Consider the following 144,179-nt stretch of genomic DNA (forward strand, 5'->3'; position numbering starts at 1 on the left):
TGTGCGGCTGAGAAAGTGTTCAAAAAAATAATGGCTGAAAATGTCCCAAATTTGACAAAAGTTACAAGCCAACAGACTCAAGAAGCTGAACAAATCCCCAACAGGATCAGCCCAAGAAAGCCACACTGAGATACAGGATAAAAATTCTGCAAAGGAAAGACAAAAAATATCTTAGCAATAAGAAAAATGACATCTTACCTGTAAAGGAAAAATAATCCAAATTATGGTAGATTCCTCATAGGAAATTATAAAAGCCAGAGGAAGTGGCACAACATTTTTCAAGAGCTGAAAGAAAAGGTCTGTCAATGCACAATTTTATATTCCATGAAAATGTCCTTGAGGAATGGAGGGCAAATCAAGACCTTCTCAAATGAAGAAAAACTAAAACAGAGGCACCTGGGTGGCTCAGTTGGTTAAGGGTCCGTCTTTGGCTCAGTTCATGATCTCACAGTGAGTTCGAGCCCCGCATTGGGCACTCTGCTGTCAGCACAGAGCCTGCTTTGGATCCTCTGTCCCCATCTCTCTCTGCCCCTCCCCTACTGGTTCTTGTTCTCTCTATATATACTTAAACTACATATAAACTTTAAAAAAAAAAGTAAAACTAAAACAGTCATTGCCAGTAGAGCTATTTTGAAAGAATGGCTAAAGGAAATTCTTAACAAAGGAAATGATAAAAGAAGGAATCTTAACCCTTAACATATTATACACAAACATTAAGAAAGATAGAAGACCTAAATGTGACAGCTGAAACTATAAAACTCTTAGAAGAAAACATGGGAGCACATCTTTGTGACCTTGGATTTGGCAGTGCTTCCTTAAACAGAACACCCTAAGCACAAGAACCAAAGAAAAAATGGATAATTTGGATCTCGTAAAAATTTTAAACATTTGTACTTCAAAAAATGCCATAAAGTGAAAAGATAGCCCACATAATGGAGAAGGGTTTCTCAAATCACGTATATGATAAGGGTCTTGCATCTATAATAAAGAACTCTACCAAGTCAGTCATTTGGGGGAAAAAAAGTTAAGAATGGGCAGAGTATCTGCATAGATATTTCTCCAAAGAAGATAAAACAATGACCAATAACCAGAGCTAAAGAACGCGCGCACCATTGGTCACCAGAAAAATGCAAAGCCAAGCCACAATGAGATCTACTCCACACTCACTAGGATGGTTATTATGGAAAAGACGGACAATAACAGGTGTTGGTGAGGATGTGCGGAAATGGGAGCCCTCATAGTGCTGGTGGGAATGTAGAATGGTACTGCTGCTTTGGAAGACCTTTAGGCATGTCCTTAAAGATTTAAACCTCGAGTTACCGTGTGAGCCAGCAGTTTCACACATAGTCCTGTCCCCAAGAAAAATGAAAGCCTACTTCCCACAGAAATTTGTACGTAAATGTTGCTGGCAGCGTTGCTCGTAATAGCCGAAAAGTGGAAACAACCCAAATGTCCATTAACTGATGAATAGGTAAATCGAATATGGTATATCCACCCGATGGAATATTATTAATATTGCCTGGGAATATAAAGGAATGAAGTACTGACACGTGCTACAACAGGGATGAACCTAGAAAATATTATGCTAAGCGAAAGAAGCCAGTCAGAAAACATTATATATTTCAAGATTCCATTTATATGAAATCTCCAAAATAGGCAAATCTGCCCAGAGAGAAAGTAGTTTTGTGGTTGCCCACGACGTGGAGGGTGAGAGCTAAAGAGTATGGGGTTTCTTTTTGGGGTGATGAAAATGTTCTAAAACTGATGACTGTGATGGTGGCACACCTCTGCGAATATGTGAAAAATACTGAGTCGTACACTTGAAATGCATGAATTGGATGTAGGTGAGCCATTACCAAAACACGAAAGAATCTTAGAACCTCAGCAAGAAGGACAGAAAAGGAGTAAATATATAATAGATTTTCTTTTTTTTTTTTCCCTTGACTTTTCTAAATTATGTTTGGTTGAAACAAAAATTACTGCATTTTCTGATGTGGTCCTCATTGTGGACCAGCTAAGACAATTGTAATGTAAATGGGGAAGGGTAAAAGGCAGGAAAGAGAAATAAGGGAAATAAGGGAAAATAAGTCTCCCCTTGATTTCTCAGTGTTCCTATCAGAGCCTCAGACTCCAGAGATTAGAAATTAATATTCAACAGAGGATTTTTTTTTCCACTCCCCACCTCCCAAAACATGTTACTTTGTACATATTATTAGGATTAGATCTGCAATCATTTGTTTCCCTGATGGCAGAGCTAACTATTCCCATCCAGTAGCCTTTTCTTATCTCTCCAAGAGAAAAAAAAAGATTATGTTCTAGGATGGACACCTAGGTTACAACATTATCTTCCTAGGTAACGGCTTTTGAAATTTCAAAAGGAATGAAACCAAGGACACACAGACATTTGTACATTTTAAAAGCTGACCGTTGAGCTTTATTTGGACTCTGGAGGTTTTATTTCAAAGGGTTAGAGTAAGACATTTCCAAGGAGACTCTCTGAAAAAGGGAGAAGGAGGCCTCTTTCTCTTGTACATAAATGGCCTAAGTTCTGTGTTCATCGCTTAAAATATAGACTGTGTCTTTGCATTTGACCTAGCTTTCATTGCATCATTTCAGGGACACAGGAGAAGCATGTAAGTAAGGTAAATACAGGTACTAGATGGGATTGAACTGCGTGGGTCCATTTACAGGTAGACTATTACCTTTTTTATTTTTCTTGAGTTGACAGTAAAAGCCACATGGCATTGATTTACAACTGCCCAGCCCAGTCTCCACAAGAATGAATCTAAGGCAACAAGCACAAAAGTCTTACCTGCTGCCCTCTGAGTATCCAAGCAGGGATGGCAGGCAGAAGTTGGAGCTAAAGTATAGGAACATATCCAGAGAGCAAGGACAGCTGGTGGCCCCAGCACCCAGGCTCCCAGTCCTCTGCCCCCAGCTTTGGGGCTGTGCAGGGATAGCTGGAGGGCCTGGGACCCTCCTGGCCAGGAATAGACTCTTGGTGGTGGGTCTCCCCCCTGGTGGGGCCCTGCCCTGTCACCTCCTGGAGGCTGGCATGCTCACATGTGGTCACAGCTGCTGATGGCCATGGGCTGGTGGTACCCCCCCCCCCCCCCCCCAGGCAAATGGGGCAGCTGTACGGTACTTGCAGGCTGCTCTTGCCCTCCGAAGTCCTGCCTGGCAGCTGCTGCTGCTCCTAAGCTGTGGCCACCAGGCTGCTGAACATCCCCATCCCTGTGCCAGGCCCGCAGCTCCTGTCCTGGCTCCCTAAACATCATTTCTTTTCATAAGTATACATACAGTACTGTAAATCTATTTTCTCTTCCATGTGATTTTCTCAATATTTTCTTTTCTCTAGTATGCTTTGTTATAGGAATACATGTAACATACAAAATATGTGTTAATTGACTCTTGATGTTGTCAGTAAAGCTCCTGGTTATTAGTAAGGCTTCCAGTCAGCAGTAGGCTATTAGCAGTTCAGTTTTGGGGGAGTCAAAAGTTTTATGCAGACTTTTCAACTGTACAAGGGGTTGGCACCCCACAAGAGGTTGCATTGTTCAAGGGTCAACTGTAATATGACAACTACTTCTGATACAAAAATCTCATGAGTATATTGAGGGCACGTGTGTATTGTCTGTTTTGAGAGACAGAGACAACATGAGTGGGGGGAGGGGCAGAGAGAGAGGAGGAGAGAGAATCCCAAACAGGCTCCATGCTGCCAGTGCAGAGCCTGATGCAGGGTTCCAGCTCATGAACCATGAGATCATGACCTGAGCCGAAATCAAGAGTCAGTCACCCAACCAACTGAGCCACCCGGGCACCCCAGTGTCCCACTCTTAATATGAGCTCAGGTCATGATCTCACAGTTAGTGAGATCGAGCCCCGTGTCAGGCTCTGTGCTGACAGCTTGGAGCCTGCTTGGGATTCTCTCCCTCCCTTGCTCATGTTCTCTCTCTCAAAATAAATAAATAAGCTTTAAAAAAAAAGTAAAAGAAAATAAAAACTATAAGGAAAATCCAAATGGAAGTCTAAAATCTATAGGAAGGACTTCTGATTTCCAGTTCCACATGTATGGAGTTTGGAAGTCACTACTCCATTCTAACAACAAGTAAAAAGCCGAACAGACTAAAAAACCTACAACTCTTCTTGGATCCATAAGAAAGGGGAGGACATAGAACAAACTACTGCCCTGAGATTGGAGAATCAAACAGGCAAATAGAGTCGCAGCTCACCAGAGGAGCAGAGACTCATGATTAGAAACCAGTGCCAGGTGCCAGCTCAAAAAATCTAAGCTGTAATTGCTAGAGGCTCAGTGTGGACAAGTCTGAGAGAAAAACTCAAAGGGGGACCCAGTTATAGGAGAGCCTCCACAAGATAATGAGATTTACCTCCAGGAGCTTGACCAGATTCTCACAATTAAATATCAAGGAAAAAACACCACCACAGGGCATCAGGCATGGGGTAGGGAAAAGGAACAATTTTGAAATATGCCAGAGCACTCTGTTCTTCTTAACAGGGCATATCCTCAGGGTAAATTAGCAAGTTACTTTATAGATCTCAATAGACTGACTCTAAAGTTTGTATGGAGAGGCAAAGGACCAAAAATAGTCAACACAGTATTGAAGAAAGACAATATTGGAAGACTGATGGTATCTGACTTGAAGACTTAATAAAACTACAGAAATAAAGACAGTGTGGTATTGGTGAAAAGATAGACATCTATAGATCAATAGAACAGAATCAAAAGGTCCCCAGAAGACCCCCACAAATATAGTCTTGACAAAGGAGCAAAGGCAATACAGTGGTGCAAAGATAGTCTCTTTAACAAATGGTGCTGGAACAACACCTCTCCATACCAAAAAAAAAAAAAAAAAAAAAAAAAAAAAAAAAAAAAAAAGAGCCTTATACCCCCTCACAAAAATTAACTCAAAATGGATGATAGATCTAAATGTAAAATGCAAAACTGTAAATCCTAGACAACTACATAAGAGAACACCTATATGACCTTGGGTATAGTGCTGCTTTTTTAGATAGAACAACAAAGGCTTTGGGGCACCTGGCTGGCTCAGTCAGTTGAGTGTCCGACTCTTGATTTCAGCTCAGGTCATGATCCTGGGTTCATGGGATAGAGCTCTGCACTGGGCTCTGTGCTGAGAGTGGAGCCTGCTTAAAATTCTTTCTCTCACTCTCCCCTACTCAATCCCTCTTTCTTCCTCTCACATAAATAAGTAAATAAATAAATGAATAGAATAAAAACAAAGGCTCAATCCATGAAAGAAATAACTGATACGCTGAACTTTATTAAAGTTAAAAAGCTTCTGCTTTTCTAAAAGACTATTGAGAGAATGAGAGGACAAGACCAGACTGGGAGAAAATATTTGCAAAAGACATACCTGATGAAGGACTGTTACCCAAAATATACAAAGAACTCTTAAAACTCAACAATAAAAAACAACCAATTAAAAAAAATGGACCATAGACTTTGACACCTCACCAAAGAAGATAAACAGATGGCAAATAAGCATATGAAAACATGTTGCACATCATATGTCATCATGGAAATGCAAGTTAAAATGAGATACCACTACATACCTATTAGAATGGCCAAAATTTGGAACACCAGCAACACCAAATGCTGACAAGAATTTGGAACAACAGGAGCTCTCATATATTGCTGGTGGGGATGCAAAATGGTATCCTTACTTTGGAAGACAGTTGGCAATTTCTTACAAAATTAAACCTCCTTTTACACAGAATACAGTAATTGTACTCCTTGGTGTTCACCCAAAAATGTAGAAAACTTATGTCCACACAAAAGCCCACACATGAAACTTTATAGAAGACTTATTTGTAACACCTAGACTTAGAAGCAACTAAGCAACTAAGACATCCATTTATTGGTTTTTTTTCCTAAGATGTCCATTTGAATGGATACATAAACTGTGGTACACACAGACAATGGAATATTATTTAGCACTAAAAAGAAATGCATTATCAAGCTATGAAAAGACATGGGGTAACCTTAAATGTATATTACTAAGTGGGAAAAAAAGCCAATTTGAAAAACCTACATATGACCTGATTTCAACTATATGACTTTCTGGAAAATAAAAACTATAGAGATAATAAAAAGATTAGTAGTTGCCAGGAGTTAGAGGTGGGATAAATAGGCAGAGCACAGAGGATTTTTAGGACAATGAAAATACTCTGTATGACATTATGATGGATATATGTCATTATACATATCTCCAAGCCGATAGAATGTACAAGACCAAGAGTGAACCCTAAGGTAGCCTATGGACATTGAGCGATTATAATTTGGCAATGTAGTTTCATCCTTGGTAACAAATGTACCACTTTGGTGAATGATGTTAATAATGGGGGAGGCTATGCATGTGTGGGTGTGGAAAGTATATGGGAAATCTCTGTACTTTATATATATGTTTTGTGAACCTAAAATTGCTCTGAAGTCTTATCCTAAAGCAATAAAATAATCAATAATACCCACAGGAAAGTAAGAAAATGAGAACTAAGAAGTTAAAAGCAAAACAAACATTTAAAAAAGTGGTAGACTTGATCCTCACATCAATAATCACATTAAATGTAAGTGGTCTAAATATACCAATTAAAAGATTGGCAAGCTGAATTTTAAAATGTCTCAACTGTACACTATCTATAAGAAACTCACTTCTAATATGACAATTTAGGTAGGCTGAAAATTAAAAGATGGGGAAAGACATATGCAAAAACCAAAGCAGGTGTGGTTATATTCTCAGACAAAGAAGACTTCAGGGCAAAGAAAATGAAAAGAGATGGAAAGGAACATTACTAATGATAAAAAGGTCAATCCCTTAAGAAGATATAGCAATCTTACATGTGTATGGATGCTCTAAACACCAGCACTGCAAAATCTGAAGGAAAGACTGATAGAACTGAAAGGAGAAATAGATCCACAAATAAATTTGGAAACTTCAACATCCCTTTCTCAACACTGATAGAACAATTAGAAAATTAACAAGGATATAGAAGAATTCATCATCCTAATTCTCAACCAATGGAATCTAATTGAATTTACAAAACATTCTACCCAACAAGAGCAGATTACACATTTTTTTTCAAGTGCCCATGGAACATTTACCAAATGTCATGAAGTAAATCTCAACAAACTTTTAAAAATGTAAATAATACAGATGGTGTTCTTTAACTATAATTAATTCAAATTAGAAATAAATAGAAAAAAAGAGGACAATTTCTAAACACTTGGAAACTGAACAACACTCTTCTAAATAATACACATGTCAAAGAGGAAGTCTCAAGGGCAATTAAAAAGATGAACATGAATGTTAACTGAATGAACTGAATGACAGTGAAAATACAACATATCAAAATGTGAGACACAGCTGAGGAAGTGCTTAGAGGGAGATTTATAGCACTAAATACTTTCATAACAAAGAAACAATGTTTTAGACCAAAAGCACAAGCTCCCATCTTGAAAAACTGGACCAAAATAAGCAGAAAGCAAGCAGAATAAAGGAAATAATCAAAATCAGGGCAGAAATCTAAGGAATTCAAAGCAGAAAAATAATAGAAAATAATCAACGAAACCAAAAGAGATTCTTTGAAAAGATCAATAATATTGACAAACTTCTAGCAGGACTGACAAATTTTTAAAATGGAGAAGAGAAATGATCGGTATCAGGAGTGAAACGGGGGATATCACGACAGACCCTGCACAAGGATAATAAAGGCGTCCTACACACGACTCAATGCACAATAATTCAACATCTTAGATGAAGTGAACCAATTCCTTGAAAAGTACAAACTATCAAATTCATCTAATCTAAAATAATTTAGCCCTATAACCTTCGAGATACTGAAGCTGCAGTTTAAAATCCTGTAAAAGAAATTTCCAGGTCAAATGGCTTAGCTGGAGAATTCTAAACATCCGAAGACTTCTAAATTGTATAAATCTCTTCTAGGGAACACTTCAGAATTAACCTATCGGACTGCACAGTGATAGCACAAAAAAGAATCCCTCATAAATATAGGTGCACTATAAAAGAATTATACACCAAATGGGTTTATTCCAGGGATGCAATGGTATTTCATTATTTGAAAATAAATCAATGTAATCCACCACTGCATTAGTTTCTTATTATTGCTGTTACAAATGAACACAAACTAGTAGCTTAAAAACACAAGTATATTATCATACAATGCTGGAGATCAGAAGTCCAAGATGAGTTTCATTAGCCTAAAATCAAGATAATAAAAAAAAAATTTTAAGGTAATTGAAGTAGGGCTATGTTCCTTCCTGGAGATTTTAGGAAATAATCCATGTTTTCACACTGTCTAACTTCTAGGGACTAAGCATTCCTTGGCTCATGGCCCCCTTCCATCTTCAAAGTCAGCAATGGCCAGTTGAGTCTTTGTTATATCACACATGACTCTGGCACTGACTCTTCTGCCTCCCTTTTTAACATTTAGGGACACTTGTGATTGCACTGGGACCACTCAGATAATCCAGGATAATTTCCCCATCTCCACGTCAGTTGATTAGCAACCTTATTTCCATCTGCAAACTTGATTCTCCTTTGCCAAGTAACCTAACATAATCACAAATTCCGAGGTTTAGGACATGGCCATCTTTGGGGGCCATTATGCTGCCTACAACAATTAGTCCTCTGGTTGCCTGCTACTTGGCCCTGTCTTGAGCCCTTTCCCTTCTCCTAGCTATTGCTTGAGCACATTGCTGTCTAATCTTCCAGCTTTCTAACCTTTTCCCTATGCCAGAGCCTTGCCCTCGCTGCTCCCTGACCTGGAAAACAGACCAATTGCCCCACAGCTTACTCTTTTGTACCTTTCAGGCTGTGGTCAAATAGTCCTTCCTCTGGTAGGCTGACCTGATACAGAATGGCTCCCTCCCCTCTGTTATTTCATTAGCTGCATGAGTTTTCTTCAAGGCGCATTGTTTGTTTTGTTTTGAGGTCTCTCCACTCCTCCTCCTCATGTCAGCTATGTGGGGACAGGAAGTTTGGCATTCTGAGTCCTTAATGGAGTGGATATGGAGGAGGCTCTTAATGTATATTTGGTGAATTAATGAACGAGTAAATGACAATCATCTGCAAATAATGAGAACAAATTGTTGTTCTTGATGATATTTTTTTTGCCTCCTTTCTGTTTCATGTCCTGATGCATTGCCCAGAGCTTCCGGAACACTAGTATAGTGCTAATGGTGATAACAGGCATCCTTGTTTTGTTCGATTTAAATAACAGAGTCTCTAGAATTTTATCATCAAATATAATACTGGCTTTTGGTTTAGAATAACATAAGTTAAAGTATAAGAGTACTTTGTTTTTTTAAGGCCATTTTTTAATGTTTACTTATTTATTTTGAGAGGGAAAGAGCACACTAGCAGGGGAGGGGCAGAGAGAGAGGGACCCAGAAAGAGGGACAGACAATCCCAAGCAGGCTCCATACTCAGTGCAGAGCACAGGACTTGATCTCATGACTTGAGCCAAAATCAAGAGTTGGTCGCTTAACCTACTGAGCCACCCAGGCACCCTAGTACAAGAGTACTTTAAAAATAACATGTTAAACACATGTTTTTTGCAACAAGTCTTACTAGTAGTGTTTTAGCAAACATTTACTGATAGAATTTATGCATAGATATTTTGTTAAACCTTAGTTACATTTTGAGACAATCCCAACTTGTTGAAGTAATTGTCCTTTTAATCTAATGTTGAATTCTCTTTGTTAATGTTGTGTGTAGGAGTGTTGAGCCTGCAATCATGAGAAAGATTGACTGAGACTTTTCTCTCTTTCAGTTCTCTGTTTCAAGTCCTCTTTTTATCCCTAAAGTGGCCTGTGAAACAGCCTCCCCTGGAAGGTTGCACACTGAGGGGTGGGCTGAGCTGAGTAAAAATGGGAGTGCGGAAGAGTAAACACTAACAGGTTTCTTTACACTTTTTGCAGTTGTATGTGTTTCTTGGCTGGAGTTGAATCAAGCCATGCGTTGGTTAAGGAGGACCAGATTGGCACTTTTCTGAACGGGATCCTCTGTGGGCTGTCCAGCTGCAGGGGATCCTTGGTCTGGTCTGGCACACAGCCAGGTGCAGCTGCTCCCACCACTGGCCCCTGTCCCAGCAGAAGCAAATGCTAACCGAGGAAGGGAAAGGTCATTTGTTAGTGCTGGCAAGATGTTATAACTCCCCAGTGAGGAAGCCATTTTATGTATGTATGTATGTATGTATGCATGCATGCATGCATTTAGTGGGGGAAGGGGCAGAAAGAGGGAACTGAGGATCTGAAGCGGGCTCTGCACTGACAACAGGGTGCCTGATGTGTGGCTTGAACTCTGGAACCCAACCCTGAGATCGTGACCTGAGCGGAAGCGGGAAGTTGGACACTTAACCGACTGAGCCACTTAACCGGGTGCCCTGAGGAAGGCATTTTAGAGATGACCAGACTGAGGCACAGACAAGTTACTTGCTAAAGATCCCCCGACTGATACATGGCCCACCTGGGGTTTGAACCAGTGACTGACTTGAAGCCTGTGCTCTTTCCATAGTGCCTGTGTCTCCTTTCACGGTCGGCACCCTTACTTTGGCCATTCAAATGCCATAGTTAGGAGCAATGTCCCTCTCCTGTCCTCCCACAGGACAGGGAGTGCAATGTCTCCTGCTGTCCTGAAAAGTGACAAAGGCCCAAAGCTGAAGACAGAAGGTGAAGATTCTCCCTGGCCTTTGAGGCAGGGGCTGAGGTGGGCCAGCCCCTCCACATAGGCTTATAGGGAAGCAGTAGTTTCTGACCCAGCCCGTTCTGCCTGCAGACCTGTCCCATGTTCAGCTCCCGAGCCTGCGTCTGAACACTGAGCTGGGGAGGAGTGGCAGCCAGTCCTTCTGAAGAAACTCGTCCCTTCTTGGGTGTGTCCCCACTCAGCAGAGCGGGGTGCCTGCCTGGAGGGAGCCTGGCATTGGCACCGCACACGCTGCCCATATGATCAGTCAGCAGGCTTGCTGGGGTTCCCTCTGCCACCTGAACAGCAGAGAAAGAATGTCCGGTGACAGCTGCCTGGGGAGGGGGCCCTAGTTCCTAAAAGTCAAGAAGCAAGATGGCAAAGGCCTGCCCGCCTAGGAGTTGGTCTCAGAGAGCAGTTCCCACCCCACACTAGAGGGGACTTGGGGAAGAACTAGTGCACAGTGGACTGGAAGATCCCCCCCCCCCCCCCCCCCCCCCGCCGGCTCTACCAAACACACTCTGGGAAGGAAGAGAAGAGAAAGGAGAACTCAGCTCAAGATGGGATAGCAGAATGAAACAAATGAAGGTGGCTAGAAAGCTGTGAAACTGGGCCAAGGCATTCTTAAGGGAACTGCTCCCAAATGAGGGAGACCTCCAAAAGATGGCGGGGGGACAGTTACAGGGACAAGCGGAACCATTTCAGGTTAAGGCTTCACAATAATTGGGTTCCACACTGTTGGTTGACTCACACCCCACCCCCACCTGAGTGGAGGAAATGGAAATCCTGGAGTCAACAGGCATTTGGGGAAATAGACCCTCAACCACTTATCTTCACACGCGCTTTGGTTTGCTGTGAAACCTTTAGCTCAAACCGACAGCATTTCAGACAGGCCTTCAGAAACGGTTGGGTCGTCTGCTTGGCAGTTCCCCTGGCCTTTGTAGCTAGACCAACGCCTCCTAATGGGCTAGGGCTCTTCCCTTCTTGGTGAGCCTTTGCTCTTGGTGAGCTTTGATAGCAGATTCAATAATCTTGCTCATCACTAGTTGTTCAGATTTTCTGTTACCTCATGATTCAGTCTTGGCAGAAGAATGTTTCTAGGATTTTATCCATTCTAGGTTATTCAATTTGTTGGCGGATAACTGTCCCTAGAATTTTCCATAATGCCTTTTATTTCTGTGGTATTGGTGATAAATTCTTCTCTTTTATTTATTATTTTAGTTTTGAATCTTTTTAAAAAATTAATCTAGACAAGGGTCTGTCAATTATATTGCTCTTTGAAAAATCTTAGTTTCAAGGGACGCCTCAGTGGCTCAGTCGGTTATGCATCCTACTTTGGCTCAAGTCATGCATGGTCTCAAGGTTCGTGAGTTCGAGCCCCGCATCGGGCTCTGTGCTGACAGCTTGGAACCTGGAGCCTGCTTCAGGTTCTTTGTCTTGCTCTCTCTCTCTCTCTCTCTCTCTCTCTCGCTCTCGCTCTCGCTCTCGCTCTCTGCCCCTCCCCCACTCACACTTTGTTTCTCTCTCAAAAATAAGCATTAAAAAAAAATTGTTTTCAGTCTCTTAGTTTCAGGGCATCTGGGTGGTTCAGTCAGTCAAGCATCTGACTTCAGCTCAGGTCATGATATCCTGGTTTGTGAGTTCAAGCCCCGCATCGGGCTCTGTGCTGACAGCTCAGAGCCTGGAGCCTGCTTCAGATTCTGTGTCTCCCTCTCTCCCTGCCCTCCCCTGCTTGCACTCTGTCTGTCTGTCTGTCTCTCTCAAAAATAAATATTAAAAAAAAATCTCTTAGTTTCATTGATTTTTTTTAAGTGTTTTTCTCTTTATTTAGTTTATCTCTGCTCTAATTTTTATTTCCTTCCTTCCAGGTTTGGGTTCTTTTTCTAGTTTCTTGAGGTATTACCTTAGGTTAATTTGAGATCTTTCTGCTTTTTTATAGTCCTCATTTACAGTGATATGCTTCCCTATTAGCACTACTTTCACTATATCCCATATGTTTTGGTATATTGTGTTTTATTTTTCATTTGTCTCAAGGTATTCTCTATTATTTTTTGTAAATTCTTTGATGCACTGATTGTTTAAGAGTGTATCATTTAATTTTCACATATTTCTGGATTTTCTGGTTTTGTGCTATAGATTTCTAGTTTCATTCCATTGTGATAGGAAAAGGTAACTTCATATCTTGTTTTGTGACCTAACGTGTGGTCTATCATGGAGAACGTACCATGTGTACTTGAGAAGAATGTACATTCTGCTCTTGTTGGGTGGAGTGTTCTATATCTTTGGTAGGTCCAATTGTTCTATAGTGTTATTCAATTCTTCCATTTGCCTGTTGATCTTCTGTCTGGTTGTTCTATGCATTATTGGAAGAGTGGAATTGAAGTCTTTAACTAGTGCTGTGTTGATGTGTATTTCTCTCTCCTATTCCTTTTTTAAAAATTCTAGTATAGGGGGGCCTGGGTGGCTCATTTGGTTAAGAGTCTGACCTCAGCTCAGGTCATGATCTCTTGGTTTGTGAGTTTGAGCCCCGCATCAGGCTCTGTGCTGACAGTGCAGGGCCTCCTTGGGATATATTCTCTCTCTCTCTCTCTCTCTCTCTCTCTCTCTCTCTGCCCCTACCATGTCTCCTCTCTAAAAATAAATAAACTTAAAAAAATAAAATAAAAATTCCAGTGTAATTAATGTACAGTGTTATATTAGTTTCAGGAGTACAATATAGTGACTTAATAATTCTATACATAACTCAGTGCTCATCACAAGTGTACTCTTAATCATCTCCACCTGTTTCACACATTTCCCCACCACCTCCCTTCTGGCAACTACCAGTGTGTTCTCTATATTTAAGTTGTTTTTTTTTTTTTCTGATTTAGTTTATTTCTTAAATTCCACATATGAGTGAAATCATATGGTTTTTGTCCTTCTCTGGCTTATTTCACTTGACATTATACCCTCTAGATCCATCCATGTTGTGGCAAATGGCAAGATTTCATTCTTTTTTTATGCTGAGTAATGTTCCATGTATGTATGTGTATTTGTATGCATGCATGTATATATACATATATGCCACATCTTTACCCATTCATCTATTGATAGGCACTTGGGCTGCTTCCATATCTTGGTTATTGTAAACATAGGGGTGCATAGATCTTTTCAAATTAGTGTTCTCATATTGTTTGGGTAAATACTTAGTAGTGGAATTACTGGATCATATGGTAATTCTATTTTTAATTTTTGAGGAACTGCCATACTGTTTTCCACAGTGGCTATATCAGTTTGCATTACTACTACAGTGTAAGAGGGTTCCTTTTTCTCTACATCCTTGCCAACCCTTGTTGTTTCTTGTGTTTTTGATTTTTAGCCTTTATGGCATGTGTGTGGTGATATCTCATTGTAGTTTTGATTCGCATTTCCCTGATGATGAGTGATATCGAGTATCTTTTCATGTCTGTTGGCCATTTGTTATGTCTTCTTTGGAGAAATGTCTGTTCGTGTCTTCTGCCCATTTTTAAACTGTTTTTTTTTCCAGTTTTGAGTTGTATACATTCTTTATATATTTTGCATACTAACCCCTTATCAGATATGTCATTTGCAAATATTTTCTCCATTCAGTAGGTTGTCTTTTGTTTTGCTGTTTCCTTTGCTTACAAAATCTTTTTATTTTGATGTAGTTCCAGTGGTTTATTTTTGGTCTTGTTTCTCTTGCCTCAGGAGACATATCTAGAAAAATGTTGCTACTTGTTTTGAATAATAGTAATTCATGATAGCCGCACTTAGTTTTGTGGAGAAAAGCTTTATTAATTATAAGGGAAAGGGAATATAAGGAATTAAACAATTATAGGTAACATAAAGAGGGAAAGAGTGTAGAGAACAAAGAAGTCTTAATACATCAAATTGGGTACTCACAGCATCCAGCCTCCTGCCTGGGGAAGCCTCATGGTGAGCAGTGGGTTTGAGTCCCAGTTGAGGGTCCTGGGAAGAGCATCCTCCCCTCAGGTGAGACACTTCCAACTCAGTATTTCCACCAGTGCCATACACACACACACACACACACACACACACACACACACACATTACCCATGTATGATTTATGATTGTTCATTAAGTTTGCCTAACTGCAGTGCTGAGCAAGCTGTTTTTTCTCTGTTTCTCATACGGTATCACACAGTGTTAGGAGCCTGGAAACCTGCATATTTCTCTTCCCTCTCCAATCCAGTCCATGGAGCCAGACTGGTCTGACTCAAGGTGGTGAGGCAGAGTAATCCCTCTTAGTGTCAGGACAGAAGGGCCAGTTCTGACCCTGAGTCCAGAAATGGAATACAAGCCAAATAAACCCATGTATGTGCAGCTCTGGGCAGAAATGTTTGACAAGTCACAAACAACTTCTATATAGAACACTGCAGCCAATGTCAGAGAAATTTCTGCCTGTGTTCTCTTCTAGGATTTATCTATGTTCTCTTCTAGGATTTTTATGGTTTTGGGTCTCACAATTAGGTATTTAATACATTTTGAGTTTACTTTTGTGTATGTATAAAGGAGTGGTCCAGTTTCATTCTTTTGCATGTAGTTGTCCAGTTTTCCCAGCACCATTTGTTGAAGAGACTGTCTTTTTTCCACTGTATATTCTTGCCTCTTTTGTCATAGGTTAATTGACCACATAATTGTGGGTTTATTATTGGGCTCTCTATTCTGTTTCATTAACCTATGTGTCTGTTTTTATGCTAGTACCATACTGTTTTGATCACTACAGCTTTGTAGTATATCTTGAAATCGCTGATTGTGATACCTCCAGCTTTGTTCTTTCTGAAGATTGCTTTGGCTATTTGGAGTTTTTTATGGTTCCACACAAATTTTAGGATTATTTGTTCTAGTTCTGTGAAAAATGCTGTTGGTATTTTGATAGAGATTGCATTAAATCTGTAGATTTCTTTGGGTAGAATGGACATTTTCACAATTTTTGTTCTTCCAGTCCATGAGCAATGGAAATATCTTTTCATTTGTTTGTGTCATCTTCAATTTCTTTCATCAATGTCTTACAGTTTTCAGAATACAGGTTTTTCACCCCCTTGGTTAAGTTTATTCCTAGATATTTTATTATTTTTAGTGCAATTATAAATGAGGTTGTTTTCTTAATTTCTCTTTCTGCTACTTTATTATTAGTGTATATAAATGCAACAGATTTCTGTATATTAATTTTGTATCCTGTGACTTTACTGAATTTATCAGTTCTAGTAGTTTTTGTATAGTCTTTAGGGTTTTCTATATATAGTATCATGTCATCTGCAAGTAGTGAACGTTTTATGTCTTCCTTACCAACTTAGGTGTCTTTTATTTCTTTTTGTTGTCTGATTGCTATAGCTGGGATTTCCAGTGGTCTGTTGAATAAAAGTAGTGATAATGGACATCCTTGTCTTGTTCTTGATCTTAGGGGAAAAGCTCTCCATTTTTAACCATTGAGTATGATATTAGCTATGGGTTTTTCACATATGGCCTTTATTTTGTTGAGGAATGTTACCTCTAAACTTACTCTGTTGAGACTTTTTATCATGAATAGATGTACTTTGTCAAATGTTTTTTTCTGCATCTATTGAAATGATCATATGGTTTTAAGCCTTTCTTTTGTTGATGTGATGTATCACATTGATTTGCAAATATTGAACTACACTAGCATCCTGGGAATAAATCCCACTTGATCATGGTGAATAATTTTCTTTAATGTAGTTTTGGATTCAGTTTGCTAATATTTTGTTGAGGATTTTTGCATTTATGCTTATCAGATTTTGGCTAGTAGTTTTCTTGTTTTGTAGTGCTGTTATCTGGTCTTGGTATTAGGGTAATGCTGGTCTCATAGAATGAATTTGAAATCTTTCCTTCCTCTTCTATTTTTTGGGATAATTTGAAAAGAATAGTTATTAACTCTTCTTTAAATATTTGTGTAGAATTCTCCTGTGAAGGCATCTGGTCCTAGACTTCTGTTTGTTGGGAATTTTTGATTACTGATTCCATTTCATTGCTGGTAATCAGTCTGTTCAAAATTTCTATTTTTTCCTGATTCACTTTTGGGAGGTTATATGTTTCTAGGAATTTATCCATTTTTTTTTAGGTTATCCAATTTATTGGCATATAGTTTTTCATAATATTATAATCATTTGTATTTCTGAGGTGTTGGTTGTTCTTTCTCTTTTATTTCTGATTTTATGTGAGTTCTCTCTCTTGATGGGAGGGATGAGTCTGGCTAATGGTTGATCAATTTTGTTGATCTTTTCGAAAAACTAGCTACTGGTTTCATTGATCTGTTCTATTGTTTAATGTTTTTTCATTTCTATTTCACTTATTTCTGCTCTAATAATTATTATTTATTTCTTTCCAGTGGGTTTGGGGTTTGTTTGTTTTTTCTTTTCTAGCTCTTTTAGGTGTAAGGTTAGGTTATTTTTTGGAGCTTTTTCTTGCTTCTTGAGGTAGGCCTGTATTGGTATAATTTATCGTCTTAGAACAGCTTTTGCTACATCCCAAAGATTTTGAACTGTTGTGTTTTCATTTGTCTTCATGTATTTTTTTACTTTCCTCTTTGATTTCTTGATTGACCCATTCATTGTTTAGTAGCATGTTATTTAATCACCATATATTTGTGTTCTTTCCAGATTTTTGCTTGAAGTTGATTTCTAGTTTCATAGTGTTGTGGTCAGAAAAGATGCAATGATATGACTTCAGTCTTTTTGAATTTATTGAGACTTGTTTTGTGGCCTAACATGATCTATTCTGCAGAATGTCCCATGTACTCCTCAAAGAAAAGTGTATTCTGCTGTTTTAGATGGAATGTTCAGAATATATCTGTTAGATCCATCTGGTCCAATGTGTCACTCAAAGCCACTGTTTCATTGTTGATTTTCTGTTCAGATGATCTATCCATTGATGTAAGTAAGGTGTTAAAGTCCCCTACTATTATTCTATTACTATCAGTTTCTTCCTTTATGTTTGTTAATAGCTGCTTTATGTATTTGGGTGCTCTTATGTTAGGTGCATAAATATTTACAATTGTTTTGTATTCTTTTTTTTAAATTTTTTAAAATGTTTATTCATTTTTGAGAGACAGAGAGAGGCAGAGCATGAATGGGAGAGGGTCAGAGAGAGAGGGAGACACAGAATCTGAAGCAGGCTCCAGGCTCTGAACTGTCAGCACAGAGCCCAACACGGGGCTCGAACTCACGGACCATGAGATCATGACCTGAGCTGAAGTCGGACACTTAACCGACTGAGCTACCCAGGTGCTCCAATTGTTTTATATTCTTGTTGAATTGTTCCCTTTATGATTATGTAGCGTCCTTCTTTGTCTCTTGTCTTTGCTTTACAGTATATTTTGTCTGATGCAAATATTGCCACATTGACTTATTTACTTCGATTTGCATGATCAATGTTTTCCATCCCTTGACTTTCAATCTGCATGTGTCTTTAGGTCTGAAATGAGTCTCTTGTTGGCAGCATATAGATGGGTCCTGCTTTTTTCTTCATTCATTTACCCAGTGTCTTTTGACTATAGCATTTAGTTCATTTACATTCAAAGTAATTGTTGATAGGTATCTATTTACTGCCATTTTATTACTTGTTTCATGGTTGTTTTATACTTCTTGTCTTGCTGTCTTCTCTTGTGGTTCGGTGGCTTTTTTTTACTGATATGCTTGGATTCCTAGGTCTTTATTTTTTGCATATATATTACTGGTTTTTGATTTTTGATTACCATTAGGTTTATATATAACATCTTATGCATATAGCAGTCTATATTAAGCTAATGGTCACTTAAGTTTGAACCCATTCTAAAAGTACTAAATTTTAACTTCCCCGCTAGCTCCACATTTTAGGTATATGGTCTCATACTTTAAATCCTTTTATTTTGTGAATCCCTTGACTTTTTTTTTTTTTTTAAGAGAGCACACAAACCAGAGAGAGGAACAGAGAGAGGAGAGAGAATTTTAAGCAGCTCAGTGCAGAGCCTCATGTGGGGTTTGATCCCAAGTGTTGGATGCTTAACCACCTGAGCCACCCAGGTGATCCTTGACTGATTTTTATATTATACTTGATTTACTGCTTTTGTGCTTTAATCTGTGTACTGGTTTTATACATAATTAATCTACTACTTTTATTATGTTTATATGTACCTGTGAAATTTTTCCTTGCCTACTTTTCTTATGCTTATGGTCTTTACTTTTCACTCAAAGAATCCCCCTTTAACTATTCTTGTAAGGCTGGTTTCTTAGTGATGAATTCCTTTAACTTTTGTTTGGGAATTATTTTTTATGTTATTTATTTATTTTGAGAGACAGTGGGGGGTGGGGAGGGGACGAGCAGAGAGAGCAGGAGAGAGAGAGAATCATAAGCAGGCCCCATAATTGGCACAAAGGTGAATGAGGGGCTTGATCCCATGACTATGATGAGATCATGACCTGAGCCGAAATCAAGAGTCAGACACTCAATGGGATGAGCTACACAGGTGCCCCTGTTTAGGAAATTCTTTATCTCTCTTCTAGTCTGAATGATAGCCTTGCTGGATAGAGTACTTTTGGTTGCAGGTTTTTTTCCTTTCAGTGCATTGAAAATACCATGCCACTCCCTTCTGGTCTCCAAAATTTCTGCTGAAATATCAGCTGATACACTTATGAGATTTCCCTTGTGTGTAACTGGCTTCTTTTCTCTTGTTGCTTTTAAAATTCTCTCTTTATCACTACTTTTTGCCATTTTAATTACTATATGTCTTGGTGTGGACCTCCTTGGGTTGATTTTGGGGACTCTCTGTGTCTCCTAGATCTGAATTTCTGTTTCCTTCCCAAGATTCAGAAAGTTAGCAGCTATTATTTCTTCAAATAAATTTTCTGCCCCCCTTTTTCTTCTCCTTCTGGGATCCTTATAATGTAAATATTATTATGCTTGGTGGTATCACTGAGTTACCTAAGTCTATTTTCATTTTTTATTTTTTTCTCTCTCTCCTGTTCAGCTTGATTGCTTTCCATTACTGTGTCCTTGAGGTCACTGATCCATTCTTCTGCTTCCTGTAGTTTACTATGTATTCCATCTAGTGTATGTTTAATTTTGGTTGTTGATTTCTTCATCTCTGGTTCTTTTTTCTTTTCAGTCTCAGTGTTGAGGATCTCACTGAGGTCTTCCACTCTTTTTCCAAGTCTAGTGAGTATCTTTGTGACCATTGCTTTAAATTCTCTATCAGGCATACTACTTATCTCCATTTTGTTTAGCTTTCTTGCTGTGATTTTGTCCTGTTTTTTCATTTGGGACATTTTCCTCTGTCTCATCATTTTATCTAACTCCCTGTGTCTGTTTCTATGTGTTAGGAAGGTTAGCTACATCTCCTGCTTTTGAAAGTAGTGCCCTTATGAAGAAGAGGTCCTGTAGTGCCCTTCGGTGTAGTGTACCCTGTTCACCAGAACCTGGCACTTCAAGAGTGTCTGCTGTGTGTGTTGCATGTGCCCTATTGTTGTGGCTGAGCCACTTTTGCCTTAATTTCAGTCATTTGCAGTGGCTCTCTCTGTCTATTGTTGGCAGGATTTGGTCCCTCCATTTTTAAGGGGTCAGTCTGGGGCTGATTGGGGCTTGAGTTGGGTCAGACCAGGTGTTTGCCAGAGCTGTGGTCACTCCAAACTCAGGGTGTTCTCCCTGCATTGTCTCCTAAGAGGATATGTTGGTGGGTGGGGCCTACAGTCAGACCAGATGTCTGGCCAGAGCCCACTCCTGGGACTGACTTGAACTGTTGTATGTGGTTATCTTCCCCTCTGCCTAGGGCAGGAGTCACTTTGGAGTGTTACTGGCCACTGTTGGGTTTGCTTGCACAATGCCATATTTGTGGCACTGCTTTAGACGGATTTCTTCTGAGGGCAGATTGGATGGGGCAAGTCCATGGAAGAATATGGGGAAGTGGCATGCTGTTAGCAATCTAGCTGGAGAGTGTTCCTGCTCTTTCCCACAGGTGTCAGTGTATCTAGACTGGAGGGCAGAGGGGGAAATGGCACTGGCCAGCTTTTCTGTTCTTGGAGAAATCTAAGGATCCCTGCCTGTTCTGAGATTGGGAAATAAATCTCTTGGTATACCCAAGACATTTTTCAAACTGCTGCTTCTATGCTGTATCTCAGTGGGGCCATTTGTTATGCTGTCTCTTTAAGGGTGAGGACTGTTTTGTCTCTCCCTCCTGCTCTCTCAGAGCAAAGCTGATGATTTTTAAAGTTACAAGTGTTAAGCCCCACTGATAGTAAAAATTCAGGTAATTAAGCTGCTCTGGCTTTGAAAGGGAAATGTTGGGGGGATTGCTTTTCCCAGTGTGGGTCCCCATACCTGGGGTCCCTGGTGTGGGGTCTGCTCCTCTCCCTTTTCCATGCCTGTGGTGTCCTTCTTCTCATGGACAATCTCACTGGTCATTTTGGTTCCTATCGTATCTTAACCCTTCTTCCCCTCTTCAATTGTGGACTCTTCTCTACATTTAGCTGTGGAGTCTGTTCTGGGTTGTTTTTGGGGTTATTTGCAGTGATGTGGGTATTATCTAGGTGTATCTGTGGGAGGAGGTGAGCCTAAGGTTCTCCTACTTTTCCATCTTCCCTGGAACCTTCTCCCTCCTATTGTATCAAAGTTTGCCTCATGTATTTAGGAGCCCGGAGCTGTGGTGCATAGATATTTATAACTGATAGAGCTTCTTGGTAAAATTGATCCCTTTTTTCATTATATTGTATCTTTTTTTTTTTTTTTTTTTTTTGTCTTTTTATTCTTAGAGCAGGGAGAGGGGCAGAGTGAGAGTGAGAATCAGGTTCTCTGCTCAGTGTGGAGCCCAACTCAGGGCTCAATCTCACAATCCTGGGATCATGACCTGAGCTGAAATCAAGAGTCAGATGTGCAATCAACTGAGACACCCAGACGCCTCTCCTTCTTTGTCCTTTATAACAGTTTTTTATTTAAACGTTGTCTGACTTTAGTATAGCCACTCTTATTCTATTTTTGGTTAATTCATACAGAATATCTTTTTCCACCTTTTCACTCTTAGCCTATGTGTATCCTTAGGTCTAAAGTCTCCTATAGATAGCATATAGATGGATCATATATTTTTAAAATCCATTCACTCAATCTGTGTGTTTTGTTTGAGGAGTTTAATACATTCATATTAATTTTTTTTACATTTATTTATTTTTGAGAGAGAGAGAGAGAGAGAGAGAGAGAGAGAGAGAGAAGGAGACACAGAATCCAAAGCAGGTTCCAGGCTCTGAGCTGTCAGCACAGAGCCCTATATGGGGCTTGAACCCATGAACCACGAGATCCTGACCTGAGCTGAAGTTGGACGCTCAACTGACTGAGCCACCCAGGCACCCCAATACATTTATATTTAAATTAATAACTGATAGGGAAGGACTTACTATTGACACTTTGTTTTCTGTATGTCTGTAGCTTTATTGTCCCTCCTTTCTTCTCTCACTGCCTTCTTTTGTTTGATTTTTTTTTTGTAGTGGTATGCTTTGATTCCTTTCTCCTTTCCATATATATATACATATATATATGTGTATATATATACACATATATATATGTATATATATACACATATATATGCTATACGTAGTTTCTTACATATATATGTATATATATACATATATACCATATATCCATATATATATGCTATACATATTTTCTTTTTTTTTCTGCTATATATATATATGCTATACATATTTTCTTCGTGGTTTATCATTGCAATTAAATATCCTGGAGTTGTAGTCTGTTTTAAACTAATGACTTCAACTGCAAAAAAAAACTCTACTCCTTTGCAGCTCTACCCCATTACCTGATGATATTGATGTCACCATTACATCTTTAAATACTGTATGCCTATTTTTTAAGGTTTGTTTGTTTGTTTTAAAGTTTGTTTATCTTAAAGTTTGTTTTGAAAGAGCACACAAGCAGGGGAGGGGCAGAGAGAGAGGGAGAGAGAGAATCTCAAGCAGGCTCTAAGCTGTCAGCACGAAAGACTTGTGCAGGGCTGGAACCCGCAAACTGTGAGATCATAACCTGATCATTACTGTATACCTATTGCTATAGATTTATTGCTGTTTTTATTTTTGTTAATTAAATTTTTGCACCAAGGGGTGCCTGGTTGGTTCAGTCCTTGAGCATGCAACCATTGATCTCGGAGTCATGAATTGAAGCTCCATGTTTGTTGCAGCGATTACTTAAAAATAAAATATTTTAAAATAAATAAATAAGTATATGCACCAAAATTACAATTGTAGAAGTTACTATGTTTTTTTTCATTTATTTACGTTTATTGAACAGCCTTATCTTTTCATACAGATTGGTGTTGCTCTTTACCATTTTTATTTCAACTTGAAGGACTCCTTTTATCATTTCTTGTAGAGCAGGTCTAATGGTAATGAAATCCCTCAGCAGTTTATCTTGGAAGCTCTTAATTTCTCCCTCATTTTTGGAGGACAGTGTTACCAGATAAAGTATTCTTGGTTGACTTTTTTCCGCTCCAGGCTCTGAGCATTTTGAATATATCATCCCACTTCTTGCTTTCAAAGTTTCTGCTGAAAACTCTGATATCCTTTGTATATGATGAATTACTTTTTCTCTTGATGCTTTCAAGATTTTGTCTTGACTTTAGATAATTTTTTTAATGTTTATTTATAAGAGAGAGAGAGAGAGCACAAGCATGAATGGGGGAGAGGCAGAGAGAGAGGGAGACACAGAATCCGAAGTGGGCCCCAGACTCTGAGCTGTCAGCACAGAGCCTGATGCAGGGCTTGAACTCATGAACCTTGAGATCATGATCTGAGTTGAAGTCAGACGTTTAACCGACTGAGCCACCCAGGCACCCCTAGACAATTTTATTATCATGTGTCTTGATGTAGTTCTCTTGAACTTATTCTAGTTGGAGTTCTTTGAGCTTTTGGAATCGTATGCCTATTTCTTTCCTCGGATTTAGGAAGTTTTTGGCTCTAATTCCTCCAAATAAATTCTCTGACCCCATTTCTCTCTTTTCTTCTGGGATTCCCATAATGTGAATATTGGTCCCTTTGACGGCATCCCTTAAGTCCCTTAGGCTCTCTTTACTTTTCTTCATTCTTTTTTCTTTTTGTTCTTTGACTTGATAATTTAAAATGACCTGTCAAGTTTGTTTGCCTGATCAAGTCTGCTATTGAATCCCTCTACTGAATTTTTTAGTTAGTATTTATATTTTTCAGCTCTAGAATTTCTGTTGCACCTTTGTATAATTTGAAATAAGATAGATTGATGCCTCTAGCTTTGTTGTTCTTTCTCAAAATTGCTTTAGCTATTCAGGGTCTTTTCGTGGTTTCATACAAATTTGAAGATTATTCTGAGAACAGTGGCATTGGGATCTTGATAGGGGTTGCATGGAATATTTGAATGTTTTGAGTAATATGAGCATTTTAACAATAATAATTCTTCCAGTCCATGAGCATGGAATATCTTTCCATTTAGGTGTGTCTTCAGTTTTTTTCATCCATATCTCATAGTTTTCAGTATACAAGACTTTCACCTCCTTGTTGAATTTATTTCTAGGTATTTTATCTTGCTCCTCATCTAAGAGGAAAAGCTTTTAGCTTTTCACCATTGAGTATGATGTTAGCTTTTTGTTGAGGTATGTTCTCTCTATATCCACTTTGTTGAGATTTTGATGTGATTTTTATCAGAAATGGCTGTTGAATATTGTCACCTGCTCTTCTGCATCTATTAAGGTCATAATATGTTCATTTTATTAATTTGGTGTGTCACATTGATTGATTTATAGATGCTTAATCATCCTTGCATCACTGGGATAGATCCCACTTGATCATGGTACCATCTTCCATTCTTCTCCTGAGTTCAGTAAGCATCTTTATGACCATTACTTTGGACTCTTTATCAGGTAGATTGCTTATCTTCATTTCATTTAGTACTTTATCTGAGGTTTTGTCTTGTTCTTTGTTTGAAACGTATTTCTCTGTCTCCTCATTTTGTTAGACTGTCTGTTGGTTTCTTTGAATTAAGTGAATAAGCCACCTCTCCTCGCCTTGGAGAATTAGTCTTGTGTAGGAGATGAAACTTACCATTCAACCCTGTTTTTGCTCTTGGTTGCCTGTCAAACCTGTGATTGTCCAAGAAGCCTATTTTATTTTTAATAGTTCCCAGTGTTTGAGGATCTACTAAGACCTGTTAATGTCCCAAATGGGAGGGTATCTGTCACCACCCAAATTTAGGCTGCTTGGAAGCCAGAACCCTCAGCAGCAGCTTTTAAAATGCAGATATATACAATCCTGTGGGACTGCAAGCTTAATCCCTGCTGACCACTAGAGCCATGCCATCTGGAGATGTCCCACAAAAATCAGGGCTCCATATGAGTGTATAAGCTCCTTTCTGAGAAGTAAAAGTCAACGGTAGTGAAGCAGAGGGAGAGCTAAAAGATAGTATTCCCCAGCCTGCATTCCCTGTCACCTATGTATCTCCTAGATGTGTTCCAAAGCAGAAGCCTGCCCCTCAAATCTTCCCCTCTAATCTATGTGCTCCAATACAAGCACATAGGCCTCTTTTACAGAAAGACTGTGGGTGTGATTCAATAGGTTGTCTGTGCAGTGCCTTCAGGATGGTAGTTGGCCAATAACTGTCTCTCCAATTGTTACAGTCCTGTGGGACCCAGGAACACAAGCTCCCCTGGCCACCAGCTAGGCAGTCAAGGGGCATTCCATGGGTGGCAGCTACAAAAATCAGATCACCATTCATAAAAACTGGTGCATGTAGGAGCTCCCCTCTAAGCGATACTGATGCTCTGGAGTGCAGCAGGTGGAGAGCATGAAGATGGTACCTACTGTCTAGAGCAAGGCAGAGGGGAGTGCAAAGATGGCTTCCACCTGGAAAAAAAAAGACAGTGCACACCAGCTTTAACATGGCAGAGGGGAAGAGTGCAAAGATGGCATCCACCAGCTTCTGTCCCCCAAGGAGTATCCTAGCAGGCACCTGCCCCTCAGATTGACACTTAAATTTAGGTGAAAGACTTGTATACTGAAAACTATGAGATATGGATGAAAGAAAGTGAAGACATGCATAAGTGGAAAGATATTCCATGCTCATGGGCTGGAAGAATTAATATTGTTAAAATGCCCATATAACCCAAAGCATTAAAATATTCTATGCCCTATCAAAATTCCAATGCCATTTTTCTCAGAAATAGAATAATCCTAAAATTGGTATGGAACCATGAAAAGACTCTGAATAGCTAAAGCAATTTTGAGAAAGAAGAACAAAGCTAGAGGCATCACATTATCTTAAAATCAGGTTCCTTTCAAAACACTACTTCTGTTCTAGGTTGTGGGGTGAGTGAGTCCACATAAAGGCATTTTAAGACCATTTCTTAGTTCACCACAGCCCCATTGGGTCTCATGGGCATGAACCCCAATGGTTTCCAAAGCTAGATGTTTGGGGTTGTATCTCAGGTGCCAGTATTAAAAATTGGGGTTCCCAGTGTGGGGTACAAAACCATTGTTCCTCAGGGAGGAAGCTCTGACTCCCTCCCATTTGTGGGTCATAATGCTGGGCATGGGGTTTATGGCAAGATTGTGTCTCAGCCTTTCCTACCATCTTCATTGTGTGTGTGTGTGTGTTTCTTCATTTGCCTGATGTGAAGGCATTTCTCCACTAGTTTTTAGGCTTTTTTTCCCACAAGATTTGCACCTATAGATCTGGTGTGTCCATGAGAGATGGGTGAGTTCAGGATCTTCCTACATTGCTGCCTTGAACCGGACTCCAAATCTTTTAGATTTGGTCTAATATATATAAATATATTTGGTCTACAAATAGACCAAGTTCTACTTATATATTTGCTTTTCTACCTTTGCTGTTACTTTCGGTTTTATATCTAAGAGATTATTGCCCAATGATCACGTCATGAAGATGGCGGATATGTTTTTCTTCTAACAGTGGTACGGTTTTAGCTCTTATATTTACGTGTTTGATCCATTTCGAGTTAATTTTTGTGTGTGATATGATATAGGGGGTCTCCTTTCTTTTACATGTAGGTATCCAGTTGTCCCACCACCATTTATTGGTATTCTGTTAAATTTTCTTCACACTTTTGTTGAATAAGTATAGGGGTTATTTCTGGACTCTCAATTCTATTGATCTGTGGGTCTATACTTATCCAGTACCACACTATCTTGAAAACTACAGCCTTGTAGTAAGAAATTGGGAAGCTTGAGTACTCCAACTTTTTCTTCTTTTTCAAGATTGTTTTGGCTATTCTGGGCGCCTTGAATTTCCATATGGATTTTAGGATCAGTTTGTCAATATCTGCAAAAAGACACTTGGGATTTTGGTAGGCATTACATTGAAATTGTAGCTCAATTTGGGAGAAATTACCATCTTAACAATATTACTTTGATTCATGAACTTGTGCTGTTTATTTAGATCTTTTAAAATTCTTTCAGTGATGTGTTTTAGTTTTCAATGCATATGTCTTGTACTTTTTTGCCAAATTTGTTGCTAAGTATTTTATTCTTTTTGACACTATTTTAAATGTTTTCTTTTTAAAAATGTTGTTTATCTTGAGAGAGAGAGAAGGGGAGAGAGAGAATCTGAACAGGCTCTGAGCTGATAGCACAGAATGTAGGGCTTGATCTCATGAACCATGAGATCATAACTTGAGCAGAAATCAAGAGTTAGACACTTAACTGAGCCATTCAAGCAACCCTTAAATGTTTTCTTAATTTTATTTTGAACTATTTATGCTGGTGTACAGAAATACAACTGATTTTATGTATTGATATTGTATTCTACAACCTTGCTGAATTCATTTATTCTAATAATTTTTAAATGTTTTTTCATTTTTGAGAGACAGAGCATGAGCAGGGGAGGGACAGAGAGAGAGGGAGACACAGAATCTGAAGCAGGCTCCAGGCTCTGAGCTGTCAGCACAGAGCCCCACGTAGGGCTCGAACTCACCAACCACAAGATCATGACCTGAGCCAAAGTTGGACACTTAACCGATTTATCCACCTAGGCGTCCCTCTAATAATTTTTGATGGACTTCCTAGAATTTTTTAATATATGAAATGATGTCATCTGCAAATAGAGATAGTTTCATTTCTTCTTTTTCTATGTGGATGCCTTTTGTTGCCTCAAAGTTGCCCTGGCCAGAGCCTCCAGTACAGTGCTGAATATACACAGCAAGAGTGGACATCCTTGTTATCTTCCTGATCTTAAGGGAAAAGCATTCAGTCTTTCCTTATTAAATATGATACAGATTTTTCATAGAGACCCTTTATTGAATTGAGGAAGTTCCATTCTATTGAGTTTGCTTAGTCAGGAAAGCATGTTGGGCTTTGTCTAAATCCCTTTATTGCATCTGTTGAAATGATCATGCAGTTCTTTATTCAAATAATATAGTGTATTACATGGAGTTTATATGTTGAACCAACCTTGCATTCCTAGATAAATCCAACTTTATCATGGTTTGTATTATTTTAATATACTTCTGGAATTGGTTACTAGTATTTTGTCAAAGATATTTGCATCTATAATAATCAGGGATATTCATCTTTATTTTTTTTCTTGTGCTATCTTTGGCTTTGGTACTGGCACCATAGAATGAATTGAGATATTCCTCTTCTTTTGTGAAAGAGTTTGTAAAGGACTGGTGTTAATTCTTCTTTAAATGGTTAAGTGGATGCACTGGTTTGGATAGTGTTTCCCCCAAATTCATGTCTACTCAGAAATACTTCAAAATAGGACTTCATTTGAAATAGAGTCTATTATTTTCCTGAGGCTGCCATAACACAGTGCCACACATTGAGTTGCTTAAACAGAACTTTACTGTTCTTGAGTTCTGGAGGCCCAAAGTCCAGAATCTGGGTTTTGGCAGGGAATATTGCTTCTAAGGGCTGAGGGATAATCTGTTGTATGCCTATCTCCTAGCTTCTGGTAGCTTCAGATATTCCTTGACGTATAGATGGTTCTACCCATGTCTTCTCACCATTTTTTCTGTCTCTCTGTGTCCAAATTTCCCCTTTTTATAAGGACATCAATCATATTGGATTGGGGCTCACCCTTATGATTTCCTGATAACTTGATTACTTCTGTAAAAAACCCTATTTCTAAATAAAGTCACATTCTGAGGTACTCAGGGTTAGGGCTTTATCATATCTTTGTTGGGTGATGTAATTCAACCCATAACGGTGTTTTTGCAGATGTAGTTAGGAAAGAGGAGGACATACTGAATTAGAGTTAGTCCCAAATCCAATATAACTGGTATCCTTATAAAAAGGAGAAACACAGAGACACAGAAAGTATAATGCCATGTGTAGACAAAGGCAGAATTTGCAGTGAGATTGACAGTAATCATGGAAGGGAGGAGGGGGGCATGAAACAAATTATTCTCAGAGTTTTGTTGTTTTCGCTCTTTTTAGGTCTCAAATGCATGTATTTTATCCTCAAGGCTGTTTTTTCCCTCCCTCAATCTTTTTCTCCATCTGTGGTTTAGTTTGGAAAATTTTTTTTAATGTTTATTTTTGAGAGAGACAGACACAGAGTGCGAGTGAGGGAGGGACAGAGAGAGGGAGACACAGAATCTGAAGCAGGCTCCAGGCTCTGAGCTATCAGCACAGAGCCCGATGTGGGGCTCAAACCCACCAACTACAAGATCATGACCTGAGCTGAAGTCGAACGCTTAACTGACTGAGCCACTGAGGTGCCCCTAGTTTGGAAATTCTTTATTGACTTGTGTTCAAGTTCACTGATCTGTTTTCCTAATGTGTCACATTAAATTGATTTTTTAAATATTATTCAATTTTAGGATTCTTTTCTCCTGTCCAGTTTCTAAATTTCTCCTGAAATTTTCCACATTTTGATGATATCAGTTTTTTATCTTAAAAGAAACCCCACTTTTATTGATGAACTTATCTGCTAATTCCATCATCTAGGTCATCAGTGAGTCTTTTTGTTGACTATTTAAAAAAATCTACTTTCTTGTTTCCTCATTACTTTTCATTCTATACTGGACAACTCAACATTGTGATTGGTGCACCAAACACTTCTGTATTATGTCCTTTTCCTCTGAAGACTGTTTATCCAAGTTAGCAGATTGTTGGCAGATCAACTTGATGTTGCAGAGGCCTGGTTTTATATTTTGTTAGGTATGGTCTTTCTGCATTTTGTCCTTGGCCCTAGGAATAGCCCCAAGTCCTTAAGAAATGATCTTTATTCCTACACAGGGCCTTGGGTTTCAATACATAGGCATACTTTGTTTTATTGAATTCATTTTATTGTTTCATGGACACTGTGTTTTCTACAAATTGAAGGTTTGTGGCAACCCATTGAGCACCTCTACTGGCACCATTTTTCAAGTGGCATTTGCTCACTTCATGTCTGTGTGTCACTTTTTGGTAATGGTTATAATATTCCAAACTTTTTCATTTTTATTATATTTGTTATGGTGATCTGTGATCAGTGATCACAACTTACTCAAAGTTCAGAGAATGGTTTAGCATTTTTTTAGCAATATTTTTAAATTATGAATGTACATGGTTCATGTTTTTAGATGAAATGCTATCACACACTCAACAGATTACAATATGGTGTACACATTACCTTATATGTACTGGGAAGCCAAAAAAAATTGATTGACTTGTTTTATTGTGATATTTGCTTATTGCAGTAGTCTGGAATTGAGCCTGCAGAATCTCCAAAGGTATGCTCATAAAGTCTAAAGTGTTGATCAAGCCCCTCCAAATGGGAAGTTTTTTCTGTGGACTTCTTGGAGTCTCATGCTGCGCACATTCAAATCATTCCAGCAGTTGAGGAAATTCATATGCAGATTTGGGGGCTCCTCTGTGACTCCCTTTTTTAGATATTCTCCAATCTCCAGCCACTCTGCTCATAAATACGGTCTAAGACAACAATTTCTATCTGTATGACCACTACCTCTAATGTGTTGTGTACATTGGAAATGTTCTTTGGGGAAAAGACATACATATGTTACCTTATATAGAAGGTCCTTTTTAATAAGGGTTGAATCCTCTACATTTTGTGTCCTTTGTTCATTTCCCAAGGCTTTAAAACGTTTAAAAAATTATTGTCCAGGACTATTATTTATTGGCAGGTTTAATCTGACACAAGCTTTCATCACTTTGCCAGAACTTTGTTTTGGTAATACCTTGGTGGCTCATTTTCTCTTTTTAATAATTTCATAATTAACTTGTGAGCATATAGGGGCCTGGATTAATGTTTCCCCCCTCCCCCCACCCAAAGAAATACTGTATTCTCATTGTTTCCAGCAAGTGCCATAATCTAGATTCACTCTATTTTCTTGTCTGCAGACTTTGTAACTGTGGTTTTAAACTCTTGATCTATTAAAAGCAGGCCTTGGGGTGCCTGGCGGTTCAGTTGGTGGAGCGTGCCGCTCTTGATCTTGGGGTTGAGTTTCAAGCCCCATGTTGGGTGTAGAGATTACTTGAAACAAAAATCTAAAAACTAGGCCTTATGATCACAGTGGTGGCATCATCCTTGCCACCATTTACTACCTAGAAAAGGGCAGAGTCTGTCAGATTTTACCCTTTGGTTTCCTTTACAAGGCAGACTTCTTTATGCATCCTTTTACCTTATAGAGCTCTCTGAATTTCCAATTTTATGTAGTGATCTTTAGTTTAATTCCCCAGCTTTGTTCAGGGCCAAGGCCTAGGGTAACTATCATTCCCCAAGCCTGGTTATTCTATTTTGTTCTAGGAGAGGAAGGCTTCACGTTTACACCATACCTCTGTGACTTGTGTACTTATCTTCCCCCCTGCCTCACCGGACCGTAGGGTTTTCCCGTATTTTCTTGTGAGTTCAGTTGAATATGTTTGTTGCAATTTAGCCAGTCTTTGGGTATTGTGTAGCAGTGGAAGGCTATTTAGAAAACTCTGATACCAGCAGGGTATTTTATTTCCCCCCGCACTTTATTGAGGTATACAGATGACAGATGCATATATCCTAAGTATATAGCTCAGTAAACTTTAAATTATCTAAATAATTTGCATCATCTAAATCAATTTATAGACTACTTCCATCATTCCAGAAAGTCTTCTCATGCCACTTCCAAGTCTATACTCACCCAAAGGTAAGCACCTTAGGTTTATTTGGCCTATTCTTGAGCTTCATATAAAGTAGTATGTCTAGCATTCTTTGTCAATACTTTTTCTATTTATCCCTATTGTATCAGTAATTCCTTTTTTTAAAATTGTAGACTAGTATTTCAATAACTATTTGATTATCCATTATCATGCTGATTGGTATTGGTGTAGTTTCTAGTTTGAGGGTTATTTTACATCTGCTTTGAATATTCTTGTATGCATCTTAATGTGGGCATATCCCCTCATTTCTCTTGGGTTTTATCTCTAGAAGTGAAATCAGAGTAGGCATACATTTACATTTATAAGAAACTGGGAAGCTGTTTCCTCAGGTGATCATACTTACACTTTTGCCAGTTTCTACACCTTTCACCCTCTGGGCAAGTGTGCAACAGTTATTTCCTGGTGGTTGCATTCTTCCTTCTCTCATGGCTGATGCTGAACACCCTTCCCTATGCTAATTGCGCATTTGGATAGCTTCTGTGCAGTGTGTATTCAAGTCACTTATTAACTTTTATATTGTGTTGCTTTTGCAGTGGCTTTTAAAAGTTGTTTTTCTGCATACAAATCCTTTGTTATGTGTACTGCAACTATTTTGTCCTTGGCTGCAGCATGGTTTTTCACTTTATCTTTTTGATGAGAAGAATGTAATTTTGGTGAAATCAAATCAGTTTTCTTTTATGGAGTTTATTTTGTGTCCTAAGACATCTTTGCCTATCCCAAGAGTCACGAAGATATTGTTTCTTCTAGAAGATTTATTGTTTTGTCCTTCACATTTAGGTCCTGTGATCCATGTTGAAAACATTGTGCATTGTGTGAAAGTATCAATATTCAGAAAGTTTCTCCATGGAGTTGCTTGTGTTTTTTGTTGAAAAGCCAATGACATATACATGTACGAGTCTGCTTCCCAATTCTCTTCTATCCACTGATCTATTAGTCCTGAACCCTAGTACCACTCTCTTAATTACTGTAATTTTAAAGCAAGTCTGAATTGAGTAGTGTTAAGTCTTCCAACATTTGCCCCTCCTTCAGGACTATCTTGGTTGTTCTGGGTCTGTTGGATTTCCATATATATCTGCATATTTCTACAAGAAAGCCTCAGCGGAAGGATTGTTTTTTCACTGAAATTTGAATTGATTTCTGTAAATCAATTTGTGGAAACAGATCTTGATATTATGCAGCCTTTTCAATTCATGAACATATTTATTGCAGTGTTCTATATAGTTTTCAGCACATTTTGTAGTTTTCAGGATAGAAGTCTTACATATCTCTTGTTAACATTCTAGATATTTGACTTATTTGATGTGATCACAGATGGTAATTTTAAATTTTAATTTTAATTGTTGCTATGTATAGTCAATACAGAGTTTTTGCCTCATTTCCTGCAAAAGTATAGTTTTTGGTAGATCAAGCAAATCTTTATCTTCAGGAAGTCAGACAATGGGAGAAGTGTTGCATAATTGAAAACATCTCATTTTCCAGAGTAAAAAAATGGTTCATTCTTTGTATACTTCTGCTCACAGTTACCACCTAAGAACCCCTACCTTCTGATTTTCTTTCTCTTAAAAGAACATGTAATTCTGAGTTCAGTTTACTCTTGGTGTGCTTCTTGAAAGATGGGGAGAGCACCAGATCTTACAGAGGAACTTCTGTTCTCAGCTAAATGTAGATAGGGAAATGAGGACATGATCCTACATGCTGCCCTTCACTTATATTTTCAGGGTGCCAATCAGAACAGAAAGACATTAAAATGGATTGGGATGGGAAGAAGGTGAATAAATTTGAAGATTCAGATTATTCTTGTCACATTGGTGAATTCTTCACTGGTCAAATAATCCCCTCTTTTCATTCCTTTGCTTTCTTTTTGATTCATTCTTTTCTTCCCAATTTGACTTAGAGTGATTAGCATACGCCTGATCTACAAATAGCTGTAATGAATAGGGATCCATTTTAACTTCAAATAAAACCAATGTAAGGCACAACTATTCAGGAATATTTTATATTTTCAAAGTATTTACGAATTCTTTAATTAGAAAAATAAAGGCAACGGGATTATCTATCAGGTTCTAAAAGTACCCATGAATTAAATCACTCGCATCCCCCTCTTAAAAAACAAAACAAAACCTTGATCACATTGCTATTTAGCTTTCTTACAATAAGGATAAGACCAAGCTATACTAGAGTACAAAAACCTGAAATTCTGAGCACGAAAATAATTTATTAGACATCTGGTTTATTCGAACATTAGGCCTACTGAAGACAGAATTAACAGAGCTCATGGAGTAGGAAAAACACCACACACCACACACACATACACACACACACACAAACAAAACAAAAACAACCCATCCAGCACCTGCTTCACTGCAAATTTCCTGGGGACAAAATGTATGCATCTGTACTACAGTCTCACTCTAAACCATCCATATGTGTTTGATGCTGATTAACTGAATAGGAGATGAGAAACTTTCTATACACTCAACTTGGCAAGTAGCCATTAGTGATGCAACTTTCAGAAACATTCTTAGGCACAAGAACTAGCACTGCCTGCAGTGAGAGTCTTTGATAATCAAAGAAAAGAATATCACTAAATATATTCTTACAAATAAGAAAATACAGCACTTTGCCAATGGACGGCTTTACATATCAGGAAAGATGTCCACAGGAGATCTTCTATGAAATTAAACACTAATTGTTATACTCAACTTTTAATCGATTCTGAATTATACTGTGGTATTAAAAATTAGAGGAAAAAAACTGATTTAATCTAAATAGAATTTAGGGAAGAAATGCAGGACATAATATATAAGAGTAGCTGCACTTCTTTGGTTAACTCATTAAAAAAAAAAGTCAAACATTTTCAAATTAAAAAAAAAAAAAATCACCATTACAAGAATCTAATCTAAATATGCACCTGACAATAAAGCACGTCTGAGTATGGAGTGAAAAAAGTTTTCCAAAAAATCTCAAATGGATTCCTCTCCAAATACCCAATAATCACTTCTGCAGGCCTTTTGTTGAGTGGAATCATAAAGAACTGAAGATTATTGCTGTGAAAACAAATCTGTAGTACAGTAGTATGAATCTTGGGTATAAGTCATAATCAGCTGAATCAAGTTAAGAAGTTCAAACTCTAATAGGAAATTTTGTGTGTGTGAAAGTCAATAGCCAGTGACCCAAGAGCAACTGAGAGATCTAACCTGTTCAGTGAGACCAGACATTGTTAAATCTTCATTCTTGAAGGCAATTAAAAATTACAATTTAAACAGCCATAAACCAAATAAAACAAAAATTGAAGAAAGCAATTAATAACTACGTTCAAAGAGCCATTTTTTTTTTAGCTCATTTCAGCACCCCAAGGAAATAAAAGCATCCATGACTATCACAGATGAAAACAAAATGTCACTGGAATCCGTTATTTTTCCCCACTGAGGTATATAAATCTACTATAGAAATTTGATACTATACTATAACAATTGTACTTCTCATAGTTCTGTTTAATTTCCTTTAAACCCTGTTTAATATAGTTTTTCTTAAATTGTAAAAATGTTGTTTTCCAGTGATTCTGAAACGGTTCCAGTTCTTTTTCACTTATTTTTCTATCAATATTTAATATACTGGTTACCAGTCCTAATCAGAAAAAAAATCTTAGAAATCTCTTCATTAGGACAGCACATTCAGTGAAAGTTACTGATGTGCAAGCAAACCATGAAAGGTGCAGCTCCCCGGAAAGCACGTTTGTTGACTGCTTCACTGCCTGAATATTCTTTACAATGATTCTTGATGAAAGACTCTTTCCATCGTGTAAACATCAGTGTGCGCGGTCTTGCTACTCTGTAGTTTCACGTCCTTGGACAAGAAGGCTGGTTCACAGCTAGTGAAAAGCGAGAGGAGTCTAAGTTTCAATGGCTGATAAACCTTACATCCCCACAGGAGGAAAGCACTTTTCCTTTTTTGCTACTTAAGAATGTGGCAGAAATGTATGCTGAGGTAGCCCAGTCAATCCTTATTTTTTTTTCTTCTTTTTCCTTTTTTGTAAATTTGGTCTCAGAATATTTCTGGAAGGGTGACGTTTCGAAGAAGCCACTGCTGGGATCGGCTTCCATTGCAGTCTCTTATGCTGGGCACCTGGCTGTCCTCTTCTGTGGCTTTATCCAGGCACTGATTACTGTTCACATGCTGCAGGGTTAATTTCTGCAAGAGACAGAAAAGAAATCTTAACATGAACGTGACAGAAAAAAACTCAAATATCTCAGCCATCATTTCTGACGAGTATTAAACTGCCCCGTAGAAAAGGTGTCTACGTTAAGACCACCTTAAGAGCTATGTGGGAGGGAGAAAGGCACTGGGGTGCAGTGGGCTACAATGAATTTAAACAAACATGACCACAATGCTAGCTACTCCCAATTCTGCACAAGCTCTAACACTGAGAAATTTCACTTTGTGTGCTTCAGCTTCCTTAAAAAAAAAAAAAAAAGAAAAAAGATCAGATTAGTGGTTCCTAATTTAGGATCCTCAACCTATTTTCAAAAGCTATTTCAAAATTGCTTCATTTCCCTGTGATAAGGCTGTTCAAATTAATTCTATGATTCCAAACCTCATGTCCTTAAAATTCAGGTCCTTTTGAAGACTCAAAATCTTAAGAGATCATCTTAAAGCAGCCATTAATAAATGGGTGACAGATGGTGCTATGTAACTTTCTATGTACTCATTTGTACTCCAGACTCAATACTGTCATGTTGATATTTAGAATAATTTCAAAATGTCAGGACAGAGTTATCAGAGTGATTAGCCTAGGTCAGTTTATGTGTCTGTTACTGCACGCTGGTCACCAGCATGGTCACACAGCCAACAGCTGTGTAGGAACGTGAGTTAACCATTATCCTGTAAATGTATACAACTGTAAGAAAGTGTGAAATATGTTTACTAACACATTTATCGGACTCTTACTCATCCCTCTAATGTAATTCTTTTATCTGGAACATTTCATTTTCAGGGACTGTCATCACTGTGTTCAAGAGAGGACCCAGTCAGCACTGACTACTCTCCACACAGGAGAGTAGTTTTTTGTTTTTTTGTTTTTTTAACGTTTATTCACCTTTGAGAGACAGAGATAGAGCATGAGCAGGGAAGGGGCAGAGAGAGGGAGACACAGAATCCGAAGCAGGCTCCAGGCTCTGAGCTATCAGCACAGAGCCCGACACGGGGCTCAAACCCACGAACTGTGAGATCATGACCTGAGCCGAAGTCAGACCCTCAACCAACTGAGCCACCCCGGCACGCCAGAAAAAGCTTAATTAAGGCAACTAGATAAACAGGTGACAGATAACTAACTGTAACCTTTTAAGCAGAGAATAAGAGCTATAATTATCATTGCAGAGTCTACTTGCAACCTAGGAAAGGTAATTTGCTGGCTCCTGCCCCTAATCTCTAGTGTAACTAGGTCAAAATCTGCATTTCGAAAGGACAGAGCCATGCATCAAAGCAGAAGCGTCTGGTGTCATAAATGGAATGTGATATAGATTATAAATAAGACTCTAAGATGTAAGAATATATAAATCTAATCAAAGACCTATGGTATTATGCAAAGAATCCTGGCTCAAGAGTGCCAGGTCTGTCTGAGACCCGGTTCCATCATTTTACCTGCTCTGTGACCCTGGGGCAAGTTCCATTCTGGGCTTCAGTGTCTCTACGTGTATAAAACAAGGTCCTGGGTTTTATTTCTATGGTTCCTTTGGAGCCTTTGGTTTCATGATTTTAGGTTTACATTATAAATCACTGACATGAATATTTTATTTTTCCAGATTGCTGTGGTTGAGACTGATGGAGGCAGGACACCGCCGACAGGCTGTTCCGGAGCTCCCCATGCAGTTGGCTCAAGCTGTGGGACCTGCATCGTAGCGTGACTCCTCCCTTTGCCCAATTCTGCTTTGTCCTTTTCACAGGCGTCGATCTAAAGGGTGCTCCCTAATAAACACTGTGAACACTGAACTTTGTCTTGTGAATACTGAACTAACTTTATCTGATAGAACCCAGCCTGCAAAACTAAAATTTTACCTCAGAGAAGACACCATGCAAAGGGCTCCAGAAGTTTTAAAACTACATTCACAACTGATTCTTTCTAAATACCTTAAACCTACTTTGGCTCCTTAAACTTCTAAGCACACATTTTACTTTTGGAACAACAGGTGTGGCAGATTGCGTAGATCATACACAGGCTCCGAACATCCACTCCCACTTCCTGTCCCCATCACACCTTAGAGACTGGAAAACCAACGCCTGTTTAACCAGCCTCCCTTGCAGATGGTCACTATGGGATGAAGTTCTAGCCCATAAGACACAGCAGAGTCTGTGAAATGAAGTGTGAAAGTACAGGGTATGTTCCAGGAAGAGGAGAGTTGATGATTAAAGGAGACCAGGGTTTGCGTATGACCTGGTATAGGGAGAAAAGACAGCCAAAGTCTTAACTGCTAATAAAGTCATGATGCTAATAAAGAAGTTAAGAAAAAGACAGGAATGCTCCTGGCTTTGCAGCCAGGAGCTATTTCCATAGTGTCAGGCCGAGGCTAGAGCCACGGTTGGAGAACCAGAGGCAGGAGTGTCAGCCAGCCCCTCGCTTGCTGTTAATACATGTAACACATGATGGTATGTAGAAAGTAAGGTAGGAGCAAAAGTCTTTCCTAAGAGAAAAAAAGAAAATCAGTGCTTGTGCAGAAGAAAAAGAACCAGAGAAAGACCTACTGAAGATTCCAGTGCTGGTTCCAGAACCTTAAAGCAAAAGCACAAGCAGGTTAGCCAGATGCAAAGCGCCGGAGGCTTACTGGGGGTGCTCTGAGTGATCTTTTCTGCACCCGTGTGTGAGGACAGCACACAGCGTGTGGTGACAGGAAGAGGTTCCAGAGGAAAGCAAAGGTAAAAGCTTTGTTACATATGTCACAGAAAAATCATTATGAGCCAGAGAATTTAATTTTTAAAGCTCACCTTTTACCTAAGTGTTTAATTCACTAATTTAAACAGCCTACTCACGTCTCCATTTCCCCCACACTAGACGACTACAGAGCTTGAGGACATACACACAGAAGACTGGCTATAGTGGCAACAAGGACCCAAGAAATGGGGGGCAAGATTAATTATTGGGGAGATTAAAACATGTTTGTTTTTCCCACCTGTAGGTTTTTAGATGTAAGAACAATTTGATCCATCTTCAAACTTTACAAGAATTCATTCTTTTTGCCATAAAGAATTTTTTTAGCTTCAAAACACACATAATTTCATTCCTCTATGCAAGTGGAAAACTTACCACTGGGTCATACTCCCAAAGCTGGTTGCCTTTTAGGTGGTGGCATTTGAGCATTGTGACTGGGCCATTAAGTTTGGAGACATCCAAGCAAAGGTCATCTGTTCTAATTTCTTTGTTGGCAGTATAAGAGAAAACCTGAAAAACAAAAATGCACACATATAAGCTTTAACAATAAAAGAAACTAGCCAGTAATTTGGCAGAGAAAAAAAACAAGTATCTCAAGATATTTGATTTCTGAACTTTATTAACGTAGTATTAGGAGAATAAATGATTCTGAAAAAGCTACCACAAATTTTACATACAGGAAAGAAAAAATGACCGTGAGCTCTCTGTATACACTGAGTGTATTGTCAAGGGCTATCAAAAGCTGTTCGACTATAAAGGGCAAAATAAATCTCACGCAAAGCAATGTAAATACGGTTCTCACAAGGGGCCTTTTATAAATGTTTCATTTAAAAACAATCATTAGACTGAAGGCTCCCTTCTCCTAGAGGTTTTTAGAATTGTCTCTTCATAGGTAGGAAAATATTTCCTGAATGACATCATGAGATAAAAGATTCAAACAAATCCAAAAATTATTCCTTTTATTTATTTCTAACATTTATTCATTTTTCAGAGACAGAGACAGAGCATGAGGGAGACAGGGGCAGAGAGAGAGGGAAACACAGAATCTGAAGCAGGCACCAGGCTCTGAGCCTGACACGGGGCTCAAACTCACAGACCATGAGAATATGGCCTGAGCTGAAGTCAGACGCTTAACCAACTGAACCATCCAGGTGCCCCCAAAATTATTCCTTTTAAAGCTTTACTAAAATACTCACCTGGTTACCTCCCATACCATGACAGTTAAAAATTCCAACTTTTTCATTCTCTTTTCTAGCCATGTTATCTAGACACTGATTTGTTTCCACATTTCTTATCTATGGGACAGTGAATAAAGAAAATACAAGGTGTTAGATAAACAAGACATACATATAGATCCATATGGACATTAAAGTCAATCGAAACTTTCTACCACATACATATACACAGTGTAGACTGATGGCAGAATGCTCAGTGGCTTCAATACACTATCAATTCCTTCCAGTTTACTCACATTCCAAGTTCCATCTTGATGACTGCCTTGGAAAGAGAAATAAGAGATGTCCTCTTGTTGGGTAAAATATTTGGTAAACATCAAGATGTCTAATGGCAACTGAGATTCTAAATTATCAGGGACCCTTAAAGACTTGACATAGGAAAAGAAGGGAGCTTTGCATCATTGGAGTAGATACTCCTGAACATAAATATGATCTTGATGTCCTCCTTAACCTAGCAGGAAAATAACTACTGACGGGATGGTTTGGGAATATGATACAGTACATCCCTATGAAAGTTGTTTTAGGATGTACCTAAATTGTTTGAGATTACACAGGGTATACAGTAGTTATGAGCTTTTAAAACACCGGGTTTGACAAGCAAATGTGGAAACCCCAACTTAGGGCCTGGCAGGGAGAAATGTGTGGAATGACAGCAAGACAGACAACTTCCTGTGTTGCTATCTGTGTTAATTAGCACTAATAGAACTTTCTGTAATGATGGAAATGTTCTATACTTGTGCCATCCAATATTACCATATGTGGCTAGCCTACCCTAGCCATATGTGGCTATTGAGTACGTTATTATATTTTTTTCTTTTACTTCTTGCTATTGAGCACATCCATTCCTGGGAAACAGGCAGGAACCTATAGCCCAGGTTTCTTAGTTTTTGCTATAATCTCCTCTAGGATCTTGGCACTTCCACTGGGCAAAACAACACGGGCAGTTTAAGGACTTCTCGATTCCAATATAATGGAATCTGGATTCACTCTTTCCCTCACTGCAATAAGAGAAATATTGGTTGGATATGAGAAAGAGTATGGGTGTGAATGGTTAAGAGCACAAATTCTCAAGCCATACTGCCTATGTTCAAATCCTGTCTCTTCCATTTTGTGTTTAAACCATTTACTTATGCCTCAATTTACTTATGGTTAAGTGGGGATAATAGTACCTCTATCTCATAGTGTTGATATGAGGATAAAATGAGTTAATGTTTGTAAAGCACTCAGACCAAGACATAGAGTTGACATGGAGTTCATACTCACTAAATCTTAGGATCATTAGATCTGTCTGGGGAAGACACTGGTTAGTCCTTAAGACTGGCTAAACTGTGAAAGATCTGACTTACTTGTTATCTGTGGTTGTTGTTTAGTGTATTTATCTCCTGGATTAACAGGTCTGAAACTCATTTATTCAGTTTCAGGTCCTACAGGAGCCATGAAAGTCAGACTTAGTAAAAGGCAGAGACTCTAAACTCACACCTTCTCATTCCCCTTTCTACTCTAAAATTCTATGATCTCAGGCTTCTCTAGACCCTTTGAAGCATGACAAAAGATCCCTGAAAGGCTAAATTCCAGTTTCTAGCATAGGAAAGCTCAACCAGGTGGAGCTATGGTCCCAGCACGAGACCCCCAGCTGCACTGGGGTGGGTGCTTGAGAATGACCCCAGCACCAGAAGTCAGAGCTTTAATCTGCCTAGTGTGGCCTGATACTGAGGGCAAACAAGCTTAAGACCATCTGCTTAGTTAAAAAGACAGTGTGACAAGTAAGCCACAGTGGGTAAAATCTGTTCCTTTTACAGAAAGCCAGCTGGCAAGAAGCAGGTAAAGAACAAACTTGCCTTGGCAATCATCTACTGTGGGTTAGACAAGTGGCTCTTTGTAATATGCCTGGATTCTGGCCCAGCTAACAATGCCTAGGTGTTATCCAAAATTGGGTCAGTTCAAGGAAAAAAAACCCAACTCATTCCCTCTATTCTGAAGGCAAGTTATAGGAACAACTGCTATTCTGGACCGGAATGAGGCTACAGCCAAGGGAACAGAGTCGCATTAATGAATCAAGAAACAGCCTACTCCTCACCTGTTTGAGGATGAATTTCTTAAATTACTACAGAGTTCACACATAGGGAGCTCAGGTCTCCCCTGAAGTAGCCTCAGTAACTACTAAGGACAAACGGTAGCCTGTACTTGTGCTGGCACGGGCTGAATGGTTTCACTCCGACTCACCACCATCAGCACCGGGCTCCCCTCTGTGATATATCTGCTGCTGTGATATATTGTCCTATATCCTGCTCTTCTACGTTCATCTCGTCCTTATTCCCTAAGCCCCTAACACCACCAATACACTCTCTCCACTCTCAACTGATGATCTTGTGTTCAAAGAGGACATGGAAGAATCAGAGAACTTCCCACCACAGACTACCCGTCTCTACCCTCCAATCACGACTGACCTTGCATTTGTCCCCACTCCCTCCACTTCCTTCCTACTTCAGTGGACACCCTGCCTTCTCATCCTGCCCACCATGACCATCTATTACATCTAAACAACATCTATTACAGGTGACTGCCATTAGTACTCTTTTCTAACATCTTCACATTTTCTCTTTTGGTCAGTTGCATCAGCACAGTTCTGATTTAGCAAAAATAAACACAAAAAACCCTTTCTTTAGCTCCATATTCCCCTTCAGCCACTATTTCTCTGCTCTCTTTACAACAAAATTTCTTCCAAGACTTGCCCAGACTCATGATCTCCACTTCCTCTTCTTCCTTGAAGCCATCAAGGATTTTGTCCCTACCAACCTCCATGGGAACCCTGTTGACACAGTGAGATGGAGCCCACCAACAACTTCTCCCTTACCAGTCCAGTGGTCAGTTCTCTGTACTAGGCTTACTCAGCAGTCAACCACTTCCTCTTTGTTTTTAAGTTTATTTATTCATTTTGAAAGGGGGGGGGAAGAGAGAGAGAGAGAGGGAGAGAAGAATTCCAGGCAGACACCATGCTGTCAGTGCAGAGCCTGAGTTGGGGCTCGAACTCGCAAACTGTGAGATCATGACCTGAGCAGAAACCAAGAGTCGGACTCTCAATCGACTTAGCCACCCAGGTGCCCCAACCACTCCCTCCTTCTTTAAACACATCCTTCACATAGTCTCTGGGACACACACTCTTAGTTCTCCTATTTCAATGGTCACTCTTTCTCAATCTTTTTGGCTAATTCATTCTTGTTTCAAAATTTCTAAATTGTGGAGTTTTCTATTGCTTTGTTCTCAATCCTCCCCTCTTCTCAGTCTACACTCACTCCTACCACGGTGATCTCATACAGTTTTGTGGTTTTAAAAATTACCTATATATTGACAACTCCTACCTTTAGATCTCCACCCCCAATCTCTCATCCAAACTACAGATTTGTAAATGCAAGTACCTACCCTGTATTTTTACCTGGATCCAATTTAACAGGTCCCAAACTACAATGCTGAATGCCTGCTGTTACCTTCTCCACAAGCCTTCCCATCTCATTGCCAACTTCCCTGCCCCAGTTTCTCAGGCTGAAATCTTACCATAGTCCTTCATTACGCCTTTCCTTTCACCCCAGCTCTACTCTTGTTCCCACAGACAATCTGATCTTCTCCCAGTGAAAGTTTGCTTGTCTCTCTCTGACTTCCCTTCTCACTCAGAATAAAATCCAAAGTACTTACTGTGGCCTACCAGCTCCATGTGACTTGACCTTCAGTTTGTCTCGACCTCATCTTCTACTACCCTCCCAGTGCCCCTGTTCACTTCATTCCAGACAACTGTCCTCTCTGCTGTTTCTGGAACACGCCAAGTACACTCGTGTCTTAGGGCCTTTGTACCTGTTTTTCCCTGAGCCCAGAACACTCTTTCCCCAGGAATTCATATGGCTTGCTCATTCACTTCCTCTAAATCTCTGCTCAAAAATCAAAACTCTTATATGAGGGGCCTTTTTCAACTACCCAAACAGTACCGCTACTCAGGTCCACCAGCCATTCTCTTTCCCCTTTGCCCTTAGCACCACCTGCCATACTGTATACTTTAAAAACCTGGTTTCCTCCACAGATTGTAAGATTTGCAAGAGCAGAGACTTTATTCACTGCTATAATCCTTGTACATAAAATAGTGCCTATCACACGGTAGGTACTCAAATATTTATTGAATGAATGAAATGGCTGAAGAAGGGACAGCCTCCTATGGAGTCAGGGGTTACTTTTCCCAAATATCATGAGATTGAATCCTGGGATGGGGCCTCGCTGTGGCCCTGACCACACATATCATTTGCTGCTGTGACTTCTATTATATATGGTCTTTCAACTTTCTTTGTCCCTTCTTTGCAATTTATCTTTACTTTGATGTTTGTTAAGCTTTGATTCAGGCTAATTAACACCAGGAGTATATGCTTTCAACTTCATGGGACATTTTGTTAAAGAAGTCTACTGAAGACACTAATATATTGAAATAAGAGTCCACCTCCGAAAGGTTAAGGGTGGAACATTCTTATTTTAATAACATGAAAAATTAATAAAATTTCAAGTTATGAGGTAGACTGTGTTAACAAGAACTGTCTCACACTTGAAGTTATTTAATTTTAATATGGAGGGATTCCCTTGTTGGATGTTTAAGCTCTATCGTTTTTGATAAATGAGAACACAACAACCACACAGAATATATATTTTACCTCTCCCAAAGAGAAATAGTGACGTGGAATTTGGGAATCAGGATAAATATTCTCTAGGTACCAAGAGAAAGGTCTGCATTGTAGTTTGTGTCTTAGGCCAAGTCTTGATGATATATCTCCATAATCTACCTTTGTAACACCTGTTGAAAGAAAAATCGACTCTGAATTACTCATGTTCTATTAGGTAACATATTTCTATGTAAATAACGCATTTATTAACAAGCCAGGCAAATGGGAAAAGCGGTATCATTTTGGTGATATGACTACACAAGTGATATACCATGAATCCATTGTTCAAAATAAAAACAAGGAAATATACTTATGTGGTTTTTTTTTAAAGAAAAATTAGATTTTCATTGTGAGAATGAAATACAATGCTAGTAATATTACACACAAACATAAGTTATTATGGGATCAGAAAGCTTGAATATATATGTTTAGGCAAAAACAAGAATCAAGATCTATTTTGCCCAAGTATTAAGCAGTGCAACTGTTTCCAGTCAGGTTTCTCTCCCACAACTCACTGACCTGTGCAAGCTGACTGGCCAGTCTTATGGTAATTAGAAAAGGGGGCTGCAGTGGCAACATCAGGAAGATATAGAGCTTAGGGAACAACTATTCCCACAAAATTCTGAATAGCAGAGAAGTTCCTGGACAGAAGTCCCTAGAGGCATGCTACAGTGCTCTGCACTGGCCCCGAGAGACTCCAATCTTCATATAAAAGTTAAACAACACAATTAGGTTAAAAATAGATACAGAACACTGACGACACCTGGGCTAACAGTAACATGTGCGATACTGACCTGGATAACTCATTGTGTTACTATATTAGGCACTTTGCTAAGCACTCTGGCACTGGGTGTGATTTCATTTATTCCTTACGACAACCCCGTGAGGTTGGTGCTCTGCCCCTACTCAAGGCTTTTCTACCCCTTCTTATCTCTCAGATGCATTAAGATCAGGAATAAGAAAGTTATACTCTTGTATTTCTAATGCAAAATAATGCTAACCTGGAGAAATTATATAGAAGAAATTCTTGAACTCATCCATCCACACTTCTGCAAGTCGCCTGTTATTTTTATTGATAATCTGTCCTGTGCCTCCAGGAAATGTGTAAGGTGTGGCTTTCCGAAATACATGTCCGACATGTGAGCAGGTAACAATCTCCAAAGTTCCTCCACACTGCCAGATCTGAAAACAACAGAAAAGAAGACCACATAAGACCCTGATGTTTTTTTAAAAACTGTTCACATCTCTGGATGTTCACAGTTAAAACTTCACAGAATCATGGCTATACATCCTCACAGTGGAGCTCCTGCTATATGGTCACAAAGCCAGTGCTTCCTCAGAAGGATACTTTTCTGTAATTTTTGGTTCTGATCAAACCAGAAGTTGAAGGTTAAATTCAGAAAAGATATGTTAAAGGCTAAATGCAGAAAAGATATAAGGTCTAGAGTATTATTTTTTTAAGTTTATTTATTTCGAGAGAAAGCACATACACATGTGCGCGCACATGAGCAGGGGGCGGGGGACAGAGGGACGGAGGCGAAGCATCCCAAGCAGGCTCCACTCGGACTGCATGGAGCAGGACACAGGGCTCCAACTCACGAATCATGAGATCCTGACCTGAGTTGAAATCAAGAGTTGGATGCTTAGCCGACTGAGCCACCCAGGTGCCCCCAGAGTAATGTTTTTCTAACTGCAGGCCAGGACTCATAAAATGATAGTAAGTTCAACTTTGAGGAATGGCAACCAGCACTCACTAACAAGGACGTATTGTTTCATGAAATTGGTTAGATTTTGTGTGTAGTATACACATGGCTCATGGTCAAAACACTTTTGACCATGCAATATGCAGCCAGAGTCCTATCTACTCCTCCTTCTCCAGACCTGTCATAGCCTGTACATTAAACTGACTAGAAATTGAAACCGGATCTCTCATGAATTATTCACTGGGACAATGACAGCACGCTCTGTCATCTGCATGAGAATAAAAACAAAAGGGTAAAAGAAACATCAAGTTTCGGTTCACATTCTTAGTTTAATGAAATTATCCTTCTGCTCCTTTCAAAATACATTCTTCTGTAAGTCAAAAATCTGCTATTTACACTTAAAACAGATTTTGAGAAGTTCTGATTTTGTTAAATATTCAGTGTCTCTACTTTAAAGTTCTCCCAGGATCACAAAGTGATACAGCTGGATAGGATCTCCCAGATGATCTAGAGTCCAGACCTCTCCTTTTCTAGGGGAGCAAAGTGATCCACTCGAACAAAAGAGCTAGCTGGCTTAGATTACAGGGCCAGTTCAATGTGGTTTCCACTATACGCCAGGTTGTCTCAAGTTAATCATTTTCAGAACTACACAATGTCACTTAATGGGTTGATTTTAGTGAATGTGAAATGGTGTTTTAAGCGTTTTATATAAGGTTGAACTGGGTTAAATTAGAGCAATTTCAGAACTCCTGTCTTTTTCTTTTTATTGAAAAATGTTAAAGCCAGTAAAGTGACCAAGTTTATATAAGACGAGAACAATTTTCACAACAGAAGGACAAAGCATATTACAGAACGTAAAATTACGTTTTTGGCAGTCAAGTACATAGTAGCATATAGAAAACTACATATTGTTTTTTTATTTTTAGAGCTTGAATTACTTCTTGTAAGTAACAGAAATTCAAAACAACTAGGGGATCTTGTGTAAGTTTTATACTTTAACTATTAAGATAACTGAATTATTTGCTTAAAATAGAGTTTATAAAAGGAACCCTTAGTAGTAACACCTAACTTTTTATGAAGTGAGGTTCTGGAGTCTGATGAAACTCAGAGTAAATTCAATTTTTATTTTTTATTTAGAGATTCATAACATGAATAATTAACACATACCTATATTTGAGGTTAAGTAAAGATTATTTTTTGCAAGGGAAACTTACCCTAAAGGAATCTCTAGGTTTTCTCCTCCCCAAATATCCATTCCAGCATCATATGTTCCAATCTCCTGGAAGTAATCTCTGTCTATTGAAAACAGGCCTCCTGCCATTGTAGGTGTTCTGAAATCCAATCATTTACAATCAATTTTTGTTTTTAAAAGTAGTTATATTAACTGTATACAATGACAGAATAAATGCTTATTCTCACGCTCTTCAGAAACATTCATAGGCCCCTAAGGACTTCCATGTTTTTATGATCTGCTATTTGGTCTTCAGGCAGACCTACACCCACTGTGCTGACCGGGCGGACCTACTCTTGTCACAGCCTGTGCCCTGACAGCCTTCTCTGCCCCAGTCCCAAGGCCACTCCTGTTTTTAGTACCTTTCCTGGTCCTCAAGTCCTGACTAAGCTTAGTCACCTGAAACTCCTTAAATTGAGGCTAGTTCTCATAATTCTCTCCATCTGACTGTGTATCTTCCCCACAGTTCCAGCAACTACACTGACTATATAATCAACTAGATTCATGTTAGTTAACTCTCACACATGAGGTTTTAAAGTGTGGCAAATATTGCAAAAGATATAGATTAAATAGGACAAAACAATGAGACTCTTTTCCTACACCTAACAGAAACCTTTAAGGAAAGGAATGAAGTACACAATGAAATCCATACACTCCTAAGGGGACTGTCATCCTGACCAAGTATGGCACACTCTGTGCAGAAGAGGAGCCCAATTCATCAGCACGTGACCCAGGTATGCAGAGTGGGTGGAAATGATGGAGTTAAGCAAAGAAATGATAATGAAGGAGGATTTAAATAAACAAATACCCATCAACCATTTGATTTCCATGAAAGATGTGTATGAAGAAAAATGGGCTTCAACTAGAAGAAAATAATTAAGTTCCAGGGAAAAAGGAAACTATGGCCATCATATTTCATGATGAATTGTCGCCTGTGATTCCATGTCCTGAATCTATGGATTCTAGGCTGTAAAGAGTGGCAGCATTTGCCTTCCAGTAGAAACAGTTGTTTCCACATAAAAGTTAGAATATACTTTGATTTTAGAAGAGAAAAAGAATGAGAAAAGCCTACTATCTTAGGAGGCAGAGGAACAGGCCAACACCCACAGAGTTACCATTTAGTACCAGGTTTCTTGCCCTGGGTTTGAGCTATCTCTGCATTTCCTGAATTGTATGCTCAATCTTCTGTTTGCACATGTGTATTTTCCCCCTATTAGAGAAGACTCACAGCTTTTATCAGACTTTCAAAGAAGCCTACTGTCTACAAAATGTTTCAGAGCCCCTGATTAGATGGTGATTTCTTGAACTGTCAGCAAAAGAGTGGAAAAGTACCTTTGCTAGAAAAAGACTCTGGCAGGGCAGGAGACAAAGCACAGAATTAATGAAATTCTCCTCAGCTTGGCCAAAACAGGACTTGAGTTCAAGGAAAAGCAGGCCTGAGAAGGCCGGGAAGGGAGAAAGCTAAGGCGTGGTTGGTTCTGAAGGGGCTCTCAACCACTACAGAAGCAGCAGGCTGGTGCTGCTGGACAAATCCCAGGATGGCTCCCAGAGCTCAAGGTCTCAATTTCAAGGTTCTGAACAGCATAAAGATTCTTATCCCTTTCTGAAAAAAAATCTACAGATGACCAAATATAAAACAAACGAAAAATCAGAATGTGTCCATGGAAATCCTTTTTTATACTTCTGTCAAGTCTAGTTATTTTTATATCTGAAACAAGCTTTTCTAACCTTATCAAGTCAGTAACTATCATCTGAATGGTACAAGTTGGAATTTACAATCTTATTTTTTGGTGCAACGACCCACTTTTAGGTAATATTTTCACATACCAACACTTACAATTAATTAAGGGACAGTTTAATTTAAAGCTAAATATTATACCCTTAACAATTGAAATCTAAGCATAAATCTGACAGATTTACAAAATGTTGTTCATACAGGAATGAAAAAACATATGCATGTGACCATCACTTTTCAGGTGCACTATTTATATAGATTTATATAAATGAAAAAATCTATATATGTAGGCTTATATAAAGAAAAATTCCAAATTTGTTAATGATCAGAGTAAAAAGCCCTCTTTAAATACTAATACATGTGAAAGATGGCTCTTAACTACATATATGGTATACACCTCGTGTATGTATGGTATACATTATATGAAGTATGTGCCTCATGTTTCTCAAAATACACTTAAAATCCTTTTGATAGGATTCCCAAAGCTTCGCTATCCCCCATTGATAACACTTTAGGGAAAATGTTTGACAAATCAATTACCTGACAGGAAGAGTCCGATCACCTTTCCTTCTGTCCATTTCTCTTTGGGGAACAGGATACCATCGAAAATTGAGCTTCCAGTTGAAGCCACCATAGGTCATATCAGAGCCTGCCATGTACTCAAAAGTATCATCGCTGATCACATCAATGATAGGACATACCACTGTTTTCCTTAAATCATAAAAGCAAACAAAAAAATCTTCACAACTTTCCTTTTTGAGGCTCAGTATAACAACTATAATTATATGCTAAGTGTGTTTAAAATAAAAATACATTCTATAATGTTAAAAGCAATGATAAAAAAATTTCCTGCTATATCCTACTAAGTTAGCATAATCATTTATCACACTCACTTGTAGCCATTGATAACCTTTCATCCCTTTTTAATTCATACTTTTACATAACTGCCACATATAAAAACAATCCAGGGGCACAAGGGTGGCTCAGTCAGTTAAGCATCTGACTTTTGATCTCAGCTCAGGTCATGATCTCACAGTTTGTGGGATTGAGCCCCTCATCAGGCTCTGTGCTGACAGTGAAGAGCCTACTTGGGATTCTCTCTTTACCTCTCCCCCCCCCCCCTCTGCTCCTCCACTGCTCCCTTCTCTCTCTCAAAACAAATAAACTTAAAAAAACAAAATTCCAAATATTTCCAGTTTTCAAAAATAACACTTTTAATGACTATATAATCATTTTAAAATGATTACTCTTAAAATGAAAACTCTTGGATATGTGTGTTCCTTACAGTTTTTTTGTTATTCAGTTACTAAGTGAACATGTTCATATAACCAGTATTTTGCTTTTGCTTTAGGAGTAAACTTCCAGTTTTGTATTTCTTCATACAAACTGTCTGATCACAGATATTTAAATTTTTTTCTATTGGTTTTGTGAGTTTTTATGAATCTGAAAAAACTTCCACATGACCACAGCTCTTTCCTAGGAAAGGGTGCACTGCTCACAGCCTTTGGCAGCCACATTCTAGAGTATGTAACATCCTCAGCATCCCCATCTTTCCTGTCTCATTTAAGAAATCATTCCCAGTCCAAAATTATAAAGGTATTCTCCTATGCTGTCTTCAAAGACAATGATATTTTTACTTTTCATATTTAAGTCTTTAATCCTCATGGAATTGATTTTGGTATGATAAACAGTAAGTATCCAACTTCATTTATTTTCCTCATGGATAACCAGTTATTCCAACACTATCTGATGGTCTTTTTTCCTTCTGCTGTACTTACCAACGCCTCCTCTGTCATAAGTCAAGTTGTTGTGTAAACATGGGATGGTTTCTAGACATTACTGTTTCACGAATTTATTTGTGAACTTCTGCATCAATGTCACTGCCAGGGGCACCTGGGTGGCTCGGGTGGGTGTCCGACTTCAGCTCAGGTCATGATCTTGCTTAGTGAGTTTGAGCCCCACATCAGGCTCTGTGCTGACAGCTCAGAGCCTGAAGCCTGTTTCAGATTCTGTGTCTCCCTCTCTCTCCGCCCCTCCCCTGCTCGCACTCTGTCTCTCTCTCTCTCAACAATAAATAAACATTTAAAAAATTTAAAACAAATATGTCACTGCCACAATTAATATAGCCTCAAAATAAGTCTTTTTTTTTTTTTTTCCAACGTTTATTTATTTTTGGGACAGAGAGAGACAGAGCATGAACGGGGGAGGGGCAGAGAGAGAGGGAGGACACAGAATCGGAAACAGGCTCCAGGCTCCGAGCCATCAGCCCAGAGCCCGACGCGGGGCTCGAACTCCCGTTACCGCGAGATCGTGACCTGGCTGAAGTCGGACGCGACGCTTAACCGACTGCGCCACCCAGGCGCCCCTCAAAATAAGTCTTGATATCTGGTAGAGCCAGCCCTGTTGATACTTCATCTTCTTCAAGAATATCTCACCTATTTTTTTAAAGTATGCATTTCTACATAAATGTTAGAATCAGCTAGTTCCTCCAAGAAAATTCTGTTGAGATTACAACTGAAAGTGCATTGAATTTCTAGATCAGTGTGGGGAGAACTGATATTTTTACCTTTCTATCCATGACTATTATCCTTCTCTCCACTTATTTTCCAGTAAATTTTAAATGTTCTATTTTAGGCATATTTGTTAACATATTCCTAATTATAGCTTATTATTTCCTCTGCTATTATAGAAAGGATCTTTTCTTTTTTTCTTTTTACAATTTATTTTCTAACTATTCCTTGCTGGTGTGGAGAAAGCTTTTCTATGGAGATCTTATATTTGACAACACTGCTAAACTGTTATCATCTCTGTTTTGTGTAAGATTTTGTTTTCCATTAAGAACACATAATCTGCAATTGACAGCACTTGTTTTTTTTCCGTTTCCAATCTGTACACCCTTCTTATATTATTGCAAAACCTAAGGCTTCTATTAATACTGAGTGACAGTAGTTAATTCAGGGCATCATAAGGATGTTCTGTATATTTTTTAAAAATTTTTCAACTTTTCTCCATTAATCTGATGTTTGTTAGCTAAGGCTTTTTTTTTTTTTTTTTTTTTTTTTTTAGGCCATCCTTTCTCAGATTAGTAAATTTCCATTCTGTAATAGTTCACTAAGTACTTTTAATCATAAGTGATGTTCATTTTAATCATAAATGAACACGTTTTTCTGTATCTACTGAAGAGATCACAGATTTTAATGATAGGGTTTTAATCATAGTTTTAGAAATGTTAATGACGGTGTATTATGTGAACTGATTTGTAATATTAAACTAAACCAATAGTCATGATATGTTCTTTTACATGTTTTTCATATAAAATAAAAATATATGCTATAGTTATTTTTTTTACTCCTAGTAGACTCAGTTTTCTGGTATTTTGAGAATTTTGGGTTAGTGTTCATGAGTGGATCTGGATAATTTTCCACATACTTCCCTACTGTCTTTCATGTTAGAGTTCTACTACTCTCACAAAGAGTTCTCTCCTTTTCTATATACTCTGTTTACAAATTCTGTTTCCCCACCGCCACCCCACACCAAGGTTGAAACAGGCAAGTGTTCTTGGGTGCGGTGAGGTTTCTCTTTCTCACTCACACGGGGGCACAAGATCTTAGCTTTACACCGGTGTTTGCTCTTCATCTTCCCACCTCAGGCAGGGCCTAGGCCCGGTCTCCTATCTTCCTGTCGTTTGTCTATCTAAAGGCAGAGACGCTCTGTGTCCTCTGAGTTTGGCAGGAATTCTCCAAGTGAGAGCTGGCTTTAGTGTTTGGACCACTCTCTTGCCTCACTTTTGAGATCTGCAAAACTTCTGACTTCAGTGCCAGCTCAGCGATGCATTTAGAAATGCGTTTTATAAACCTATCCAGCATTCAAACTCTTTCAGATGGAAATGTTACTCAGGACACCTAAGCCATCACACAGCCCCAACTAGAAGTTGTGACCGCCATTTCAGTCAACGCCTCTTTAGTTTGTCAGCTCCTCACCCTGCTTTCTCTCCCTGGGGCCAGGCTCTTGCTTATGTGTGCTCTTTACGCAAGCCAGTATTTCCCAAGTCAGTCATCTCCTCAAAGACAACAATTCACAGAGATATTCTCTTCCTTCTTCGGGCAGTGTTCTCCTCCCTAAAGCTGCTGTACCTTCTCGCTGTCCCAGCGCTGGTTTTTCCCTATTTATTCATCTCTGAAAGGGTGAGATGTAGGCTCAGCATTTGCTAACAAACAGAACAGATGCAGTGGCTTGTGCCGTGCTTCACTTAACTTGTACTGAGTTCCCCTTCCTAAGTCAAACCTTTATGTGGAGCTGGCCCAGGCTCAAACTGCAAAGGCAAGAAGAAATTCAACTAATCTGAGTCTAGCAGACTGAAGTTAGCTTCCCTCCTGGTATACAAGAACTGTGCCAGGGACCGGCAGTAGGTCACTCTGAAAATGTATGCATTGCTCTCACTGCTCTTCCTGCATCCTCAGAGATTGTAGCGCTTTTCCATATACAATTAAGCACCTTGGGCTACGATGCTGATCTCCCCACCCCCCTCCTACTTCCTGCTGTGCTACAGGCTGAGTGCTGTAGTCTCAGTAAGGAAGTGGAGAAGGAGAGGTGACCTGCCTGCCCCAGTTTAGCCTTAGGCAGCAGGGGCGATCAAGGGTTTATCCTACCTCTCCTGAGTTCACAGCCTTCTGTTCTGCTCCCAATTAATAAATAGAGCATGAGGTGCACATCTGAACAACCTGCTTCCTGATGCAGCCTCATCAACAAGACTGCAAACATTTCTTCACGGTCGCCTTCACTTTTAGTTTAGAGTGTTCTTCACTGGTATTTTAAAGCAAACTTTAGAGGAAATTATTTTTACATTTATTTAAATATACAGAATTCTGCAGCTTACCATACTGTTTAGGACAAACACACTGAAAACAAGTTTATAGACTCTGGAAAATTACCTGTCATGTTTGATCCTGGCTAAGAGAGGCTCCAGCCATCCCACTGTACATTCACAGTGAGCATCTAAGAAGGTGATCACCTGGCCTTTAGACACAGCAGCTCTTTTAATCTAGCTCTGATCAATCCAGAACGTTGTTCCATTCGAATTACATGAACTGGTACTTTTAATTTTTTCACATAACTCTCTAGAGGTCTTTTCAGAAAGTCTGAAAAATTAACAAAACAAAACATCACATGAAAGACCAACCGGTGCTACCCAGATGTAAAGCAATCTGATGTGCAGTATTTCCCCGAACTACTTTCAGGGAGGCCCCCTGACTCACAAACCCATTTCACAGCAGGGAGGCTTTTTCTTTCCTAAGAGCTCATCCTAGAGCTGCCCTACCTTCCTGCATGAAGACTTAGGAGAGAGCCTTTGGGTGCAGGCTCAGTCAAAGACAGGCAGGTCACCACGGTTCCCTAATACCTCTCTTGGCTCAATTCTTCTTTCTCCAACCATGCTTAAGTCTCAGGAACAGAAAGAAAGTAGTTCAAGAGCATTAAATCCAGACCTCAATAGAGAGAAGGAACAGAATACGTCACAGCTGTTAGAATTCAGGCAATTGTGGGATGTCATCAAAGGCAGAAACCAACTGTCTTATTGATTACTACAGTCTCTGACTATGGTTCTTGTATTGGGAAGCATGGAGTGAGGTCAAGCTCAGAAGAGAAATGCTGTACTATAACTGCAAGACCAGAATTCCTTAGCCGACAAGTAGGTCTAAGTAACAAAGGTCTTAAGGGGGAATCACAAATGAAGGAAAAGGAGAAATCAGAAAGGATGAGGAAGTGGCTACATGAAACCAGTAACTATCCTGGAGTGTTCAAATAGAGGTTGTGCCCCTAAGCCAAGGAAGTCCTGCCTCCAACATACCTAACACTTTAAAAAGCAGAAAAGTCTCAGCTTCCTCAAAGCAAAGAGAAATAATTTTTTCAGATCAGGTTAGTTCATGGAATTATGCCAGAGAAGCTATTGATGGTGGTTGGTCAAATGTCTTTCCAACATTCCAACGACAGGACAGGTATGAGGATAATCTTTTTAGGGAAGGAAAATCCTGAGACAGAACTCCTGGGACTCCGAGGACTAGTTCTGTCCCACAGGACTCTAGTAAGGGGTAGGTCCCAGAGATCAGAGTGTATGCATTAAGGGGCTCTTAAAAGAGTAAACATGGGCATCCAAAGGGCTTCCTATGCCACACAAAGGGAAAGAAAAACAGGGATGACATGGTTCTCGCCTGTCGGAACTAGAACGACTCAAAAATGAAATAATCAGGGACATGAAAATTATGAAAGAGAAAGGCCTATCTATCCCACTATGGATACTGATTCCATTTCTGCTCCTATATTTCCTAAAGTATCTGGACTAAAAACAGTATCTGTAAAATACTGGGAGTAGAACTCGTACTGAGTCACCAACTGTGATTTTATGAAGCAAATCTTAGGGTCAAAAAATAGAACTCCATTCTGAATAACAAGGTGAGGACAGTACCAGTCCCGGGGAAGAGGAAGATTCTGCAATAGCAGCTATCATTTTGTGTCTGTTTAGCATAGTGCCAGGCTCTTTGCACCAATTTAATACCATTAATCCTTAAAACAGTAACCCTATGAGAATGTCATTACCCATAACTTAGACACAAAAATTCAAGGCTCAGAATATAAAATGAACCAATCAAAGTGACACAGCTTGTTGAGGGTTGGAGCCAAGATTCAAACCCAGGTCTGCCTGACTTCAAAGCCCATTTTCTCATCCACAACAAGAAATCCCAGAAGGGAACTACAGAGAGAACAACTCAGGACAGTACGATCACCTGGACTAACACAAATTTAAATTACTTTATGTCCAGAGTTTGATGGACTCCCATGTGTTAGGGTGTGGGATATATTCTAGGGCTTCAACCAATTGAGGCTGGGTGTGTCATACACAAGATGTCTCCCGATAAGCTAACCCAAAAATATCAGACAGCTTAAAGTCTTCTTAAGAATCAAAGCAATCTAATTCCCAAGTCCCACGTCTCTGAAAGCTAAAATACTCTGTCCTGTCTATAAATAAAATGAAAAATGCATGATTCTCTGGTCTGGCAGCTCAAAAAAGTTGCTATTCCACAAATTTTCTTGGCATCTTTGTGGCCTTCATGCAATAAGGCTAAGAAATAGGTGTCCTCCTAACAGATGATATAGAATTAGGGACCCAGGGCTGGGTGGGGGATTAGAAACTACTTATTCAAGCCTAATTCTACAAAAAATGAAGACACAGAGGGTTAAGTGATTATGGGTTGAAGCCTCCATGTCATCTAAAAATAAATGAGAATCTTGTTTATTAGAATATCTTTATAGCTATTAACCTATAAATGGGCCCCCAGGCATCTCTCCATCAGGGGGCATGAGGCTGCCAGAGAGTGTTTCGGGGGAAGTTTCATTGCTTCCAGCAACATTGAAGAAATCTTAGGCAGAACTCTACAGAGCAATAGAAAGAACAAGGAATTTAGAGTCTAGTAAATCTGACTCCTAACCCCTACTAAATAAGAACCTCTGCTTCCTTTTGTGTAAAATGAGAAAAGCAACAGTCATCTCAGATTAGGAACGTGGTATCAGTTCTAGGTCTTAAGATAACCTTCTGAGATGACAATTACATAACTTTTGACGTGAATTAAAGACTCATCCTGACTCTGCCTTCATGACAGACCCTGTAAGCAGTGAAGTTATGAGACATGACGTACGTAGCAGTTAAGAGGTCAAGCGTTAGGTTTATGCTAAGCCTCATCAGTAAAACAGGGATAATTATAGCACCTGCTTCATACGCAATAAATGGGGCTACTGACAACTCAGCAGGTTAACTGCGCAATTGGGTATCCTGAGGCCATAAGCAAACCATGCATGCTACACAACCTAATTAGAAGTCCGCACAGACAAGAAGTAAGGGCGAGGATTAATTGGTAGATTATTCTTTCATTCACTCATTAAATTCTGGACTGTTTATGTAATAAGTGCTGTGGGCACTGAGAACAGGGAGGTGAGCACACAGCCCTGATGGAGTGTACAGTCTGGCAGGGGAGATGGTCGTTAAGCACATGGAGAAATAGTTAAAACTGATGACAGCCGTGGAGGAGTGCAGTATTCCCAAACATGTTAGGAGGGACACAACCTGGTCTCCGGAGTTCAAGGAAGGCCTCTCTAAATATACCGTGATTCTGAGTAAACATCTGAGCTGAGCTGTGGGGATGGGGTGGGCAGGGAGTGGTTTGGGAAGTGAGTAGAGATGCAGGCAGAGGCCGGGGCATACAGGCCTCAGAGGAACAGTTTTAGTCAGAAGTGCCAGGATCACAGCCATGTGTTTAAAAGCTCACCATGCATACAGCGTGGAGAACGGATGGGAAGGGCAAGGGCGTCTGAGGGGAGACGGGACCAGCTAGTCTGTGTCAATAGTCCAGGTGAGGAGTGAGGGTGCCTTGGATGTGTCTCATGAATAGAAAAGGCAGACTTACAGAGTTACATAAAAACAGAGTTTGCTCTAGTTCCTGGGCCTAACAGTTACCACCTAAAAAAGAGAACCAAAGAAAATTACCCTAGATAATTCTCAATCTGGATAGAAGGACTACAAACAACGATAACCACAAAAACACAATACCTAGTGGTTCCCAAATATCAGAAATGGCGAGCTACACATCTGAGGCTTTCCAGGCAGGAAGATACGGGAGAACCAGCCCATGACCCAGGGCTCTGGGACAGTACTCAGGGACCCTGCATGGTGACTAAGAGCCCCGGGTGGAGCAGTGAGGTAGACCTCTGCCCATGTTTTCTCTTACAGGTTTATACAGGCTGGGTGACTAAGAAGGGCCTTCATGAGGAATGGAAAATATAGTTGGTATATGTGACTTTGTCACTTTAGATTTGTGGGCACATGTGTCTTTGATTAAACCACTTCCTACAAAAACGTACTATTCACACAGCCCTCTCAGGCACTCAACAGATTATTAGAGAATACAAAGGAGGAAATGGAAAAATAACTCATTTCATCTGAGGAAAAAGATCTCTCCTTGAGTATTTAATTTAGCAAATATCAACATGTAAGTAAAACAAACGTAAGTCACTTGCAGAATCGATGTTCATATATATACTGCTGCTGAAATGAACTTAAGCTTATTTTCTTAAAGGATTAATTAACTCCTGGCAAACAATTATCCACATGAGGATTTACACTTCTATTGTCAACAGTAACTATTTAAGTGTGGTATTAATTTCCAACAGCTCACATGTTGACATTAATTACATACATATTACGCTATTATTCAAATGCTTTGTGTGTTATAAACTGTCTCCTTAATTACATCAAGGAGGCAAGCTACAAGGTACTCAAGAAGGTAGGACCATATATTACTCTTCATTTGTACTTCTATATCTGGCAAGCGGTGAGATTTAAATTGCTATTAATGTGCAAATTACTCCCCATAATTAAGACATGAAGTGATTGTGATTAAATTTACATATTTAGAACAGTCATGGAAGGAGAAGGTAAAATACTTAGATAAACCATCTTAGTAGATGCAGTGATATTAGGCAAGAAAGACGGAAGCAGCAAAAGAGGCTGAAATAATGGTCAGGAAGTCTATGGCCGGTCAAGGAAGAGACATTTTCTGTAGTTCCTTCCAAATTTTTGGAATATTAGGGGAACGAATACAGGACACCAATGATCCTCAATAGTGCTGTGGGGGGAAAAAGCCTGGGAAATGCCAGGTATGTCTGAGTTTAACAGGTTTCTCTACAGATGGGACTTAGCAGAGCCTTCTCTATGCTACCTTGTGGTGTGAAATCTCCATGAAGAATTCAAAATAAACGATGTTGGCTCAAGGTGCTTTAAATTAATACACCTTTCCCAAACAAGGACTTCATGAGACAGTTTGAGAGATTCTAAGCTTGTGAAAAACTCTGAGATCCCTAGAAGAGTATTTGGGCAAGAGTCACTGTATAGATTTATTATGAGATCAGAGTCTTATTACATATCACTTTCTCATAAATTCCTTCCTCAGCCTTTTATATAACCAGCTATAGATCATTCTTGAACTTAGGAATGGAGAAAATGGGGAAATCTAAGAAGAATCTGGAGAACTAAGGCTTGCCCAGCCAAGACTCCATTTTCCTTGCCAGAGGTGCTTCCCTATGACACATGGAACTCAATTTCTCCATACTGGCTCTAAGGAGGTCAAGTCTCTCTCCATGGACTCACGGCCGCAACTTTCCCAAAGGGAAAATTCTAATAAAATTATGTGGGTTTTTTTCAGTAGTCTGCATAAATGTTTATATGATATAGCATTATTTCTTTTTAAAACAAGATTAAGTTGTAATACAAATTAAATGTTAATTAAGGTAATATCTTAAGTTTCTTTCACAAGGGTGTAATTTTTTGCATATGTGAATGAGTCCAAATGCCACAAACATTTTTAGGATAAATTAGAAGTCTGTATAAAATGTTAGGTTAAAATGATAGCGACGTTTCTTAACCATTAATGATAAAAGCTGTAGCATATTATGGCATAAATTTAAAATTTACCTCTTTCACTGGCATCATCTACTAGAACAATTTCTTCTAGCATGTGTCTTGGTGAGCGATTAATGACACTATGGACAGTTCGCAGAGTGTGCTCCAAGCCTCATTGTGGAAAACAATCACCACACTTGTTGTAGGAAGATTATCTGGATACACCTTTGTTTTACACCTAGAGACAAAGCAAATGCCTTTATAAAAAGTGACTGTTAAAATAGCATACTCAATGCACCTGGAGTAGGAGGGGTATCAGAACAATAAAGACAGTTTGGTCTAGTGGTGGGACTCTTGGGAACTGTTCATTTAAGTTTTGGTTATTTAAGTACCTATTTAAAGTTATATTTTTAGATGTAAATTATCTTAAAGATGTTAACTGTATACTTAAAATTAGGCACCTCTTCCTGGTCAGTGTTTCTGTTGATTCAATTTAATGGACAATGTATTAAGGCGACATCATCTGAAACTGAATGTGTCTCAAGAATCCAACTAAGACAAAAAAAAAAAATGGAATCACTGGAATCTATGCAGTTTAATAATCTAAACAACAACAAAAAAAACCACTTTCCACAAGAGAACTCATATTTACTGAGTACTATTTTGTATCGGCAGAGAAGCTTCCTAATAATTCTTGGAAGTATCTGAGGACACATTTCACACAGGAGAAGATGAAGACAGACATAATGAGGAAGTAGCAGGGCCTGACTGAGGACTCCAAAGTCCATGCTCTGCTCAACCAAAACGTGTGACCCCCTTCCTTTATGCTAAAATACCAATACGCATCTTGTGTAGTAAGACCAGGTCTAGAAATGCAATCACCACGAAGACCAAACACACCCAAAATATATGCACACAAAACCAACATATTAGTCATATGTTTCCAGCACTTTTTTAGGCAACATGCCCTCTCCCTCCAGTCTTGTTAGCTGGATGAAACTACTAAACCACAGAGGACTATAACAGCAGTTAGCAAGCAGACACGCAAGTTAGCAGTTAGCAAGGGATGCAGCTTAGAACATGAGCTCTCCTAAAAAATGCACGTGTAACTCTTTTGGTTTGGTTTGCAATCTGCAACCATCACTCCAGCCTTCTATTTCCACCTTTGTTTCCTGCTCTCTTACAAGCTCCTCAAACCTTGTGGTCTCTCCAATCTCATCTGTTATCACCTGCCAGTGGGAGTGGAGAAAGGAAAGAAGGGGAAAGAAGTAAGAAAATACCAGCGAAACCCCTCTTCTGAAGCAGTCATGATGACCTACTTACTCAAAGTCCCACACTAGGGCGGTTGGCTGGCAGCTGGAAGAAAAGGAAAATGGAAGGGAAAAGAGATGGACAAGGGATAGGGACTGAAAGGAGGAGGAGGAGGAGCATTCATTGTGGGGGCCCCATCAACACTACTCCCTCTCTCTCCAAGGAGGAAAAGGACAAACAGATAGCATCCATTGTCCTTCATTAAATCCCTCTTCAGCCCCTACCATCCTCTGACCATTCTCCAAGTCCCCCTTCACAATGTGGTCTCCGTCACCTATTACTTATAACCTTACTCCTGTCCATTGGCCCACAGCCTCATTTCCACACCACATTCCACACCCCTCACCTTAGGTTCATTCCAAGCCCCACCAGGAGGCTACCACACAGCCGGCCGCCCTGTCTACAGCTCCAAGTCCAGGCAGCATTGGTGAGGCCCAGACAACCAGGTGTGCAGGCCATGGGAAGGATATTGCGCCCTTAGCATTCCAAATAACACTTTTGCCAACAGCTTCCCATCAAAACTCTGTTATGTTATAAATGGTGGCTAGATTATATACATACTCGGTACTATGCTTCAGATACATCACAGGTGAGCAAGTCAAGACACTCATGTTCTCATGGTGTTCATCCTGAACACCTGACTCACAGACTACCGGCACAGGACTCTGAAATCAGGAATGGCCTGTATATGAGTAAAGGGGGCTCAGAAAAAGTGTTTCTAATATTATTTAACTGAATCATATTAAGTCATATATGATCTCTTTTCTCAAATTAATCTTTACTCATTATTGTAGAATTGGGACACAGAAAACAGCCAAGATGACTACAAAGTTGTTGGCTTACAAAACAACAAAAGAGCAAAATCAAGACCCAGAAGATAATTAGGCAAAATGCACAGTGTATAAACAGTATGCATGGCTAGCAAGCAGACAGGAAGAAGAGAAAATCCTGAGAAAGCAAATTCTGCAGAAGAAAAGTAAGAAGCCAGATTTCTTGGAAGATACAGTAAAGAATTCAATTCTGGAAGTGTACGGAAAGGAAGACTTCAAAGAACACTAGAAATAGAGACTAAAATGGAAATCATTCACAAGAGGATGTAAGAATCAGAAAGCCAAACAAATATTAGGATCTGGACCAAAGGGAAAATAATTTCCTAAATCAAACAGTTAAATTTAATAATTCAGAGAACACAGCAAATTCATAAATGTTCTCTCAAAGCAACATAGAAAACATAGAGAAAATATGAAAAAGTCAACATAACTGATATCAGAACACGTAACCCCCACCCCAAACTAGACATAAGGCTCTCGAAGAAAACCAAAGGTCCTTTCAGCCTTCTAGTTAAACTGTTCCCATGGAGGGACGACCTGTCCCCGTGGAGGTGAGAGTGGGGGATCCTTCTGGGGGGCGGGACACACAGAGCTGAGGATGGGCAGGAAGGCCACAAGCAGCTTTCTTCCACGCTGTCCCAACAGAATCTTTCATCCTTAGGAATGAAAATTAGCCAGTGTAGGGTTGTGCTACTTAAATAGTTACAAGCAGGTTTAACAACAGGGTGTGGGGATGGGGAGAGAGGGAAAAGAGGTTTAATTTTTTACTGAAATATAACATACATACACAAAAGCAGACAGATCACAAGTATGCGGCTGAATGAATTTCCACCAAGCGAATGCATCAAGTAGCCAGCATCCAGATGAACGACTGTTTATTTACTTATTTACTTCATCTGGCACCCAGATGAAGCGACTGTGACCAACATCCCACAGGTTTCCTTTGTCCCCTTCGCAAAGTCACCACTCTGCTGGACCTTTAGCATTACAGACAAGTTCTGTTTTTTTGTTTTGTTTTTTTTTTGTTTTTTGAACTTTATTTGAAAAGAATAATATAGAGCAGTAGTTCTCAAGCTTTTTTTCATAATTCCTTTATGTGTTTAAAAACTGATGATCCCAAAGTGCTTTTATATAGGTTATAGCTATTGACACTTAAGTGTAAACTAGAACAGAAAATTTTAAAACATAAGCATCCACAAACACGTATTACACTAGCTATCAGAGAGATGATTCACTACTATCACAGAGTGTGCCCATTATGGATTTATGGTCTCTTCGCTCCCAATATACCCTCCACTGCCTACTCCGTGGCAATGTAGCTGGCTCCTATAAGCATTTCTCCTTTGCAGCTGGCAAGAGGCATACAGAAGCTGTGCATGGCACACATACAAACAGAGGGTGTTGGAGGGACACTGCAGGAAGTAAGGACTTCCCTTCCTGGTTCCCGTGCGCTTTCATTTTTCTTCTCCTTCCCACTTTGTGGCTGCCAGTGGAATGTGTGGTGGACGCCCAGATGCGCTGTCTCCACTGAGTTTCAACAGCACCTACCCCCTCAGGCAGATTCTCAGCGAGTCTCCCAGCCACCTTAGCAGCTCGCTTCTCAGTTTTGGCTTCCTGCACCCTAAGGGGGGAGGTTCCTGTTTGCCAGTTCTGGCTCTGGTTTCCTGCCTCAATGCACTTCAAAGTGTATTAGGCCTGCCTACCAGCCCCCATTCTGGAGGGTACCATGTGCCAGGTCTCACCAGGAGTAACAGGTAAGATTTCCCTCTATCCAGTAACCAGTTATTACACATTCTCCAATGAGGTCTGAAACCCCAGCATTAGGGAGGGGGCTCCCTTCAAGATTTTACATTCCTTGGTACTCTCAACCCATGATATACTTTACAATTGTCTTTGCCTCCCTGCAGTCAATCCCACTATAGTTAACAATTATATTAAACTTTCTCTGTTCAAATTATTGCATGATTTCAGTTTCCCAGCTTGACCCTGATCCATATAGCCTCTCAAACTCCACTGTGCACCAGCTGAGTAAGACAAAAAGGGTCAATAATTGTCTTGGTATTATTATGAAAACTTTTTGACCTTGCGGGCTCCCTGAAAGAATCTGAAGGACCTCCAAAAGTCCCAGCATCACAGTTTAAGAAGTACTGATACACAGCATATTCTTTTGTGCCTTAATCCTTTCCTTTGACATTGTTTGTGTATCATCCATATTGTTATGGGTAACAGTTTTATTGCTGCACAGTATTCTTTTAAAGGACATATAAATTATATATATATATAATTATATATTATATATATAATAAATATATATATTATTATACATATATTAGAATGAATATATATGAGTATATTCTATATATATCTATATATTCTATATATAGATACATAGATATATATAGATATATATAGATATATATAGAATGAATATATATGAATATATTCTATATATATATATTCTATATATAGATACATAGATATATATAGATATATATAGATATATATAGATATATAGATATATATAGATATATATATTCTATATATTCTATATATATATATAGAATGAATATATATATATGTATACATACATACATATATACATACATATATATATATTCATTCTAACACTGATGGACATTGAGGTACTTTCCAGTCTGGGCTATTATAAACAATGCTGGGGTGTCTGGGTGGCTCGGTTGGTTAAATATCCGACTTCGGCTCAGGTCACGATCTCGCGGTTCACGAGTTCAAGCCCCATGTTGGGCTCTGTGCTGACAGCTCAGAGTTTGGAGCCTGTTTTGAAATCTGTGTGTCCCTCTCTCCGTGCCTCCCCTGCTTGTGTTTTGTCTCTCTCTTTCTCTCCCTCTCTCAAAAGAAACAAACATTTAAAAAATTAGAAATAAATAAAACTGTGAAAATCACTCATGTATATGTCTTTTGGTGACTACATGTATGCATTTTTGTATTTTTGGGCAATAAAGTATATATAGGCTCAGCTTTAGCAGATACCATAAATGGTTTTCCAAAAAGGATGTAATAACTTACACTCTCATCAGCAATATGTTAGTTTCAATTGTTCCACCAAACCTACCAGAGTGTCATTTTTTAAAGACCCCCCCCCCCCCCACAAAAGGAGGTAATTAAGTTCTCTGAGTTTTAACAAATACAATAGTTTCATAAAACCACCACTTTCAGGAACAGAACAATTTACTTCCAAAGAACCCCTTTTGTTACCCTTTTATAGTCTCACCCTCCCCTACCCCTAACCCCTAGCAATCCATATCGGCTCTTCATTGCTATAGTTTTGTCTTTTCACAAATATCATATAAATGGAATTATACAGCATGTAATCTTGGAGACAGGTTTCTTTCACTCAGCACGTCTTTGAGATTCATTGAAATTATATGTATCAAAAGTCTGTTATTTTTACTGAGCAGTATTCCATTCCAGTCAGTGTTTTCATTCACCGGCACTTTCCAGTTTGGGGCTATTATGAAGAGAGCTGCTAAACACATTCATGTATCAATTTTTGTGTGATCATGTTTTCATTTCTTTAGGGTAGATATCCAGGGCTGGGCTTGCTGGGTTACATGGTAAGTATAACTTTGTAAGTGTAATTTTTAAACTGCCAAATTGTTTTTGAGATACTGTATCACTTTGCATTCTCACCAGAAATGTATGAGAGTTCCAACTGCCCTGGATCTTTGTCAGTGCTTACTACATTTTTTTATTGGAGCCATTTAAATAGGCATACAGTGGTACCTCATTATGGTTTTAACTGGCATTTCCCCAATGACTAATGTCTTTCCATGTGTTCACTTGCCATCCATATAGCATCCTGGGTATAAGTCAAATCTTCTGACACTTTATCACATTCATTTTTTTTAACTGGGTTACATGTTTGAGAGTTCTTCATGTGTTTTAGATACAAGTCTTGTGTTGGAGGTATAGTTTGCCAATATTTTCTTCCAGTCTGTAGCTTTTTCTTCACTCTCTTTTCATCAGAATCAAAGTTTTAAAATTTGATGAAGTTCACCTGATCAATTTTTTATTTTGTGAAATTAGGCTTTTTGGTTTAATTTTTTAATGTTTATTTAGAGAGAAGGTGTGCATAAATAAGCATGAGTAGGGGGAGGGGCAGAGAGAGAGGAAAGCGAGAATCCTAAGCAGGCTCCAGTGTCAGCGCACAGCCCAATGCAGGGATCGATTCTAAGAACCATGAGATCATGACCTGAGCCAAAATCAAGAGTCAGATGTTTAGCCAACTAGGACACCCAGGCACTCCTATGAAATTATGCTTTTGGCTTCATGTCTAAATACTCTATGCCTCATGCCAGGTCCTGAATATTCTCCCTAAAAATTATAAACATTTAGATTTTACATTTTAAAAAATGTTTAATAATTTTTGAGAGAAAGCAAGCAGGGGGTGGGGAGGGGGAGAGAGACAGGGACAAAGGATCCAAAGCGGGCTCTGTGCCGACAACAGCAAGCCTGATGTGGGGCTAGAACTCACAAATGGCTAGATCATGACCTAAGCCAAAGTCTAAGTTGAGTCTAAGCCTAAGCTCAACTGACCGAGCCACTCAGGTGCCCCCTAAACTTTTAGATTTTAGATTTAGATTTAGGATCCAATTTGAGTTAATTTTCATAAAACACCTGAAATGTGAGATTCACATTTTTGCATATGGATATCTAATTGTTCCAACATCCTTTGTTGAAAAGATGATCTTTACTGAATGGCTTTAACACCTTTGTCAAAAACCAAATAGCTATATCCCTGTGGGTCTATTTCTGAACTATGTATTCTGTTCCACTAATCTATAGGTTTCTTTGCCAACAGCACTGTCTTGATTACTGTGGCTTTATAGTAAGTCTTTAAATTGGGTACTGTATTTCCTCCAATTTTACTCTTTTAAAAAATTATTTTTGCTATTTTCTTTGCCTTTCCAAATGAATGTTTAAATCCCCTGCTGGGATTTTGAGTGGAACTGTATTGAATCTACACATCTCCTGGGGGAGAACAGACCTCTTTTACGTGGAATGTTCCAACACAGCTAGAGAACTGAAGCGTTACTTGTCTGACTCTGCTGGGCACTGCCTGTGCCTGTGTCTGTGCTCTAGGCCCAGCAGTGGGAGACAGGAAGAGAGAAGCATGGAGGATTCTACCCATGATCTGGAGACCACAGCTGTTCTGCTCCAAGAGATTCCCCTCCCTCAGAGTCAGCTGCTTGTCTGGCCGTTGCCCCCATGGCTGTGCTGCCCCAGCAATACTGCCTAGGAACTGGGATAGTAGAGAAGGGGAAAGAAAAAGAGACAAAAATAGGGGTGTTTCTCCATTAACCCCTAAGAGATCCCTTTCTCATTCCTCAGAACAGAAGGAGTAGGTTACTCTTGGGGCTCTCCTTCTGCACCCAGTACATGTATCTGAGTTCTGGCCTGCCTTCAAGTACAATGTTGAACAGAAGCAGAGAGCACACATCCTTCCTTGCTTCTGATCTCAGGGGAAAGATTTTAGTCTTGTACTATTAAGCATGATCTGATACTAAAGCATGCTTCATGAAAGAAACAACTAATCAATCTGACTTCCTCAAAGGTACAACTAAGGAAATGAAAAGACAAACCACAAACTGGGAGAAAATATTTAGAAATCATATTTGTATCCAGAATATATAAATGGCTCTTACAACTCAGCAACAGGATGACAATCTGATAAACATGGGCAAAACATTTAAAGAGAAATTTCATTAGAGTTGTAAGAATGGCCAGGGCAATCAGGTGGCTCAGTGGGTTTAAGCACCTGGCTCTTGATTTAAGCTCAGGTCATGATCTCACATCTCACTGTTCCTGGGGTCTAGCCCTGCGTCAGGCTTTGCACTGACAGCACAGAGCATGCTTCAGCCCCGTCTTTCTCTGCTCCTCCTCTGCTCCTGCTCTGTCTCTCTCACTCTCAAAATAAATAAATAAACATGAAAAAAAAAAAAAGGACATAAGAATGGCTAATAAGTACATGAAGATATTCCCAATATCACTGGTCATAAGGAAATGCAAATTAAAACCACAATGAGATACCACTTCACACCCGGTAGAATGGCTATAATAATAAAGACAGGTAAAAAGAGGTGTTGGTGAGGATGTGAACAAACTAGAACTTTCATACATTTTGCTGGTGGGAAGGTTCATGGTGCAGCCACTGTGGAAAAAAGTTTGACAATTTCTTAGTGAAAAATAAGGTTACCATACGACCTAGCAATTAGGAATCTACAAGAAAAATGAAAACATGTATCTACACATGTACCTGTATACTTTCTTGTACACCTATCTTCTACACAAATGTTCTTAGCAACACATTCGTAGTAGCCAAAAAGTGAAAACAACCCAAATGCTCATCAACTGGTGACAGGACAAATGAACTGTGTTGTGTCCATACAACTGAATAACTGTGGCTGAGTGTGGGAAGGCAGAGTGAATACAAATGGACACCAGAGATCTTTTGGGGGTGATAGAAATGTTCTAAAGTTATAATGCTTGCATAACTCTGCAAACGTGCTGAAAATATAACTGAATTTTACACTTCAAACGGGTGTATTTTCTTGTTACAGGAAAGATGGAGTAAGTCACTCCCCCCTGTCTCTCCCAGTGAAGGGCACTGTAACTCCTGGATACAGTGCACAGAGCAGCTTCCTGAGGGGACTCTGAAATGTAAATGGTAGCAGCAGCAGGTCAACCAGGGAAGGAGACCAGAATTCGAAACTTCACCAAACCAGTGGGGAGTTTGCTACTTTTGTCCTCTGGCATTAGCCAGCCTGCACTCAAAGCCAGCTCCAAAACTGGAGTGCACAATGGGTGCACTAAGGAAGAGCCCCAAGAGAAGCTCTCTGTTTTGGTCTGAGGAACAAGAAAGGAGTGTCCGAAAGGTCTTGACTCCTGTTCTGTTTTGTTTTTTTTCCTTTCTCCCTCCTCTGCCATCCTAGCAAGTCTGAGTTTGAGCAGCACTACACCGGAGCAGCGAGTCTCCTGGGAGGTGGGATGTCCGTAGAGATCAAAATTACCTGCGCACCATTATTTAGTTTTTATTTTGATCCAAGGCCATGTACATAGCTTAAAGAATAAACAGCTTTGCAAAGTTTGTTTTAAAAAGTTGTTCTCTCAAAAAAAAAAAAGAAAAGAAAAAAAGAAAAAAAAAAAAAAAGCCGTTCTCTCACCTGTCTGCCATTTTCTCCTTTCCCATAAAACAAACCACACGCAATTCTTTCACTGCTTTCTCTTGGTATTTACCTCCATAATTCTAAATACTATATCTGAATTTTGATTTGATTTTCAGTTCTAGATATTACATATTGACTTACTATAGAATATAGGGCTTATTTCCTCCTATCCCCATCCTAACACATACACTTGCTACTCCTCAGTCTCCCAATATAGTTACGTTCGAAATTTGGTTCCCTGTTCTTTAATGTTCATATAAGGACTATACAAAATGCTATTTATAGCTGATTAATATATTGTGAATACTTTCCCTTTTCTGTACAACATTCCCTTCCACTTCACCCTGGATTATTTTTCCCCTTTCCTTAGTTTTCTATGTATTTGTCATTAATTCAAACACAGACTCTACAAATTATCTAAATAGTCTCTTAAGATGTTCAGAAGCATTAACTATAATATCACTGAAATCTTAAAACAAGCTCCCCTGGAATTTTCCAGGCTGGCTGCCTCTGTGCCTACACCACTGTCATCTGGGCTCTCCCCCTGCCACCTGTCTGTGGATTCTGTGAGCCCTCTGCACAATGCATCTCCTGGCTTTCATATCCTATGTCTTTCTCTTCCTTAGTTTACTGCTTTGTCTGTCAGAGAACACAGACTGAGAAAGGACGAGGGGAGACGGGCAGGTCTTTGAAACTATATCATCACTACCACAGTAGACTGATGATGCCTTTAATGGGAGTAAGTTATATACTGAGGTGGAGCTGGAGTTGATTGAAAATCTCTTGTTTTTGGGGCACCTGGGTGGCACAGTCGTTTAAGCGTCCGACTTCAGCCAGGTCACAATCTCGCGGTCCGTGAGTTCGAGCCCCACGTCAGGCTGATGGCTCAGAGCCTGGAGCCTGTTTCCGATTCTGTGTCTCCCTCTCTCTCTGCCCCTCCCCTGTTCATGCTCTGTCTCTCTCTGTCCCAAAAATAAAAAAAACGTTGAAAAAAAAAAATTGAAAATCCCTTGTTTTTAAACGAGTGAAAACACAAGTGGTTTCATTTAGGTCTCTATGTACAACAGTAATTAAACGATGGCCTACATAACAAGCACTCTTGTTAGAAGTGAAAGAAATACTGAATAAACTCTAATGCTTGAATTTCACTGTGTGGTCTGAGAGTTCGTTTGAGGGCCTGCCTGAGTGACTCAGCAGTGTTTTGGGAAATAGATTATTAAATTTACTTAGCACAGTGTTCATCTCAGCAAGACTGGGCTTACCAGAGAATCAATTCACACAAACACCTAACAATTCAGGAATGTAGAAGTCCCATGATAATTACTATTTATATTATTTTGCAACTGTTACAGTCCCATTATACTTATTTTAACCCTTTTAGGGCCTGAAAAATTATTAAGAGTTTTTATGCATTGCCCCACTTTATCCTTACAACCGTAAGACAGAGGCCTTCTCCCAATTTTACAGATGAGAAAACTGAGGCTTAGGGAAAGGGAGTAGTTTTACTCTAAATCAAGGTGCATATGCACATAATCCAATTCTCTTCTCTCTGTCCCTTTTGGCTATCGTTTTTAAAGTATTCTTCATCATCCACTAAATTCAGCCTGTCACTGCCATTTACCAATGACAAGTCAGTATTTCTTAAGATGGCTGGCCACCTGTCTGGCAGTGTTTGCCAATGTTCTATAATTTCTCTTCCGTGTACTCTCATTCAGACAAGTTCAATGAAGACCCAGCCATAAAAGTGATGGCAGGGCACAGTGATTAAGATGACATGTTTTATCAATGACAGATTTCACTTGGATCACTTATTAGCCATACTTTGCACAAATCATTTAATCTCCCTAAGTCCAAGTTTCCCTGCCTGTAAACTGGGCATGTTAGTATTTTGCTCAATTGCTCAAACATGACCATGTGTGTAGTGCCTGGTCCATACTAAACACTCACTAGATGGCATCATTATTACTTTTTTAAACACCTGAGACCAATTTTATAGGATGGAATTGCCACATTAGGTGACTTGGAATTTGCCTCAAACCTCCTGCCCTAAGATCACACACTACAAAAGTTATTCTTTGTTTTTAAGTCTTCTTGACTCTCGAACAATGCTATTCTTTCCCCCAGTTTCCTGCAGGAAACGTGTCCTTGGAGATTCTATAAGACAGTAACGGTTCCTGGCAGGCACAGGATGGTTTGTACACTGCCAGCTATACCACTGGTTAAGCCTATGACTTAGAACAAGCAGGGCTTCTTAGGGTTCAGAAAAGGGGGGTGGAAATGCTGCACTCTAGGGGCCATCCACACTGCTTACTCTTCCACCTCTGCAAACTGGCCTGAAGAAGATATGCTGGCCAGCTTGGTTCACTGTAGTGCACAGACAGCTAAGCATTAATTTCATGTTTCTCATTTCACATTCCATTGTAAACACACCTCAGAAGCCAGACGGAGATTCGTAAAAAGGATGGAGGAAGCATGCTCGCGGTCAGCTTTCATGAGACTCACACAGGAGGACCTAGAGCTCCCTCCCGGAACACAGGCCTTCTCCATATCCAGGTGCCACAAAGTATTCACAGCACTGCAAGTCCTCACGACAACCCCTGTTATTTTCTTACTGTATAGATGACGATCCTGAGGTATGGAAAGGTCACTGACTAGTCCAAAGCCACACAGTGAGTAAATGGCAGAGTGAGACCTGGACTTTGCCACTATCAGGATATTAATGAGAAATTTATTCAGGTATAATTCAAAAAAGCACAAAGGGAGAGAAAAGTAAGAGTACAATTTGAGAAGCTCTAGTCTATGCACATGAGTAATTCCAGAAGAAGGGGCTGAGGGAATGGTGACATGGCAATATTTGAGATTACAGCCAGAAATGTCCTGGAATTGAAGAATACGAACGCTTAGATCACAAGTATGCTATGAGCACCGAGCACGTAGATAAAGATAAATCCAAACAATGTAATTGTACAACAATGTAATTGACAATTACAATGTACCTGGGTCTTACTACTAAAGGAATAAAAATAAAATGTACAGCTTCCAAACAAAAGAGAGAAAAACATGAATACTTAAAAATTTTATCAACTGAAATGGTACCCATTAGCGAAACAGGAAAGGAGGAAAAAATGAAAAGGATGGTAAACAAGATTTATTAGTTGAACTTTATGAAACTCATTTTCATAGGTCAAAAATGGTTGAATATCAATGTCATATGGTTCAACCTAAAAGAAGCCCAAATATATCAAGTCACAATAAATGTAGATGCATCAAACTCACCTATTAAAAACTTATTAGGCCTGAAACCAATATTGTGCTGTATGTTAACTAACTGGAATTTAAATAAAATTTAAAAAAATTATTATAATGAATTAAAAATATAAATCCAGCCATTTAGTAGAGATACACCTAAAATAAAATCACACAGATAGCTGAAAGAAAAAGAAAAAATAGTAGTCATATTAGGAAAATGTTACACAGACTAAAAGTTGTACAGTGATATCAAAACCAGGGTAAAAAAATTAATAAAGATATAGTGAACACTGGATTTAAAAACAACAATATGCTATGCATTGCCATAAATTCAGCCAATGATGCAGCCTTGAAAAATAAAAGAATGAATTAGAGAAATTGTCAAATCCATAATCATAGTGGGAGGTTTTTTTTTTAAGACAATGTAATCAGAACCTAATAGAGCAGGCACTCTAAAACACAAAAAATCCAGAAGTAGCAACCAACCAAACAATATTATTTTCAACTACAGAAGAAACAATTTTAAAAAACTGAACACTTTCTAGATTACAAATGAGGCTTTAACACATTTGAAATAGATCATGTTCATATACAGACCATGTTCTCTGACCATGACAAAATTAATCTAGGAATCACTAATAAAAAAAAAGAGGAAATCAAAAGGCAAAAAGAAATGTACCTAGAAATGTTTTAATGTATTTCTAGGTAATCCCGAGTTAAGCAAAAATCAAACGGAAACTACAAACTACTTAGGAATAAATAAAAATGAAAATACTATAAATAAAACTAACAGGCTATACTGAAGTGATTCATAGATATAGAGTCTTTAATAATTATTAGAAAGCAACAATATTTTTAAGTAATAGTTTAAGCATTTAATTAAAGAAGCATTGGGGCACCTGGGTGGCTCAGTTGGTTAAGCGTCCGACTTCAGTTCAGGTCATGATCTTGCGGTCTGTGAGTTGGAGCCTCGCATCCGGCTCTGTGCTGACAGCTCAGAGCCTGGAGCCTGTTTCAGATTCTGTGTCTCCCTCTCTCTCTGACCCTCCCCCCATTCATGCTCTGTCTCTGTCTCAAAAATAAATAAAATAAAAAAAAAATTAATTAAACAAGCAAGGGAACAGATTGAACATGAAACACAGAAGAAGAGATAATTACACAGAAAACAATTTAGGGGCACCTGGGTGGCTCAGCCGGTTAAGCATCCGACTTCAGCTCAGGTCTTGATCTTGCAATCCGTGAGTTTGAGCCCCGAGTCAGGCTTTGTACTGACAGCTCGGAGCCCAGAGCCTGCTTCTGATCTCTCTGCCCCTCCCCCAGTCATACTCTGTCTTCTCACCTCAAAAATGAATAAATGTGAAAAAAAATTTTTTTAATAAAAAAATTTTTTTAAAAATCAGATAAACGAAAGAAAAACCTACTTCTTCTTTGGAAATTAAAAAACTGCACACCACTAGCAAGATTATCTAAAGAAAAAGGGGAAAAGTAACAAAAAATAATAGATATGAGAATAACTATATATTATATACCTAGTGAAAATGTTTTAAAACTATAAGATAATGCTGTGAACAAGTAAGAGAAAACACAGGGCTTCCGGTCACTGTGAATTACCCAAAGTTTAATTGCTATTGGGCTAACTAAAGCTCCTGACCTGTGTGAAAATTAATGAAGAGAAACCTCACTGAAACAGAGTCAGGAGGCCAGGCTGAGAAGCCAGTCCACCCAGCCTAGATTGTAAGAATGTCAATTACAGGCCCCAACAGAAGAATGGTCAATAAGAAAGGATCACCAACTACAGGTCTCGACAGGAAAAGACATACACTGCATCTTCTACAAGAAATTGATTCCCTAGCTGCACCTCAGCAAATGAGAAACCATCATCACCCCCAACTCCTGCTTTTCTCTAATTAGCTTTCATTCAAAACAACTCCTCCCAATTTCCTCTCCCACCTCCATAAAAGAAGGTCTTCTCCTCTGATCATTGCATTTGCCTATGGTTTTGCCGTAGCCTGTCCTGAACTGCAATTCTCTGCTACTACCAAATAAACCCATTTTGCAGGTAAACTAACTGGCTGTTCTTTTTTTCCAAGTTAATATCTGCAAACCTTTCCATGGTGCTCTGGGGAATTGATGGTGTTGTCACCAGTAAAATCCGCTATAATCACAATCCTAAATTCACAGTTTTCTGAATACTCCCTTCATTTTCTAGCACTGATTAAAATATCACCAAGAACACTGCTTCCAGAGTTGTCTTTCTTTTTTTTTTTTTTTTTAACGTTTATTCATTTTTGAGAGACAGAGAGAGACAGAGCACGAGCGGGGGAGGGGCAGAGAGAGAGGGAGACACAGAATCCGAAGCAGGCTCCAGGCTCTGAGCTGTCAGCACAGAGCCCAACGCAGGGCTCGAACTCACGGACCGTAGGATCATGACCTGAGCTGAAGTCGGACGTCCAACTGACTGAGCCACCCAGGCGCCCCCAGAGTTGTGTTTCAAGATGAGGCTGCATCTCTTCTCTATCTCACATACCACTGAGTCTGGAGGTGGGGGAAGATATCTTCCTTGTTCCTTACTGCTGATTCAAGACTACTGCTTTTCTCTCTTCCCTAAGAAGCCTCAAGTCCTTTAAAAAAAGGTGCTGTCAGGGGCGCCTGGGTGGCTCAGTTGGTTGACGTCCGACTTCGGCTCGGGTCATGATCTCACGGTCCGTGAGTTCGAGCCCCGTGTCGGGCTCTGTGCTGACAGCTCAGAACCTGGAGCCTGCTTCAGATTCTGTGTCTCCCTCTCTCTCTGACCCTCCCCCGTTCATGCTCTGTCTCTGTCTCAAAAATAAATAAACATTAAAAAAAATAATAAAAAATAAAAAAGGTGCTGTCAGAAGTTGCCACCCCATCCTTGTTACTGCCATCTATCACCTTCCCTATCAGTTCCATTGCTAAGTCTTGTCAACACGTTTTTGGTCATCTTAGCATCTATGTAGTCAATTTTTCAACACCCTGGCTTCTCAGATCTTTACTCTGCTCTCTTCCAGTGAAACTGTCCTCCAGGACATATCACCCATGTACTTTTTTCATGCTATCCCCCTAGATCCTCCATTAATGATCACCTCCATTTGAAGCACTACAATCTCTGGTCACCATTTCCCACCCTGTCCCCAATCCTAACTCTTCCAACTCAGTTACTCCAATAATCCCAGATCTTTAGCTTCCTTCACAGGGAGGCGGGGGGAGTCTCCACTCCAGACCCTCCCACTTTTTTTTTTTTCTAAGTTTATTTATTTTGAGAGAGAGAGAGAGAGAGAGAGAGAGAGCGAGCATGAGCAGGGGAGGGGTAGAGAGAGGGGGGTAGAGAGAATCCCAAGCAGGCTCTGCATTGTCAGCACAGAGCCCAGCTCAGGGCTCAATCCCATGAAACGTGAGATCATGACCCAAGCTGAAATCAAGAGTGGGACCCTTAACTGACTGAGCCAGCCAGGTGTCCCAGACCCTCTTTTTACTTTCTGTTCTCCTGTTCATGTTTTCCAGTTCCTCTACTCTGCTTAGATCCCAGACCCTTTATTATTATCACCACCTTGTATCTCCCTATTCTTTTATCTCACTTGCTGGAATATCCCAATCATAGCTAAATCCAACTTTCTGCTGGTTTTGCATCTTACTTGAGCTGCTGAATATGGCTAAAGAAAACTTATTAAGCATGGTAAATGACCTCATTTTCAATTTATAACCACAAACCTCAAGCAGGCGCTCTGCATTGTGCAGGATTCTTCCTTCCATTTCCTAGTCACCTCCTTCAACCTGTTTCACATGTCCACAGATACCCAATCTCCTCCATACCTCCTCCTACTCACAGGTGGCAATTTCACCGAAAACCCAGAAGTTGTCAGGGGAGAATTTCCATACTCCCACGAACACACCATCCTGTAGGCATGTGTGATCATGCACATTGTGCCTTTTCCCCACTACACAAGGCCTGAACTATCCCTGTTGCTGTCTGAAGCCAAGTACAATCTCCTCACTCCCTCGAGTTAGATGTTCTTGCTATAATACTGCCCTCTCAAATTTTCCCTCAATGGGATCATTCCCATCAAAACACACAAACACGGGGTGCCTGGGTGGCGCAGTCGGTTAAGCGTCCGACTTCAGCCAGGTCACGATCTCGCGGTCCGTGAGTTCGAGCCCCGCGTCGGGCTCTGGGCTGATGGCTCAGAGCCTGGAGCCTGTTTCCGATTCTGTGTCTCCCTCTCTCTCTGCCCCTCCCCCGTTCATGCTCTGTCTCTCTCTGTCCCAAAAATAAATAAACGTTGAAAAAAAATTAAAAAAAAAAAACACACAAACATACTGTACTATACATTACGTCTTAAAAAGACAGAGAAAATGCCTCCCCATCACACCATCTCCCCAGGCAACACCTCCACTTCTCTCCCTTCTCCAATGACAACTCAAAGTCACTGCTACGCTTGCCGCCTCCCCTGCTCCCCACCCCACTTTGTTTCCCCTACTCTTCTTTTCAAGTTGATTTTATGTGAAGTGTAACAGAGGACACAAAACATAAATTTAGGGCTGAATGAGTTGTCACACAGCAACCACCCATGCAACCATGACAGGGCAGAGTGAGAACATGGCCAGGACGTCACAAGGTCCTCTTGTTCCCATTACCTTTTCTTTCCTCCCCAAAGGTGATCAATAACTGCCCTAACACTTAACATCATCATTTCGTCTTGCCTATTTTTGACCTTCCTAGCGACAGCATAATTCCATATATATTGCTGTGTGACTCTAAGGGTGAGATTCATCCATGTTGTGGCTTTTGTTCATTTCCTGCTGTAGAGTACTCCATTGTACGAATCTACCACATTCCACTGCTGATATGCACTTAGATTATTTTCAGTTTGGAGCCAATATAAAAATACTACCATTAACCATTTTGTCCTTGGGGTGCCCGGGTGGTTCAGTTGGTTGAGTGTCCGACTTCAGCTCAAGTCATGATCTTGTACTTCATGAGTTCAAGCCCCACATCAGGCTTGCTGCTGTCAGTACAGAGCCCGCTTCAGATCCTCTGTCCCCCTTTCTCTGCCCCTTCCCTGCTTGCATTGTCTCAAAAATAAATAAAACGTTAAAAAAACAAATACAATTTTGTCGTTGTCTTTTGATGAATATGTGCACACATTTGCTATATCCAGGTGGGGATCTGCTTGGGTCATTAAGTATGTTAATATTCATGTTAGTAGATACTGACATGGCTTTCAATGTGGGTATAACAATTTATACTGCCACCATAGTGTATGAGAGTATGAAATGGTATTTATTTCATTAGTCTTGTGTCTTCCTGGTTACTAACGAAGTTGAGCATCTTGTGATATATTGATTGGTAGTTTGGATTATCTCTTCAAGTCTCTCACCCACTTTTCTACTGGATTGTCTGTCTTCTTTTACTGATACATAGGAGTTACTCATATATTCTGGATCTGAGCATTTTGCTGGATCTTCTGTAACTTGTCTTTTCAATGTATTTTTCTTTTCACTTTTTTTTTTTTTTAAATGAACAGGAAGTCTTTAATGCAGTCCCATTTATCAAACTTTTCCTACATTTTTGGGTGTTTTTTTGCCTTGTTTAAGAAACCTTCCCCTCTTTCAAGCCCATAATAATATTCTATGTGATCTACTTCATTGCTTTGCCTTCACATTTGTATCTGAAAAACACATGAAAATGATTTTCTGTATGGTGTGAGAAAGAGTGAGTTTCAGTTTTGTCCTTAAATCCCAGCACTTCTTACTTTTTTCTTTAGAAGATCATTCTTCTACTACTATGCAGTACCATTTTTGCCCTAAACCAAGTGTTCACGTAGTATGGGACTGGTTTTAAACTCCATTTTGTTTCACCAATCTGTCTATCCTTCCAAAAATACCACACTACCTTAATTACTATACTTTTCTGAGTAATTTTGATAACTGTTACCGCAAACCCCCCAACTTTATTTTTCTACAAAAACGTCTGGCTCTTCTGGGTCTTTGCACTTCCAGTTACATTTGAGAACCAATTTGTCAAATCACACACACACACACACGTGATGACTAGAAATGCACTGAATCTGTAAATCAATTTGCAGAAAGTCAATATTTTTATAACATTGAACTGTCCATCCACAGACACAGGCATTTCTCCATTATTTGGGTTTTTAATTTCTCTCAATAACATTTTAGAATTTTCTTTGAAGAGAGTTTCTGATATCTGATATTTTCTGACTGCACTGTAAGTGGTATTTTTAAAAAATTTATTGCCTTTTGTTAGAAAAGTGACCTAGAAATACAACTGATTTTCTTTATAAGCATCAACCTTAAAACAATCAACATAGCTAAACACTTATTGATTCTAATCCTTTGACTGTAATTTTTATGAATTTTCATTATATATTACCATGTCAATTTCAAATAGTAGGTTTTAATTTTTCTTTTCTAGTACTTATAACTATTATTTCTTTTGCTTACCCACCTTATTTTGGCTAAAACCTCCTGTGTAACATTGAACAGAAGTAATAATACACACCTATGTCATGTTCCCGGTCTCAAATTGAACACTTTCACTATTGAGAGGCTTTGTTTCATTTTGGTTTCAGTAGATACGTTTTATCAGATTAAGAAGGTTCCCTTTCATTCCTAGTTTGCTAGAATTTATGTCAGAACCAGTGACACATTTTGATCAAATCCTTTTTCTAGATTTCCTGAAATAACATGACTTCTTTCCTTTATTCCTGTTAATGTTGTGACTTTAAATGATTTTCAAATATTAAATCAACCTTGCATGCTGGCATAAGCCAATTTGGTTTTAATGTATTAATTTTACATATTGCCGGATTTAACTGATTAACATTTTATTTAGAATCCTATATCTATGTTTATCTATATCAATGAGACTGGCCTATAATATTCCTTTCTTATCAAGCCCTTGTCAGATTTTCATATCAAGATTATGCTGATTTTGGGATACCTGGGGGATTATACTATCTACTTACAATTTTTTAAATGTCTGCAGGATGTGTGGTAATTGTCCTCTTTTCCATTCATGATAGTTGTTATTTAGGAATGGGTTTTTTGAGGGGTGCCTGGATGGCTCAGTTGGTTAAGCGTCTGACTCGATTTTGGCTCAGGTCATGATCTCGTGGTTTGTGAGATCGAGCCCCCTGTTGGGCTCTGCACTCACAGTACAGATCTTGCTTGGGATTCCCTCTTTCTGTCCTTCCTCTGCTCACGCATGATCTCTTTCTCTCAAAATAAATAAATATTTTAAATTAAAAAAAAGGGTTTTTTGATTTTTGATCTTTTGAAATAACTAACATTTGGCTTTGTTGACTCCATACTCTATGTTTACATTCTGCTGTATTAAGCTCTGCTCTTTGAAATATATTATCTTTTGAGGTCAGCATCTATGGTAATGTTACCTTTTTCATACCTTATACGGATTATTTGTCCCTCTTCTTATTTTCTTGACTGGTCAATTTTATTAGCATTTTCAAAGAACCAACTTCTGGATTTGTTGTTCCTCTATTGTAAATTTGCTTATTAACTTTAGATTCTATTCCTCCATTTTTTTTTAAGTTAATTTGCTGTCCTTTTTCTAATTTCTTATGATAGTTCATTTATATTCTATCTTTTTGAAAACATTAACTGCATTTAAATGTATCTATTTTTACCTGGACATGGAATTAGCTGCACCTCACAAGTTCTGATACTCCGTATTTACACTGTCAACTAGGATAAAATATTTTCTTCTTAATGCAGTTAAGCTTTTTGCCTTGAAGTCTCCTCTATTTACCTGACAGTAATATAGATCAGGTATGTTTTGTTCTATTCTTTACCCTACATGTTCCTATATCCTTTTTTTTTTTAATGTCTGCCTCTTACAATAATATATATAGTCGTCATTTTTCTTAATCTAAAATCCTTTAAAATCTTCACTACATTTAATTATACATTTGCGTTTAAACCCATGATCTTACATAAATAGAAATAGTTGCCCTTTTCTCTCCTTTCTTTCCCTCTTTTGAATTTTTTTTTTTTTAAGTGGGCTCTATGCCCACCATGGGGCTTGAACTCATGACCATGAGATCAAGAGTCACATGCTCTACCAGCTGAGCCAGCCAGGTGCCCCTGAATTTAAATTTTTTAAATTTCTACTTCCTCCATTCTACTAACATTTACCTTCTTCTGGTGGTAACCTTAAAAATTGCAATACACAACCTTGATTTATTTATTAAAGTCTAATATTAACTGGCATTTTTACCCATGACTTGACAACACACATACACACACACACCCAAAAAACCATTATATGTTGACATTAATTCATCTACAAATTTACCACTTCCACTGCTCTTCCTTCATTTCTATACCTGATCACTCCAGTGGGATTTTTTTTCTTTTTTTTTTTTTTTGCTTAGAGAACACTCTTTACTATATTTTAGTGTAGGTATTGAATTATCTCAGTTTTGTTTATCTTACAGGTTTTTATTTTTGAAAGATACTTGGTATCTTGGCTGGATATAGAATTTTAGGCTTAAAGTTATCTCTCAGACTATAATTTTTTTTTTTCAACGTTTATTTATTTTTGGGACAGAGAGATACAGAGCATGAACAGGGGAGGGGCAGAGAGAGAGGGAGACACAGAATCGGAAACAGGCTCCAGGCTCTGAGCCATCAGCCCAGAGCCTGACGCGGGGCTCGAACTCACGGACCGCGAGATCGTGACCTGGCTGAAGTCGGACGCTTAACCGACTGCGCCACCCAGGCGCCCCTATCTCTCAGACTATAAAAGGCACCATGTTACCATCTTTTGGCTTATTTTTTCTCTTGAAAAGTCAGCAGAGAGGTCAGCTGTCAGACTCAACTGTTGTATCTTTTTTTTTTTTTTTTAACATTTATTTATTTTTGAGACAGAGAGACACAGAGCATGAACGGGGGAGGGTCAGAGAGAGAGGGAGACACAGAATCCGAAACAGGCTTCAGGCTCTGAGCGGTCAGCACAGAGCCCGACGCGGGGCTTGAACCCACAGACCATGAGATCATGACCTGAGCCGAAGTCGGCCGCCCAACTGACTGAGCCACCCAGGTGCCCCAACTGTTGTATCTTTGAAGGTAATCTTCACTGTCCCCTCCGCCCCTTTGCTTGTTTTTACAATTCTTTTCTCTAGCTCTGGCTTGCAATATTATGATGTGGCCAGCATCCTGCTGAAAATTCATCAAAATTATTGATACTGTGCCTTACCGTTTTAGCATCAGTTTTAGAAAATTCTTAGCCATTGTACTTTCGAATACTGCTACTGCTTTATTCTCTTTCTTACTTTGACTACAATTTGTTGACAATTCTACACTTCTCATTCTATCTCTGTTTTCTATCTTCCATGCTTCACTCTGGATATTTACTTCTGATCTATAATTCAGTCACTAATTTTCTCTTTAGCTAGATCTCATCTGCTATTAAACCCATCCATTATGTTTTTACTTTTTATTATTGTACTTTCCCAATTCTAAAATTTCCACTTGGTTATTTTCTAATAGATTCTAGTTCCCTGCTGAAATTCTCAATCTTTTTAAAAAATCTCCTTGAACACATTAATATTATGTACAATCATTTTAAAGTCTGTGCCTGTTAACTCCCTTACCTGGGTCTATTTCCACTGTCTATTGTTAGTTTTTTGTTTTTTGTTTTTTTTTTCATGTTGCCTTATTTCCTCAGGTGTCTAGTGAAGCCAGGCACGGTACATGAAATACCATTTAAAAATTTACTGGCCTGGGGCACCTGGGTGGCTTAATTGGCTGACTTTGGCTCAGGTCATGACGTCATGGTTCGTGGGTTCGAGCCCCACATCTGGCTCTGTCCTGACAGTACAGAGCCTGCTAGGGATTCTCTCTCTCTCCCTCCACCCCTCCCCCACTTGCATACTCTCTTCCTCTCTCAAACATAAATAAATAAACTTAAAAAAATAAAAATAAAAATTCACTGGCCTAATAGCTTTCTATGGAGAGGATTTACATTTGAATCTAGGGGGAGCCAGAGGCACCAGTAAATCTTAATCATCTTAATTCAGTTTCCTGGGTTAAGATGGTTTAAACTTGGGCTTCAGTCACTGCCAGGGTTGATCTACTTGAATTTCATCACTATTTCTAGGAACCTAAAACTAAAGCATGCAGGAAGGGCTATCTGACTCTCTCCTTACCACACACACACATTAGGCTCTGGACTATAGGTTTTATGTCCCAGCACCAAAAGGCTATCAAAAGCACTATTTAGTTTCTCAGTATACACTTTCTGGAGTCAGTAGAGGGCCCCCTGGTAAAAGTTCCAGGCTTGTTTCTGAGTTTTTATCTTCTCCCATATTTTGGCTCCGTAACTCTTTTTTTTTTTTTTTTTTAATAATATTTGTTTATTTTTGAGAGAGAGAGAGCCAAAGTGCAAGAAGGGAGGGGCAGAAAGAAAGGGAGACACGGAATCTGAAGCAGGCTCCAGGCTCTGAGCTGTCAGCACAGAGCCTGAAACAGGGCTCAAACTCACGAACTGTGAGATCATGACCTGAGCTGAATGAAGTCAGACACTTAACCAACTGAGCCACCGAGGCATCCCTTGGCTCCATAATTCTTCACTGCCTTCTAAGCTCTGCCATCTAACATCCGGATGCTTTCAAGCAAACGACTTACATATAAAAAAATATATATATTTTTTCCTAACTTTCTCATTGTCCTCAACTGAAGAGGTGATTCAAAACACTGAGGCTGCCATTACAGAAACTGGAAGTTCTTCCTCATTCTTTTAAATGAGGGTCTCATTCCTATTACTCCACAGAAACAATGTTATCTAAGTTCCAACAGTCTCCACACCCTGAAATCCACTGGGCCATTTACAGCCCTCCTCCTCCTCACATCTCAGCAGCATTTACCACAGTTGACCACTTACTCCTTCAAACATTTGCTTGACTTCCATATGCTTTCCCCCCTCGTACCTCATGTTTTCGTACCTCATGTTTTCGTACCCTTTGGCTAGATCTTCCTCTTCTCACTCTTCAAAAGCTAAAACAGCAGTCACTTAACCTCGCCTCCTTTTCATCTCATCCACTCTGATTGCTATCTCAACCAATCCCATATTTCTATTTTCCCCCTCTATCTTGGCAAGTATCTCTGCAATTCAGACAGCTGCTCAGACCCAAATTCTTACTCCTCCTTTTCTCTTTTACTCCATACCCAACCCACCAGCATTCTGATAGGTTCTATCTTAAAGATGCAATCAGAATTTTAAAACTTCTCCACCTGTGCTAGCCCAGTCCATGCCACTATTATCCTGTGCATGAGTATGTGCAGAAAGGAAGTCTCTCATTCTCTATAGCTGGAAAATGTAAACTGGTGAAAACAGTGAGGGAGCAATATTTTTAAAAAATCGACTGAAATAAAAGAGCACATGCCTCTCAGCACAATAATTTCACTTCAACTGTCAAACACTTCTGACCATAACCCACAGTAACAAATACATTTTATGTTAATCTAGTGCACACATCCTGAAACAATGATTAATGAAAAATGTTACTACATGAAAACACACTCCGATGTCTTCTATTTCAGTAACTAAAATGCTAACAGGTATTCACGACTGATTTCACAATCCATTAGTAAGTAAAGGGTCATGAATTATAATTTGAAAAGCACTATTCTACAGAAAACTGTTACATCTACAGAAAGGAATACATGTAAAAGGATGTTTACAGAGACATAACTGCAAAATATGTACACATAAAGTAAAACAATAATAGATAAATTATGGCATATTCATACAATGGACTTCTACAAAGAAGTTAAAATAAATCCAGAATTACATGTACTGACATGAATAAATCTAAAAATCAATGCTTGAACGAAAACAATTTTTAAAAAGTTGCAGAAGGATATGTGCATATCCATATGCTATACTATCATTTGTTAAGTTAAAAATATGTAAGTACACTATATATTATTTATATATATAGACATATAAAAGTACTTTTAAAACATGAACAGTAAGGATAAATGGAAAAATCAGAATGACTGTTAGAGAGAAGTGGCCTGGAACTGAGGAGGAGGATACAAAGAGATTCAACTATAGCCATAAAGTTTTATTGATAAAAGCAAAATATAAAGAAAATATGGCAGCTGAAGCTTCAATAAAGCTGGTGGTTGATACAAAGGTTTGTTACCTCCTATAGCTTTCTGGATGTTTAGATGATTTTATTTTTGAGAAATAATTAAAGGAAACAGAAGGTTAGTTTTTCACAAAAATAAAATTTCTGAGATCCCTAGTAAAAGATGGCAAATACAAAATAAAAAATACATATAAAAAGTTTCAAGACAAATATTTTGAAGCATGTTTTTAAACTATAATTTATCACGTCTCTCTGAGGCAAAAGATAAAAAACATCAGGGAATTTGCTAAATTTCTATAACAGAAAAATTTACATTTCACGAAGCAGGTAGAAACCAAATTAGAAGACAAGTACAAAAAAGTAGTATTTATGCTAGAATATTCACAACAAAATTTTATGTAAGTGAAACAAAATATCTATCAGCCTTAGAAATACCAATTATTTGGGGCACCTGGGTGGCTCAGTCGGTTAAGCAACCAACTTCAGCTCAGGTCATGATCTCAAGTTTATGAGTTTGAGCCCCATGTTGGGCTCTGTGCTGACAGCTCAGAGCCTGGAGCCTGCTTTGGATCCTGTGTCCCCCTCGTTCTCTGCCCCTCCCCCTCTTGCACTCTGTCTCTCTCAAAAATAAAGAAAGAAAAGAAAAAAATGCCAATTATTAACAAAATTTTTTTAAATGTTGATTTATTTTTGAGAGAGAGAGATGAGATAGAGCATGATCAGGGGAGGGGCAGAGAGAGAGGGAGACACAGAATCTGAAGCAGGCTCCAGGCCCTGAGCTGTCGGCACAGAGCCCGACATGGGGCTCGAACCCACAAACTGTGAGATCATGACCTGAGCCGAAGTCAGACGCTTAACCGACTGAGCCACCCAGGCACCCCAGAAATGCCAATTATTTATAAAGCACCTGGAAAATACAAAATCTTAAAAAATTATAAGCAAAGCAACCTCCACAAATTCATCCCGTTATCTAGAGGAGCTTATCTGATGTAAGAAAATCAACAGAATTCTACCAAATACATTACTTTAATCAGTTTCCATAATTTCACCTAGCATTAGAAGGAATGGTTAAGAAAATGAAAAAAAGTAGCTTTCAGCAATTAGGAAAAGAGAAAAGAGAAGTAAGAGCCAGATGACCTGGATTCAAAGCCAAATCAATTATCCTGGCCCCGGCAATTTTTCTGAAGACCTTTAACAGCAGCCCGCCTCATGGAACTGATTATTTTTTAAACCAAAGTTAAATTTACTTTAAAAACTAGAAAGGCTGAAGCACCTGGGTGGCTCAGTCGGTTAAGCATCCAACTCTTGATTTCAGCTCAGGTCATAATCTCACGGTTCGTGGGTGTGAGCCCCACACTCAGGCTCAGCACAGAGCCTGCTTCGGATTCTGTCTCCCTCGCTCTCTGCCCCTCCCCTGCTCATTCTCTCTCTCTCTCTCTCAAAATAAATAAACTGAAAAAAATTAAAAACTAGAAAGATTAAAATGCTATTGTTATACTAAATATCTCACAAATTCTTACATGTATAAAAATGGTAAAGTGCAGGATTTTGTGCCTACATTTTTAAAATGCCAGATAACAATGGCAAAGACTTAGTAATAAAAAATTTAACAAATAAATTCAAGAGAATAGCTCAAAGATAGTCTAGGATTTTTCCCTGGAAGGAGAAAAAAGACCAGATGAAAATATAAGAGACTAAAAGAATCAATTCGAGTAGCCCAGAGCCTGGCTAATGGGAGTTCCAAAAGAAAAAAACAGACAGATGGGACACAGAACGCACCTGTCCAATGGAGATGCACATGACTGACCAGAGTGCACACCTTTCCTACCACAAGCACACAATTTAGTTGACTTGAAGGATACTGGTACAAAATGCCTTTAAGCTACTAATCCACAGCGAAGAGAGGGAACAGAGGAAGAGCCAACGACACCACAGTGACACAGTCCAGAAAATGCAGGCTGAGGAAAGATACAAGATATTCAGCCTGGTCTTCCAACAACAAAACTCTAAGGAGAAAAAAGATGGAGAGGAAACTTACAGAGACTAAGAAAGACTTAATTAAGAGACCTGTTCGCCAGTTGCAATGTATGGACCTTATTGGGATCCTGATACAAATACTACAAAAAAAATAAAAGTATGGTGTAACTAGGGAAATCTGAACACTACCTAGGTATTTCATGTTATTAAGGAGTCACTGTTAATTATTTTTTCAGGTATAAAAATGGTATCATGACCTTCCTACCTTCCTTCCTTTCTCTGTAAGTCCTTATCTTTCAGAGATACATAATGAAATATTTACAAATGATATGCCTTTGCCTGGAATAGGAGAATCTGCTTCTAAGAGCACTCAGCTGGTTATCCACAAAAGGCCACAAACCAAATGGGCTTTACCACAGGGGTGCTCATGTCAAGTCAACTGGCTAATCTCAGAGCTAATAATCCAAGTGAGAATAAAAAACCAAACTGGAAACCACAATGCATTTTATAACCTAATCCTGAAAGCGACACTCCATCACTGTACTGTGTTCTACTGGTCATACAGACCAATGCTAGTGCAGTGCAGGAAGAAAATACATAGAGGTGTAAATACCAGAAGACAGAGACTGTTGGGGGGACATATAAAAGGGCATTAAGAGACGAGACTATTAGGGATTATTGAAGCAAGGTGATGAACACATGAGGATTCATTATACTACTGTCTCCTTCTGTATACATTTGAAACTTCCCACAATAAAAGTTAAACAAACAACAACTTTAAAGGACACTTGCACAGAGATGGAGCAAGAAGGTGTAAAAAGGCTATTCAGTTGCAGTAGTGACCTTGTGCCGGCTTCCCAAGTGGCCCACTCCCACGGGGCCCAAATGTCTGGCAGGAAGGACTATGTATTAGCAGCTTGTGCAAAGTAAGACTTTCGAATCTGAGCAGTCTTCAACAAGCCCAAAATTCAGTGCACAAGCATGTGTATCACACCGTTTAAACACTGTTCAAAACGTAAATGCTTAACAAAATGTGTTAAGAGTGGTAATGTACATAGGGGAATTAATACAATTACAAAAATAACTCTGCCAAAACAAAAATAATTGAGTCTTTTTTAACACAGACATCATTCAAATTTTAACTGCAGGCTTCCCTGAAGAGTCTGGCTTTCTTTAGTAAGAAAATTGTTCTTAAATTGTTCAGGAGAGTAAAGAGCTTGTGAAAACCTAAGATTTACAATGAATCTGCTGGATGAACATATAGATACTCTCAATCCCCCCCACCCCGGTTTAATTTTTATATGCACAATATTAACTGCATCCCAAACTCTCCATCAATTGTCAGATTTAAATCTCTTCTAGAGACATTGAGCAGTACCATCCCATCTTCTTGAAGTCTCTCCAGGGCCTGAGTATCCTGGCCTCCTTCCATCTGGGTGGGCCGCCTCTTGGCCTACACAACTCTCATCCAGGGCTCTCCCTTCACCATCCTCAAGGGATTCTCACCACATTAATTTTATGTCACATCTCCTGTCTTCTATATCCTGTGTCCATCTTTTCCCTGGTTTGAGTCCTCACTTGGTGAAGCATAATCTCCAGTAACTTCCCAAGAAAGGATGTGTGGCAGCTCAGTGTTATGAGACCTTTTTGGATTTCCAAAAATGTCCCTTTTTAACCTGTGTGTTTGACTGCAAGTTTGGACAGATATAGATTCTAAGTTGGAAATTATTTTCCTCTAGAATGTTGCTCCTTTGTTTCTAGGGTTGCTGCTGAGCTGCTATTGAGTTCTGCCTTTTTCTTTCTTTCTTTTTAAACTCCCAAAAACTCTTTTTGGCTCTCCTAGTGTATCTTTTGAATAGTATCCTACTCTTGTTTTAAGGTTGTAATATTTTATTTCTTTGGGATTATTTTGTTTAAGTTTTCTTCTACCTGAATAGTTTTTGCTTCTCCCAAATTGCTTACTTCTCTTTTTGGGGACTATACTTTCCATGTTTGAGGGTTTCTTGTGATCGTCTAATATTCCTTGGTTACCTATTTGTTATAAAAATAGGGAACCAAAAAGGTGATTATTAGCTCTGAATGATGCTTAATATCAGTTTTCCTCCACCTCTCTGTGTTTAGTCCTATTGTGTTACGAATGATCCTCCAATCTCTTGCCTGGAGAAGGAGAGGGAAGGCCTGGCTGTTGGCATCAATGGGAGCCACAGAGGGCAAGGTGGTAGGGTCTCAGGAGCTACATGTATCTGCCCACTTGTTCCGTGTGTTTTCTGCATAGTTCCTTTGCTCTTCACTGGGCCTGTTGTCCCCTAGCCCAGATATCTTGTGTACCTTTCACACGCAGCAACTGGGCCTCTTATATTGGGGGTGGGAATGCAAAGTGGCACAATCGTCCTGGAAAAATGTTTGGCAGCGCATACTAATGCTAGATATATGATAACCTACTCCTTTCCCCTAGACATACCAAACAGAAACAAGAGTCTAAGTCCTCCAAAAGACACGCATAAGAATGTCACAACTGCTTTGTTCGTAATAGTCAAAGGGCGGAAACAACCCAAATGTCTATCAATGTGTAAATAAATTATGGTATATTCATTTAACACACATATCTTGATTTGGATAATGATGAGACAGGTGTATATGTATATGTAAAAATTCACTAATATGTACACCTATGACTACATACATTACTGTTTTAAGTTACAACTTAAAAGAATCTTTTTTAAAAGCTGATTATAGGAACATTTTGATAAGTTTAAAATACACTTCTAATCTAAAGCTTAAAATATATAGCCTAATGATCAGTACTATTTTCATCAACATTTAATAAGTTAAATGGGATAAGTAATAACAGTGATATAACATTCACTTTCAGAATAGTCAACACTGAAGTGCAACTTACTGGGACTTGAGAGCACACTTTTCATTTTAATTAAATGCCAACAGGACCACACTAGGTACTTACCCTTCTAACCTAACATCTGGTAACGATCTGTTGAGTGCAATCATCTCACTTGCCATTAAATTGAACTGATTGATTTTAAACATCTCTTTCATCTTTTCTTGATCCTCTTTAGGAATGACAACTGGTTTCCCCATTTCTCCAGGACCTTCATGAGGCTTTTGTACTGGCTCTAGAACTAAGAATAAGGAGGAAACTTAATTAACAATTTTACAGCAAATGTAAATATTTGTTTAATAACATGAGTTTAAATTGTGCCCTCAGCACCCAGAGCCATTTCTGAGCCCGTCCTCTACGTCTGTGACACCTTCTAGGGGCTGCCCTGTCCTCCTCTTCCACACAAGTATCCTCCCTCAAGACCTCCACACCCTGCACTACTCACTCACCTGAATCGCACGCAGCCTTGGCGTTCCCATCTCAAATATTGTCACCACATTAACCTCTCTAAAGCATGACCTTCATTATGGTATTCCCATGATCTCCTAAAGTCTAACCCTTTAATAGGGAATTAAAAAAGATTTTTTTTAATGTTTATTTTTGAGAGAGAAAGAGAGAGACAGAGCATGAGTGGGGCTGGGGGTAGGCAGAGAAAGAGGGAGACACAGAATCCGAAGCAGCCTCCAGGCTCTGAGCTATCAGCACAGAGCCTGACATGGGGCTCGAACTCACAAACCGCGAGATCAGGACCTGAGCCAAAGTTGGACACTTAACCAACTGAACCACCCAGGCGCCCCTCTTTAACAGAAAATTTAACCAAATTTCCCAAACCTAACACTTATTCAGCCCTCCACCATGCCACCCCCCACGCCCACTCCAGTGTGTCATCATCCTTCAGTCAAACAGCAACTCACTACTTCCCTTCATAAGTGCTTCATGTTTTCCTGTGTTGGTGCCTTTGCTCACACTGGTCCCCTCCCATGGCATCTCCCCATTCCAATTTCTACAATACCAAACCCCTACTTGTCTTTCAAGTCCCAGCTACAACAGCTTCTTTTGCCTGCAGCTTTTCCAAATCTCTCTGCAGCGATCATCTGCTACTCCTGACTGCCACATCATTTCATCTAGGGCTCTTAGATCTCTAATCAAGTACTACCTCCATAATGATTGTTAACCTGTCTTGTGGGCTCCCCACTAGATTACGATCTCTTTTTAGCTGAGGTTTGATTCATTCGCATACTTTTTGGGGAGTTTAGCACAGTGTCCTGTAGGAGTTTTATAAGTATATGCTGAATTAATGAGAGCAAAAGTGCTATTCAAAATAAGCCAAAATGAAACCCCAGAAATGATAATAGACATCAGAATAAGCATCAAGCAAGGTGGAGTATCATGAAAGATCATTCTAAGTCATGTTATCTCGTGATAACATAAAAAGGGTAATATTCTAGATCAGCAGTTTCGAAATATTCCTTGTTTTATACTTTTGACATGTTAAAAAATGTTCCAAGAAAAACAAGTTCCCAGATATATTAAACTTGGAAAAAAGTGTATTAAACTTCTCATCTAAAAGGGATGGGGCAAAAATTTTAAAACAATAAAAGGGATTGGTAGAGAATGGGGTGAGGCCAAGAATGGGATAAAAATACCTGTTTTGAGGGCACCTGCATGGCTCTGTCGGTTAAGCGTCCAACCTCAGCTCAGTTCATGATCTCACAATTTGTGAATTTGAGCACTGCATCAGGCTCTGTGCTGACATTTCAGAGCCTGGAGCCTGCTTCAGATTCTGTCTCCCTCTCTCTCTGCTCCCTCCCCGACTCATGTGTGCAGTGCGCTCTCCCTCTCTCTCAAAAATAAACATTACAAAAACTTTCATTACTTTACTTGTTTATTTTTAAAACTGAAAATTTTATTCTCCCATTGTTTACATTTTAGGCACCTCCAAAAAGTCTGCACAAAAATAGAGACATCAAGGCAGTAGACAAGCCATCTCTCTTCAGCCAGGCTTCATCTGCCCAAGAATAGGACTAGTTGGTAAAGCTGACCTGTAGATTGTTTCAGATCGTGGTACAAAGCAACCTACCAACACCAGAGCCAGAGAATATGAAATTACTGTGTCTTCAACAACTCTGTCTAGAATATAAAAACACCCGTCTTAGACAACCATCAAGAAAAAAAAATGGTATAAGATAATTTTGCTCTTGTTCTCAGAATGAACTGTGATTTGGGGAGGGCATTAAAATATTAGGAAATAGGGGCACCTGGATGGCTCAGCTGGTTAAGTGACAAACTCTTGGTTTTGGCTCAGGTCATGATCTCACAGTCCAAGAGTTCAAGCGCCACATCAGGCTCCATGCTGACAGTGCAGAGCCAGCTTGGGATTCATTCATTCATTCATTCATTCATTCATTCATATTTCCTCTCTCTCTCTCTCTCCCCCTTCCTCCCCCCCTCTCTGCCCCTCCCCCAGCTCAATCTCTTTCTCTCTCTCTCTCTCAAAATTAATAAACTTTAAAAATATATTAGCAAATAACTTCAATTATAGGAAAATTATAGGAAACTCATGTAAAACAATTTTTAAAAACAAAGCCTGTCTAATGTTTGCCAAGTAACTAAGCTCTTTAAATATCAGGGTTGATACAATTTCAAGATTTCCCAATCACAAGTGTAATAAAAACTATAATACAAGTACAGATGTATAATCCCCATATATGATTTTAAATATTTAAAAATCACAAGTTATAAAACTCTTATTAGAGTCAATTCTAATTGAGTCTGTCTCTGAAAAAAAAAAGCAACCAACAGATTTGGGGACTGGGATATTCAGGGGTCAAGAGAAAGCAGCAGAGTTCTGGATGTGGCAATTATACTGTGTGCATGGAGAGCATAGTTAACACAAAGAGTAGGTGGGAGACATTTAGTGGCTCTGATCATAAATATCTTTCGTTATCAGAACGCTATTTTAGTATAAGACGATGCTTTAAAGTTAAAATGGAAAAAAACATTTTCATGCTGTTTGGCTTTTAAATTAAGAGTGTTAAGTTATGCATGGGGTGCCTGGGTGGCTCAGTTGGTTAAGCGTCTGACTTCAGCTCAAGTCATGATCTCACGGTCGTGGGTTCGAGCCCCGTGTCAGGCTCTGTGCTGACAGCTCACAGCCTGGAGCCTGCTTTGGATTCTATGTCTCCCTCTCTCTCTGCTCCTCCCCCACTCATGCTCGCTCTCTCTCTCTCTCTCTCTCTCTCTCAAAAATAAATTTTAAAAAAGTTAAAAAAAAAAGTAAGAGTATTAAGTTATACAGAATACCACCTACAACATATTTTTGCTGGGGTGAGGTGGTGGGGGAAAGAGGGAGATCCTGAATTTGATCAAGCCTTCGGACCTACCTATCAATTCACAGAAAATATAAGACACCAAAGGACATGACAAAAAGTGTTAAAGGGATGCAAATCCTAACTGTGGGAAACTGGGGGGAGGGGGGGGGAACACCCAATTTTTTCTTCATTATCAACAACAAAAATATTGAAAGGGAGGACAGAGAGAAAAGGTATCCACACATCCATTGCCACCAGACCAGCTCTGAAATGAAAACTGCTGATGCCAGATGGTGGGTATATGGGAGTTCTATTTCTCTACTTTTGTTTATATTTGACATTTTCCCTGGGGGTTGTGGGAGCATGAAGGAGGACTCTAGATATTACTTCTGTGAGGACTAGTAAGTATAAGCTTGATTGCTTATAGCTTAAGAGACTATATGACCAGAAAGTTAAAATCTTGCCCAATCACTGTGAAGTAAAACTCTGGCCTTAAGATCTTAAAGAAGCAGACAAAACTCTACAACATACACAATCCTGCTATTGTGACATGTTACTAATTTGACCACCTGGTACTTATGAATAACCTGAATATCTAGTACAGTGTCCACATTAAGTAACTCAACCTACTGGTACACATGAAATTTCCAAGCTATAATAGAAATTACCAAAAATTATTATGACTACTAGATGACTTACAGAATCCACCACAATACTCTAATTTAGAGATTATAATATCCTAAATAATTAAATGGACTAGTAAACTAGTTTTCTTTGGCAAAGAGCTCAGGATAAAGTGCATGTGGATAATGAATATATTTTTCCTACTAATGCACTTGCAGATTAAATGATAAGCATTAACTTTCCATGCACTCTACTTACCAGTCTTTTATGTAAATTAAAAGTTAAGTTCAGTGAAATTTTTGTTTAAAACCAACTGAAATGGGATTTGGATATCATTTTCTGAACTGAAAGAAAATCTTCCTTGGCATAAAATTTTACATGCAGATCATTTCTAAAAATCAAATCAACTCTGACAAGGGAGAGACTAAGGTGTTTTAAATCCACAGTATTATGTGAGAACAAATGTATTTTACATTTCAGGTAAACCTCACTTATAAAACAATAAAGTCTCATGTTTTATTTTAAATAATCTCTACTCCCAATGTGGGGCTCAAACTCACAACTCTTGGTCTTATGAGCCAACCAAAAAGTATCATGTTTTAAAAACTTAATTACCAAGAAAACTACAGATTCACTCTGAATGCCACCAAACCAGATTAATATACACAAGCCACACGACCTACCTTTGAATGTATTTTAATAAATCTTACAAATTTTAACTTGTGTTTTTCTCAAATAAGAATAAAGAGGTATAAAGTTATGATACCCTTTTGGGGAAAAATACAAATAAAAGGCTAAAACCACTTCTCCTAAATGATTTTCTCTTATTACACAATTATCATCTTTTTAAAAAATGTTTATTTATTTATTTTGAGAGGGAGAGAGAGAGAGAGAGAGCACACACAGGCAGGGGTGAGGCAGAGAGAGAGGGAGAATCTGTGCGTCAGCGCAAAGTCCGAGGAGGAGCTTGATCCCACTATCTGTGAGATCATGACCAGAGCCGAAATCAAGAGTGGGACACTTAACCAACTGAGCCACCCAAGCGCCCGTACACAATTATCATCTCTACTGTTTTTAGGCATTATCTTTTTTATGTATTCCAAAATATTTTTTCCACATTTTAACAACTCTGATTGGGATGTAGCTTACAATGATAGCTGGAATGTTTCTGCTTTCTTACAGTATATAAACCAGTAAGTATGCTAGCTTTGAAGCCCCGTCTGGAACCCTCAGCCTCTCACCCCGTCTCCCTTCCTACAGTTTCCTCACCTCCTGGCTTACTGCTCAGCCATTCTCTCATGCTTCCCTCCTCCTCAGTCGTGTGAAACAGCCTGATCCCCTCTACCCCCCACCAATGTAAAGCCTCTTCATTCTCTTTCTCCACAACACATAGGCCCTTCTACCAGATTTCACTCAAATTTGCCCTCCCCCAGAGCCCACCACCCTCACAAACCTCTTCTGGGAGAACTGGTCATTCTCTGTGTCTCATAAGGTTCGGATGAGATCTCACATCTCCACACCGTTACTCCCAGACCATTTCTCCTTTACCTAGTACCTTTGTACTTTGTATAAAAGCTACTTCTTATCTTTGATGCTCATGCCACCGTTGTTTTCAAAACTGTATTAACCTTGGCAATTTCTTCAAATACAATCCTTTTCTTATGGTTTTGACACCACATAGTTTCATCTGCTAAGAACCTGCTTTTTCAGGTGTTAGTTTTGTCCCTTATATTTTATTTATTTATTTATTTTTTAATTTTTTTTTCAACGTTTTTACTTATTTTTGGGACAGAGAGAGACAGAGCATGAACGGGGGAGGGGCAGAGAGAGAGGGAGACACAGAATCGGAAACAGGCTCCAGGCTCCGAGCCATCAGCCCAGAGCCCGACGCGGGGCTCGAACTCACGGACCGCAAGATCGTGACCTGGCTGAAGTCGGGCGCTTAACCGACTGTGCCACCCAGGCGCCCCTGTCCCTTATATTTTAACCTCCCCCTCAATGTACATAAAAAATACACACAAACATAAAACTTTGCCTCCATTCCTTTAACTACTGTGCTACCCTTCTCTTTTTTGTCTTTTCCGTTAAGATTTTATTTTTGAATAATCTCTACACCCAATGTAGAGTTCAAACTCACAACCCCAAGATCAAGTCACATGCTCCATCAACTGAGCCAGCCAGGCACCCCATGCACCACCCCTTTTTCTGTGTTGAAGCTTCCTAAAGAATAAGCTACACATCTCTACTCTTCACGGGTACATCAAACCTATTGGCAATCAGATGGCACCTGCCAGGGTCAAAACAAACCTCATATAGAAACATATAGAAACACTTCCTCTTCATCGCAGATAAAATCTCTTGACAAACAACACTCCAGGGTTTTCATGAGCACTCTCCCTCTGGCTTCCCCTTCCGCCTCTAACTTCCTGAGATGACTCTTTACTGACCTCCACGATGCTCTTCAACACTGGGTCTGTCCCTTCTGAGTCTACACATGCTCCTGATGCAGTCCTCTGCGCAGACCAGGCTTATGCTACCACCTACATTCTGCGCCTCGACTGCTCTCTCCTGCAGAACGTCTCTACCAGAATTTTCCAAGTTAAATACTCCCAACCCAGCTCATCCTTTCACCTTCCATCAAAGCTGCTCCGCCTCTGGGGGCCCACCTCCTATCAATTCATCGAACAGGGAAACCTGAGAAGTATCTTAAACTCTTCTTTCATTACTACCTACATTCAGTGGCTCAAGTTACGTAAATTCCACTGTTTATGTATTTCTTATGTATATATATTTTTCCTTTCTACCTCAGTATCACTTTACTGTAGGCTCTAAGAACTTCTCTAAACTTTCATGACAGCTTCGACTAGCTGCTGCCTTATTCTCTTCTAGTACGTCAGCCACATGCCCACCGAGGCTTTCTTCCGAAAGTCTGGATCCCATCAGGTTACATACTCCCTTGTTTAAAATCCTTCAACGGCATGCCACTGCCTACAGGAAGAAATCCAAAATCCTTAGGATGCCATAAAAGGCCTTTGGGAATGTGGCTTCTGCTAACCTCCCAAGCTTCATCTGTGCTCCTTCCTCACATTCTCTATCCATCAACTCTATTCTCTCACTTGCATATCTTGCACATGCTTCTTTCCTTTGCTTATTTATCAAACGTAAAAAACACCTGCTCACCATGACACTTCTCAACATGAGCATTATTTCCCTATTGAACCTTCTCAGACACCCCGAGATGTTCCCAGTACTTTCTGCTCTTGTGCACATCTCTAGAATGCTATTTATTCTATCAGTATTTTACTTATTCTTTCTCTCCTCTTGAACTGTGAGTTCCTCAAAGGGAGGAATTTTGCCTTATTTTTTGTTATTGAACTGTGTAGCATATATATACTGCCCAGCACGTATCAGAGTTTTAAAAATATTCACCAAGTGGATCTTCACACACTAGAGGTCCTATTCTAACTTTTACGTCTCTGTGTTTAAAATAGAACACCATGAGCTTCCGCTATAAATGGCAACAAATTAAAGCAGGGTGAGGGGAAAGTTAATCTGTTCTATTTGGGAAAAGAATATCCAACTTACTGGTAGATGGTAATACCTGCCCTCTGAGTTAAATCTAGACAGAGTTACAGTTCTAACAACAGTTAAGGAGTCAACCAACAAAGGTACTAAACAGCAGAGCCAAAGAGTAAACCAGGAAAGTCAACAAATTAATAAGCTGACTTTGAATTAAAGTATATTTTATTAAAACTTAAGGGGAGGGGCGCCTGGGTGACTCGGTCGGTTAAGTGTCCAACTTCAGCTCAGGTTATGATCTCACAGTTCGTGGGTTAGAGGCCCACATCAGGCTCTGTGCTGACAGCTTGGAGCCTGGAGCCTGCTTTAGATTCTGTGTGTGTGTCTCTCTCTCTGCCTCTCCCCTGCTCACACTTGGTCTCTCAAAAATAAATAAAGATTAAAAAAAAAAAAAAAAACTTAAGGGGAAAGTGAAAATTAAAAAGTCAGGGAGGGATTATAGCCTAGGTATTACTAGAGCCAGTGCAAGCAACTGAATCTAATTTTAGGTAAATTTCCCAAGAAGAAATGAACAGAACTTGTTATACAAACCCATCTATAAAAATTACAGTAAGTAGGCACAGTTAACCAATACAAACAAATATTTTTAGATTATAAATTTTAGGGGACCAGGTGCTCTCATTATAAAAATACAAAAAATTTAACTGTGATTACATATTCAAATAAAACTGATGTTAAAACAGTAATCATTCACATAGAATTCCTAAAAATAGTAGAATTACTGCATAGCCAGATTTTCTATAACTAATCATAGAGAGTTCAGAGCTCAGAACAGCTGAATTATTGGCTCATAATGCAAAGTCATTTTCATTATGTTAAAAAAATAAAAAGCAGCACTTGTTTGTTGGTTTGAACACAGGTATTCAAAACTGAATTTTCCAGGTGTCCACTGCCCAAAATGTTAGGACTTCAAACCTAGGTCCTTCATATTTGTGTTTCCTTTCTTTTCCATACCAGATACTGCAGTCTCACTGTGGTCTTTATTATACAGCCTCATCTTTACAAAAGTCCTCTCAAAAGTGCTAACTGGAGCTATGTACAGCATTAACAAAAAGAACTCTCCAGACCACCTCCATCTAGAATGATTTCCCTCAGCAATGAGATGGGAAGGCAGGAAAAAACATCTTTTAATACCCAACAATGAAATTTTAACACTCTATTCAGCATTTATGTCATTACACTAATGCCATACCATTTTGTTGGTTCCAACTATTAGTCATTAGTTTCAAAACCATTAATATTAGTTTCTCCACATTACTTGGTAATACAGTTTGCAGAAAATTAACTACAAGTAACAGTGAACACAAATATTGAATTCAGCAACTCTATACTGAGACTTGAATCTTGTTTTTAACTGTTGGAGGAACCCACTGGAAAACTGTTGGTAACATGATCATCATATTTAGGAAGTCAGGAATTACTATTAATCTAAAAAAATGAAAATTTTATAGTATCCAAATTAGTGAACAAACTAGTGACATACTTATTGAAACAGATGTATCAGTGTAAAACGTCACTCACCATCCCCAGCAGGAAGTCCTCGCTCCTTTTTTTCATCACATTTGTTGCATTCACTGAAGTAAAGCAGCAGGAACATATCCAAGAGTACCCAAATCAAGGAGGTGGCTAGGACCACCTTGCAATATGCAAATTTTCTCATGGCACTTTAAGTCAAATGCAAAATTTTAAAATATATATATATATAAATATGCAAAGATCATGAAAACTATTCCAATCCAGTTTCATCAGAAATCACGTTCATAACCTATAGAGACAAAAAGAAAAAAGATAACTTAAAATATCAGAACCTTAAAAATGAGCTATAAGATTAATTTAACATGCACATGAAATTTTACTATTCAGAATAAGTTTAAAAATTTGACTTTAAAAACACTTGTAAAATACATAAAAATTAATAGTGCCAAGAGTGTACAAATAACTCCTACAAATCAATATATAATAATCCAAAAGAAAAATGGGTGAAGAATATACACAAGCACTATGCAGAAAGGAAACCTGAATAGCCTATAAATGTGGAAAAGCGCTCAATTCAGTATTAGGAAAACGCAAATTAAAACAATAGTGTGCCACTATCTCATATCCATGAAACACACAGGGCTGAACTGCCTTCTATTCAACTGCTATGTTAAATGCTAAGCCATTAACTGCCACAGGAGTTTAAGAAACCAGTGATTCTCAGTCCATTCAGGTTTCCAGGTCCTAAGGACTAATAGGAGGTCTCCCAGTATTGTACGATAGCAGTTTATTGGGCTAATCCTTATCCCTCTGTTCCACTGAATCCCATTCTAAAATACTACAGTCACCAGCCATTCAGAAACACTCACAGCAAGTATAATGGAGAAGAAAAGAGTTTAAGATCTGAGACCTAGTCCTGGCTCTTGACAGTAATTTTACAGACTTCTCTGATCTTTAGTCTCTATTCCCCCCACCCCACCCCTCAATCTGTTAAAACACCAAAGAAAATGACGGAAGGAACTGTCACCCAATTTGGAAAGTCATTTGGGATAGTCTAACTAGTAACATTTCTGTTACTAAGGAGCTCATCTTGGGGAGCTCTGGAGCAGTGTGAGGGACCTCAGAGAGGTCAGGAATCATTCTGATAAGCAGCTGACATGGAAGCTCAAAGGCCTATGTCACTGCTGATCAGGAGGGAGACAAGCCAAGTGCATTCAGATGAAGTGGATAGAAGAAACACACTTTGCACATGTGCCTCACGAAAAAAGCCAAATGAGCAGATGTTCCGAAGGATTGGGCTGATGGGCAACATAGCAGCTTCTTAAAGGGCAATTTTACATGCCATGGTGGGCAACAGTGGTACTTATTACCTGAGCAATTCAGGACAGGCCAGAGAGTTTATCTATAAAAAAGATATATAATAGTTCTTGCCTACTTCACAAGGTTGCTAGACAGCGACCTGAAAAGCACCCAAAAAAATACTAAGTGATACTTACAAATGTAAAGTATTATTTGTGCTCTGAGACCTTTGTTTTCTTGACATTCCTCCTTCATCAAACCAACATTCCCTGATTGCACAGTGAACAGGGATGTATATTACTGTCATACGCTTGCCTCAAAATTGTACTTATTCAATTAATATCTGATACTGTGTCCCATGCGGTGAGCAAGTACTGATAACTAGGGTGACTAGGGTTGGGCGGGGGGCCAGAAGCACTATAGTGCACAGCATCGTAAAGCAATAGTTTTCTCCAGAGAAGCTAGATAGATACAAATTTTTATTTTGAGCTACTTTACATGAAAAGCTGTCTCTTTTGGTCACTGGCAAAGCAAAACAATCTGACTGCTAGTACAGTATCTGGGATTCAAATGTAGCTTTCTATTCTCGAAAATCTGATTGTTATTTTTTTAAAGGCTTATAGCCCACAATACTCCAGTGTAAATCTCTATTACTTTGTATCCATTCCTATTTAATTTTTCCAAGGCAGCACAATGAGATTAGAAAATTGAAGATGAAGTGGGTATGTATGTGTTTGGGAGAAGAGGGGTATGGATGAAGCAGGAGGTGTAGGGAGAAAGGAGGATAAAGGAGAGACAAAAAGTCTTTGAGACCCTGGGTGAGGCAAAGTTTCCTCAGAACAGAACAAAAAAAGTACAAATCATAAGATGGTAACTTGGACTTCACAATCAAAATCTTCTCCAAAACACAGTTAAAAAAATAAAAAAACAAGTCACAGACTGGGAGAAGACATTTACAAATTACATATCTGATAAATGACTTATATCCAGAATAGAAGAACTCTTAAAATACAGTAAAAAAAAAAAAAAACAAAAAAAAAACAAAAAAAAAACAAAAAAAAAAAAAAAAAAAAAAAAAAAAAAAAAAAAAAAAAAAAAAAGAAAAAAAAAGAAAAGAAAAAAAAAGAAAAAAAAACCGAAACCAGGGACACCTGGGTGGCTCAGTCGGTTAAGCATCTGACTCTTGGTTTTGGCTCAGGTCATGATTTGGTGGCTCATGAGTTCAAGCCCCACACTGGGCTCCGCACTGACAGCGCAGAGCCTGCTTGGTATTCTCTCTTCCTCTCTCTCTCTGCTCCTTCCCTGCTTCTGCGTGCTCGCTCTCTCTCTCCCTCCTTCCCTCCCTCTCTCAAAATAAATAAACTTTAAAAAACACAAAACAATCCAGTAAAATAGGCAAAAAGTTTCATCAATTTTATCACCAAAAAAGCAATACAGATGGTAAATGAGCACGTGAAAAGATGTTCAATATCATTAGCTTTTAGGGAACTGCTAATTGAGACCACAATGAAACACCACTATGTGCCAATATATATGGTTAAAGGTAAGAAGAAAACTACCAAGTGCTAGCTAGGAATTGCTGCAACTGCAACTGTAATAATGCTGCCAGGGGAATGCACAAGGGTACAGCCTCTCTGGAAAACTGGCAGTTTCTTCCTACAAGAATCTGGCAATTCCGTCCCTAGCTATTTACTTAAGAGAAAGGAAAACATATGTCTACACAAAGACCTGTACATAAATCTTTACAGCAGCTTAATCGTAATCATCAAAATCTGGACACAATCCGAATGCCCATCACCTGGTAAATGGATAAACAAACTGTACCACACCAGTGAAATACTAACCTAGCAACTAAAAATAACAAACTCTTGATATATATGCAATCACTTGGGTGAATCTCAAAAGCATTATGCTAAGTGAAAGAAGTCACAAAAATGCTGCATACTGTATACTGCATGATTCCATTTATAGGGCAATCCAGCAAAGGCAAAACTATGGACACAGAAATCAATCAGCGGTTGCCAGGGGCTGTGGAGGAAGGGGAGAACTGCCTCAAAAGGGGCATGAAGGAACTTGTGATAATGAAAACATTCCAGGATCTTGCTTGTGGTGGTGGTCAGATGACTCTGTCCATTTGTCCAAACTCATAAAACTACATCTAAAAAGGCAAGCTGAATTCAACCTCAATTCCCTTAAAAAAAAGAAAGATAAATATGGGGGGAATACTTCAAAGAAACAATGCCAATTTCAGAAGCAGACAAACGGTGTACATTTCCTCAAATGACACACACCAGAATTTATCTTGGAAGTCACTTAAAGCTCACAGTTTTTGTCCCAACAATGATAAATTAAAACTTTCCATTTGAAATGCATTTGACTACCTAATTTTTTTAAGTCATAAAATCATAATTAATATCAAAGTACAGTGATCAATTATATCAGCAGAGTTCTTTTTAATTATTTATATATATATATTAAATATAATTTATTGTCAAATTGGATAATATACAGTGTGTAAAGTGTGCTCTTGGTTTTTGGGGTAGATTCCCATGCTTCATCACTGACATACAACACCCAGGGCTCATCCCAACAAGTGCCCTCCTCAATGCCCATCACCCACTTTCCGCTCTCCCCCACCCCCATATCCCCCCTCAGTTTGTTCTCTGTATTTGAGTCTCTTATGGATTGCCTCCCTTCCTCTCTGTTTGTAACTATTTTTTTTCCCCTTCGCTTCCCCCATGGTCTTCTGTTAAGTTTCTCAAGATCTACCTATGAGTGAAAACATGGTATGTCCTTCTCTGACTTATTTCACTCAGCATAATACCTTCCAGTTCCATCCACATTGCTGCAAAATGGCATGATTTCATTCTTTCTCATTGCCAAGTAGTATTCCATTGTTATATACAAACCACATCTTCTTTATCCATTCATCAGCTGATGGACATTTAAGCTCTTTCCATAATTTGACTATTGTTGAAAGCATGTATCAGCAAACTTCTGATCCTACTCTATGTCATACTGTCAAGTTCCTCCAAAGATTCATCAGCTTTTTCTAGGGTTAAATGATTATTCTTTTTAAAGTTTATAATGTTTTGAGAGAGAGAGACAGAGAGAGAGAGAGTGTGTGCACACACACATGCACAGGAAGTGCAGAGAGAAAGGGAGAGAGAGAGAGAATCCCAAGCAAGCTCTGCACTGTCAGTGCAGGGCCTGACACAAGGCTTGAACCCACAAACTGTGAGATCATGACCTGAGCCGAAACCAAGAGTCAGACACTTAACCGACTGAGCCACCCAGGCGCCCCTAGAACTAATTATTCTCTCCTACAGTTCATACTTCTAATCAAGGCTCTCCAGAAGTTTCAAGCCTAAGAAGAGAGTCTCGGCTCAATAGTACCTTTATGAAAAAATGGAAGTTTCATTCTCTTAGACCTAAAGCTTTTGACTTCTGGGTACATCGGAGTGTATATCTCTCCTCTAACAAGAACACAGTATTCTCAGGCACCTCGGATCACTAGCTTGGCATCATACTGACCCAACAGAGATAGGAGAGATGGGCCCTTTCGGCAGATCTAGTCACTTAATTTGTAGCTGGAACTTGTCAGAAACACTAGAGACTTAAAAACATGATAGTTATCCTCTAACATAGTAAGGGAAGGCTAAATTATTTTATTTACTAGTTATATATTCCATTTATTTCTCAGAGCTATAATCAAACATATTCATTCGCTTATTAATTCATTCAATGCACACAAATTCGGTAAATATAGGGAATGTGTCAAATGTAGGGAATACAAAAATAGACAAAATGCACACTCCCTACCCTTATGAAATTTAGAGTTGGCTCCAGGAAAGCAAGCATTAATCAAACAGTCACATATACATAAAGTTTCAATGGTGATAACTTTTTGAGGGGAGGTACACAGCAATATAAACAAATATCTGACTGTCAAAAAGGCTTCCCTGAGGAAGACATGATTTGAGATGAAAAATTTGAGGCGGTGAGTAGCAAGGGGTCTGTAGCAGAAAGGAGCCCAACACTGAAAGGTCAGACGCTCAAAGACAAAAGAGGAGGAAACCTGTGATTAAGATAAAGCTGGAAGCTGGATAAAAGTGGGCAGATTCAAGAGGTATTCAGGAACAAATTCAATGGGATTTAAGGATGAATTAGACAGGAGGAAATACTAGCTTATGCAACTGGATGCAGAATGGTGCCAGTCACAGAAACAGGGACCAACAAAAGAGGAAAAGAAGGAGAAGCAAGATGGGAAGAAACTTAAGTTTGACTTTGGACATGTTAAGTACGAGGTAACCCTGATACCTTCAAGAAGAGATATTAACCACAGCTAGGATACAAAAGTTTGAGGCTCAAAGGAGGTGTCTAAGGTAAAGATATACAGAGAGAAGCCTTTGATCTTATGCAACTTTGTTAGGGCAGACAGACTTTTAAAAAATTAAGATGAAAAATAATTTCTGTGGACTGTAATTTCCCTCCTAGAGTGGGGCTGGACTCAGTGACTTGCTTCTAACCAACAGAATATGGTGGAAGTAATGGTGTGTGGTTTCAAGACTAGTCATAAAACACATTTCCTCCTAGCTTTCTCTCAGATCACACTCTGGGAAAAGCCAGCACTAATGTCAGAAGGATACTCAAGCATCCATATAAAGAGGGTCACATAGAAAGAAACTGAAGCCTCCTACCAACAGACCGCCAGGCACGGAAGTGAACCCTTTGGAAGCAGTCCCAATTAGCCCTTCAGATGGCTGTAGCTCCTGCTGACATTGACTACAATATCCAGAAAGATCCTGAGTCAACACCACCCTGCTAAGCTGTTCCTGCATTCCTGACCCAAAGCAAATACGATTAATGTCTGTTGTTTGGAGTCATTAACTTTGGAGATAATTCATTATTCATCAATTATAAGATTTCAACAACAAAATAGGCCTAGAAAGAAAATTCTTCAACCCATAGTAAACATATTTAATGACAGAACTTTTCATGCATTTCTGTAACATGACTTATGCATCTTTACTTCAATTTGACACCATACTAGAATCTAAGCAATAAAACAAGAAAAGGAAAAGATGAGCGGGGGGGGGGGGGGGGGGGGAGACAAAATTATCTGCAGACAGCATGATTTCTACACCAAAACTCTAAAAGAAATCAATAGATAAGCCATTAGAGCTAATCATGGTTTCATCAAGGTTGCTGAATACAAGATGAACATGTAACATCAATCAACTTCCTGTATAGTAATAACTAATTAAAATATGCAAGAGAAAACAAATTACATTCAAAATAGCTATAAAAACCCTAAGGTATTTGAGGATGAACTTAAAAAAATATGTGTAAGACATAACAAAAATGTGGCGCTTTATTGAGAGATATAAGAGAACACCTGACTAATGGATAGATATACTATGTTCAGTAAAGAAAAACAACAGTCTCTTCCCAAAATTAATCTATAAATTTAATATAATTCTAATCCAAACACAAAGTAAGCTGTTGGAGACTGGATTTATAACAAAACAAAAGAATCCAAAACCATGTGGTTCTCCAAAACAAACCTGTACATGTGTGGAAAACTGGACAGGTGCTACTACAAATCAGAGTAGAAAACTGGTACAGGGACAAATGGCCTTCCATATGGTAAAAAATAAATTTAGATCCTACCTTATACCAGTAACAAAAGTAAATCTGTGAATAGATAATAACTGAAGACAAAGTTGTCAAAACAAAGAGCAGCTATTCTGGCCTATTACCTACTGCCTAAGGTAAGTATGGCCTCTGGTTCTTTAGTTTTTAATTTTATGGTTTCTGCTTCCTGGGAAGCAGTGTTTAGGCCAACATTTCTCCCACTGTCTTTGAGTTGTCAAGTGATTACTGACTAAATTTGGCACTGAGAAGGCTCATTCACCAGACAAAAACGCAAACCAATTTTTAGGTATTAGCATACTCTCATTCTGAGTATTGAACAAAGACTAGTTAAGAACCAGTCTAAAAATTCTGTATAAAATGATGTCCACATTCCATACGAATTTGGATATTCTCTTTCTCTGTTTCCCAGGTGTTAACAAGTTTACAGGTTGGGGAACAAGTTTATCATTTGGGGTTCTCACGGTATAGACTCCTATAAAATTTACTAGTATCCTGAATGGAATCTCAGTTTCCAAGGTAATAAACTGACTTAACCTATAGCAATACCTTTAAAAGTTAATATTTTTCCTAATTATAAAGTAATATATGCTCAATGCAAGGAATTTGGCAAACACAAAAAAGTAAAAGATACAAAACCACCTAAACACGACTAATCCCAGTTAAACAATACCACCAATGGGCCAAGTGTCCTCCCAGTCATTTGGAATATAGTAAATGTCTTAAAGCAAGTTCATAATGTCTATTTTGACTCAAACATTTTAATATCTTTAAATGTCCTCATTAGGGGGAAAAGAAAGAAATGGGTATGACTATAAAGGGGATAGCAAGAGAGATCTCTGTGGTAATGCTATATTTTGATTTTGAGTAATACGCACAACAGACATTTCTAACCCCCCTCCCCACCCAACCACTGAATATCAAGTCCTAGGCAATAACAAATGTCTTGTCATTTCAAAATAGCCTTGATATTCACCAAGCTATGTTGAATGCCACATACTGATTTACACTTAAAGAACAGACATAAAATAAATGCAAACTGAGAGGGCTTCCAGGTTCATGATTCTGACCCTTGCTCTCCTTGCCTTCTCCCAAAGGTTTCTTCTGGTAATAGACCCAGCCCCTTGGCCACAGTCAAATGATCTGGCCAGGCCAACCACAAGATCTCTTCCCTTGGCTTCTTAAGTCACAGAGCTTGAGGCTATGCATGTAGTTCTGCAGTCAACCACAATGCCCAACACATGGAGAAAGCCCACCTGTAGCCCAAGAGAATGAGCCCAAGCAGAGGCATACAGAACAAGAGGCAGAGGGTCCCGATGGAGACCAAGTCCCTGACTCTTCCTTGGCTTCTAGAAACATCAGCAATCCTTCTACTAATCACCTTTTCTGCTTAAGAGTTTGAAATCAGTTCCTGACACAACCAGAACACCTGGGATGTTGGCAGTGGGGGGGGGGGGGGGGGCCCGGGGGGGCAGGGTCACGAGAGGAAGTGACCTATAGGTGAAATCAAGCAGGTTCTGGCCCACTGATGAGGTTCCCTTCTGGTAGTTATAAATAACTGTACATTATGAGGCAAATTACACTATTTGAAAAGATACCTTTTAATGCTCCAAATCACAAAAACTTATCAAATATCAAAAGTATGTATAAAACACAGCACTGAAACAAAGTATCACAATACAACACACATGTATACCCACCACCCAGTTTAAGAATAAGAACATAATCTGGGGAGCCTAGGTGGCTCAGTCAATTAAGTGTCATTCTTGATTTCAGCTCAAGTCGTATCTCACGGTTCGTGAGTTTGAGCCCCACACTGGACTCTGCACTAACAGCTCAGAGCCTGCTTGGGATTCTGTCTCCCTCTCTCTCTGCCCCTTCTCCGCTCGTGTGTGCGCTCTCTCTCTCTCTCTCTCTCAAAAATAAAAAACCTTAAAATGAGACTTTAAAAAGGAAGAAGAGCATAATCTTTAAAGTTCCCTCTCTAATACTATCTATTCCCCAGCTCCTCCAAGGCAACCTCTATTCCAAACTTACCATTCTCTCTTTTCCTGATAGTTTTACCTCGCAGGTATCCTTAGCAATGCCTTTTTACATTTATTTGTCTGTTTCTGAACTGCTTATACCTGGAAAAATCTGAGACTTGCGTTTTTTTTTTAAATACTGAGTTCTGAGACCCATCCATATGTTGCATATGATTACAGTCCATTCCACTACTGAACAGTACTCCACTGGCTTAGCATACCACGGCTTATCCATTCGATATTTAACGAACATGTGATGCTTTCTAGGTTTCTATTATCAAAAACAGTACTGTTACGAACATTCCTAAACATGTTTCCTGGCGCGCGCACACACACACACACACACACACACACACACGAGTATTTATTTAGGGCAGGGGGTCCTAAACCACTTCTGCAAAGAGTAAGGTGGTAAGCATTTTAGGCTTTACTAGACAGAAGATCTCTGGTGTAACCATTCAACTCTGGTGCCACACCACAAAAGCAGCCATAATGATATATAAATAAGTAAGCATGATAGTATTCCAACAGAACTTTATTTATGGTGACTGAAATTTGAATTTTATATAATCTTCACATTACAAATTACACAATTTTTTTTCATCATTTAGAAATGTTAAAAACCATTTTTAACTCATGAGTTGTCACCAACCCTTGATCTAGAGTCCATACATAAGGGTATTAGGTCATAGGGTACGCATATTTTCAATATGACTAAATATGACCAATTTGTTTTCCCAGGTGGTTGAAGCAAAATAGTAAGCAAAATGAGAGCTCTGGATGTGTTATATCCCTGGCAACACTTACTTATGTCAGACTTTCTTATTTTTTGACAATCTGGTGCGTGTAGTTGGTATCTTAATGTAGTTGCATCTCCCCACGGTCTCTGCCATTACTGGTCATTCCATTTCCACTGGTCATTCCATTTCCACTGGTCATTCCATTTCCTCTTCTCTAATGTGCCTACGAAGTCTAGTCCACTATTCCATTCAGTGGGTTGTTTTTTCTTTTTTTTTTTTTTTTTTTTTTTTAAAGTAGGCTCCATGCCCAGCACAGAGCACAACATGGGGCTCGAACTCACAATCTGGAGATCAAGACTTGAGCTGAGATAAAGAGTTGGGCACCCCTGGGTTGTTTTCTTTTTTCTGTTAGTCTGTAAAGATGTTTGTTGCAGTCTGGATTCTAATCTTGTGTCGATTACATGCACTGCAAGAATATTTTCCCAGTTTATACCTTATCTTCTTAATAAGAGGTATCTTTTGTGGTTCACATTTTCTATGTCTTAAGAAATTCTTCTCTATCTAGAGATCATTAAAGATACTGTTCTAATGTCTAAAAATTTTTAAGTTTTACCTTTCAGGTTTAAGTAGAGATTCAATGTCACTTTCTGCCATGTGGATAACCAACTGTCCCAGTACAATGTATGGAAAGTTCATCCCCTTACTAAAGGCGTGCAATGCAAACTTTGTCATAAACCTGATTTCCAGGTTTCTACGTTCTGTTCCACTGGTTCGTCTACCCCTACACCACATTGCTGTCTTACTTATTACAGCTTTATAATAATTCTTAATAGATGCTAAAGAAGCCTTCTCACCTTGTACAACTTCTTAAGGAGGGCCTTGGCTACCCTTGACCCACTGGCCTTCCTTAGCTATGACAACCATTTAACTCCCATGAACAAAAAAAAACATTCCACATACTGAAAAAAAAAATCTAGTAGTTAAAAGAATTTACATGTCTACGGTGGATCAATTCTACTGTTCTGAGAAAACAAATTAAAAATGATACAAGTCATAAAAACAGACCTACCCCACAACCCAGCAATTGTAACTAGGTATTTATCCAAGGGATATAGGTGTGCTGTTTCAAAGGGGCACTGTTATAGCAGTGCTATCAACAATAGTCAAATCATGGAAAGAGCCCAAATGTCCATTAACTGATGAATGGATAAACAAGATGTGGTATATACATACAATGGAGTGTTACTCAGCAATCAAAAAGAATGAAATCTCATCATTTGCAACAACGTGGATAGAACGAGAGAGTACTATGCTAAGCGAAATAAGAGAAACACAATCATATGATGTCACTCATATGAGGAATTAAAGATACAAAACAGATGAACATAAGGGAAGGGAAGCAAAAATAATATAACAACAGGGAGGAGGACAAAACATAGGAGACTCTTAAACACAGAGAACAAACTGAGGGTTGCTGGAAGGGCTGTGGGTGGAAGGATGGGCTAAATGGGTAAAGGGCATTAAGGAAGACACTTGTTGGGATAGACACTGGGTGTTATACATAAGGGACGAATCACTGGAATCTACTGAAAACATTATGGCACTATACACTAACTAACTTGGATATAATTTTTAAAAATAATAGTAAATAAATAATGATACAAGTCATAAAAAAGAAGTTGGTGATAAGGAGTTCAACTTAAGAGCCATTTAAAATAAAAATTTCAGGGGCGCCTGGGTGGCTCAGTCAGTTCAGTGCCCAACTTTGGCTCAGGTCATGATCTCGCGGTTTGTGAGTTCGAGCCCCGCGTCGGGCTCTGTGCTGACAGCTCGGAGCCTGGAGCCTGCTTCGGATTCTGTGTCTCCTCCTCTCTCTGCCCCTCCCATGCCCATGCTGTGTCTCTCTGTGTCTCTCAATAATAAATAAACATTAAAAAAAGAAGAAAAAAAGAAAAGAAAAACCCAAAAATGTCTTATAAAATGACATCATTATTAAAATAAATGTATAGCGTCCAACTTTTATGTCTACTATACTGTTGTTCCTTAAAAAAAAAAAAAAAGTTTCGGTATTTTAGAGTCAATTCTGTACTCTCTGATACTTACTGAGTCTTGGCCAACCATGTTCTTGATACCATGTCAGGTACTGCAGATGGTACTAGCCTGAAACAAATCACACCCTGGAAACTTATGCTGTCAAACACCAATCTAAGAGACACGCCATTCACATCACAAAAGACAAACATCAACTCAGGAAACCTGACAGGAAAAAGACAGACAGATAGGGAAGTTTCTGAACAGGTTTTATCAGAAGGCAGTGCAAGATACTAAACTTTTCTGCAACAAGGTTTTCTTTAATTTTTTTTCTGTAGTTGTTTTGTTTCTGTCTTTGCTTTACCTAAAACCGTTTAATGGCTTCTTACTTTTCTTACTATTACTGCACGACTCATACCTGCAAGTTGTCACTAAAGAAATTCCATGGTCAAATAAGTTAGGAAAATGTTATATACTCTATACACCCTGGGAGATTCATACTGTCTACTACTGACTGCCCTAAAGGTTCTATGAAGTTCTGCAATAAAGAAACCTATTTCATTTAGTTAACTCAGAACCTCTCACTTTCAAGCATGGAACTTTTCCCATCCATTTTGTCTTTTTTGCATAACACAAAACAGGTTTCAAATAGCAATAGATTAAGTAACGGATTGGTTTCAAATCCTGCAATCAGCCAGTTTTTAAAGTATGGGTTATTCTTTTCCAGCAAAAATGGTTTTTTTGTGCACCTGCAAATTCCATTAAAGAGACCTTACCATGTTCACAAGGAAGATCTTCATAAAGCAAAGGTTAATTTTGTAATATGTAAATTGAACTGTTTAAAGTTCATATTTCTGTACCATCTTTTTTTTTTTTTTAAATAAATGTTCATTTATTTTTGAGAGAGCGTAAGCAGGGGAGGGGCAAAGAGAGAGGGGGACAGATATCTGAAGAGGGCTTGGCACTGATGATAGGGAGCCCGACGTGGGGCTTCAACTCACGACCCATGAACTGAAGTTGGATGCTCAATTAACTGAGCGCCCAGGCACCCTTCTGTACTATTATTTAATATAACATATATGGCACAAATAGTTGTAAACAAAAATGGTAAATCCAGAAGTCACCATTATTATAAATCCTTAAAAGAAAAGAATCTAGAAGAAATGAAAAGAATTCTAAAGAAGTGAAATTTAGCAACTATTTACTATCAATTGTTTTTTCTAAGTTTAGAATATCATGTACTGAAGAATATATCACCATTTAAACGGTACATTCAACAAATGCAACATTATTCCACATAGGATACTGTGAGGAAAGAGTTAACATAGCAGGTCTGTTTCACTCAGTCCATGCTAATCTCTGGGGCATTCCTGGAGCCATGGCAATGACCCCTGGCCAAACTCTGAGAACTAAACTCCTGGAATGTTCACAGTCACTGGGTAAGGATGTTAAAGGCAATGGGTCAGGATGTATCAGGCTGTCAGCATTGTTTAAAGTAATCACCAAGATTTATGATGTGCACCTGGTGTCTGCTCGGGTCCTAAATTTTAGTTACCAGGGCTGGCCACAGAAAGTCATGTCCTTGGGATCCTCACAGAGGAAAGACATGGACGTTTGTGCCTGATCTTCCTGGCATTCACCTGCATGTATCTTTTTCCTGCTGTTCCTGTACTGTATCCTTTGCTATAATAAACCTTAGCCATGAGGACAACATTATATTGGGGGAGTCCTTCTAGCAAACCAAACTAATGGACAGTCATTCATGGGACACCCCCCCCCCACACACACACACAAAACAAACACCATTAAAGCATTTGGTTTGCCATAATACCCACTTCTCTCATTATTTTTCAGAAGCTAAATGATCATAATCACAATCTACTTAAATGAATAAATCAATGTACAGGAGAAAAGTTAACAAAGCAGGCGTAAGATTCTTATCCTTAGAAAGGCTGGCTTGCAAAGTTGGCCCTTGGTTGGCAACTGGGAATTTGAATGACAAACAGTTCCCTATACTGTTAAAACACTTAGCTCAAGTGATAAGTGTCTAACTGTGTCTAACTGTTTGTACAAACAATATGGTTTGTGCAAAACACCTGATTTTCTTCTGGGAGACTGAAATTTTGGTACATGCTAGGCAGAGGGTGCCTCCATGACCAGCCCAGAATAAATAGAGTGACATTGAGTCTAATAAGTTTCCCCAACTGATAACACTTCACATATGTTGTCACAATTTATTACTGGAGCACAGCTTATGTGACTCCACTGGGAGAGGTTCTTGAAGGCTTGTGCCTTGTTTCCTCCAGACTTCACCCTATGTACTTTTTCCCTTTGCCAATACTGCTCTGTATCCTTTCACTGTAATGTTAGCTGTTATTATAACTATATGCTGAATCCTAGGAGTCCTCCTAGCCAATCACTAAACCTGGGGAAGGCCTTGGGAACCTGCAACACAATCAGCATATGAAAAAAGAAGTGTCTATTAGGCCAAATGCTAAAATTCAAATTTGGGTTCAAATTTCAATTCCAACACTTACTAGTTAAACAATCCTAGCAGGGGCTCCTGGGTGGATCAGTCATTTAAGTGACCAACTGGTGATTTTGCCTCAAGCCATGATCTCAGGGTTCCTGAGTTGGAGCCCCACATCAGGCCCCTCCCCTGCTCATGCTCACTCTCTCTCTCCCTCTCAATAAATAAATAAATGAAATAAGCAAATAAATAAACAATCCTAGCAATGTTATTCTTTATTTGCATAAACCAGGAGCTCTTTATTCCTCTGAGAAAAACATGCCCACCTTATAATTCCGTTTCACTAAATTAAATGAGGTCATGTACAACACTTAAATATTATACTACACGCTCGGTAAATATTGAATAGTATTTCTAGAGGCACCTTCTTAGATAAAACAAAAAATCAGGAAGCTTTTATATTTGTACTGATATAATGATTATTCAAATGGCCACAGTACTGCAAAGCTCAGAGATAAACTTTAACCCTGAATCTTTTTTTGTTTATTTATTTTGAGAGAGCACACGTGCACACCTCGTGAGTGTTATTCGTGAGTGTTATGTGACTGGGGAGGGGCAGAGAGAAAGGGGGAGAGAGAGAATCCCAAGCAGACTCTGCACTCTCAGTGCAGAGCCTGATGCAGGGCTTAAACCCACAACCCACAAGATCATGACCTGAGCTGAAATCAAGAGTCTCATGCTTAACCGACTGAACAACCTAAGCACTCTCAACCCTGAATCTTCAACACTGATTCTATGAGTGATTTCCAGCCCACTTGACACGATTATTGGGTGAGCTCAAGCAGGTTAAACCTAAATAATAAGAACCTTTTTATTTCTAAACTTTACATTCATCTAGTCTTCAAAATGACCTCCCTAATGAAATATGAATGCACTAATTAGTACCAGGACTATGCTTGATGGTTACATTTCTGAAATAACTAAACTTGGATTTTAGTACAAACCATTAACTTATGTATATATGAAGCATAAAGTCCAATCAACATAAGTGTGAAACCTACATAGCTGTAAAAGCAAACCCCAAGGTAAGGGAAGTGAAACCCTGAAGTCATTCACTCCCAGCTATCAACTTACCCCAAAGTGGTTTTTCAAATGAATTCATATCCCAAATCCACATGTCCCACATGTCCTGTTGAAAAATAAATTTCCTAAAATCAGATTATTACAGAATAACTCTATCCTCCCCCCTTACTTCAGCCATGCTATTCCACTGACTTTAGGTCAGCCGCATCTGAGGGCAAAAACCATGTCTTATTCAGCTACTTCCCCAATGCTGAGCACAGGCACATAATAGGTATTTCTCCAAACCTTGCACATAGTAGGTATTTAGTTAATGTCTAGTGCATGAGTGAGTCAATGAATAAAATATCACTGAGATCCAAACTCAAGCTCAGTGGAAAGACTATAAAAGAGTCATTCCTCCTCTTAGAAATCTAACAGGATATTAACATTCCAGGTGGGAAGTCCAAAGACAAATAGCACCTGGAGCAGGTCCTGTTTATTCCTCATCCCACCCCAACCCACCATGTTTTTCACTCCATTAGACTACCAACTGAATTCAACTGATCATTCTCTGTGAGACTACCTATTCTTGTATTTTCGTTTCATTGAAGCCAGCCATGGCTGTTCTATTCCTCTTGCTGGTGCAAGTGACCAAATCCCAACCAAGAGCACCTGAGAGGAAATCTGTTGGGTGCATTCAGGAAAAGTTATCCTCTCTCAAAGATGTTGAAGGAGAAACTATACTTTTCTACCTTTGGATATTGTGTGTATAGTATATTTAGAAGTGTATTTATAGCAGCCATCTTGACTCATGAGGGAAGCCAACATCAACATGTTTAGGGTGACAAAGTTAAAATATGGAAAGCACATAGGAACCTGACAATATCACAGAGCCACTGAACAGACCAACCCTGAAATCTATGTCTGGACTTACTGCTACCTGAGATGATAAAACCCTCATTGTTTAACCGGGTACTCTGCTACTACAGTTGAAAGCATCCCAATACACCACGCCGCAACCTACAGTTATTGATTTACACAGGTATGTATGCTATGAAGAAAAAAACAAGATGCGAATCAGTGAAGGGTCCAAATTAAGGAGTCTACTTTTACAGGAGATTGCAAAGAAGCAGAATTTCAGCATAAATTTAATAGCTACAAAACAGAACTTGGTGTATAACATGCCCATCTTAGACACCGCATTATTTAATCTACCACAGACTCACATATCCCTAATTCATTCAAACTTTAATAAATACCAAATATGTGCAAGGCACATAAGTAGTCTGATGCATATGAATATGAAAAAGGCTCAGTGCCTGTCCTCAATGAGCTTGCAGTTCACGGGGGAGAGAGAACAAGGTAAGTCTGCGTGGCGCTTCACGGTTTATAAAATGCTTTTACATATTTGCAACAGGTCCCACGTCACAAGGGGCTGTAGTGCACAAAGGAGAGAAACTGGTGGGGGAGAATGATGGAGGAACCAGTTTGAGTTAGGAAAGGGAAAAAGGATATTTCAAGGAGACAAAACGGTCTGAGCTAAAATAAGAGAGGCAGGAAAATGCAGGGGATGTCTAGGGGACAGCAAAGAAAAACTGGAAGACATGGCTGAAGGAGTATGTTCAGAACAAGAAAAATCTTGATTAGCAAGCTAAGGAGTTCGAAGAGCAATGTTGACCATAGTGTTCCCATGTTTTTATCCCTTTTATACAAACGCCAAGTCATTACCTCAGAACACTGCAGTTTCAGAAAATGTACACCTTTCCTCCAACCATGAACTCAAGATACTAGGAAATAGAACACGACCACCATCAACAACGACAAACCCCTCAGATAGTGGGAAGTAGTTTTTGGGAAGGATCCGGCAGGAACTTCCTCCAGGCCAGGGGCTCATCCTATTTTCTGGCTATGAAGTCCCCAAAGTCTCCAAAGGTGTTTGTATTTCTGCCCAAACACCAACCATAGCCCTGGGCTCCATAATCTGCCCTCCTCCCCCAGATTATCATCTCTGTGCACGTTGTCTTTATTCTCTAATTTCTCAACTCCTCAACCAGTGTGGTCTGACTTCGCTTCAGTGAACAGTTTGATCAAGTTACTCTAGTATTCTAACTACCAAAACAGGTCTCTTTCTCCGAATCATTCGTAATATCTAAAACATCTTCTTTTCTTGTCCTCCGGGGTCATTCCTTGTTCTCCTCCTTTTCTGATCATCCTCTGCAGTCTTCTTTACTAGTTCCTCCCACTCTGCCTTGGATCTGTCCCCAGGCTGACTGTCACTCCACACACCCTCCTTGGGAAATTTGCCAAGTGTAAAGATTCACCCCTGGTGTGCCAGTGGGTCCCGTATCTGTGTCTTCTTCCTGGGACTCTCTCATTAGCCTGCAAGCTCCTCCAGCATGATAATTACTTTTTCACACCTGAGCCCTAAAAATCTTATAAAATGTCTGAAGACAGCAGAAAGGAATATGCGATAAAGCATTTCTGCCCCAATGTCATTCTTTATCCTATTCTAATGTTTTACTTTCCATTCTTTTTTTTTTCAATATATGAAATTTATTGTCAAATTGGTTTCCATACAACACCCAGTGCTCATCCCAAAAGGTGCCCTCCTCAATACCCATCACCCACTCCCCCCTCCCTCCCACCCCCCATCAACCCTCAGTTTGTTCTCAGTTTTTAAGAGTCTCTTATGCTTTGGCTCTCTCCCACTCTAACCTTTTTTTCTTTCCTTCCCCTCCCCCATGGGTTTCTGTTAAGTTTCTCAGGATCCACATAAGAGTGAAAACATATGGTATCTGTCTTTCTCTGTATGGCTTATTTCACTTAGCATAACACTCTCCAGTTCCATCCACGTTGCTACAAAGGGTCATATTTCGTTCTTTCTCATTGCTCTGTAGTACTCCATTGTGTATATAAACCACAATTTCTTTATCCATTCATCAGTTGATGGACATTTAGGCTCTACTTTCCATTCTAACACCAAACACTAATTTACAGCAAAATATATATTAATTTATTACTTGTGTCACAAACTTCATGAGGGTAGAAATTCTGTTTAATGATTTTACTATACCATCTGGAATAATACCTAGCACATAAGAGTTCAATCATCATTTGTTAAATAAATGAAAAACCAGAAAGCAATACTGTGTAAGAAAAAAGGTAGCTAAAATTAAAGCATTTTAAGGTTGTTATGTTCAGGTACAGGATAAAGATAGGTGATTAATTTTAGACATTTTAAGATTAAACATTATTGAAAATTTAAAGGTAACAATTAGTAAAGTAAAAACAGAATGTACAACTTAAAAACCAAAGTTGAAAGAAAGAATATCAATCAATTAAAAATAAAACAGGAGGGGCAACTGGGTGGCTGCCGGTTAAGCACCCAATTCTTGATTTTGGCTCAGGTAATGAACTCACGGTTCACGGGATCAAGCCCTGTGTCAGGGATTCTCTCTCTCTCCTCTCTCTGCCCTTACCTTGCATGCACATGCTCTCTCTCAAAATAAACAATATATATATATACACACACATATATACACACACACATATGTGTGTATATATATATATACCCACGTATACATATACATATATATACATATATATATACACACACACACACACATATATATAAATGAGCTATCAAGCCATGAAAAGGCATGAAGGAATCTTAAATGTATATTGCCAAGTGAAAGAAACCAATCACGTACTGTATGATCTCAACTATATAACATTCTAGAAAAAGCAAAACTATGGAGACAAAAAAAGATTGATGGTTGCAGGGGTGGGGGTTGAGATAGGCAGATCAGAGACGATTTTTAGGCAGTGAAAATACTGTCTATTGTACATAATGTCCTTATCCATTGGTTCAAACCCATACAGTGTATACCATGAAAAGTGAACTCTTAGGGTGGTTATGATATGTCAGTGCAAGTTTATCCTTGGTGAAAACATGTACCACTATGGTGAGTAATGCTGATAACAGGGGAGCTATGAGCATGTGAAGGCAGGAGGCATATGGGAAATCTCTATACCTTCCCCTCAATTTTATTGTAAACCTAAAACTGATCTTAAAAAAGTCTTTAAAAAAAATGAAAGCGTGAAAGACACACAGAAAGGTGAAATAGCTTATACTGGACTAACCTTCCCACAAACAACAATTATAAACTCTGGCCAAAATGTAAAAACCACTACTGAAAAGCACTGGATAGGTTAAATAGGTTACCGGGATTAAGGACTGCACTTGTGATGAGCACCCCGCGTTGTATAGAAGTGTTGAATCACTATATCGTATACGTAACACTAATATTACACTGTATGTTAACTAACTGTAATTCAAATAAAAACATTAAAAAAAAAGAAATTAAAGCAATTAGAGAAGCACTGGATAGCAACCAAAAGACAGAAAAGAGAAGCCAATCCTTGAAATAGGAGAACTGAGATTTGCCTTTATATTGCTGCTTGCCTACGGGCAGATACAAGCCTGCATAGCGTAGAGTAGGTCAAACTAGAGGAAAGTCATTCACTGGCTCTTGGCAACAACTAATGAAGTCTGGGGCTAGTAGAGCAATTAGAAAGTGAGGAAGAAAATCCTAGATATGTTAATATATGTAAACTCCGCCACAATCCTTAGCTGAGCCCTGAACACACAACACAGGAGACTCCAGAGGTCTCCCAAAAGAGCAACAGCTAAAATGGATGAAAGAACTGAGCAAGATATCAGGTGTACTGCCCAATGCAGGAGAAACAGAGTTTGGAATTTAAGTCCAGCCAGCCTGCTAGAACAAGAAAGAATCAACACTCTTTAGGAGAAAACAGAATTATACATCACAAAAACACATTTAAAACATTCTGTATCCCAAGGAGGCTCCACACCATCAGCACAGAGCCCAAAACAGGGCTCAATCTCACGAACCCAGAGATCATGACCTGAGCAGAAAGAGTCAAGACGCTTAACCGACTGAGTCACCGAGGTGCCCCAAAACGTATTTCTTAAATAATTAGACTTAGAAGTAAAAAAATATTCTTTGATCCATGAGCTAAAAATGGATGTTGTGGTCGCAGACATGAAAACAACATTAATCTCATTGTACATCTCCATCAGAGCTCTTGGGTGACCAGGCACATTGTCAATGAGCAGTAATATTTTGAAAGGTTTTTTTTCCTGAGCAGTAGGTCTCAGCAGTGGGCTTAAAATATTCAGTAAACCATGCTGTAAACAGATGTGCTGCCATCCAAGCTTTGTTGTTCCATTTCTAGAGCACAGGCAGCATAATTCTTAACGGCCCTAGAATTTTCAGAATGGTCAACGAACACTGGTTTCAACTTAAAGTCACCGGCTGTGTTAGCCCCCAATAAGGTAGTCAGGCTGTCCTTTGAAGCTTTGAAACCAGGCACTGACTTCTCTCTAGCTATAAAATTCCTAGATGGCATTCTCATTCAATAGAAGGCTGTCTCATCTACACTGAAAATCGGTTGTTTGGTGTGGCCACCTTCATTAGCTTCGCTACATCTTCTGGATCAACTGCTGCAGCTTCTACACCAGTACCTGCTGCTTCACCTTGTACTTTTGTAGAGACGGCTTATTTCCTTAAACCTCATGAACCTCTGCCAGCCTCAAACTTTTCTTCTGCAGCTTCCTCACCTCTCTCAGCCTTCACAGAATTGAAGAGAGTTAGGGTCTTGCTCTGGATTAGGCTCTGACTTAAGGGAATGTTGTGGCTGGCTTGACATAATATTCATACCACTAAAACTTCCTCTGTATCAGCAATAAGGGTGTTTGGCTTTCTTCTCATTCTCCACTGGAGTTGCACTTTTAATTTCCTTCAAGGACTCTGCCTTTGCATTCACAACTTGGCTGTTTGGTGGAATACACCTAGCTTTCAGCCTATCTCAGTTTTCAACATGTTTTCCTCACTAAGCTTAATCATTTCTAGCTTTTGATTTAAAGTAAGAGACAGGTGACGCTTCCTTTTACTTGAACACTGAGAGGCCACTGTAGGGTTAAAATTGTCCTAACTTCATTTCTTTTGTGTCTTGGTGAATAGGGAGGCCCGCAGAAAGGGAGAGAGGTGAAGCAGTCAGAACACACACAACATTTACCAACTAAGTTCACTGTCTTCCATGAGTACAGTCTATGGCACCCCGGAACAATTATGATAGTAACATCAAAGCTCACTGATTCAAGGTCACCATAACAAACATAATAATATAACAAAAAAGTTTGAAATACTTTAAGAATTACCAAAATATGACCCAGAGACACAAAGTGAACAGATGCCATTGGAAAATGGTGCCAATACACTTGTTCAACACAGGGCTGCCACAGACCTTCAGTGTGTAAAACACAGCACCCGCAAAGTGCAATAAAATGAGGTATGCTTGTAAAGGATCAGTCAATTTAAAGATACATCAAAAAGCAAGTATCTGGGGTACGTGGATGGCTCAGTTGGTGAAGTGTCTGACTCCTGATCAGTTCATGACCTCACTGTTTGTGGGATCGGGCCCCACACTGGGCTCTGCACTGACAACAAAGAGCCTGCTTAGGATTCTCCCCCCCCACCCCCCCCCCCGCCACTCTGCTGCCCAGTCTCTCTCTAAAAAACAAAACAAAACAAAACAAAAAAGCAAGTATCCAATCTGATCCAATCTGAAGATCTGAGAAGAAAGAACAATCTTTTAATGAACAGAGCTTCAGTGAGTTATGGTACAATATCACAGAGTTTAGTATATATGAAATCAGAGTCGCAAAAGGAGATTATACAAAAATCCTATAGAAAATTATACAGAAAAGTATATGCAAAAATAACAGCTGAAAATGTACACAATTTGGAGAAAACATAAAATTTCAAATCTAAGTCCAGTGAACCCTAAGCAAGATAAATACAAGGAAAATCCCAACTAAAAGTGCTGAACACTAGGGGCACCTGGGTGGTTTCGTGGGTTCAAGCCCTGAGTCGGGCTCTGTACTGACAGCGCAGAGCCTGCCTGGGATTCTCTCTCTCCCTCTTTCCCTCTCTCTCTGCTTCTCCCTCACTCATGCTCTCTCTTTTTCTCTCAAAATAAGTGAATAAACTTAAAAAAAAAAAAACACCTTATAATAAAAAAAAAAAAAAGTGCTGAACACTAAAAATACAGAGAAAATCCTGAAAGCAGCCAGAGGAAAAAGACATATTATATACAGAGGAAAAAATAACAGTTGACTTCTCATTACACAAAACAATTTTCAGGTAAAGAGAAGCCAAAACAACTCGTCTCTCGCAGACCTGCACTACATGCAATGATATAAAGGAAGTTCTTCAGGCAGAAGGGAAGTGACACCAGATCTGTAAGTATGAAGATGTAATATATGCAAAAATTAGAGCAAACAATAGAGGTGGGAGTAAGTGGAACTACATAGTTGCAAGGGACTTACATTTTACGTGAAATAGTACAACCTAGTACCCATTCATGGTATTTAAAACAAACAAAAGAAATCCCAGGAGACTGAAATGAAGAATAAACTTTGTTAACCTGATAAAGGATATCTGCCCCAAATCTACAGTAAACAAAACAGTTACTGGTAAAGTCCTGGAAGCATTCTCTTTAAAGTTAGTAAAAGGATAAAAATGTCTTCTATCACTTCTTCCTCTCAACGACATACTAGAAGTCATACCCAGAAGAGTAAAACAAGAATATGAAACAAAAGATTTAAGAATTGGAAAGCAGAAGAAAAAAACAGAGAGAGAGAGAGAGAGAGAGAGAGAGAGAGAAATGATAGAGAAATCCAAGCAAATAAAGACATTTAGAACTAATGAGAACTTTGGCAAGCCTGCTGGATACAAGTTCAACATGCAAAGTTCAATAAACTATTTTTGCTGATAATAACTAGAAAATTGCTTAGAAAGTCTCTTTAAAAAATAAAAATAGCATGCTCAAATATGGATGGTTTATTAAAGAAATAAATCCTCTCAATATTAATCTATACATTTAATACAGTTCCAATCAAAATCTCAATACAATTTTTTTTTATATATAGAACTTTAAAAGCAGGGTAAAATCACATGGGAGAGCAAAGCCATGGAAGCAAATAAAAGTTTGAACAGGATGAGAGAACTCTACCACATATCAAGCTGCAGTAGTTAAGTCAGTGTGATACATGGGCAGAGACAGATTAAAGGACCATAGAAGAGAATGAAGAGTACAGAATCAGACCCAAATGATCATACAAACTTGATACACGACAGGTGTCACTATACACCGGTGTGAAAAAGATAGACTGTTTAATAAATGTTCATCCACGTGTAAAAATAAAACTCCCACCTCACACCATTAAAAAAAACCCTAATTCTAGGTGAATTAAAGATTTGAGGATATACAGTTCTAAAATTTTTAAATAAAATATAAGCAAGTATCTTTGTATCTTTGGGTATGAAGAATTTCTTAAACAATCCCCAAAAGCACAAACCATAAAAGGAAAAAGTAATTTCTACTACATGAAAATTAATTTTTTAAATATAACCAAAGATATCATCATAGACAGTTAAATGATAAGCCAAAGACTAGGGGGGAAATATCCACAAGAGAAATTATAAGAAAAGATTAATATAAGAATGTATTAATAATTTCTCCAGGGCACCTGGGTGGCTCAGTCAGTTAAGAGTCCAACTCTTGGTTTAGGCTCAGATCATGATCTCATTAATTCAGGAGACAGAGCCCCATGTGGGCTCTCTGCTGACAGCATGGAGCCTGCTTGGGATTCATTCATTCATTCATTCATTCTCTATCTCTCTCTCTCTCTCTCTCAAATAAATAAATAAACAGGGGCACCTGGGTGGCTCAATTGCTTAAGCATCCAACTCTTGATCTCAGCTCGGATCATGATCTCACAGTTCATGTGATCAAGCCCCACATTGGGCTCTGTGCTGATAGCGTGGAGCCTGCTTGGGATTCTCCCCCCCCCCCCCGCCTCAAAATAAATACACTTAAAAAAAATTTTTTTAATACATAAAAATAAATAAACTTAAAAAAAAAAAAACCCTTCAACTTAAAACAAACAACAAGGTGGAATGAAAATTACCATGGTAATGGGTAAATCACAGGCAAGGAACCATAAAAAGCCAATGAACATGAAAATATGCTCAACTTCAATAGTATTCAGAGAAATGAATGTGACCTCATCAAACTGGCAAAACACAAATGTTAATAAGGAATAAATGGGACACTCATACAATGTTGTTCCAAGTGTAATTTGGCACAGCCACTTTGGAGAGCAGTCCGGCATTATCCAGAATACCTGAAGAAAACACTACCCCATTATTCAGTAATTCCACTTCAGGTATATACCTGGGAGAAACTCTCTCTCACATACTTACAAGGAGACATGAACAAAGACTATAGCATGGTTTATGGGGGGGGGAGGTAACAACCTAGATGTACAGCAAGAGGAAAATGAATAAACTGTGACAGAATAATATAAAGCAATTAAAATTAAACTAGAACCATGTGCATCAATATTGGTAAACACTATTGAATAAAAAAAAGCAATGTATGTATAGTATGTTCCATTTATACACAGTTTTAAAGCATATTAAAATAAAACATCCCATGGACACAAACATATATTGTAAAAACAGCATAACATGCAGGAATACAATATGCCAAATTCACATTATGGGTATTTCTGAGGAGGGAAGGAAGGGCTTCAATAATACTGGAACTTTTTTTACACAAAAGATCTAAATTGTGGCAGACTGCTAGTTTCTCACCAAATACCAATTTTCTTCCTCTGTCTTATACATCAAACTGCTGTATTGATAACAGTGGCAATTTACCTCTCTTGGCCTGCCAGCAAGCTGAAGGTAGCCAACAAGATAAAATCAGCAATCACCGGGTGGGACTATGGGAAAGATACTGAAAGGATGAGGACTTCACGGGGACAGGGACCCTTTGCCCTTACTCCTTCATTTATTCTCCTGCCTGGAATAGGGACGTGAAGGATGGAGCCGCAACTGTGAGATGATGACCTTGAGAAAAAAAGAAAGCTACGAGGTAAGGACTGGAAAGCAGAAGTGAGATGTCCAGTCCTTGAACCAAACAACTGCCACAGCCAGAGAGGAAAAAAGTCCCTTTTAAAGCACCTTTTCCAGGGGGAAGAAAGGTTGCAGGGATCTTTTAAATGCAACCAAACCTACGGCTAGGCTAACTGACACAGAAGAAAACAGGGGGAAAGTGTGAAGATAAGGCAGATTGTGCTACTGTACTTTTCTGTTTTTAATTTTTTATTAAAAAAATCTTTTATCCCTCAGATTTGAAACAGAGATTCTCAAATGTTAACCACAGACAACTGCTGGCCCACAGACCAAGAAAAACTACAAAGGCAACACGTATACTTTATGAGGTGGCCAACCAGAGTGGATAAAGAATTCGACAGACACGGGCCAACCACACTTGGAGAGCGCAGACCGCTACTATGCTATTGCCACCAGCACTGCTACCGCCAGTTTGGATAACAAAACAATCCCACAGTCTCTTGGCTCGGGCTAGGGATGAGAAACACCAAAAACAATTTGCAGACTAAATGGAAATCTCTGTTGTCATTCCCTTTTCCCTATTTTTCCTTCTCCATGCATTCCCCAGAGCTGGTGCCACAGTTTTCTGCTTCCACAACTGGATCATCTGAGAAGCAAAAATATCACAGGACAACGGTACCTTCAGATAAAATTTAGCTGTCTCTTACAACTGCAAACAGGAAGGTTCTTTTCAGAACTACTTCACCCAAAACACTGTGTGACGTTACTAACTTAAGTGACCTTTTCAGATCTAAAAGTTTTTTAAATTTGCTCAACAGACCAGACGAAAACACAAGTTTGGAATGAAGGTAGATTTTAGATTTTGGTGCAAGATAATGGTCTGAAATATTTAGGTAACCACGTGAAAAAGAACAAAAGAAAACAACAACAAAGTCCTTGTGTACTTATTGGCCTGTTACAGAAAGACGATAATCTAAGTGGTCATGACTTACCACAAGTACCACACAATGCAAAACATACCCTTCATCTTCTTTCCTTACCTAGTCAGCAATTTGGTACATTCGTTTTTGCGTGGGTTTTTTTTTCCTAATTTGATTTCTCACTTATTTGGTTTCTCTCTAATGCCACTTAAATTTGTTCTTAGCTTATAACGTTAGTGGTTGTTCTGCATTCTCTGCTGCTGATTTTATTCAACTTTCTGGCCCCCTGCCTTGTGCTTCTGTGAATAGCTATTCCCCACCTCACTCCCTCAATGTGGTTTTCCCCCAGTCTCAGATGGCTTCTGCACTGACACTAGCTGAGATCCATACTAGGCCCTAGCATCCCAAGTGCCTTTTCTTGGAATTTTTTTCAGTCCTTTGGGGGCAGATAATAGGATTTGCTTCCTGATCTCAGAACCAAGAAACAAAACAAAACAAGACAACAACCTCTGAGATCAGTATGTTTACATTTAAGAATGTAGTAGAAAGTTAACAGGAAAATTACTGGAAAAAAAAATCCCTGAAAGAATCCTGCTATATTCACATCAATAGCTCAAAACACTTCTTCTGCATTATTTTTTTCAGTTCCACTGAATTCTCCCAATTCTGCTAAAACCTCTGAACACTAGGGTTCTCTTTGCTTCCTACTTAACACTCAACAGTTGTACATGTTTTTATCACTAATAAAAATGTAACTAAGGTAGGTTTTTTTTGCAGATGACATTTCTCTACTTTAGCTTTACAGAATTTAAGAATTAAGTTCACACATGACCAGGGTTTTTCAAACATACCTACTATGTTCCAGCCTGGATTTAGCTTCCTTAACTATAAATTCAAAAATAATTAAAATAGTTAAGATACATTTAAACATTATCAAAGAACATATACTTTTTATTTTTTTATTCAAAATTTTTTTTAACTTTTATTCAGTTTAAAAAAAAAATTTTTTTTTTAACGTTTATTTATTTTCGAGACAGAGAGAGACAGAGCATGAACAGGGGAGGAGCAGAGAGAGAGGGAGACACAGAATCTGAAACAGGCTCCAGGCTCTGAGCTGTCAGCACAGAGCCCGACGCGGGGCTCGAACTCACGGACCGTGAGATCATGACCTGAGCCGAAGTCGGACGCTTAACCGACCAAGCCACCCAGGCGCCCAACTTTTATTCAGTTTTAAGAGACAGAGAGAGACAGAGCGTGAATGGGGGAGGGGCAGAGAGAAAGGGAGACAGAATCTGAAGCAGGCTCCAGGCTCCCAGCTGTCAGCTCAGAGCCCAACGCGGGGCTCAAACTCACGAATGGTGAGATCACGACCTGAGCCGAAGTCAGACGCTTAACCAAATGAGCCACCCTGGCACCTCGAGAGCATATACTTTTTAATGAATATAAAATAATTTTACAGCTTTAATGAGAAGTCCTAACACCACTGCAGAGAACAGTTAAATTTAACTATAACTTTCAGTTTTGCATTTTGCTGTGCTGTTAACTGTAGTACTGCCCTATATACATGAAGTGCTTGATTACCAAAAAAAGAACAGCAAAGTAGTCTTAAAGGAGAAGATGAAAGAGTTACCTGATACAGCAAAGTTTATGGTTTTATGATAAAGAACCTTAATCTGGAGGGAGAGTTATTTTAAAAAGAGCAAAGGAGAAGGAGAGAGAAATAATAAAAATTAGGTATCGTTTTATTTCTCCACAGAAGAGTTTTTTCACAAAGACCAATCGTAACGTGTGGATTTGTTTGACTTTCAACTCTACAAACCAACTCAGACATTTTAAAGACCACTGGGGAAATCTGACTGGGTATTAGATGACATTAGGGAATTAATGTTAGTTTTATCAGGAGTAACAACAGCAATAAGGCTAGATTTGAGAACATTCTCATTATTAAAGATCCATACTGAAGAATGTTACGGGTAAAATGACATGATGTCTTGAATTACTTTAAAATACTTGGGCTTGGGGGTCAAGAGTAGCAGGGATTGAGAAGTAAAGCACATGTGGCAAATCTTAACCTTAGTTGAATATGGAAGATGGATACAGGTTTAAGGAGATTCATTTTACTATTTCTTTTATATATTTAGAATTTTTTGAAATACAAAAAAAAATAACTTTTAAGCTTGTTCTAGATAGCTCAAAGCTAAGTTAGAATTATGAATGGATTTAACATTCCACTGTGGCAGGCCAAATACTGCAAACATTAGCATTTTGTGAACAAAATCAAGGCATGAATACACTCATTCACTTAACTTCAATTTAATAATGCACACTTACTATATGCCACACATTTTATTAGACCCTGGGAGAGCAAAGAGTTAGACAATGTCACTGTCCTTAGGGAGGACACAGTCACCATGAATACCTGTGATAAAGGATTCCAGGTGGTCAGAAAGAAGGCACAGAGAATAGCAGCCACAGACAAAAGACTGAGCGGAAAACTGTCAGACTGCCTGCGATGTGCCATGTACATTACATCCATGTATCCCTGCTACTCTCAAATAGAAGAGAGTTCTATACTAATAGAACTCATTAGTTCTGTCTGTCTTCATACAAGACTCCACCTCAGCATAAAAGAATCTATGGGTAGAGGGTTCCTCTATAGATGACTGTGCATGAGAAAATTTCAGACTAACAACAAACCTTTCAAGTGGGTTTATCTTCATGTTTCAGCTGAGGAAGCTCAAGAGTCATGTTTTAGGAGTAAGCAGAACATCCACATTTAGAGAACCGGAAGGTCTATGAGGTCAAAGAAGAATCTGGAGAGTGACACATAAAACCAAAAAAGAACCAAGTTCTCAGAAAGGAGTTCTCCACAAGACGAAATGCTACAGAGGAAGGTTAAGTGACACTGGAAGCTGTTTTTGTCAATATTTAGCAAGCTGCAGGGAGTTTGGTGATTTAAATATGACACTAAAAAACACCAGAGGGTCTCCTAAACTGTGCTAAGTAAAAGAAATGAAACACTACTCAAACCTTACTACTAATCCCATTAGCCATATGTAGTGGAAGGCTACGGATAAAAAAAAAAAAATCTACAGTTCCTAAAGCTAGAAAGACTACTCCTTCCTTTAATGGGGGTAGAGAAGTTAAAGAAGGAGAATGAAAGCACAGCAAAGGCTACTGCACTTACTGAGAGCTAAGCACTCTCAGAGGCACTATGTTACATAAGCCTCCCACTGAGCAGTGAGCTAGGTACTGTTATGCTCTTCACCTTACAGATAAGAAAACAGACACTTTAAAAGGTTGGGTAATTTGGCCAAAGTCACACAGAATTTCTAAAGACCGGAATTCAAAATCAGCCAAGTCCCAGTAATCATGATAAAACCCATAAATCTGTAGCCTTTATCATCTACCTCCAGAGTTTACAGAAATGGAATCATAATAGAATACAGTCTTTTGCTACCTTTTTACTAACACATTTTTACGATTTGTCCACATTGCTGTATTAATAGCTGACTAACTTTTCTTTGGTGCCATAGAGCAGAGGATTGGCAAATTGCTATTTTTATAAACAAAATTTTATGCGAACACAACCACACCCATTCTATTTCTTTATGAATGGTTTATGGATGCTTTTGCACTATAACACCAAAGCTGAGAAACTGCAACAAAGACTGTATGGCCTGCAAAGCCTAAAATATTTACTATCTGGAGCTTTACAGACAGTTTGTTGACTTCTGCCACAGAGCACTGCAGTGGCATACCTGATATTGTCCAAGTTTTATATTCGATATAGTTTTCCTGTGCATTTCCTGGTTGACAAATATTTAATGCCTAACATTTTTCTTCTACGAAATGGCTTTTCTTTTCATTTCTTCTACGAAATGGCTTGTCCATTTACCTTTCTCATTGTCATATATGTGTGTGGATATATATACATACGTGTGTATATCACTGTGATAAAAATTTGTCAATTGTATGTATTAGAAATCTCTTCAAAAAATATCTTCTACTTCTGTACTTGTGACTAGTCTCTACACTCTGTTGTAAAGAAGAAATAAAAGATCGTAATTTTAATACAGCCACATTTATTAACCTTTTCCTGCAACTGTTTTTGCTTTTAGCATCTTCTTAAGAAAGTCTGAGGTCATAAAATTCTCTAATATTTTATTCTGAAAGCTTACGTTTATCATTTCACAATTACATTTTTAATCCATCTGGAATTAGTTTTTTTTAATATGGTGTGAGGTTGAAATCTTTTTTTCCCCCAATGTGGATAAATAATACCAACACCACTTCCAGAGTATTCCATTTCCTTATTTGATTTGTAACACTAGCTCCGTTATGTATCAGATTTCCAAGTATGTACAGTTCTGTATTTCACCTCAATTTTCCTCCATTCCCCAGTGTCTATCCTTGCCCTATTACTACATGATCTCAATTACTATAGTTTCACAGTAGTCTTAATATCTAGCAAGACAAGTGGTCTTCAGAAAATATCTTGGCTATTCCTGGTAGTTTGCTTTTCCAAATAAATTTTAGAATTAATTTGTCAAGTCCCACAAAAACAAATAAAGCCATACCCTGCAGGGTTTTTATTGAAATAGCAATGAATTTATACATTAATGACAGATTAATTGATATGTTTATAACACATAGTTTTTTTCCCTATGAACATAGCTGGCCCCCAAATTTATTTAGGTCTTCTAATGTAACTTTTATAACTTTCTATATAACTTGTCATATTTATATGACAATATGTTATATTTATTCCTAGGTAGCTTTTTTTTTTTTTTTAACTGTGGTCAAGTATCCCTTTTTTTTTTTTATTGTGGCTTGGATTTTTGTTTTTGTTTTTTGCTCCATTCAAGCAGTAGGATCTCCAAGTCCAAACCCAATGAGAGTGGACTTGCAGTTACCATTTCTCAAGGAAGACTCCCCTCTCCGATGAAAGACAGGCTGAGACAAGTAACCCTCCTTCCCCTACTCCTACTTGCCCCACCCCTCACTGTGGGACAAGTGTCTAATTTTTTTTCCAAGTTACCCACCAACACCTTTCATGGAGTTTCAGCTTTATACACAGACTGTGCATCTTCTCATCTTGCTTGATCCCTACACTCTACCTAGTACCCCATTGTCACCCTGCAAAATTCAAAGCTCTAGGCTTCCAGGGATCGACAGATACCAGAAGCCCCAGCATAGCAGCCAGTGTCAACATTAGTCTACTTCTCTGGATTCAAGATTTCTTGTTTTTGACCACTGAGGCGTTTCCTTACCTGTTTGTCAGCTCAACTATGCATTTTAAAAACTATTTTGAATATCTGGTCCAGTATTTTTAATCTTATACAAAGGGAAACTTTTTAAAAAAAAATCTGTAGCCTGATACATTTCCAGAAACTGAAGCCTCTAAATATTTGAATAGTCTGCTACCTGAGTATTTTTCCCTAGAAGAAATGTATCTCTACTTCTAAAAGCCAAAGGAAAAATAATTCATTCAATTAACAAATATCTGCCAAACACTGTTCTACGCACTTGGCTTATGTCAGTAAACTAAACAAAGATTAATGCATTCAAAAACTCTATGTGGAAGGAGAGGTGCACAGACAGCAAACAAAAAAACATAAGTAAAACTGACCTGTATCACAGAAGGCAGTAAGAGCAATGGTAAGAAAGAAGAAATTGGCCAGGTAGAAGGATCAAAGGTAAGGCACCTCGTATTTCCACACAAGATTATACCAATTATTTTTTTAAACAAAATCATAAGAAACCATGAGTTTTCTTCTCTGGATGTGAAGTAGGATGGCTAGCAATCTATAGACCTGTTAATATTATATGACTCCACATACCTCAATGAAATAGGAACACATTTTAATATCAATAATTGGAGATGATGCTCAAAAAGTTATGACACTACCTATTCAAAAAACTAAAACTCAAATAAATGGAATTTAAAAATAAATTTATGATGGTGCCTGGCTAGCTGAGTCAGAAGAACATACGACTTTTTTTTTTTTTTTTTTTTTTTTAAGTAGGCTTCATGCCCAGTGGAGGGCTTGAACTCACAACCCTGAGACCAAGAGTCGCATGCTCTACCAGGTGCCCCAAGTATGCGACTCATGATCTCAGGGTGGTGGGTTCGAGCCCCACAATGGGTGTAGAGATTACTTGAACTTTTAAAAAAATGTTAGAAAAATAAAAATAAACTTATGATTGGGATCAAAGTAGGCACTTAAATATTTACTGAAAAAATGGTTAAATGTGCACTTTTATATTTCTAAAGATATTTAGAATTTAATTATCACTATTAGGCGGTTCTTACGAATGCTGAACCTAATCTAGAAGGCAATTAGTCCCATTATATTTCATTCTATCTTTTATGGAGCTCTACTACCCTATTTATAACTACTTAAAACAGGATTTTCTCTTTTCATAAGAAGAAACATGTATGAAGTTGAGTTATTAAATCATGCCTTAAAATATTTAGCTCCAAATCCAAGACCGTACTTTTAAGTCCTATAATTATTGTCATTGCTTTTCTCTGTATTACTCAATTTTTCCTTCCGTGTCTTATAAGGTAGACAATAAAGCTAGAGCTTATATTACAAACACTGTGTCATAATTATATACAACAATCTTTTTTAATGATGCAGGTAATAAATAATGTAATAATGTAATGAATGAATGTTCCAGCACAGCCACTTTATGTTGTATGTCAAAGAAGACTCCCTAAGGACAAAAAATTAGAAATGGTTCCATGTAACAAACAGACTGTCTTGAGAATGCTGCCTGAGACAGACAATAGTAACATACTAAAATCAGCTAGAGGTAAGAATGCTTCAGCACCGTCCAACCTCCTGTCCTCTGCTAGCTACTTTCTACTCCGTTTTCCAGACAGTAAGAATTCTTCCTCTATTTGGCAACTAGAATTAGACTTCCTCTAGCTCCTTACTTTCATCTTGGTTATGTACTGGGCCTTGACTATATTTTATTTTACATACTCTCAGACATGAAAGACAGAAAATTGTCTAAAAAACCTGAGTTAGATGATGTCTGATGACATAAATACTTCTACAAGGTTGCTGCAAATTTCAGTTAAATTTTCTTACAAAGCTGGAAAAGTAAACCTCTGAAACAAAATTAAGTCTCTGGTTGTAATTAAATCTTTTTATTTATTTGAGAGAGAGAATGAGAGAGAGAGAGAGAGCGAGAGAGTGGGGGAGGAGCAGAGAGAGAGGGAGAAAGAGAATCCCAAGAAGGCTTTTTTTTTTTTTGGCTGCGGAGCCCGAAGCAGGGCTCAATCTCACAAACCTTGAGCTCATGATCTAAGTCAAGTTCGAGAGTCAGAGGCTTACCTGGGAGCCTGGGTGGCTCAATCCGTTAAGTGCCTGACTTCAGCTCAGGTCATGATCTCACAGCTCATGAGTTTGAGCCCTGCGTTGGGCTCTGTGCTGACGGCTCAGAGCCTGAAGCCTGCTTTGGATTCTGTGTCTCCGTCTCTCTCACTGCCCTTCCCTTGCTTGCGCTCTGTCTCTCTTTCCAAAATAAACATTAAAAAATAAAAAAAAAAGTCAAAGGCTTACCCAATTGAGCCACCCAGGCGCCTTGCAATTACATCTTTTCATTTATCTTTTTTAACTGTGTTTGTTCTTGTTTTTGAGACAGCACAAGCGGGGGAGGGGCTGAGAGGGAGGGCAATAGGGAATCTCCAGCAGGCTCAGCGCTGGCTAGCAGCAGGACTAGACCTCATGAACCATGAGATCATGTCCTGAGCTGAAATCAAGAGTTGGATGCTAAACTGACCGAGTCATCCAGGCACCCCAATTAAATCTTTTTATGAAAACAAACCAATGATAACACACGTAAAGGAAAATGGCCTCGATAACATATTAATACAAGTATTCCGATGCCTGCTATGATATAAAGAGCCATGAAAGAAGTCACTGACAGCTACGCTGTGGTAGAGTGCAAAATCTGCACAGCACGCTCACCTGCCTCACTCTCTCTCAGACACAGTATTCTCATGCTGGAGGCATCAAACCCATGGTCAATTCAGCAGCAAGGCCAAGGAAATGAGAAAGGAAAAGCAGGGCCCCAGGGACCTCCTCCTCCCTAACCTCCAATACATATGTACCTTCCTTTATGTGTTTTATACACTGGAGCTTGGTAGAAGATATCTGAAAATGTACTCCTGCCACTAAAAAGATTCAAAACCATCCACCTGTCGCAGCAGGAACCAACGCCAGGGTCCTCAACATCCTTTTAAGGAGGCTGCAAGGTCGAAACTATTTGTAAACCAAGTTATTATTTGTCTGTTTCCTCTTGTTCTGTCATGAGTAGTTGAGTTCCAGAGGATACACGACATGTGATATCACAACAGAAGGAACGCAAAAGAAGATGCAAGAATCTAGCTATGAGAAGCCAGACATCAATGAGATTTACACAAATATAAAACAAGGACACATTCCTCACTAATTTTGTTTTGAAAGCAGTTATTTTCATAAAAATGTATTTATGTTAACAGGTAATGGGCTTATTATTTTAAATGAATTAATGTTTTTTGAAGTGTCTAGGTTTTTATCTTTAATATCATAAATATTAATAGACATAACCCACAAAACAAAATTTTGTTTTGAGGTCTTCAATACAACAAAATTCATAGTAAAAAAAAATCCATACCTACATTTGCTCCACAAACATTTGTTAAATACCAGCTTTATGCTAGGTTCTAGGTGCTGAGGACACAGCAATCAACAGGACAGACCAGGTTCCTGCTCTCATTGAATGTAATGATGTGTCGGAATATAGACAATAAGCAAAAATAAACAAAAAGTGTCAGCTAATGAGGAATGCTCTATAAATAAAGAGGAAGGAGCGTGTTGGTAGGTGACTAGGCAGGTCCTTTACACTGGGTGATCAGGAGAGGCTTCTCTGAGACAGCGTCATGGAGGAGGAGGAGACTGGAAAGAAGGGCCAGCAGCCAGCCAGAACAGCATCTCAAGCAGAGCCTTTGGGATTCTGCCCACCATACCCCAACCACACTTCAGTTCTGCTCTGCACCTTCTTCAGGTGCCCTGCCCTTCAGTCACATCCAACAACTCCTAGTTCCCCAAATAAGCCCTGCTGCCTCTCGCTTCCATGTCTCCACACGTGCTGTTCCCACTGTTTCATATGGCCTCTGCTTGTCCTCACTTGTTAAACTCACACAAGATTCGGGCCAAAGGTCCATGAAGGCAGAGCTCTCATATTCCCTGGACCTACGGCTGTGCCTGCTGACGCACTGCTGGGACTCAAAAGAATGGGTTCTCACCTCCGCAGACTTCCCCCTCTGTACCACCTGTACTGATGTCATCAGTTGTATTTTTGCATGCCAAGTCCACCCATTTGATGGTGAGTCCTTGAAGGCACTTCTGAATGCAGCATCGAGCACAGTGCCTGATTCATAGTGGTAGGTGCTTAATAACTATCAAACCATGACTAAGTCACTGAATCACAGTTGTTATTCTAACTACAGCTATTTTTATGTCTAATCTCTTAAAAGTGGGAATTATGGCTTATCTTTCTATCACCCACTCAGTCCACCACTGTGCCTTTTACATCACACATATTCCATAAATGTTTGTCACATTAACATTACTGAATGTCATCTCTAAAGTACTTAATAAATTCGAAAGCCTTTTTGCAAAGGGCAACATTCTCAAACAGGAATACGTCCTGTTTGGTTTACCCTAATGGTGTAGGAGGTGGCCAGTATCCACATCATAGGTCTCAGCTTGCAGAGAAGCAAATCCTCATTAGACAGATACTGGACTGTTGTAAAAGTCAGTTGAAAACTGAAGGTTAAGTAAAGTGGATTTAGTGTTCTAGGGGGCAACTTCACACAGAAAGCAAAACAGTAAAATTATTTCACTTAGAAGCGTGTCTATTCTTACTGTTTGTTGCTCATCAGCTGAACTGATTTGTTATGTGGAGGCAGAACTACCACATGGTAGCTATTTACATTACCAATCCCTTAACCTTACCATGTTCTTAATTCTCACATGCTATGAACAAGCTTGTTTCCTCATAAACTCTTCTAAAAGTTCTCTTCAGTTGGCTATCTACTGTATTCATCTGAGCCTACAATGCTAGAAGACCAGGTCTTATTTTCATTTTATTGTCTGTGAGTTAAAACATAAAATGAAAATGATTTACTCCGAAAGACCCTGTGAGTTAAAGTTTAAGCTGTATTATTTAGACTTGTATTTAGAACATTAGAATGTGTCACTTTCTCTGAACTGTTTATGGAGTCAAGGACAATACCAGATAACTCTTCCTCGGGAGAATATAAGCCTTAATAAATATCTATTTAAGTATCTAAATAAATGGTATTTAGCAAAAACAAAAACAAAACAAAAACCACACACAAAAACCAAAATACATCACACAAAATCTTGTCAGCTAATAACATACAAAAATACACCCCAAAAGTAGCTATCACAGGGTCAATATTCACATTTTAAAGTGATTTAACCATGAATCATGCGTAAATAGCTGGTTGCTTCCATTTATTTCTATCAGCAGCCACAATTAACGTGATCCTGCAAAAGCAAAACAGAAACTGTGATTAATGGCTAAAACTATAGTGACAAAGGATGTACACAGCAGATTTTCCACAACAAACACATGCTGCCTATTCTTCTGTGTGTCCTATGAGCAACAGGACTTCGGCCACACTGACACGAGCACCACTCTCAGTTATAAAGAGTTTGTTAATCTACATTGTAGATTATAAAGCCCCTTTGCTTCTTTTCACTCCCCTTCCTGTGGGTCCTTTCAAGGCCCATTAGAGCTCTCAAAGAATTTATAAGAAAACAAAGAAATTTAAATCTAAGCCAACAAATTCTGCACCAGGGCAAAACAGATTTTAAAAACAAAAATCCTTGTCGGATGGAGAATTAGCAAACAGTTCCAGATAAAATTCTTTGGGATTTATTTCAATTCTTTGAAATTAAAAAAATTCTTCATTATTTTTATGACCACTGAGAATAACTAATAATAATTTTAAAGTGGTTTTTGTTTTGTTTTGAGAGAGAGAAAGAAAGAGACAGAGTAGGAGAGGCACAGAGAATCCCAAGCAGGCTACACACTGTCAGTGCAGAACCTGATGTGGGGCTCAAACTCACAAACCATGAGATCATGACCTGAGCTGAAACCAAGAGTCAGACGCTTAACCGACTGAGCCATGCAGGCGCCTCAGCACTAAATGAATTCTCAGAGTTCCTTGCAGTGCGTTTCATGGACCCATGACCTATGCCATCACACGGGCACCAAAAGGGCCCTGGCACTGGGTTTAATGCTCTGCCATCACTGTCTTGAGGTACTGAACAGTTTTTTAGTGAGGGCCCCACATTTTCATTTTGCACTGGACATACATTATATAGTTGCTCTATTCCCTGAAATTCTAACACTCTATTATTCTGTAAAAGTACACCTCCAAAAAACAGAACTGAGGTGACCAATGTTCCATTTGTTTCAGAATAATGACTTTTAGAACTATATTCTACGTCTTTGAAAAACAACAATTGTACATGGAAGACAATTCAAATCCTAGGAGCTAATTTCACTTTTAAACATAAAAAATACTAAATATTATTTGGGATATCATTATTATAACATATGTCATTCAAAGCCAAGAATCTAAAGGAATTAATACTAAGCACAGAGCTCATCATAATCAGTATAAAAAAATAATTCTCTTTGTCTCCTAGTCACTGCTTTCTCCAAAATGCTTCTGATAATCTGTCTTTCCTACCCTCCACTTTTGAAAATACAGTTGACTCTTGAACAGCATGGGAATTAGAGGTACCATCCCCCCGCACAGTCAAAAATCAGCATATAACTTGATTCCGCGAACACTTAACTATGGACCAATAACAGAAACAGTCTATTAACACATATTTTGTACATTATATATTGTATTCTTACAACAATGTAAGCTAGAAAAAAGAAAATGTTAAAATCTTAAGGAAAACACATTTACAGTACTGTGTTTTTTGAAGAAAATTCACACATAAGTGGACCCCCACAGTTCAAATCCATTGTTCAAGGGTCAACTATAATTCTCCTACAGGAAAACTTTTAGGGGGGACAGTCCCAATAGTATTATGATATCAAGACAGTAAAGAATTAAAATTAAAATGCAGGTGGCTTTTGGGATGAGCACTGGGTGTTGTATGGAAACCAATTTGACAATAAATTTCACATATTGAAAAAAATAAATAAATAAATAAATAAAATGTAGGTGGCTATAGGGGCGGCAAGGGGGGCTCAGGTGATTGAGCATCTGACTCTTGGTTTCAGCTCAGGTCTTTTTTTTTTTAATTTATTTTTGACAGAGAGAATGAATGGGAGAGGGGTAGAAAGAGAGAGAGGGAGACAAAGAATCTGAAGCAGGCTTCAGGCTCCAAGTTGTGAGCCCAGAGCCCGATGTGGGGCTTCAACTCACAAACTGTGAGATCATGACCTGAGCTGAAGTTGGAGACTTAACCGATTGAGCCACCCAGGTGCCCCAGATTTCGGCTCAGGTCTTGATCCCAGGAACGTGGGACTGAGTCCCTCCCTCACTGGGCTCCACACTGAGCATTGAACCTGCTTAAGATTCTCTCTCCCTCTGCCCCTCCCCAGCAAGCATAAGCACACACGCTCTCTTTAAAAAAAAAAAAAAAAAAAAAAAGCTATAATTAATCCAATAATCTACTATGGAAAATAAAATGGTTTCAACTCATACAATGAACACAAAATCTGACAGAGCAAACAGAGAAGAGGCCCAATGGTAGTAATGGGCTCCAGGTAAAATAAAAACACCATTTCAGAGAAGAGGTCTGAAAAACAAAGCTATTTCCACATACCAGGAGATGGGCTGTAGGAGCAATGCTTTATTAATCTCATTTTATTCCATATATTCTGCATAAACTGACAGCACTTTAACTGACATGAATTTTTTTGTATAAAAATTCATTTCACTCTAAGCTTATTATGTAGATATCCCCTAAAGCACTACTATACCAAAGATCAACTTTTTAGGTTTTTGTTGTTATTTATTTTTGAGAGAGACAGAGTGCTAGGGGGCATTGAAGCAGAGACAGAGAGGGAGACACAGAATACGAAGCAGACTCCAGGCTCTGAGCTGTCAAGCACAGAGCCCAACACGGGGCTCAAACTCACCAACCGTGAGATCATGACCTGAGTGAGCCGAAGTCAGATGCTTAACCAACTGAGCCACCCAGGCGCCCCAAAGATCAATTTGTTAAAGACACACAATAAGAAGAGTAAATGAGGATGAGATTTAAAGTAAAACAGGGATGCCTGGGTGGCTCAGTTGGTTAAGTGTCAGACTTCAGCTCAGGTCATGATCTCACAGCTGGTGGGTTTGAGCCCTGTCCTGTGTAGGGCTCTGTGCTGACAGCTCGAAGCCTGGAGCCTGCTTCAGATTGTCTCCGTCTCCCTCCCTCCCCCCTGTCAAAAATAAACATTAAAAAAGAATTTAAAGTAAAACAAAACACCACTGGTTAAGTCAGTCCATGAAAAGATGGTCACATAAAGAAATTTTCAAAGGAGAACTTGGTATTTTTTTGTTTTTTTTTCTTAACATTTATTTATTATTGAGAGAGAGAGACTGAGTATGAGCATGGTAGGGGCAGAGAGAGAGGGAGACACAGATTCTGAAACAGGCTCCAGGCTCTGAGTGGGGAGCACAGAGCCTGACGCAGGGGCTGAACCCAAAAACCGTGAGATCATGACCTGAGCCAAAGTTGGACGCTTAACCGACAGAACCACCCTGGCACCCCAAAGTTGGTTTTGATCAAACTAGGTAACTGGATTATCTGGAAACTGGGGTTTGTAATGAGAAGAATTTTCTAGGACATAAAGCATTGTACATACAGTTATATGCATATTGCTCTTTACTGTGATTAGTCTGGAGATTTATTTTTAAAAAGCTTTTATTCTGTCCACTGATAGGGTAGAATTGGGAAGTTCTTATAAGAAAGAATCTCTGAATTTGGACTGACACTGCCCCTGCCAGGCGTGGGTCTTCATTTCCTATGACTTGAAGAAAGAAAAGAGGTAGAAGACACGGCCAGCATTCTTCTCTGTCATCCTAGTAGGTACACTGTACATTCATTACTGCAACATTCATTACTGCATTTATCACACTATACTGTTATCACTTACTTACACATCCTCTCTCTGCCAAACCGTGAGCTCCTTGAGGGGAGAAATTATACACTATTTCATTTTTGTATCATTTCAATACCTAGAACCATACTTGAAGTACATGAATAAAATGTTTAATAAATGAACAAACAAGAAAATCTTTGTTTAGTTTGGCTGAAACAATTACTGGAGCAGAAACTCAAATACAAATGGGCATAAAATCAAAGAAGGAAATGCTGAGAGGAAATTTAGGCTCTCTTTATACCAAAGCACAGAGACCGCCTCAAGCAACAGAGTTTGTTTTCAAGATACGTAAAGCAGGCTACGAAGTGTCACTCAATATTCATGCCCCCTTTTTCTGCACTTACAGACTCCCAATTTTTACTAGACGTGTGGTCTGCTGGAATAAAGATATACTTCCCAGCATCCTTTGCAGTGAAGTTCTAGTTGATAAAATAGGAGCAAAGTCTTGTGTGCAACTTTTAGAGTTATCTAAAAGGACTGGAGAATACTCTTTCTTCTGGTCTTCCTCCTTCATATTGGAATACAAATGTGATGGCTCAAGCTCCATTTTAGTCCATAAGGATGAAGATACACCCCAGGATGGCAGATAAGAAAGCTAAAACCAATGGGGCGCCTGGGTGGCTCAGCTGGTTAAGCGTCTCACTTCAGCTCAGGTCACCATCTCTCGGTCCATAGGTTCAAGTCCCACACTGGGCTCTGTGTTGACAACTCAGAGCCTAAAGCCTGATTCAGATTCCGTGTCTCCCTCTCTCTCTGCCCCTCCCCCACTCATGCTCTGTCTCTCTCACTCTCAAAAATGAAAGATGTTAAAAAAAAAAATTAAAAAAAAAAAAGAAAGCTAAAACCAAGAATCCAGAAAATCATGGATACCAGCCACGAGCTGTCTACATCTAGATTTAGACATTGAAAAATAAGTATCTCTCAGCTACTCTTACCTGGGTCTCTGTAACAAGTACGAATCCTATCCTACAGAATGCATGCAAGAAACCCAGAAATCCCAAGTGAAGCAGGGCAGAAATGAACATAGGGCCAGGACTCACAGAGGGAAGCAAAAATGCAAAAGCTCTGAAGAACACAAGGACCCCAGCAGTTGGAATTAGCAGAGTGTTCCTCAAGGACTGTACGATGACACAGGACTCCAGGAGCTGGCTTCCTATTCTTCTCATCCCCAAGCTCTGTCTGCTCTCTTTTATCCCCACCACCATTCTCTCAGACTTCCTCAGATGGTCTATGGATAATCATGGCTTTTACTCTCTCAAGGCATGGTGTTAGACTCAGAGCCTTTGTCTCAATCTTTAAGTTAACTTCTTGGAAAAAGAGAAGAGCTAGGGGGCCTCACTTATCTTTTCAAGCCAGATCATGTCACAGCAGCCACTAGTGAGCTGACTGCCTTGGGTCCGGTACGCATTTCTAAGGGGTATAAAATATGATCAACCAAGAGGACCTATGAACAGTAGTTGTAAGGGTTAGGTAGTTTCCTCCAGAAGATGATATAAATGTGGCTGGTGCTATGACTGATATAACTCATATGGGATGGTCAGAATCTATTTGTTTCAATCCCAGCCTCCAAAAGTAAAGGACACAAACAAAGAGAACTGATCTAGAATCCTGAACCCCACTTGAAACGTTCCAATGGTCTGACCTGGGATTTTACCCATGTCAAAATTCAAATCCAAAATGCTACTTTAAAAAGGAGGAGGGCCAGGGCTGAGCAAGGTCTTCTGTTAACACAAAGTAAAGAAGCTACAATTATTCTGCTCCTTCCCTGGGACACTAGATCACCTGAGAGAACTGAAAAGTCTTATCTTCCAGAATGAACCAGGGATCCAACCTAGAAACTGCCATTTCCTCTTTTGAGGATGTTTTAGAACTGGTTAAAGTAGCTTTAAAATAAGCAACAGTTAAGAATACAATAAGGTTAGTTTTAATATCACTGCCAACACTTGGTCTTAAAGGGTAACTAAGTCTTGAAGCCTGAGCTGTTAACAGATAAAGTTCAAAGGCAGATGAGAGTTTTTATTTATCACAACGCTATGATAGTCATTAGTGCTATCCACCAAATTTCTCTGATTCTCTGAGAAATTCTCTGTCTGCCACAGACAATGGCAGATTTGCACTTTTCTGTCCCCTTGACTTTCTTTGATCCATGACTTGTGAACAGAAATGACATGCCTTAATTCCACAAAGAAGCTTAAAGAGACAGTGCACCATTTGCTCTGTTCTCTATCTTTCTGTGACAATGCTCCCAACATACAAAAACAGTAACTGCTCCCTCAGTATGGGTCCCTGAGGAGGATGAGGCACAACAGAGTCCCCAGACAACCAGTAACAAAACCAACAAGTTGTGTTCAGACACTGAGATTTGGGGGTTTTATGTTAGTACAGTATGACTCATCCTACCTTGACATGCACAAACATGAATGCCTAAATATTCACAATTGTTTGCTCGTAAGTGCTAAAATAAAGTTTTCACAGTGTTTTAACTTCTTTCGATGCCAAAAAGAACAATAGTAAATAAACACAGGCAGGCAACTAAAACCTTAAAAGCAAGGAAGGCCTAATTTAGCGCCAAAGTTTAGATGGAAAAAAGTCTCTGTCTAGAAGAGTCAAATGTGAGCACTTATAAGCTACTGGGTTTAAGACTATCAAAATGTTGATAATTCCTGAGGTGAGAAGATGAAAATATCATAAGTTCATTATACTATTCTACTTCTACATATATCCCACAATAAAAAAAAAAAAAGAGAGAGAGAGAATATGAACAATCTGAAGAATCTTAAACCAAAAGAAAAAAAAGCATTCTGGTTTTAAGCCCTCAGAATGAAAAAGGTTTTAATAACACCGTTAAAAGACTTCACCAGTGCTACTTATAGACAAGTTGTAGAAATTGAGTGTCTTGGCACTACTAGATCATAGTAAAAATCTAAGACGGCTCACTGCCTTTCAAAAAACATCTTCTTAATTCATAATTAAGTTTAACCAGATATTTTTCATGGGTTCCAAAATTAGAGAATATTTGAGATGGAAAGTGCATTACAATGTATCCAGGGCAACCTCCTTGTCATTACTGATAATGCAATTTAAATCTGGTGACACAGTTAATGGCAAAATAGAAACTAAAGTCCAGGTCCTTTCAACTCTGATTCACATTAGTCTCTACCTTGCCAGGTTAGGGTACTAGCCTATTTAATAGTATCTTAATAATTTTACTTTGAACATCCAGCAGAAAGATCTTGTTATCTCTTTTCATTGTAATTCTGAATCATGACATCAGTTGGGATAACTTTAGCTGTTAAATGAACAGAAATTACACCTCAAACTGCTTAAAAGTAAGGAAACTTACTGGCTCACATAACTGGTAGTCCAGGGGTAGGATGAAATCCAGGGACAGCTTAACCTAGCAGTTTTAGCTCCACCCCTCTTCAACTCCCTCAGTTCCGCCACCTTCTTGAGCTAGTTTCCTCCTTGGGTTTGATTAACAAGACTGCTGTAGCAGCTCAGAGCCTCACATTCACATATGGAGAGGTAGTGTCTTCCCATGCACAGGACAAGGAAAAAGTCTTTTTTAGAAGCTTCTGCAAACTTCCTTCAGCCTAAAATGGTAATATGCCATTTCTGAATCAATCCCTAGCAAAGGGAATAAGACTTCCATGATTGCCTTAGATTATTCAAGGTCCATCACCAACCGCCACACAGTAGGGAAGACTAGAAGCCATGGTGGGGAAAGAGCCATATTTAACTACAAGGACAGCCAGTGACTCCTAATGTACAGCCCAAGAAGCCTTGGGAAGTTGAAAAACTGCCTGACTCTGAGTAAATTATATAACATGCATGTGTACTGAGAGAGAGAGAGAAATACTGATTAAAAATATATACAGATACTCTAAAATAAAATCCATATTCACCTAAAAGTATTAACTCATGGTAATTTTTTTTTTAATTTTTTTTTCAACATTTATTTATTTTTGGGACAGAGAGAGACAGAGCATGAACGGGGGAGGGGCAGAGAGAGAGGGAGACACAGAATCGGAAACAGGCTCCAGGCTCTGAGCCATCAGCCCAGAGCCCGACGCGGGGCTCGAACTCACGGACCGCGAGATCGTGACCTGGCTGAAGTCGGACGCTTAACCGACTGCGCCACCCAGGCGCCCCTCATGGTAATTTTTAAAATGGCATAGAGGCAGTGCCGCACCAGACTACTTGGGTTTGCACCTGGCTCTCACACCTGCTATCAGGTAAGTCCACACAAGTGATTACCCACATCACAATATTGTTGTGAACATTAAAGGGGCAGCAAGTAAAGGGCTGGGATCAGAGTGTAAATTGTATTTAGCAAAGTACTAAATACATTCCTGCTATTATTTGTCTCATACAAGTGAACTACTATGATGTGGAAAATTATGACTTTTTTTAATGTTGAAAATGGGTGTGTAGAAGATACTTCTTTTCAGCTGCCCAGTACCCATCTGTTTCCCCTTCCTAATTTCCTTTTGGAGAATTCCTTTCCTCTGCCTTATAGTCTTGCCGAGATTGTAAATCCACGTGCCTATCTTCCCACTATGGAGGCCACAGGGATTCTGGAGGGTTCCTGCAACTAAATTCCTCCTCTTGCCACTGGTATACCTAGCATGGCATAGGCTCAACCAATCAGATGTGTTCTCCAGGGGCCTGAAATCTTGAGCAAGTTACCTGCGAAGTTCAAATAAGGAGGTGGAGTTCATCATCCCAGTGGAAACATCCGGACCAGATCATTCCTGTAATGCAGTTTGCAGCCCTCCCCGCAGCCTCCTACCACTCCCCCCAGCTTCTGCCTGTTTCTAACCTTGGTTCTCTAGCAGTCCTATCAGTTCTTTAAGTTTCCAATTCCTTTCTGATTAACTACTACTTGCTTACATTAGTAGAGCTAAATTCTACACCTGTAGCTAAAGATCTCAACTGAGAAATGGACTAAGATTGGTCACTGGAGTACAGCATGAAAGTACTGTGCTAAGATTCAAGAGTGGAATGGGGACTCTGTGAGAATGAAAAAGGCAAGTCTTAGAAAGATGCTTCTCTGGAAATACAGGGAGAAGCCAGAAGGCTAAGTTGTTAAGCAACAGGATAAAGTTTATTCCAGTGTAGGGGTGTGAAGGACTGCCCCCAGAGATCTGGTCCACCCACCAAGTGAGAGGTAAGTTACATAGGAAGAAGAGAGACCAACTACTTCCCAATGAGAATTTCTGCCTGGTGAAATTCTAGGCCAAGTATTTTTATGAGGCCTCTTCTAAAGAGTTACATGATAAAAAAGCATAACCTCAGGTTCACTGGTGC

The 144,179-nt window shown here is 39.0% G+C and overlaps 1 protein-coding gene and 1 pseudogene across 1 annotated transcript; one reads left to right on the plus strand and one right to left on the minus strand.

The window, feature by feature from the left end:
* Positions 1-35,311: 35,311 nt before the first annotated feature.
* Positions 35,312-113,852, minus strand: GALNT1 (polypeptide N-acetylgalactosaminyltransferase 1). Its single transcript, XM_030335681.1, is given in 14 exon segments — positions 35,312-36,058; positions 39,165-39,299; positions 39,986-40,084; positions 44,710-44,849; positions 45,720-45,910; positions 47,645-47,752; positions 49,928-50,098; positions 54,319-54,421; positions 54,424-54,525; positions 59,904-59,990; positions 59,993-60,069; positions 89,521-89,695; positions 98,490-98,733; positions 113,798-113,852. Coding segments are annotated over 13 exon segments (1,674 nt in total). The 5' UTR covers positions 98,629-98,733; positions 113,798-113,852; the 3' UTR covers positions 35,312-35,911.
* Positions 113,853-133,876: 20,024 nt separating this feature from the next.
* LOC115528019 overlaps positions 133,877-144,179 on the plus strand; it is a 13,091-nt pseudogene continuing 2,788 nt past the window's right edge.

The sequence above is a fragment of the Lynx canadensis genome, chromosome D3, assembly GCF_007474595.2.
Source record: "Lynx canadensis isolate LIC74 chromosome D3, mLynCan4.pri.v2, whole genome shotgun sequence".
Taxonomy (NCBI): domain Eukaryota; kingdom Metazoa; phylum Chordata; class Mammalia; order Carnivora; family Felidae; genus Lynx; species Lynx canadensis.